Source organism: Cryptomeria japonica, chromosome 10 (genome assembly GCF_030272615.1).
Source record: "Cryptomeria japonica chromosome 10, Sugi_1.0, whole genome shotgun sequence".
Taxonomy (NCBI): domain Eukaryota; kingdom Viridiplantae; phylum Streptophyta; class Pinopsida; order Cupressales; family Cupressaceae; genus Cryptomeria; species Cryptomeria japonica.
Window position 1 is genome coordinate 673,512,412 of NC_081414.1, and position 144,179 is coordinate 673,656,590.

Below are 144,179 nucleotides of genomic sequence, written 5' to 3' on the forward strand. Positions count from 1 at the left end.
TTGAGCAAGAGCAGTTTGGTTTCAAAAATCTACTTTGGAGCAGCAGTACATATGATCCATTTCAAGAGGAAGGTGAATTTGTTCATATCTTTCAAGGAGCATTGCATCAAGCTATGGTACAATTATTTGTGCTCCTATTGGTTGTGGTTGTTCATGATCGTGCAAGGTATTGCAAGCTGTTAAAAAGAGGCAACTATTTTGTTGAGCCATTGAATGGTTTCATTTGAAATGTTTTCATTGTGGCTAGTTTAGGAAAGGTAGGTTTCCATTTTCAATAAGTGCAGTTGCACAAGTCTGCGTCATGTTTTCAGTCATATCATCCTCCTTGTCGTTTATGTCTTTGTTTCTTGACTCTATAGCCCAATGGATAGCAAAGGCACTTAGGGTTTTGGACTCTACTCCCTTCAATCATTCCAACAATCAAAGGAAGTCCCCCAATCAGAGCCAGTTGTTGTCCTCATTTTTGGATTTTCAAAAATGTGACAACCCCTACAAATTTTGCATTAAAATGTGTCATTTTTGTCTCTAAGGCACATTTTATGAGGTGCAAAACTCACATTTGTTAGTGTCAGATCATCAAGGTTTGTCTTTTCCATCGTTGTCCAAGTTTTGGCCTTCATTTTACCAGTTTTCTGTGCAATTTTGGGTTTCAGAGAAGTCACTGCAAGTTGGAGATTTTAATATAAGGCACACTTCTTGATGCAATTTTTTTGCTTTTTCTGAAGTGGACTAATATTCGATTCATCCTTGATCCATGTTTCAAATTTCATCACGTTTCAAGTTCGTTTGCTATGTCTTTCCTTCAAAATCGGGTTTTTTCCTCTTGATTGCAAGTGAGAAATTTCCCTTCTTTTGCAAGTTAGGAGTTTTCTTTTGTTTTTAAGTTGTAGGGGTTTTTTCAAGCAATTACAAGTGAACTTTATAAAAGACTTAAAACTTGTAACTTGTTTTTTCTTTTCCATTTCCCTTTTTGTCTTTTAAGTTATTTTGTAGGAAATTTTAAGACAAATTGCAAGTGAATTTAAAAGTTTATGAGAACTTGTAAGTTCTCTTAAAAGTTCCTAGTTTGTTTTATTTTAAACTTGTAATAGGGATTTTGAAACCCTATTACAAGTATTTATCTACTTTCCTTTTTAAAGTTTTATGTTTTTGTCTCCTAAAAACTCGATTTTGCTTATTGAAGGAAAATAAGTCAATTTTAACTTGCAAAAGGGTTTTAGAAACCTAGTTGCATCTTTATGAGAGGCCTTTTCTTGCTTGCAGTCGGATGTGAAGAACCCGACCTGCATTTTTGTCTCCAAGAAACCCGTTTTTCTTAGCTTTTCCTTTGAATCCAAATTGCAAGGAAGTTGGGCGTTGAATGCAAGAGATGTGGGAAGTTTTTTCTCCTCCATTTGCTGGTTCCTTTTGCCACATTTTCACTCCTTCTTACAACGTGTATGTTGGGCTTATTCACTCCTTCTTTCCAACATAAAGGTTTAATGCTCCTTGTGCATTTTTAATCTCTCCTCTTCATGCCATTTTGGGCGCTTGGATGTTGAATGGAATTTCGTTTTTAGCTACCAAGGGTTTTCAACGTGTTTATTTATACAACTTTTTGGTTCTTCCCAAGCTCATTCTTCTTTTCTAAGGGCAATTTGATCAAGCAAGGCATGTGTTTTCAATTTTATTTTGCTTTCTTTTTTGTTGTTCTAGTTTCTCGTTTGATGAAGTCTTGTAAATAATCTTGCTCTTGCTCTAATTTTGGGTTTCCATAAGATCTTCCCAAACCATTTTGTTCTTTGAAAGCAATTTGTAAATTTGTATGATTTTCCTCTCTTGCAATTTTTTTTCCTATTTACTTGCAATCAGAATTTAAAAACCCGATTACAAGTGCAAGTTGCAATGTTCTCTTACTTTCAGTCAGCCTTCCAAAACCCGAAATTGGTCCAAAATGCACTAAAAAGCACTTGAAAATGAGTCTTAAAGGTCCAATTACAAATGTAAACTTGTAGTTACACATTACACATATGAAGTTGCATGTTTGTTCTCCACAATTGCAAGTTAATTCTCTTGTTTTTCCACACATGTAATGCAATTTCCAGAACCCAAAATTCACTTGTAAGCCCATTGTTGCATCAATTTATCCCTTCCCTTAGTAGACTTGGTTGCACACACGATCTATCAAACTAGTAAATCAAGGCATGGGAATTGTTTTATAACAATATCATCTTGAATAAGGTGTTATGGGTTCTTCATCAGTGAACAAAAGAAGAAGAGATACAACAACAATTCATAAATGCAAATTATAGAATTATTTCAAGACAAAGATGGTCATAACACGAAAAGAGGAAGGTAACCCTTTCCCTCTTAAAGAAATGGTACTACCCCAAGAATGTGAAAAGTTGGAGTTTGTTGGTTAAAGACACAAAGACTATCAAGGGTGCAAGTCTTATTCTAGTTCAAGATGTCATTTACCTCGATCACAAATTGTCTTGTAGTAGCATGAAGATTTTCAAAACAGAGGATGATGTAGTTAGAGTTGTGTCTTCAAACACATATAATAGTTTCAATTGTATATTTGTAATTTTGTTTTGACAAGTTACAAGTAAAAATAAGTTTTGTAATTGCAAGTGTTGCTTTCACTTGCATTTTTTTAAAATGTAATTACATGTAAAGCAACTACAAGTTGAGTTAGATTAGGGTTATAGTTGGAATAAGTCATGGTGGTTGAGAGAATTTCTCAAGTTAGTTAGGATCCTCCCATCTTTTTCTAAAGGCTCCTCTTCTATAAATACTTGAGGGGGTCTATTGTAATTGATATATTTTGGCAATGCAACAAGACTCTGCCAGTTTGTATGTACACTCTAAGACTTTGAGCTTAGTTGTAAATTAGATTGCAGACAATTAAAAGAGGCAATTTACTTTCAAACTTTGTGTTGATTCAAGGTGTTATGTGACGACATTTTATGGAGATTGATTGTGAGTCTTGAGGTGTTATACAAGAGGGATTCAAGCTCAGTCTTGCAAACTTTGAGTTGCTTATTGAATTTGGAGTTTTAGATTGGTTTTAAGATTTGATACTGCAGACTTTGAGTTGCTTGTCACATTTGAAACTATTGTAGGACACTCAAGAAAAGGGGCAACTTGTAGACTTTGTGCTGCTTTTATTTTCTATGTTTGTGCGTAAGAGGTGCATCATGTAGTTAGACTTTGAGTTGCTACATATTGTTCTTGGTTGTAAAAAATAATCTAAAAAGGTTGATAGGATAGTAGAAGTGTTGAAGAATTTGTGCTTTAATTTCTATTTTCCCGTCTCGGGGAAGTGATGGAGGTCTTTGTGCTTTCATGGAAAGTTTGCTTCCATTTATGCTCCAAAAATCCTACAAAAAAAGTCTCATTTGTGTATTTGTTGTTATTTATTTTCAATTGCTATTACTTGTTTTATGAAAAGAAAAGAGTATAGTTTTTCTTGAAAGAAGAAGAAAGACTGTTGTCTCACCCACATTAGATTAGTTTAGTTTGTAGATAGGGGAGCCTTCCCTAAATTAGGAGAGTATCATACTCACACATTGTGGCTGGAACCACAATTTTGCACATCCCTCAGGTGTACAAAATTTTCAACCAACAGTTTAGAAGATAATTAGAGGGCAAGTGAGAAAAGTTGGAGGATGTGACTAGGGAGAGAGAAAAGAGGAATTAAATTGGTTAATTTAATCCCTTTTTGGAGGAAAAGGAGGTGAGAGAGAAATAAATGATTTTAATTAAATAAATATTTAATTGAATAGATGAAAGGTAGGGGCAAGGAAAATTAATTAAATTGAATGCCTCGGAGGAATGACCTATGAAATAGTAGGATAATACCAATAAAATTGACCAAACAATAGTAGTTGATTTTATGTTTCTACACCAAGCCAAATCGCCTTTGAATTTGACTGTCAATAATGATTGGTCCCAATTGCTCAGTGTCATAGAACTTGATAAAAATGTTTCCACCATGTTACCTTCTCGATAATGATGAGAAAAAGGAAATCATCAATAGAGTTGAGGATGTATTCCTTCAATATATTTTGTATCTTGCAATTCATTACTTCTTCTCTTTTTTTTATGATATTGAATTAATCACCTTCTATTGTCATCTTATGCAACAAATAAAACTTGAGAAGGAGGGCCCGGGCCCGGGCCTCTGTTTCATTGCTCATTCTAAGTGCAAGCTTCTTTGATGCGACCTTAATTAGAGGGTTATTTGAGTCTCAAATGACAAATGTTGTGCTATAGATATTCTAATATTAATTGCATATCTATAAATTATATAAATGAATTATAAATAAATATACTTATTTAATTTTTTTTTAGCAAGTAAATAGCTGGATAGGCCAACACCTGTATTAATAGTAAAGATTTTACATCCGAGAGGTGTCAATATATTGTTTCCTCCTTCCAAAAAACAAAAGCATTTCCAGTTTCAGAGACACAACAAAAAATTATCTATATATCACCTCTGGCCAGGAGAACAAAATCTGAGCACAAAGACCTACACCTAGTTGACATTGTATTATCTATCTACATTTACAAAACAATACTAAAAAACTAGGAAAGTATTTGAAAGATAAAAAATCATATGAAAAAGGGGCACCAACATTCATTGTCTGAGGAGCTTGGGATGTTATCGTAGACCTGCTGAGCAACAAGGGCCTGGGCTACAATAGGGCAGTCTTTGCCGTAGTCCACATGAGCCTCTCCAGTCGCAATTTCCTCCACCAATCTCATATCATTTGGAATCCACAACTCCCCATGCCCTAGTCCCCAGCCATTGCCTTCCATTACAACACCATACTCATCCACCCCAATGTCTCGCCTACCCTGCAGACCTTCCTTCCGCACATATTTCCCCAGGTCGAAGCCCTCTGGCCATTGTCCATCATGAACATAATGAAGCTCAAGTTTCTATTTCACTCTGCCCGACCTTGATTATATTTTTCCAGCTCCATGGTCTGTAGAATACAAAATTTCCTTGTCTCTCTCCCTGCAACTTTGGCCATGTAATATTGATGGGCCAGTGGAATATGGCTCTGGTCGTCTATGTTGTCTAATACCGCATCAATTTCCCCCAAAAAAGAATGGCTGAAAACCATTTGACAGACCTTCTTCGTTCTAGGTTTGCACACACCCATTTGAATGCAGATAGCCAAGAACATGGCTAGAATGCTCATGTTCACCCTATATTTGTGTGCTGCCTGCAGAAATTCCGAACCCCGAATCTTCTTTACCGCATGCAGTAATAATGGGTGCTTCGATTCCAATACCATCAAGATCCGTTTCTCCGTGATCTCTCCAAGAAATGCCATTTGTTGCCTAGTTGATTCCAACAGAACAAGGGTATCCACGCCTACAACTCCTAAATTACTCAGAGAGAATAAAACATGTGATGCAGTTGCAACCATTCTTGCCAAATATATAATCCCCCTCCTCGAAAAAGGCTGCAGGATGAATTGATTGCATATCATAACACATCATTATGAAACATGCCTTGCTCCATACTCCAAATATATCCAGTATGCAACTTTCATTTATGATTATCCCTCACACCATGAAGCTCAAGTCGTCGCCACCTAGGCCTCAAATTTTATTTTATTTTATTTTATTTACATTAATTTGAAAATATTTTTTTAATATAAAAGTAATGCCACTTTCATTTATATAAATTATAAACAAGAAATATTATTTAGATTAATAATATATAAATATATATGATATGTAACTATCCTTATTAAACATCTCTTATATATAATTATAAATGAAGAATAACAATGCATCAATTTAATATGAGTGATTCTAGAATCACATCTAATTGTGATCAAGAGCCAATATCATGGGTCTAATAAAGCATAAAGGCCCTTTGACAATTCAAAGGCTTGTTCTTATTGTGAGGAGGATACCAATAAAGTGTGATGATTGATAAAGAACTTGAACACCTCCACATTTGTCAACTTACTTCATTGTAGAATCTAGACATAATGCCAACATTATCACCTACTTCAAGACATGACATCTATTGAAGCCTTGAAATTGCACAACTCCATCTTTGCCCCTTTAATGTTGAGGATGAATAATAATCTCTCCTTAGTTGCTCTAGAAACTAAGGGCTTGGACACATCCCATCGCATTCCAAATACCCATGCTTCAAAATGCATAATCATCTCACCACTACTTGCATTTGAAATTGTAAAAATCGCGTAGGCAACATCGAAAATCTAAATCCTTTACCCTTCCCTTTTAAACTCAAGCCAAAAGACCATCTTCATTTTCCAAATCACTTACCTTGATCCTATCTACAATATTATTGGCAAGACTATCTATCTCACTATTGGCCTCTCTAAAAATATGATTGTCAATAACAAAGATAAATTTTTTGTATTTAATGCTACTTCAAGCAACCCTTGAAGTTTACAGTCGAGCATTTGGTGCCTGATTCACACATTAATGACTAAGGTTGAGTCCCCTTCTGCTTCCCTTTATCTAAATTAATATCTCCACACTTTCGCAACTCCTGAATCAATGCTTGGAACTCCACCTCATTGTTAGTCCCCTTTGCTAAAGGTGTTGCGATTTTGCACAAGGTTTTCCCTTCCCAGTCCTAGATGATGCACCCTGCTCCAGGTACCCTAAGATTGCCTATTGAGGCCCCATCAAAATTCAACTTATACCACCCCAACTGAGGCAACTTCTACTTAGCCTAAGCTCTTAGATCTGTGATTTTCCCCTAGCCTCACTAATTGCAAAACCCTCAAACCAAATCACATTTTTGTCATATAGGCATCCTACTCAGTGAAGGAAGAATATCGAGTGCTCTGCTCCTTTAATATACCGTTTTACCACTTTAACCACCATTGCTTTCACCTTATTTAAAAACGAGTTGACTCCTTGTCCTAAATCATGATTGATGGACTAACTATCCATAGACTTGAAAACATGATCGAGCCTTTTAGGATTAACCATGATTAAACAAACTCAACATGTCATCTAAAAGTGTGTTCGTCCATCCTAGTTTTGTCTTGAACGAAAAGACAACCTAACAATAAATGATCCATTATTCCCTCACAACTCTTGCAAAACAAATATTTACATATTATATTACAAACAATGTATTAACTTTTTATTTGAAATTTAATATATTCCAACAATTTAATTGTTTATTGTTTACTAATATATATAATAAAAAATTAAAGCATACTCACCGTGAGATACTTTTATAACACCTCAACATCTAATAAAATTTGGAAAATAAAGTTTCTATAGAATATAAAGTTCAAATAAATAATAAATAATACATGTGCGACCTTTGATAAACACTCATAAGTGTTCTTGCTAAACTAATAAAAACTATTATGAGCAATGCATTCGTTTTCATTTTCAATTAAAAAAAAAAATCCTATTCCACGTCATACGAAAAATTATCCGAAGTACATCCAGTCTGTACTAGTGGACATCAAAGAAATTTTTCATCGGCTCCTTTATAAACACTCCATTAAAAATGATAAACATATAGTTTTCATCTTACACAGTTACCAAAAACCCGATGCAGACATTATTTGCCCCATCCAGAGCCAGAGGGATATTTCTCCGGCCACACTTTCAAACTTCATTATTATGCGCTAATAAATCCTCTGTAACTTTTACTTCCACATTTTCCAGAAACTCTCTGGTTCAATTTTCTCATTTAAATTACAAAACAGTAAGGCGGATTAAATCACAACACAGCATTGTCAGACTACAGGCTATACAGGCATCTGAAGCTGCTGGGCCATTGAGTCCATCGGAAAAATGGGAATTCCAGTTTGTAGGTGAGTGATCAAATATAAGAACTCAAAGGCATCAACTTGCTTTCCTATTGTTCTTGAATATTTACTGGGTGTGTATTAGTTTGTAGGTGAGTGACATCAAATATAAGAACCCAAAATTCATATTCTCTTTTAGTATGGCATCAACTTGCTCTTCTATTGTTCTTGAAGATTTACTGGGTGTGTTCTTGTTTATAAAAACAAGGAAAATATTTCCTAGTGAAGGGAACACCTGACCATTCCAATTAGGTAATGGGAATTTTGTAAATACAGTGGGGCTCTCTCAATGGGCTCCGCCATTTAATACTTTTTTTATACCATAGAATGTGATCATTTTATTGTATATTTTCTCATATTGGTTGGAAAGAAATTGAAAGAGTAAAAGGAATTATTCGAAAATTGGGATTGAATTGTTGGTTAAGAAGAAAGAAATGAAGAAATAAGAAATAAAATCATATTATGTTTATATAATGACCAGTGTAGGTCATGATACTCAGAAGTAAGGCAAGTGGTTAATCGAACTACACCGATCGAACTAAACTTTCTAAATCTAAAAGTAGGAAGAAATAAAAGAAAAAGGAAGATGGATGAAACCTGGTCATTTTATCAAAGGGCCGTGGTTCAATTGAGGTTGTCGTGGTTCAATTGGTTGACCTCAATAAGTGAGGATGATGGTATGTTATTTGGTTATGTCAATTATCAAGATTTGAATCTTCAAGAACTGTGATTGGGCTAGGTTTGATCCCAGATAATTTTGACAAACTGGATACTCCTATTTGTGGGTTTTAGCCAAATGATGACTTCTGACTTAAATGTATGCCCTCTTATAATGTTGTAATGCACTATATAACACATAAATCAATTGTTTCTTTCAGACAACTTTATATACAAAATCCATGTAATAAGGAATATTCACGTGAAAAAATTGTCCCACCAAGAAGAACAGCTGAGCGAAGTAAATGAATCCTATGGAGAAGGCCGAGTCAGAGCCAGAAGCAGAAGAAGTAGCATTCTCATCAACCACTTCCGATGAATGAATGCTGTCGGATGATGTTATCAAGAGAATAATTCAAAGTGCTGCTTACAGACTCAGAGGAAAAGTTTACAAATATAACATATATATCTGTGAGAGAAAAAGACTTCGAGCTGAAGATGTTCTATTAGTACAGAATATTTAAGAGTTTTTAATTACTACTTGAATGTTTTTTGCTAATTTGGTTAAATCGGGTAAATTCAATAGATTTCGGCTAATAGTTTTAGGCGCTCTTATGAATTGACAGATATTGGTTAATGTTAATTTTAGTACTTTCAGATTGAATAAAACTCAGAAAATCAGAATTAGTTTTAACTAGGTTAATTAAATTTATTGTTTTCCAGATTTAAGCATAGTAAAGGAAATGAATGCATAAAGACAAAGCACAGTTACCCTGGGAAAACCTCCTAGGAGGAAAAACCCAGCCAAAAGATCCTCAGATCTGATTATGGTTTTGAATTCAACTGATAATTACACACTTATCTGGAGTATAGATGTTGCAGTCACAAGGAAGATGAGATAGAAGTCTTCACAATTAGTTTGCTAATGGAGATCATGATTTGCAGTCCTCCTAATCAGACTTGCTGTGTGTTACAAGGGTAGCAGCACCTTTCAAGTAGTTCGAAGTCCTTCTATAGGGTTTGTTTGGGCCTTCAATGGAGTTCTCTATCTCTTGGTGGTGATCTGCTGCATTTGATGGAGTTCGCTGTCTTCTATTATGTTCTGCTGCACTTTAATGTAATTCGCTGTTATCAACTGCCTTGACTCTATATTTCTCTTCCTTAGAATATATTTCGCACCTTCTTGCAAAACTGAATGAATGATGTTATGAGAAGTATATGCTTTATTTATAGGAGTAGTAATACTTCTCAATCATGTCGGCCTTCTTTGCAAATTAAACATATTAATTATTTTAATTCCTTTTAAGTGAATTGGATAGGGTCGGCCCTATCATGGAGGCGAGTTGGGTTTGGATGTAGCGTGGAGGCCTTTTAGGTGGAGCCGAGAGGTATTGGGCCTGGCCCTATATGTTGGAGGCGGATTTCAATGTTGCCCAAGGCAATTGGAATCCGCCAGCCTTAATTACAAACAACACTCCCTCTTAATTAGGGAAGAGAATCATAACCATAATCTTCCATCTTGCACACAAGCAAGTATGGAACTACATAATCATAATCTTCCAGCTTGCACACAAGCATAGACTGGATCCACCTTGCATTGCCCCGCAGAGGGTGGAGAGGATCTTTTTCTACCATCTTACATTGCCCGCAGAGGATGGTCAACAATTACACTAATACCATCTTACATTGCCCGCAGAGGATGGTTTAACAATTACACTTCTCCCTGAGAAGTTTTTACAATACCATCTTACATTGCCCGCAGAGGATGGTTTAACATTTACAATACCATCTTACATTGCCCGCAGAGGATGGAAAATATGTACACTTCTCCCTGAGAAGTTTACAATACCACCTTACATTGCTCGCAGAGGGTGGTTAACATTTACAATGCCATCTTACATTGCCCGCAGAGGATGGTTAATAATTATACTTCTCCCTGAGAAGTTTACAATACCACCTTACATTGCTTGTAGAGGGTGGTTTGATACAGCACAAAGTATCATTGAGATTGAGACTCCCTCTCAATTAGGGTTTCATTTTCCACAATACCAAGTCTATCCTTGAAGTACACAAACTTCACTTTGGATAGAGGCTTGGTAAGAATATCTGCAACCTGCTCATCAGTGCTGACATACTTCAGCCGAATAGCACCTCTTTGCACCATATCTTGAATGAAATGATAATGGGTTTCCACATGTTTTGACCTGTCATGAAACACTGGGTTGATGGACATCTTAATACAACTCTGGTTATCATAGTGAATAACTGTAGGATCCCAAGCTTGACCAAACAGCCCTGCAAGAAGCTTGCGAAGCCACACTGCTTCTCTATAAGCTACACTTGCTGCAATATACTCAGCTTCAGCAGTACTTAATGCCACTAAGGATTGTTTCCTGCAAGCCCAAGAGATTACTGCGGATCCCAAGCTAAAACAAATACCGGAGGTGCTTTTCTTGTCTTTGACGCTTCCAGCCCAGTTTGCATCAGAATAACCTTCCAAGGTTATTGGAGTGTTAAGTGGATACGTCAGCCCAAAACCAACTGTGCCTCGCAAGTATCTTAGGATGTGCTTGGCTGCAACAAGATGAACATGTTTGGGCAAGCTCATGAACTGGCCGAGAGCATTCACAGCAAAACATATATCTGGTCTAGTGTTAACTAGATACATCAGAGAACCAATCAACTGCCGGTACTCGGATGGATCTGCAAATTCAGAGTTAGCTGCAGAAACACTTAACTTCTTTAAGTTAGATTCCATAGGAGTAGACATGGGTTTACAATCCATCATTCTAAATCTTTTCAAAATCTCAATAGTATACTTTCCTTGACTTAGAAAAATTTCGTTAGATCTTTGCCATACTTCTAGACCTAGGAAATAATGCATTAGACCTAAATCTTTAATTTCAAATTCTGAAGCTAGTTCTTTCTTGCATCTAATAATAAATTCATCTTTACCAGTAAGAAATAAGTCATCCACATAAAGAACTAGAATTAGCATTTCATCATTGGCTACCTTAAAGTATATGTTAGAGTCAGCATCATTTTTACAAAACCCTAGACTTAGCAAGTATTTATCAATTCTTTCATACCAAGCACGAGGAGCTTGTTTAAGACCATACAGAGCTTTCTTTAACCTACACACATGGGTTAATCTATCCTGAATCTCATAACCCTCAGGTTGCTCAATATAGACTTCTTCCTCAATGACACCATTGAGGAAGGCAGTCTTAACATCCATCTGATGTAGTTTCCAACCCCTAGTAGCAGCAATGGCTATTATAGTTCTAATAGAAGTATATCTAGCAACAGGAGCAAATGTTTCTTCATAGTCTATGCCTTCCTTTTGAGAAAAACCACGAGCTACAAATCTAGCCTTATATTTTTCAATACTACCATCAACATTATGTTTAATTTTAAATAACCATTTAGAGGAAACAACAGATTTACTTTTGGGTTTGGGCACAATGTCCCACACATCATTCTTGATGATTGACTGATATTCTTCATCCATAGCAAGCTTCCAGGCGTGATGACTTAAGGCTTCTTCAACGCTGCAAGGTTCAGTTTCAATGAGATTATACATCAAGGAAACGTAGTTGGAGAATACCTGAGGTCTCTTAGCTTCACGGAAGGTGCCTCTGGGAGCAGCAAATCTTTCAGCTTCTTGAATGGTGTTCCTTACCCAGAGAGGCCTCTTTTTGGTAATGACAATGTCACTAGGAATATCAGTGGGATTCATAGGTTCTGGAGGGTCATCATGATCATCTTGAGGAGGAGGTTCAACTTGCTCCCTTTGAATCTCAGGTTTAGAATCAACATTTGTATTTTGATTGTCATTAGCTTCATCAATAACACAAGAACCTTTCGATTTCTTAAAGGCAATGTCTTCTTCAAATGTAACATCTCTACTTACCTCAACGTACCTTTGACCTGGGATGAGAATCCTGAAAGCCTTGGAGGATTCACTGTATCCGACTAGCATGCCTTTCTTTTCGGAGGGTTCCAACTTTGATCGCTTTTCCTTGGGCACATGAACATACACGAGACTTCCAAAGATTCTGAGGTGACTAATGTCTGGTTTGGATCCTGTGAAGGCTTCTTCCGGGGTCATTTCTTTAGGACACGATGAGGACATCTATTCTGGATATACACCGCTGTTCTAGAAGCCTCAGCCCATAGAAAGATCTGCAAGTCTTGATCGTGTATCATAGCCTTTGCAGCTTCCATAATAGTCCTATTCTTTCTTTCAGCAACACCATTTTGTTGAGGGTTGTATGGTACACAAAACTCCCTCTTAATTCCTGACTCAACACAAAAATCATAAAAGCTACCGGAGGTGTACTCACCTCCATTGTCAGATCTTAAGCATTTAATTCTTTTACCAGAGGAGTTTTCAGTTAATGCCTTAAACTCTTTAAATTTACTTAAGACTTCATCAGATTCTTTAGATTTCAAGAAGTAGATCCAAGTTTTCCTAGAAAAATCATCTATGAAGATTACGTAATATAGAAATCCACTAGGAGATGCTATAGACATAGGACCACATAAATCAGAGTGAACAAGTTCTAGTTTGTCTTTAGCTCTATTTTCACTTTTATGAAATGGACTTTTAACATTTTTGCCTATAGCACAACCTTTACAAGTGTTATCATGAATTTGACTAAGTTTAGGCATACCTTTGACTAATCTTTCAAGAGATGGAAGGGCTTGGTAATGCAAATGTCCAAGTCTTCTATGCCATAACTCACAGGATTCCGGAGCCTCATTAATGAGTGCTTGAATAGGGTTAGTAGAGAGCTTATAAAGACTATCATATCTATGATCAATTATATGAGCAGATTTAAAATTAGCTTTCTTAGGCCAAGCAAGGACTTTTCCCTCAGAAAATGCAATTTGATAACCTTTATCTTCTAAAGCAGAAATGGAAATTAGATTTCTTTTAATTCCAGGAACAAACAAGATATCACTGAGGTGCAAGGAAATACTAGAATCTAAATTCAGGGAAGTAGAGCCAGAACCTCTTATCGAATAACAAGCATCATCACCAATTACCACGTTGTTGTGACGTTTTCACACATCGCCCCATTGCAAATGGGGACCCATGTTTTTTGCTTTTTAGGGTTTGTTTTTTTGGTCTTTTAGGGTTTTGTAAGCTAGCCTTTGCATTTTGAGTGTCGCCCAGGTGATCACATGGATAAGCAAGTCCGGCTTGAGTGATGTCTTGATTCTGAAATTTGGCTAAGTCTGTCCTGATCCTGAAAATTTGGCTAAGTCTGAAAGTCCTGATCCTGAAATTTGACTAAGTTTGGAAACTGAAAAAACCTCCAAAAACTAGATTTTGCAATATAACTCCTGGAGGTCTGAAACCACTCTCAAACATCCTGAAAGTATATATGGAATATAACTTAAAGTCAAATTTCGCTCCTGTCCTTCACTGAGGATCCAGAGCGAACTTCGCTCCTGTCCCTCCCAGGAGGACCAAGGCGAAGCGCTCCTGTCCCTCGCCAAGGGTCCAGAACCAAAATGCTTAGTTGAGCCATTCCTGACCTTGTTTGGACGAATCGAGACATCAAAGGCATGGTGAAGGGCAAAATGAGCATGATAGAGCATCCATACTTGATCAAAAGCAATGAAATGATGAAGTTTTTGCCTAGAAGGTCAAATTCGCTCCTGTCCCTCACTGAAGGACCCGAGCGATTTTCTTTATATGCACAATTTTAGACCTTTTTTTGGACATTAACTTTTATTCATAGCATGAAGCAGGATGATATCTTCCCTAGCAAAGACATTTCATGGTGAAAAGTGATGCATTTGGGCCTGGAGGACAAAATTCGCTCCTGTCCCTCACTGAAGGACCGGAGCTTGAAATCCAAAATTTCCTTGTCCTTGAAAGATTTGAACGATTTGACGACTTGAGGAGAACCAAGGAAGTGCTTTTTACCAGTTGAATATAATTTGAAGGCACAAACATGAGGAAAAATAGACCAAAATGCAAAATCGCTCCTGTCCCTTAGTCAGGGACCAGGGCGAAATCCATTGTAGCTCCCGTCCCTCTCCCAGGGACCAGAGCGAAATTCTTCATGAGGCATGTTTTGGGCAAAAAGCAAGCAAGTTTAAAGTTTGAGGCAAGCAAGGACGATGTAACGGATTCGTTGAAGACAAAATTGAAGATTGAAGGACACCAAATGAGACCTATATTGGCCTGGGCGCTCCTGTCCCTCACTGAAGGACCAGAGCGATTTTTGTCTTAGATGAATTTCTTGCCAAGTTTGAATGATTTCCAAGCCAAAGATGAATAAGATGGGGCGCAACAAGACCATTGAAGATAATTTTTGAAGATGGCAAAGTGTAGTTGAGCTTGAAAGTACAAATTCGCTCCTGTCCCTCATCAAGGGACCAGGGCGATATCTTAGTTATCTTGCCTTCATCCCAAGTTTTAGACCACTCCAAGTCCGGATACGTGGAGGCAAGGACATTTTTGAGGTATCTCGATGGTAAACAAAGTCACAAAGACCGCCAAATTGAAGGATTTGCACCAAATATCCCAGTTCGCTCCTGTCCCTCAGGCAGGGACCAGAGCGAAATTTTCATAAGGGCCTAGATTTTGAAGATTTAACAAGTATCAAGTGTCCAAGGGGATCAAAGGGACCTCACTCTACATTATGAAAGTAATTACAAGTTGATGGAAGCAAGCATGAGCCCAGGACATTGAAGTTCGCTCCTGTCCCTCAGGCAGGGACCAGAGCGATATTCACCATAATTGCCAATTCATGCAAAAATCATGCCAAGTCAGGATTATACGAAGTTGCAAAGTATCAAAGGTGTCTTAAGAAAACGATATGTAAAGGTTTCAAACGTCAAAAGACTATCAATTGAGCTAAGGAGACAATATCGCTCCTGTCCTTCAGGCAAGGACCAGGGCGATTTTCATTAAATCATTCGTTTTCCTTCAAGATCACATCAAAGTCAAGGTTCGTAAGATCAAGGATATCATTTGCAAGGTGATGAACAAGGAGTAGAGCTTGAGAGATAGCAAATGTTGGCCAGAGCATGAAGTTCGCTCCTGTCCCTCACCAAGGGACCAGGGCGATATCCACCTTAGAGGGCACTCATCCACAGAATCAAATCAATCAAGCTCGAGGTACTTAGTGAAAATGCCAGTTTCAACGTAAAGATGGAGGTTTCGAACATAAAAGTAAGAAGAATCAAGATCAAGGTGATAATTCGCTCCTGTCCCTTAGTCAGGGACCAGAGCGATAGGTTTGTGTCCTTACCTCTTCCAAATTTGGCGCTAAAACATTCTTTAGATTTTATTAAATGCTAGGAGAAAATCGATAAATTTGAAATCCAATTAAAGTTAGCATTTAAAATTAGCGCATGGGCCTTTATTAATTAATTTTTGCCTTTTAAAAATCGAGTTTATTTAAAATTATAGGCATTAAATTAATTAATTATAAATAAAAATGGGGCGCTTGATTTAAAATTTGTTTCATTTTACAAGGGTCGGCCTTTAAGTTTATTTTAAATTTGCCTTATTCACCAAAGTCGGCCTAGAGGTAAATGAGAGGGTGAGCGCCTATAAAGGAGGGGTGAGTTATTTCATTTTCAAATCATCATTCAAACTTCCTTTGCATGCGATTTGGAGAAGACAAGGAGGAAGTGCGAATTTCATTGAGGAAAGGTGCGAAATTTCCATTCAAGGGGAGTGCGAACTTGGTTTGAAGTGGAGCGAATTTGCCATGAAGACGTTGAAGACCCCCCCAAAGGTGGTGAAATTGACAAGGAAGGGGTTCGCTAGAGGAGGATCACATTGAAAGCTTCAAATTTCGATTTTGCCTAGGCGAATTTCCTTATTTTGCATCTTTTTAGAGTCAATTCCCAAGTGAAGGTATGGCGTAATCACCTTGGCACCATTTTTGAAGATTTAAATTTTGTTTTGAAAATCCTAAATTAGGAAATGATAACTCAAGATTTATCATGAAATTTCCTAATTAAAATCTCTAATCTTCCTTTTAAAGTTTAATTTTTTCAAAGATATATTACTAATTTTGAAATGTTGTGTAGGTACCAAGATGGCGACTCTCAAGGAAAATCAAGCCAGATCAAGGACGGTCTCCTCAAGGACGATCAAGCAAGGACAAGGGCGGCCTCCTCCAATCCAGCGTTTCAAGGCGAGGTACATCAATCATCCTGCACATCAAGGACAAAAGGAGTTAGAACAAGGGCTCGTTGAAGAAGTAAATAGTTCCAGATGAATTAATTAAAGCAAGCTTCTCAACAACATCAAGTTGAATATCTACCAAGTTACAAGTGTCAAATGAGGTGGCGTCCTAGTCATCATTTCTCCAATCAGTGAGGTCCACCTCAGCATGTCCAGATTCAATGTACTTAACTCATGGAAGGTGGCACAAACTCCGATGTACCTACCCCAGCTATCCATTGGTCGATTTTTCTAGAAGGGACATGTGTCCAAGCAATACAATTTTATCATTGGTCAAGCATTAAATGTTATGTAATGGTTGTAACAAACCCTAATTAGGGTTTTCATTGTAAAATCTTGGCCATTGATCTCAAATTGATCTAAGCCATCGAATTGTATTGTGGGCACTATATAAGCCCTAGCATTTCATTTTGTAAAGGCTAATTAGAAATAGTTAGATAATAGTTAGAGAGAGTTGTAAATAATAGAAAGCAGTTAGTAGATAGAGAGTAGTTAGAAATTGATAGAATAGTAATTAGAGTAGAATAGGAGGACAAGGCAAGAAATTGTTGCCATTGATTGTAAACAAACTCCATTTTCATTGAAGTAATGGTGAAGTGTGTCGTTTCTTGCAATTTGCATGGTTTCTTGTTGAGTCTTCAATCCTAGATGGTAGATGATTAGATGAATGGAGGAAATGCGATTGATTAATGGTGGAATTCGTATATCCATACTACTAGCAGTTTGTTGATTGCAGACTTGCCTTGTGTAGTCAACTGGAATCATTCAGCTTAAGCTCAATTTCAATTTGTCGCTTCTTCATTGATATGCATCAACTTGATGGTGTCTATGCCTGCGGTGATGATTTGAACATCATAAAGCTTCCCTTAGAAGATTGCACTAGCCTTGTGGAGATGGTCCATTGATGTCAAAACAAGACCTAGTTAGAGTTTCATCAAAAATCAAATCATTGCTCCTACATTCTTAGTATTAGGATTAGATCTTCTCTTTGCCCTCATCCTTTTTTCATTTTTTCAAATCTAAGCCAGTAAGAGCCTGTGTTCCAGCAAAGCAGATCGGAAGTTCAATCATCAGATGTAAGTCCCCTTGTGATTCCAGCAAATCACATCATACCACAGAGAGTTTATCCACACGTAGAGACCCTACATACAAGAACCTTGAAGTCATCGTGATTGATCTTTTTTCGCGATATCTTCAGCAATTAGAGGCTTTATTCAAGAGAGGATAAGATGCCTTTAGGTATTTTATTCTGTGTATGATGGTGTACAAAATACACGTCAACACACGTGAAGGCTGGTATCCTTTTCAACTAAGCCTGAAAGGAGATCACAATAACCTGTAATGTGTCTGGAGGCACCACTGTCAATCAACCATGTATTGCTATCTGAAGGAACACTGCTAGATAGAGCGGAGATGAATAGGAAGTCATTATTTTGTTCTAAGACTTCATTTAGGTTGGCTTCACTTTGGTTAGGGTTATTATGACATTCTTTAGCATAGTGACCAAATTTGTCACATCTAAAGTATCAGACACGTGAGGTATCTCTTGGTTTCTTCCAAGGGTTTTGGGAACTAAATGATCTGAAATCCCTATTTTTTTTGGATAAGGTTTCTTCCAATTTCCCCCTTTCTTGCATTGAGTTGCAAGCATGAGGTGATCATCTACATGGGAACTTTTGGTTTGCCCCCTTGTGATGAGGCGAGACTCTTCTTGAATGCAATCATTCTTAAGGCGATCAAGGGAAGGCAACTCTGTCCTGCCACTGATAGATTGGATAAATGACTCCCATGAGTGAGGTAGGCCATTTAGGGCAATCATGACAAGGTCTTTGTCTTCCAGGTTATGGCCAATTAAACCTAGCTGATTCTTTAATTCTGAAATTCTCATGAAGTAGGAAATAACAGAATCTTCTTTAGCCATTTTGATATTAAGTAGTTGCTGTCTTAAAGTAATTGCCCTACTGAGATTGTTAATTTCATATGTACCTTGTAAATGGCTGAACATTTCCCTTGCAGTGGTAAATGAGGCAATAGAGGTGACTAGGTGGTCTTTGACTGAATCAATGAGAATCTTCCTGGCCTTGACAGCATCCTTTTTGAATTGTTTTAGTTCAGTAGCATCCGTAGGCTCAGTTAGCTCTTTCGCTTCTATGAATTGGAGAAGATCTTCTTCCTCTAGGGCCAACTTGATTCGAACTTTCCATGCAGTGAAATTGAGATTCCCATCAAGTCTATCTTCAACTTTCAGCCCCATTGACCTGATCTGCAAAAGCTACAACAATCTGGAAATAAAGGTGTACTGAATTTTAAATCTGAAGATTGATCTAACCTAAAGCTCTGATACCATGTTAATTTTAGTACTTTCAGATTGAATAAAACTCAGAAAATCAGAATTAGTTTTAACTAGGTTAATTAAATTTATTGTTTTCCAGATTTAAGCATAGTAAAGGAAATGAATGCATAAAGACAAAGCACAGTTACCCTGGGAAAACCTCCTAGGAGGAAAAACCCAGCCAAAAGATCCTCGGATCTGATTATGGCTTTGAATTCAATTGATAATTACACACTTATTTGGAGTATAGATGTTGCAATCACAAGGAAGATGAGATAGAAGTCTTCACAATTAGTTTGCTAATGGAGATCATGATTTGCAGTCCTCCTAATCAGACTTGCTGTGTGTTACAAGGGTAGCAACACCTTTCAAGTAATTCGCAGTCCTTCTATAGGGTTTGTTTGGGCCTTCAATGGAGTTCTCTATCTCTTGGTGGTGATCTGCTGCATTTGATGGAGTTCGCTGTCTTCTATTATGTTCTGCTGCACTTTAATGTAATTCGCTGTTATCAACTGCCTTGACTCTATATTTCGCTTCCTTAGAATATATTTCGCACCTTCTTGCAAAACTGAATGAATGATGTTATGAGAAGTATATGCTTTATTAATAGGAGTAGTAATACTTCTCAATCATGTCGGCCTTCTTTGCAAATTAAACATATTAATTATTTTAATTCCTTTTAAGTGAATTGGATAGGGTCGGCCCTATCATGGAAGCGAGTTGGGTTTGGATGTAGTGTGGAGGCCTTTTAGGTGGAGCCGAGAGGTATTGGGCCTGGCCCTATATGTTGGAGGCGGATTCCAATGTTGCCCAAGGCAATTGGAATCTGCCAGCCCTAATTACAAACAACAGTTAAAAGTCAGCCAACCGAGGAAAAACAATCCAAGTATTCCCTCTATCAGAGCTGGGATAGTAGAGTGAATCGGAGCAAAAAACTTTGCAAATGTTCAATATCATTATCATGAGGAGAGAGTTTAATTTAACAAGTTAATTGGCCCTCTCCAGAGGGGGAATGGGGATTGAATATCAGTATTCTAAAAACAAATGTAATGTCTTAGTTCGGTGTTTAATTTACTAATCTATTTCTGAAAAGGAGAATGTACCACTTGTATATTTGAATAATATAGCTAGGTCCATCTAGCTGCACTTTGTAGATTGAAAAGTGCATGATAATAACACATTACTTCTTAAGGAAAAATGAGGTAAAGTTAAATGTCTGCATTTTTATTGGCATTGAACTGATTTCAATATTCTGGAGGAGGGGTTTAGGTTGAATATCAGTATTCTAGAAACAAATGTAACGTCTTAGTTTGGTGTTTGATTTACTAATCTATTTCTGAAAGGGAGAATGTACCTCTTGTATATTTGAATAATATATCTGGGTCCATCTAGCTGCACTTTGTAGATTGAAAAGTGTATGATGTTAACACATTACTTCTTAAGGAGAAACAAGGTAAAGTTTAATGTCTGCGTTTTCATTGCCATTGAACTGATATCAATATTCTGGATACTGTCACTAAAAAGAGTTAAGGCAAGACTAACCTTTTGTTTATTAAATTGTGAGAAAATATCAGGAATTCCGCATTGATCATTTTCTTACGAGATGATGCTGGGATATCCTAGCAAAGAACAATTAGAAGCGGCATGGAGAATAATTAGGTTTGTGCTACAAGCTGATAGTTTAACTAGTTTGGCATTAAGAAAAAGTCGCTCACCTCGGAGATGATACTTATTTCTGTGGCTGCCTGTCTAGAACTTTGTAAAATAGAATGCTGGTCAGTGGCAATGAAGTGCTAAACTAAGGGAGAACCTATATGGGCCGCAGGTTGTGTACTATGAGCAGTTTTTGAAATGAGTGCTAAATTTCATTGGAAGTTATGGTTTAAAATCTGCACCATGGAAGATGTGGAGTTACTCATCCTTTACACAGCACCTAGGAAATGCTCTACTGATATTTCATATACTTTTGGTCTGACGATTGTGTTCAAAGGTTGAACTAAACATGTAATGCAAAAGTATGTACATGGGATATGTTATACACTTAACTCTTGTAATGCCCCGAATTATAATTTTGTATTTTTGTTTTTTCTGAATTTTTTCATTTATTTTTCTGATTTTTTGAAGCAAAAGTGTAAATCTGGAACAGCAAACTGGACTCGAAAAGTAAATGATGACTCATCTACAAATAGTGAAAAAACTTGACAGCGACCCTCTGATTTTCATAGTGCATTACAAACAGCAAATTAATTTCATTTGATCAAGTACCTCAAATTTAATTGCTGATCTAAACTGGTATAAATCCTAGATCTGATCATTTATTCAATGACAACCAATAGAATGCTGATATACAGAAAATTTAGGTAAATTTGAGGTTTACAATGATGAAAATCCACTCAATAATGTAAATATGAGATGCTGCTGACCATTTAAGGGAATCGTGCTAAAATGAGGATGGAATCGCTGTTGTACAGCCTGTAGATTGCCATAGCAGGGATAGATATGCCTCTATAATTCCTGATGGGCAGTGTCAAATCCTCCAAGATCCAGTGCAGCACTTCCCAAATCAGATGGCTATAGCAGAAATGAATATCTATGATAGTGATCAGCAGAAAAAGGTGATCAAATGGGCTTGATCAGCAGATAAATGATGGGCAGTCCATCCCAACGATTGGCAGAAGGTCTTCATAATGCTGGCATTCACAAATGATGAAAGTCTATACAGATCACAGCCTCCTTAAGTGTCCAAAAGCCCTGTATAATCCTCTCTACAACTGTCACCCAGATCTATATGATACTAAATAATGACTTCATCAGTTAGAAATGAAACAATTTGCCAAACAATGAAAGCATACATGTTGAAATCCTCAAATAATAGTGCTCCAATCGATCAGCCAATAGCACTTTATATTTGCTTGCAAATCTTGACCACTACACCTGCAATTTTGTACAGACCTTCAATTTCAGTCCACCTTGCAATCCTTGTGTAGAATTGCCAAGCAAGAGGCATGGGTTTTTGTCCTAATCTCTCAAATGAGAGAGTGAAGAGGGTTTTTATCTTCCTAGATCGCTGAATTGCAGCCAAGGGTTTTTGTCCTTGAATGCATAATAGAACTCATTCTCAAAATGAAGAATGATCAATAAAATTATGATGATGAAATGAAGCTAGGCACTTCCTTGAAACTAATTATAGCTCGTGTGCATGTATTTCTCTGCTCAAACATGCTTCAACCTTCCTATCCCAAAGCAAAAAAAATAAAAAATAAAATCCATTCTGCCCTCCCAAACTCATAGCAAGGTTTCTTTATGAGTTGTTGCAGGTCAGCTGCTTCCGCAAAGGTAGAATAGTCTCTTCCACTGCTCTGTGCTTCGTGCTTCAACCATAGGTAACATGAAAACAAGTAGGCAAGAAATGCAATATCAGCCAAGCAGGAAATAAGAGCTCAACAAAAGGAGGTGGGTCCCGCAGGCTGGCACAATAGAACAAGGTGACAAACCAGAGGGAACGTGGGCCCTAGGCCACCATTTGGCGGGAACAAGTTAGCCCAACACTGTCACTATTTTCTGTCATTTTTTTTATATAAGCTTTTCTTGTTCTCATTTGCAAACTAGCAAAACCACAACAATATAAAACATGGTTGTTAAACAAGAGGATTTGAAAGAAAATTTAGCCCTATTTTGTCAGGGGTCCGCTAGGGTAGAGACATATATTTCAATAGAAAAGAAACACCTAAAATTTTTGGGAGGAGCAGAGTCTGTAGTGAGCAGCACTAAAGCCATAAATGGGTCCCAATGCAGCTGAGTGGTCCTTTGTTAAGCCTCTTATGCCAAGAGGGTTTGAGATCTTCTTGGAATCACACCCTCCATTTGACAAATGGACATGTAGATTCATATTCTAATACACGTGCAGGAGATTTAATAGGAGGTTGGAGCTCTTTCACGACAGGTTTCCCTTAGGGAAACACAGTGAACACAATGGAAAGGTTGATCTTTGTGACAAAAACAATATAAAGGGATTCTAAGATGCAGACAAATCCGAGAACTGAGACAAACACAAAAGAAAAAATTCACTATGATCTTACCAAGGATAATTAGCAATAATACAAAGATGTCTAGTAAAATATTTCAAATACGAGGAGAGCAAACTGCACAAGATGAGAATAAAAGAAATGGGAATCTGGTAGTCTTGAGAATTTTGAGTCAAAAGTGAACAAAACAAAAGTGCTCACCACAAACAAAGATGTTAGTGAAGAAATGCTTCTAGATAATAAAGTCACATATAGCCCCACATCTACACCATTAATGTGGTCATTGTGGTTATACGTGGAGGAGCTCATAAGCATGAAAAAGAGGCTAGAAAATTTAGAAATAAAGGAGTTTTATGAGGACAACAAGATAAAAGAAGTTAGAGTCTAGGTGCAAGTTGGAAGGGGAAAATAAAATACTCAAAGAACAAATTTAAGCCTGCAAAATTAACATGGAAAGAGAGCAACAAGAATTGATCGCCTTGAAACAAGAATTAGATCAACTAAGAACAACTGAAAATAAGAAGCCAAAAATGATGAAGGATAGAATACAAATTTAGGGGATTCAATCAACACTAGTAGACATGGAAATAAAAGAAAACCAGTTAAGAGACTGGATAGAAGAAGCCAAATCATGGTCACAAGTTGTAAGTGGATCTTCAAACAAGCAAAAAGAAATCATAGAAAAGCATATCAGGATGCAAATAAGAGAAGAAAAAGACAAAGCAAGCAAGGTTGCAATTATCATTATCAAAGGTCCAAGGGGCTTTGGTGAGAAGGAAAGAAGCAAAATTTTAACAAGAGACTTCCTTAAAGACAAGCTGAAGTGGACAGGGTACACCCAACAAGCAAATGAGATTAGAAAGAAGATAGATAGAGGAAGAGATAGGCATGTAAGAGTTATCATGGGAAATGTAGAAGATAGTAATGCAATTCTAAAGCACAGAGAGATGCTTAGAGGTACACACACATTTATCTAGACGAATACTTAACCTTTGCATATCTGGAAGAACAAAGGAAAGAATGGGAGATAGTGAAAGTAGTGAGAAATGAGGGAAAATGGGCATGGCTGAAAAATTGGGAAATCCCAAATCAGCAACCGTTTATCAAATAAGAAATAGGGATTAGTGGTTCCACGAGAGTATTTACACATACTAAGTTGGAATTGCAGAGGTTATCCATGGAGGAGAGGACCTACGTTGGGGCTTGTAGCAAAGGGGAAGGACCTTATTGTTCTTACAAAAACACATGAACATGACGGTTGCCAATTACTAGATTTTGAAGGATACAAAAAAATCTTGATGGTTGCCAATTACTAGGTTTTGAAGGATACAAATTTTTTTTACTTTGGAATGACTGGTGTGAAAATAGGTAAAGGACATGGAGGTGTCATAGCTCTAATTAGAGAAAGTTGGAAGGGAATCGTAAAAGTTGAGGAGGATGACCCAAATAAGTAATACATATGGCTGCAAACAACATTAGTGAGGTAAATTTCAGATTGGCTGCTTGCTACTTTGCATCGAAAAATTAAAAAATCTACAAGATGAGAAATTTAGACAACAAAGACCCATATACTTTAAAAAAAGACATTTCTATGCTCAACACCTTGCAGGAGATTTACAAGAAACAATATTTTTACCTTGAGGTAAAGAAACTAAATCCCAAGTTTGATTAGCAAGCAAAGTATCATATTCTTCTTGCATAGCTTTTTTCCAATGAGGTTGATTTTTAGCTTGCTCAAAATATTCAGGATCATTTGAATTCATAATAGTAGACATCAAAGCAATAGGAGATTTTTTCGTAGGGTATTTTAATGCAATGATAGCTAACAACCAATCTCTTCAGTTAAATAGTGAAGAAAGAGGAGATAACAATCCGGTATGGATGGAGGAAGGAGAAGGGCAGTTGTGGGAAAGAACATTGCAAGATGGAAATGGGAGTGTCACACAATATGGGGCAGAATTATTAGAACTTTGTAGCTTGTATGGCATGTTTATTTTCAATGGCATGAAAGGTTGGCCAAATCCAAGCGGTATCACCTGCAAAACTTATAATGCTCAAAGTGTGGTGGACTATGTAATTTGCTCATAGAGTTCTATTTCTAGATTTTTGGAATTTGATATTGGGGAATGTCCTAACAAGATGAAATTTGATAATATACCTCTATTTGTTAAGCTCAGCACAGTTCCAAACAATCATCATGGCAAGAAAGCCCACCACATGCAAAAGAAAATCCCTCCCAAAGGTAGAATCCTCATGAATCAGGAAAATGGAGGACTATTTAGTGCTTCCTTTGAGCAACATTTCAATGAAATAAAGAATAAATAGGGGACAAGGCAGCCAATGGGGCTTGTGGCCATGTTTATGACAATTTGTTGGTTCCTATAAACCACAAGGCATTAAGTGTGTGTAAAAGATCTAGTCCCAAGAAAGGGGCTGCAAACACTTTTTTGACAAACCCATGGTATGAAGATGAGTGTAAGGCGGCCACGAGATTATTGAAAGAGAGAAAAAAGAAAAAAAGAAAACAAGAATAAATATGAGAAATTGGTGCAAAGAAAAAAAGAAAGGTATGTAATTGCAAGAAGGAAAGAGCTAATTTCTCTTGGAAAACACAATCCCAAAGGCTTTTGGAGGGAATTACAGCAAAGAAGAAAACAAATTGAAAACAATATCAAGGATGCTTAGTGGTTAGAGTATACGGGGCTCCTTTGTTAGTGGTCCCAAGAGAAAGACTCTCCTCCCATGGTTAATACATCAAAGAATCTCTTCTTGATAGAATATATCAAGCAAGGAATAAAGAACTTAGCAAGTGGTAAAACACATGACATAGATGGTCTACATGCTGAATTTTTAAAATGTAGAGTTGAGACTTTTGCCCCCACATCACATCAATGTTCAATGACGGATGGCTTCTTGATGGAATGGACGACTAGTGTGATTGGCACTCTATAAAAGTAGAGATATCGATAACCCATCTAGCTACCACACTATAATGGTCAATCCTCTACTTGGAAAGCTTTTTTGGGAGCATGATAGAGTGTAGAATCAGTAGCTGGGTAGAGAAAGAGGGAAAAATAACAAAAGGGCAAGTTGGTTTTAGACCAAGGCACTAAATCGTTGATCATTGCATCACCCTTAGACACTTGATTGAAATAATATGGGGCACTAAAGGTGAGGAAGCTTTTTGTTGTTTTGTAGATTAAAAAATTGCCTTTGATACGGTGACCATGGACAAGTTATGGAACAAAATGGAGGAAATGGGTATTCCAGATGAGTATAGGGTTGCAGTGCATAGACTTTATGAGCTTGTTAGAGCTAAAATCAGAACAAGTGAGGGAATGACTAAATGTTTTGGCAGCGACATTGATCTTAAGAAAGGATATCCTCTATCCCCCACTTTGTTTGGCCTATACATTGACAAATTGGAAGAATGGATAATCAAAACAAATGAGGGGGTATCTAGTTGGCAATATACATGGTGAAGCTACTCTTATATGTTGATGATCTTATCTTGATTTCAAATATTGCCCATGGGTTGGGAAAACATTTCAGAGCCTTGGAACTCTTTTGCTAGGAAGTGGGGATGCAAGTCAACACTACCAAGACCAAAGTCATGATTTTTTCATTAAAAACCAAAGAGAAACAAGAACTTTCATTTTGAAGGCAGTCCATTGGAAATAGTGAAAGAATACAAGTATCTTGGGGTTGATTTTCACTACAAGCTCAGTTGGGAGGCTTGCAGAACGAAAAGGATAGAGGGAGGATGCAAAGCTTCTTACTCCAAAACAAGTGCAAGAAAGCCAAACTTTGGGATGGGAAAACCAAGAAAACCCTTTTTGGTTTGTTAGTCACATCGGTTGTCCTCTATGTCTGCGAAGTGTGGGGAAGTGGCATGTCAAATCATAGATGGAGACAATTAGAAAGAATCCAAAAGCTTCTAATCACAAGCAGTGTCAAAGTCAAAACCATGGTCCCCTATGAGATTCTTTTAGCTGAAGCAAGAACCTCACAGTTGGAGGCAACAACGATAAACTGATTGCTAAACTATCCAAAGAAGGTGGAAAACATGGATAACCATCACTAGCCCAAAACAGTTGTGGAACAAGAATTAGGCCATAGCAAGAAAACATGGATGAAGTAGAACAAGTGGTTGAGCAAGCAGGATATCATTTTGCATGAGTGTCCTAACAACAATGGAGAAATAAAACAATTAGTGGCAAAAAAGTTCAAAACTACTCGTTGACGTGTTTTTTATGACGACGTCTAACACAGAATAAAGTTACCAATGGTCACTTCACTCTCTCTTGATCAAAGTTTAACCGTATGCTAAGATTGCGGAAAGTTCAAACGGCTAACTCCAAGGTTCCTTCATGCAACAGACGTGACTTAGTTGGCGGATGTGGTTGCTGGTAATCCAAGGGGCCTTACGTTTGGATCGTTCTTTCACTTCTTCACTATGGCTGGAACTTCATCATCGGATATGGCAATTTTGTGATGCTGCTACTTTGAACGAACTGAAAATAAAGGGGAAAGGTTTAGAAAGGCCTAAATCTACTCCTAAGGGTAGTGATATCAACAGTTAATGCTTTGGTGGACAAATTCCAAATAAACCAAGCTCTGCTTCACCGAGTTTAACTACAACTCCGCAAGAACTGGTGCAATCTTCTAAGTATGTTGAAGGAGCTTCAAATTGAGAAAGTGCATTTGAATACCCAACATGGCACAATCCAAACGACTATTCACAATCGAGCTTAGCATAAATTTGGGGGTTCAGGCTAACTTGGCACTGCATCTTATAATCAACAAGATGCAAAAAGTATGAACCATGGAAATTCATCAAACACCATTACATTCTTTATTTAAATCAAAGCACTTCCTTTAACAACTGAGATAAAATTTTACTTTAAGTGAGGAAGGTGAAACCATGCAAGTTTTGAAAATATAACTTAAGTTGACACCATCAGAGAACATTGTTTCACTGTTATTTTCTCAAAACTTATTGCAACAATTTCATACAAAGCTCCCTCCCTTTACAAATGAGGGGGGTCACTCCTTTATATAGGCCTCAGGCCATGATTACATGCAAAACCTTAATTGGGGTTTTCCTAAAAGATTCCCCACACGTGATGCAACAAGGTGGGAATCACCAATTAATAACCTATCATGCCCTTATACAATTAATTCAAAAGTACCCAAAAAAGCATCCATTTGTGCATTAAATGCACCATCTTTACCAAATTCGCCCACATGCACTGAATGTTCTACATGCAAAATTGCCATGTTGTCATAAGTGTCCACCTTTCTCGCATGCGACGAGAGCATGCAAAAGATGCTCCACCACCTCGCCATGCATTGACTTAGCCGCCCCTTGGTCAAACATTCTAGCAATGAATGTGCCACCATGAAACCATAAATGCACCATCATCTCCTGGACGTGATGAACGCATGCAAAAGGAATCTGCCATTAATTCAATATGTGCTGACTTGGCTGGCACTTGGCGAGAAACCCTTGGAGAGAGAAAACTTCAGGAGAGATAATCTTTGACTCTAGAAGCATTTTCTTGAAGTTTTTTCAACTTTCCTTGCTTTGGAAGAGATTTTCAACAATTTTCCACCATCTCCCATTTTTTAGGAATTTTCCCAAATTAGGGTTTTGAGGTTCCGGAGAGAGAAAATTCTCTCACGAATCCAGATCTGAAATGTTTTTGAAATTTGGATGAATTTTGATGCCCGAAATGGGATTTTTCAAAAAATTTCCCAAGGGGAATTTTCTCGTTTTGTTTATCTTTGATTCCTTCCTTGCTTTGGAATTTTCATCTTCAATTCATCTTGAGCGTATAATTCATGTGATGAAGGAATTTATTTTGATTTTCTTTCCGGAGGGGATTTTCCTTTCTTCTCTATCCTTGACTTAATTTCCATGCCTCTTTTCAACTTCTTCCTTGGGCGAAATTTTCATGTCATGGAGGAATTTCATCTTTGAAGGAAAATTCCTTCCTTACCTTCATTTGACGCCCATTCCTTCCCTAGAGCACATTTTCTCCATTGTTAAGGAATTTTGATGTGGAGGAAAAATTCCTCCTTAACCTGATTCTGACCTTGATTCTACTTTACCCTTGAGGAAGGAATTCCTTCATGCCTTAGCCAAATTTCACATTTTCCAAAAATTGTCTTGAACGAAGGAATTTCCAACACTTAGTCAATTTTGCTACTTTCTTGGAATTTTCTCTTGAAGGAAGGAGTTTCTAACACTTAGTCAATTTTTCCACTTTCTTGGAATTCATCCATATTGCCAACATTGAATTCTTGAAGTTTTCTTTCTGAACCTTGATTTTCATGTTTTGCTTCCAACCTTAGGCACATTTCGGAATTGGAGAAGAAATTTTGGAAATTCGTTCCTCGAGGAAGGAATTTTTTGTGCTTTTTGAGCTCATCTTGTTCCAATGAAGTTTTTTCATCAGTTTTCCACAATTCCTATTTTTTAGGAATTTTCCTAAAATTTAGGACCCGGGTCTAGGAGAGAGAGAATTCTCTCACAAGTCCAAATCTGCAAAAAATTTGAAATTCTGATGAGACTTGGTGTCTAAAAATGGATTTTTCTAAAAATTTCTCGAGGGGATTTTCTGCTTTTTCATTCTATTCCTGACCCTCAATTTCCCCTTTGCCTTGGAAAATTTTGAATTCCTTAACTTAGGCTCTAATTCCACATTGTGATGGAATTCTTCATGGAATTCTTCATTTCATCTATTTTCCATGCTCATTTGATTTTGACATCCTTGAGCTAACTTGGGTGGAATTTTGACTTGGTCATGGAATCTCGAAATTGTTGAGTTTTCCATGACTTGGGCATTTTGGCGCCCTATCTCTTCCTTGGGTGGAATTTTGACTCACTCATGGAATTTCATGTTTTCTTGGTTTTCCATGGACACCTCATTTTAGCACCCACCTGGCTGTTTAGGGCGGATTTTCCACTAAGGCAAGGAATTTCATGATTTTGGCATTTTCCACAACACCTCTAATTTGGTGCCCACCTGACTTTCCTGGGCGTTGAATTGACTTGGAGAAGGATTTTCATGATTTTGGAATTTTCCATGCCATTAAGGATTGGCGCCAGACTCCTTGACTTGGGTGCCATTTCACCTGGGTTAGGGAATTCTTCATTTCCTCCACTCAGACTTTGCCAATTTCGATCGTTTCCAAATTAGAATGCCATTTGAGAATTGATGTGAATTTCCAGACTTAGATGATTTTCCCCAACATTTCCATTTCTGGAATGCATGCCTCATACTTAGCCATTTTTTTATCACTCTGCCTACTCTCTGACTTTTCCGGATTTAGAAATGATTGTGAAACCTCGGTCTTCAGTGTCTGCCTGCGAGTAACCTGCCACAAATAGACTTTCCAAAAATAGAAGGTGTTTCAAATGTCAAAGTTAGAGCCAAAAGAGGACGTAGGGTGACTTACTATAGATAGAAACTTACTAAAATAGAAATTACTAAAAATAGTAATTTTGATTTTTGGCAAAATGAAGACATTCTAGGAGGCAGTGAAATCCCTAAAAAATAGGAACTTTCTAAAAATACAAAGTTACTCAAAATTCGCTCAAATTTCACGTGTCGGATCCTTAGAGGGCCCTGACTTCATTGCAACTTTTAGTTTTTGAAAACCCTAAAAGGAAACCCCTAAAATCTAGGACTAAAGGCAAAAACCCTAAAATTGACAAAATGAGCCCTAGACTTAGCCAAATTTTCTCAAACGAGCTGTAGACTTGATCAAATTGACCCCCAAACATTTGCAAACTCAAAAGACCGATGAGATTGTCACAAGAAGACCCAAAAACGAAAACCAAAAAGACCAAGAGGGCCTAAAAAGTAGGGGGGTCCTCTTTTGCAATGGGGCGATGTGTGAAAACGTCACAACACTACCGTGTGGACAAAACAGATTGGATGAAAGAAAGCTTACTACATCAAAGAGTTAACCCAACTTGGAACATGGGGTAAAAACATATGTAGGAGCAGCTATTAAGGGAAAATCAAGGTGGTTAATTGTATGATTGAGGACCACATTGCATTGTCTTAGATGTGAGACTGAGAGATGGACTATACCCAAGGAAGTTAGGGAAGAGAGAACTTGCATTTTCTATAGTAAGGGGGTGGTGGAGACCAAATGGCACTTTATCATAGAATGCATAGCTTATGAAGATATACATACCTAGCACAAGAACAACTTGAAAGTTAGCAGCCCTCAAGAGCTATTTGAGGAGGCAAAGGTCAACAAGACGACTACTTCTTGGTCAAGATCCGTAGTAGGAGATCCGACATCAAAAGAAGTTCAAAAATTACTTAAGGATGTGGTTCTCGGTCCCTTATATTTCCTGTGCTTGTGGATGGTTTCAATTTGGCCCTTAGATCTAAATTTCCTTCCAAGTATTTAAAAATACTTTTTATCATAATCAAATGTTTAAAGACACTTTTTAAATTATAGCATTATATTAAGTTGCCCCCTTAAATAAAGAATTATTGGGCCTAACTTAAAAAAATAATATTATGATTTCGTTTCCCTTGCTCAATCCATTAGCCTACAAAAAAGAGAATAGGCTACAGGTCTGCTCCCGGATGCTACTTTCAGGAAAGGAACATGACAACTCTAACGCTTTAAATCAGCAAATTCAGTCGTAAAAATAGAAGAAACTCATCTCTATGAGCTCTAGTAGAAGGTACACTAGGGGGATGTTCATCATCTTCAAGATAAATTGTAGCCAAGAAAATGCCCAAGTGATATTTTCAAGATTCACATCACAATCTTTTTTGGGATTTATTATGTACTCATACTTCTTACAAGACATGTGATAGAGGCTAGAATGTGCAAAACCTAGATCTCCTTATTTCATCTCAATGTTAGAGTAGTTCTAAATGCAAATTGACATCTTTTCTAAAGGAAATCATGAATTCTCCACATGGGCCACACAACCATGCAAAACCAAACACAGACTGATTTTCACCCAAAAAAATGGGAAACATGCCTTGGAAATTTTAAAAAAGTGGCAAGTCTAGATGCTGAATTCCAAGATATTTCTTGTGAATTGCTCAAGAGTGTTGCTTTTTTGGAATGTTTCTTGAATAGGAAATTGTTCCTAGGGGTTTCCTCATATTTTGCTATTTTAGCAATTCTACAAACTATAGGCAGCACAATTCATCTACTTCCAATTATTAATATTATCAACCAAGGGCAATTGACTTATGGTTACATCCAAATCTACTCCCTCGTACACTACCATATTAAATGCAATAACTGCCCCTCAAATTTATTTTTTATGTTTTTCAATAATACGCAAGCTCTACATAAACATGCCAAACAGTGATACAACTGCTGGCATATGTGCTGATATAGATAAACAGTGTTATACAAGTGGCAATACAATTGTTTTGATAAAATCACCCTTAAGAGTTGCCAAAACATGAGATAATCAAGATTATGAAATTCCCACAGAAAATACCTTGAAATAAAGATAATAGTGAATGTTGTAGGACTGATATGTCTGAAAGAGCTGTCGCAGGTCTGCTATACAGTAATTGCAGGTCATAAAAGCTATGGAAACTGTTATCACAAAAGCTCGCACCCTTGCTGAGCTATCAACTCAGCAACCTTATGAAACATGGAAACAACCCCGAAGTGTGGGACCTTGCGCAAGGGGGTTGAATCTCTGGAGAAGGCTGGCTTCCTTTTCAATCCAGGTGCAGGTGTTGAACCAACTCAACACTTCAAAACTAACTCCTAGGCCTATCCTAACGGATTGCAAAGGTAAAGGGAAAAGAGAAATGCTTAAAATGAAAGGGGGTGATGCACCAAGATAATAGATTGTTCCTCTCCCCACCCGAAATGGCACAAGGAATCAACTGAAATACCCAAGAGATGCACAAACTTCAGTTGCATGAGTGACCCAAACGCATGTATGGAGGTTAGAATTTGCTAAGTGTCAAGAGGGTAGAAGGATTCCCACAAGTCACACTCAGAAAAACAAGTTAATACAACATATATGGAGAGAAGAGCCACAAAACATACACTTATGATGAAGGTAAGGAAACATACACAACATGCATAAGTTGAAGGAAGGCAAGAATGTAATTTCAATTCATTCAAAGGCCAAAGGCCAAAGTTATAGTTGCAGAAATGTAAAAATAATTACAAGTCTTCAAAAGAAGAGAAAGAGCATAAGAAAGCTCAAAGCAGCAGGGAGAGAACCCTTTACAATGAGGCTTAACAACCTTTATATAAAAAAATGGTTACAAGAGTGATCATGACCCCTGTATGTCAGTCTGGAAGTGCAAGGAAGTGCATGCACTTGACTTGTACATGCAAGCAACCTAGCCATACCACAAAAGGCAACCCTGAGAAGGTGGATTGACTGACCTTCCAAAGTTAGAGTATGCAGTCATGACACAAGTCACCAAGCATGGCCCCGTACCTCCCTTGATGGAAATCCTGCCGAAAACATTAAATGCACCCTGTGGCTCCACAAAAGAAAGTGCATAAGTCGCCAAAGCTGTTGGAGCATTTAAAGCCTTGAGTGTCGATCACGCCATCCGGAAGTGTCGCCAGCCGGAAGTTCGGAGGCCCGGGGTTCTGGGCAAGAGAACAAGAGACCAAGGAAAGGAACTTCGGAACCTCGGGGTTCCGGAGTTCCGGAGAGAAGAGACTAAGACAAGGAACTTTGGAACCTCGAGGTTCCGGAGTTCCGAAGAAGAGAAGAAAGAGAACAAAGAAGGCAAGGAACTTCAAAACCTCGGGGTTTCGGAGTTCCGGGCAAGGAAGGAGGAGATAAAGGCAAGGAACTTCGGAACCTCAGGGTTCCGAAGTTCCGGAAAAGGGAGAAAGGGGAAAAAGGAAAGGGGGTTCCGGAGTTCCGAAGAAGAGAAGAAAGGGAAGCAGGGAAGGAAAGGAAACAAGACTAGGAACCTCGGAACCTCGGGGTTCTGGAGAAAGGAAGAGGCAAGGAGGGAACTTCGGAACCTCGGGGTTCTGGAGAACTAAGGAAAGGCTAAGGGAAGGAAGGGAACTTTGGAAACTCGGGGTTCCAAAGCAAGAAAGAAAGGGACTAAGGCAAAGAACTTTGGAACCTCGGGGTTCCGGAGTTCTGGAAAAGGAAGAAGGAAGGAGACAAGGGCAAAGAACTTTGGAACCTCGGGGTTCCGGAAAAGGAAGACGGAAGGAGACAAGGGCAAGAACTTTGGAACCTTGGGGTTCCGGAAAAGGAAGAAGGAAGGAGTCAAGGGCAAAGAACTTCGGAACCTCGGGGTTCCGGAAAAGGGAAAGAGAGGGCCCAGGAACTTCTGACAAAACAACACTTCACCTCATGATTCCATCATCCTTTCTTGATCAATCTTGGAGTAATGCTGGTCCATAGACGTATCTGTGATCGGTTCTCATTGGTGGACCAAGGTGTCATAAAATGACAACAAAAACCATCAAAAACCTTCCCAACCTACATAGAACACCTCTCAAGGTTCCCAAACAGCCTCACACACACCCAATGCCACCAGATAGCCTAAAAAAGGCAAGGAAATGATAGTTTATAGGTCAGATAATGTTTTCAGTCATAACCATCGCTGAACATGGTGCTGCTAACAGGGGTGATCTGCATACCAGCTCTCTAGGAAGCATGTATGACCAAAAATGACATTGGTATGGCCTCCAACATTGAATCTGCCAAATATGACCCGTACAACCCGCAAAGACGAGGGATGGTGGACTTTATGAAATAGTAATTTGCAAAACCTTATACCTGCCTAAAGTTGTACAAACAAGTCTGGAAATGAAATGGTACGGCTTACCAAAGAAGCAATAGTCTGCAAAAAATAACAATTATACCTGATTAATCTTGAATCCTGGAGCCAGTCGATTTAAAAAATTTCAATTCATGGAAAAATCCTTGACCCAATTTTCAACGATTTTTTGAAATTTAAATTGCATTAAAATCATGTTAAAAACCCCAAAAAAGGCAGAAAAAGTGAAAAAAATCATTGTAAAAACTAATTAAATTACTGAATTGCTTAGAAATAGGGCCGATTCAAGACAGAATCAAAGTTAACGTGGAATTAACGTTGAAACTGTTTGTTATTTTGTCCCTTAGTTTTATTTCCAACCGTCGAAAATCCCTAAATAAAGGAGTGGGAGGAGCAATGGCAGTCATCAATCAAATTTGAAAGGGCCTCAATCAAAATCATGTGGGGCATATGAGATAGTGTCGAAGTGCTGGCAAATCTGCTCTAAATCACGGTTTCAATATGACTCAATCTCTTTACACACCCCACCCCATGGATTTTGCTGTGAACAAGTATATAATTAATATTGTACACTAGCTTTAAAATTAATACTATTATGCACTATTATAGATGGCACTTTGACGGGGAAGGAGTGAACCACTCTAGTTTCTAATTATTAACATAAAGTAGTTTTAAAATTTAAACTATTATAGACTATGAATATATATCATTAGTTATATAATAAACTATAAATTAAAAATAATGTTAAATTTATAATGTACATGTTTAATTTTTGATATAATATATAATATATATAATTTTTTGTTGGAGGAAACTTGGGTTTTTAGCTTGGTCTGATCCCAAAGAGACCACTTACAGAGGATCTCTTTTCACAAGGCCATTTCCGGGGGGGTATTGTTCCCCACACTTCACTTGTTCAAACCCACGAGCTCAACGGCCTGGCAAAGGCATAAGGCCTACAAGCTCAATGGCCCAGCAGGGGTTTGAACCTTGGTGGCTGCCTCACCAACGAAGTGTTTCTACCACAACACTAAATGTCCAAAGACATAATATAATATATAGAGATATAGATATATGATTTTTAATTTATAATTGATATAGTTAATTTTTACTCAAACAAAGACATACAATTCATTATGTGAGCAATATATACAAAGTGCTCCATGAAATTAATCTGAATGACGACAAAAAAGCTTAGATTCTTGTAATAAAACAGCTTTCAACACATAATCATTAAAGAATTTGTAAAAGATGTTCAACTTACATTCAGTATGCAAGTTATATTTCTATTTTTTGATATGTATTATTACGTTCTTATTGTATATGTCTAACTATCTTCTTGCTTGTGGCAGATGAGAGGAGCATTTAATATTTTCTATGTCCTATCTCAAGAATGCCACTTACTATAAGTATATGACAAAGGAGGCACGATCAAGCAATGCCTTGATCGGTCATGATTGATCAAGACATTACTTGATCGTACCTTTTTGTTTATACTAACAAAGGCATGTTACGGTAAATGCAAATTGGTGATCACAACCGACGTTTATCGGTGTATTTAACCCAACGCTAATGACCGATAGTATATCGGTGGCTGTCAATGCTAACAGCCGATAGTTATCGGTGTGTTAGCCTTGACAACCGATAACTATCGGTGTAGACTAATACACCGATAACTATCGGTGATTAATTCATTGCCACCCAATATATATTATGGTATACTTTATATGCAACCCGATATAATATAACATGCAACCCGATATAATATATATTCAATTCGGTATATATTAATCGGTGTGATCATTATTTATGTTTAGTTGTTATTCATCTAAATACATAATTCATTAGATAGATGAATATGTGATTATCCATAGATTGCTCATATGCAAATATAGAATCGCTATCAAGGATGAATAATTGCTTGATGATTTTATCATAGTTAATGATATGATAAATGATTGAATGAGAGACTTCATTTATCTCTCATTCAATCATTTATCTTACCGAAGCTATCATGTATTAACACTCCCTCTTAGCTAGGTAAGATGAATGTAGACAATATATTCAAGCATCATAATTTAATTGATAGTAATCATTTTAGTCATTCATGAGAATCATACCATCTAATCATTTGGTATGTAGTATCACCTAAACACGTGATACTGAAGTTCATCACATCAATCTTGCAATTGATAGGATATCACCTAAGCACGTGATATCAGTATTGCCTACACGCAATGCTTAAGGATAATCATATGAGAAAGCTTAATTTCTCACCTTATCCTAGTTGTGATAAGTGCACTAACACTTTATACAAATGTTTTATCACAACACAATCATGGCACATCCATGACATACCAGAGATCCAACATGATAATTGGTTTGGACATTATAAGATCGTCACCTTATAATGTCCTCATACAAGTGTTCACTATCTTGAGAGATGGTCACCTCTTAGATGTGAACCCAGGGGATATAATCCAAAAATTGTCCTAACATGACAAAGAGGTTTACACATTAAACATCTTATAGGTATGCAAATATAGATTACAAAGCAATTTACCTTTCTATCATACCTAAACCTTTTCTGAAGTGATCAACCTTCACTCTGGAAAGGGGTTTGGTCAGAATGTTTGCAGTTTGATCTCCTGTACAAACATATTCTAGTTGGATTGCATTCCTATCTACCATATCTCGCACATAGTGGTAGGGAATCTCAATATGTTTGGATCTGTCATGAAACACTGGGTTTACTGAAAGTTTTAGACAACTCTGATTGTCATAGTGTATAACAGTGGGTTTCATAGGTTCTCCAAACAGTCCTACAAGCAACTTCTTGAGCCATACTGCCTCTCGGGCAGCCATAGAAGCTGCAATGTATTCCGCCTTCGTGGAACTTTGAGCTACAGAAGACTGTTTTCTGCTGATCCAAGATATCATAGCTGAACCTAGACTGAAACAACACCCTGAAGTGCTTTTCCTGTTTGTTACACTTCTAGCCCAATCTGAATCTGTAAATCCATGTAAGTCTATCTCAACCTTCTTGTATTTGAGACCAAGGTTTAGAGTACCTTGTAGGTACCTCATAACGTGCTTCACTGCAACCAGGTGTATCTCCTTTGGTTCACACATAAACTGACTTAGAGCATTGACTGCATAACAGATATCTGGTCTTGTATTTACTAGATACATCAGGGACCCAATCATCTGTCTGTATTGAGTAGGATCAGTGGGTTGTGACTCTGCTGCTGCTTCTTTAAGTTTATGTAAGTTGGTTTCCATAGGAGAGGTCATGGGTCTACAATTTAGCATTCCGAATCTCTTCAAAATGTCCAAAGTGTACTTTCCTTGGTTTAGTATGATGTTGTCAGAATTTTGCCATACTTCTAACCCTAGGAAGTAATGAAGGAATCCTAAGTCCTTCATATCAAATTCTTTAGATAGATCATTTTTGCATTGTTTTATAAGTTGATTACTTCCTGTGATTTATAAGTCATCAACATATAAAATCAATATTAGCATATCATCTTTATTTCTTTTGTAGTAGAGATTAGGGTCTGCATCATTTTTGGAGAAACCTAGTCCTGAGAGATAGGTGTCTATTCTTTCATACCATGCCTTGGGAGCTTGTTTGAGCCCATAGAGGGCTTTCTTGAGTCTACACACATGAGACTCTATGTCATGAATTTCAAAGCCTTTAGGTTGCTCTAAGTAGACTTCTTCTGAGATCTCGCCATTTAGGAAAGCTGTCTTAACGTCCATTTGGTGTACCTTCCATCCCTTTGCTGTTGCAATGGCTAATACAACTATTACTGAGGTATACCTGGCAACTGGTGCAAAGGTTTCTTCATAATCCATTCCTTCCTTTTGTGAGAAGCCTCTAGGTACAAATCTGGCTTTGTGTTTTTCAATACTGCCGTCTGCAGCATGTTTGATTTTGAACAACCATTTAGATGAAACCACAGATTTCTTGGTTGGTCTAGGAACAATCTCCCAAACATCGTTCTTCATAATGGATTGATACTCTTCAGACATGGCATCCTTCCATACTTGATGTTGAAGTGCATCTGATACATTGCTTGGTTCAGCTTTAGAGAGGTCATTCATAAGGGCAACATAGCTAGTAAATTTATTAGGCCTTTTGCTTTCTCTGAAGGTTCCTAAGGAAGCAACAAACTTTTGAGCTTCTTCTACAGTTTTGGTGGCCCATAGTGGTCTTTTCTTGAGGTTTTCTCTAGGTGGACTTAAAGTTTCACTCAAAGTTTCCTCAGGATTCTCCCTCTGAAGCTCAGGAGTAGGATCTCTTTCTAAGCCGGGGTTAGGAATATGGATTTCAGGATCTAGAGAGCTTTGGGCTCTTTTGAAGGCTAAGTTTTCCTCAAAGATCACATCCCTACTTAGTTCAATGTTCTTTTGGCCAGGTATATATATTTTGTAGGCTTTGGAGGTTTCACTGTATCCTACAAAGATTCCTCTCTTTCCAGAGGGTTTTAATTTTAATCTTTTCTCCTTAGGTATTGTTGTGACGTATTCACACACCCTACTTTTTTTTGCTTTCTGGGGTTCGCTTTCTAGGTGGTTAGGGTTTGTCTGTTAGCCTTTGCATTTTGAGTGTCGAGGGGATCGTTGGATTACAGGCTTTGCTTGAGCCAAGGTGAGTCCACAGGGCCCCAGAATTAAGGTTTCTTTGAGAGTCTTCCTTAGGGTCTGGTTTTGATCTTGTTGCTAATTGTGTCTTGCTTTGTGAGTGAGTATCATCCTTGAAGGTCTGAGTTAGGTCGAGTTGGTGAGTGATGAAGTCTGGAATGTCATCCTGATCTTCAAATGCCTTGAAATTTGGCTAAGTCTGGAATGCCCCGATCCTGAAATTTGGCTAAGTCTGGAATGCCCCGATCCTGAAATTTGGCTAAGTCTGGAATGTCCTGATCCTGAAATTTGACTAAGTCTGGAAAACTGAAGAATTCTCCAAAAACTAGATTTTGCAATATAACTCCAGGAGGTCCGAAACCACTCTCAAACATCCTGAAAGTATATATGGAATAGAACTTAAAGTATAAGAAAGACTTATACTTAAATGTTATATTCCATAAAATGATCCTGACGGAGAGTTCAAAATGTCAAATTTCGCTCCTGACCCTTCCAAAGGGTCCAAAGCGAATTTCGCTCCTGACCCTTCCAAAGGGTCTAGAGCGAAATTCTCCATAGGACATTCTACTTTGACCAAAACCTAGAACTAACACATTCCCAGGCTTGGATGAAGGAAAAAACGCTTGTTTGAATGAAGAAATGTGAAAATGAAGTCAGGATCTTGGCCAAGATTAGGAATTTCGCTCCTGACCCTTCCAAAGGGTCTAGAGCAAAAATCTTTATAACTCTTGTTTTCCTCCTTATTTTGGCTAGGCGTTGGCTTGATGGGAGATGAATGGGTATGTTTTTGCCTTGAGAGGGAGTTTGATTGATTTTGAAAAACAAGATTTTGGCCTAAAGGAGAATTTCGCTCCTGACCCTTCCAAAGGGTCCAGAGTGAAATTCATCATAAACTTCATTTGCTACCTTGTTTGACCTTGAAACCTTCTTCCTCAGGTGGAAAATGATCTAAGTTTGCTTCTTGAAGTGGTTCGAAGTTTGAAAAGTGAGTAATCTAGCCTAGAATGAGATTTTCGCTCTTGACCCTTCCAAAGGGTCCAGAGCGAAAATTTTCTTGAAGCTCATTTCCTCTTAAGTTTGGCTAATTTTTGATTTGCAGGGTATCTTGGAAGGAAGGATGGACATTCTTGTTGCCTTTGAAGTGTTTGAAAGCGTTGAGAAATGAAGGATTTTGGACCAAAAGGGAAATTTCGCTCCTGACCCTTCCAAAGGGTCCAGAGCGAAATTCCTAAAAGCTCTTATTTTTGCAATGAAGAAGATCAAGTTTTGATTTGTTATGACGTGGATGGAAGAGAAATAACTTGTCTTTGCCTCTTGAGGTCGTTTTGAAAGGGAGAAATGAAGAATCTAGCCCAAGTTAAGATTTTCGCTCCTGACCCTTCCAAAGGGTCCAGAGCGAAAATCTCTCTAAGAGGCATTTCTTTCCTTGTTTAGCCAAATCTTGATGACCAAGACATGATGAGAAGAAGAATGAGCATGATTTAGCCTTTGAGAATGTTTGGAAGTTATGAAAATGAAGGATTCTAGCCAGGAAAGTGAATTTCGCTCCTGACCCTTCCAAAGGGTCCAGAGCGAAATTCCTTATTAGCCTCCTTTTTTTACCTTTCTTGGACATGAAACCTTGTTCCTAGGACAATGAAAGATGAAATCCTACCTTGCAAAGAAGTTTCAAGTTGAAAAAAATAATGATTTTTGGTCAAGAATGAAAATTTCGCTCCTGACCCTTCCAAAGGGTCCAGAGCGAATTTTCTCAAAACCTCTTTTTGCTATCAAGTTTTGCTAGATCAAGTGTGGGATAAGGTAAAATCAAGAGGAAGTTGCCCCTAAGAGTGACTTTAAGTTGCTAGAGACCATGAAAGATGAAGGAATTGAACCTAGAAGTGATTTTCGCTCCTGACCCTTCCAAAGGGTCCAGAGCGAAAATCCTTAAAACCATTTTTTTTCTAAAATTTGAGCAAAGCCAAGCTTGGACAAGGCTGTGAGAAGGCATTTGGATTGCCTTAGAGTGGATTTTGGTTGCCAAGAATGCAAATTTTGAAGCCTAATGAAAATTTCGCTCCTGACCCTTCCAAAGGGTCCAGAGCGAAATTTCTAAGATTCCCCTTTTTCTTTGCAAATCAAGACAAGATTTTGGTTTTTATACCTTGGAGAGGAGTGAGACAAGATGTTCTATGCCTTGGAGGAGATTTGAAGTTGAAAGGATGGCAAAATAGCCCTAAAACAAGATTTTCGCTCCTGACCCTTCCAAAGGGTCCAGAGCGAAAATCCTAAAATCTACTTATTCCTTTCAAATTTATGCTAAGCTATGCCTAGACCAAGGTAAAAGATGCCCTTGAGATTGCCATTGAGTTGATGTTTGTCTCCAAAAGTGATGATTCTAGGCCAAATGATGAAAATCGCTCCTGACCCTTCCAAAGGGTCCAGGGCGAAAATTCTTCAACCACCTATTTTCCCTTGCAAAATCAAGTCAAACTTGGGTTGGATGTGAGAGGAGAAGTGTTTTCTAGCCTTTTGAGGTGAATTCAACTTGAAATGATGGAGGAATAAGCCTATATTAAGAAATTCGCTCCTGACCCTTCCAAAGGGTCCAGGGCGAAATTTCACCAAAACCACCTTTTTTCCAAATTTGTGACAAGACAATTGCAAACTAAAGTGAATTGGGATGGAAGAAGTCTTTAGAAGTAACTTCAAGTTGCTAGGAAACATTGAAATTGAAGGAATTGAGCCAAATCAAGAATTTCGCTCCTGACCCTTCCAAAGGGTCCAGAGCGAAATTCCCAAAATCACCTAGTTTGCCCATGAGGAAGGTCAAGTTGTGGATTCCCAGCCTTTGGTGAGGAGAAGGATAGCGTATGCTTGCCTTGGAAGGCATTTTGGAGTAGAGACATGATGGAATTTGTCCAAAGATGCAAAATTCGCTCCTGACCCTTCCAAAAGGTCCAGGGCGAAATCCTTTGAAACTACTATTTTTCACCTTGTTTGGGGTCAGGCGAGGAGCTAATTGTGAGGTAATGTTGAAAAGAGGTCTAAATTGGCTAGGAATGCAAAATTCGCTCCTGACCCTTCCAGAGGGTCCTGGGCAAAATTCTTATGGAGCCTGTCCCTGGGGAGAATCTTGAGCAAGCTTCATTTTAATATCTTTTGTTGATGATTTAAGGTATAAAATGCTATGTGAGAATAAATATATTATGTGTCCTTAATCATTTTATGGTTTGTCTTGCGGGTGAAAGAAGACCAGGCCAGGGCAAGGACGGCCTCCTCCAATCCAACATCAGCAGGGACGATCTCCTCCAGTCCAACATCAGCAGGGATGACCTCCTCCAGTCTAGCATCATCAAGGACGACCTCTTCCAGTCCAGCATTTGAAGGAAAGGTACACCATCCATCCTGCACATCAAAGACAAAGGAGGTTAAAGCAAGGGTCCATTGGAGAAGCAGACAGTCTCAGAAGATTTAATTAAAGTTAGCTTCTTAGCATCATCAAATTGAACATCAACCAAGTTGCAAGTGTCAGACAAGGTGGCGTCCCAGTCATCACTCCTCCAGTCGGATTGGTCCACCTCAGTGTGTCCAGATTCAATGTACCTGACTCATCAAAGATGACACAAACTTCGATGTACCTACCCCGGTTATCCATTGGTCGAATATTTCAGAGAAGACATGTGTCCAAATAATGCAATTATTTCATTGGTCAGAATTAAGTTTGTTGTAACAAACCCTAATTAGGGTTTTCATTGTAAAATCTCGGCCATTGATCTCAAATTGATCTAAGCCATTGAATTGTATTGTGGGCACTATATAAGCCCTGGCTCCTCATTAGTAAAGGCTAATAGTTAGTCAATGGTTAGCTAATAGTTAATAGTTAGTCAGGAGTTAGAAGGTGAATACTTAGAAATAGTGAATAGTCAGTTGATAGAATAGCAATTAGAGTAGAATAGAAAGAGAAGGTAAAGATTGTTGCCAAGATGTTGTTGTAAAAGACTTGTAAAACTTCATTGAAGAAATGGTGAAATCTATATGTCGATTCAACAATTTGCATGGTCTTTATACTTCTCAGATTTGATTTCATGTTATTAGATGAGTGGAAGAAATGTGTTTGATTGATGGTGAAATTCGTATATCCATACTACTAGCAGTTTGTTGATTGCAGACTTGCATTGTGTAGTGAACTGGAATCATTCAGCTTAAGCTTAACTTCAATTGTCGCTTCTTCACTGATATGCATCAGCCTGATGGTGTCTATGCCTGTAGCGATGATCTGAACATCATAAAGTTTTCTTTCGAAGATCGCACTAACCTTGTGGAGATGGTCCTGGGATGTCAAAACAAGATTTAGTTAGAATTTCATCAAAGGTCATTCATTGCTCCTACATTCTTAGTATCAAAATTAGATCCTTCCCTCGCCCTTATCCTTTTTCCTTTTTTCAAAAAATCTAGGCTAGTGAAATCCTGTGTTCCAGCAATATTCAAAGCAAATCAGACGTTTAGTCATCAAGTGTAAGTCCCCTTGTGATTCCAGCAAAATCACATCATACCACAAAGAGCTTATCTACGAGTAGAGAACCTACATAGCAGAACCTTGGAGTTACTCTGATTGATCCTTTGGCGAGATCTTCAGCAGTCAGGAACTTTGCTCAAGAGAGGATAAGGTACCTTTTTAGGTATTTTATTCTGTGTTTGGTCGTGTACAAAATACACATCAACAGGTACATGAATATATACTGGACATCCAAAGATCCTAAGGTGGCTTATATCTGGTTTTGATTTTGTAAAGACTTCTTCAGGGGTCTTGTCTTCAAGGTGAGAGTGAGGACATCTGTTTTGAATGTATACTGCAGTGCTGGTTGCTTCTGCCCAAAGATTGATATTTAGATTCTGATCAAGAATCATAGCTTTGGCAGCTTCAACAATTGTCCTATTTTTCCTTTTTGCTATCCCATTTTGTTGGGGGTTGTAAGGTATTGTTAACTCCCTCTTAATCCCTGCATTTTTACAAAACTCTTTAAATAATTCTGATGTGTATTCCCCCCCATTATCAGTTCTAAGTGTTTTAATTTTGTTTCCTGAGTAGTTTTTTGTTAATGATTTGAATTCTTTAAACCTATTAAGGATCTCTTCTGATTCTTTGCATTTCAAAAAGTAGATCCAGGTTTTCCTAGAGTAGTCATCGACAAATATCACATAATACAAAAATCCCCCCAATGAATTTATAGACATAGGTCCACATACATCAGAATGGATTAACTCTAAGACTTTACTTGTTTTCCTAGTACTACTCTGGAAAGCACCCTTAGTATTTTTGCCTAGGGCACATCCTGTGCATGCCCCTGAATGATATTGCTTTAGCTTAGGTAGACCTGTGACAAGGTCTCCCATTGATGATAAAGCTCGAAAATTTAGGTGGCCTAGTCTTCTGTGCCAGATTTCATTGGCATCTGTAGTTTCATGAATTAGGGCTGAATTGGGCTCTGTAAATAGTTCATATAGGTAGCCTTGTCTTTGACCAATTGTACTAGCTTTCTTGATAGATGAGTTCTTTGGCCAAGCCAACACTTTGTTGTCCATGAATGTCACTCTGTATCCATTGTCCTCCAGTGTTGATATTGAGACAAGATTCCTCTTAATGCCTGGAACATATAGCACTCCTTCAAGTTGTAATGATACACCTGACTTCAGTTTGATGGTGCAGTTTCCAACTCCTTTGACAGGGTGTGTGGAGTCATCTCCGATGGTTACCTCTTCATCATTTTCCTCTTTCATAATGTCTAGTACTTCTTTGAATCCTGTGATGTGTCTGGATGAGCCACTGTCGATTACCCAGGAATTCACTTTGTTTGATGTGTGAGTGCTGAATAGAGCACATACTTCTCGAAGTCCTCTTCCCTTTTCGATTTTCCTGATTTGGCAAATGTGGCTTGTTTAGCTCTTTCTGGACATTTGGCAACATAGTGCCCAAATTTGTCACATCTGTAACACTGAATTTGAGAGAGATCCTTTTTGAAAGAGTGCTTGCCATGGCGACTCTTTCTCTTCCTGAATTGCTTCTTCTTGCCCTTTCTATTTGAGTTCGTAGTTAGAACTTGAAGATCTTCATCTATATTCTTTTGTTTGATTCCTTTCTTATTTTGCCTTGATTCCTCTTGGAGACAGTCAGCCTTTAGTTTATCGAATTTTGGAAAGTTGTCCCTTGCACTGATGCCTTGGACGAACGTTTCCCAGATACTAGGCAACCCATCAAAAGCAATGAGGGTTAATTCTTTGCTTTGGATCTCATATCCAAGGGTTGCTAGTTCATCCTTTAAGTTCGATATTGTAATGTTCCTTGACCGTACTGGTGAAGGAAGCAAGGGTGTACGATGGAGCAGTCATACAGTGCTTGAGTAAAGGCCGTACGGTGAAGGAGATTGGGCATACGACTGTCAAGAAAGGGCCGTACGGTAGTGTCGAGGAGGCCGTACGGTGGTGCAAAGGGTATGCGGTGGTGCAAAAATAGGCCGTACGGTAGTGTGAGAATGGTTGTACAGTAGTGTCGAGGAGGCCGTACGATGGTGCCAAGGCCGTGCGGTGGTGCAAAATAGGCCGTACGGTAGTGTGAGATTGGCCGTACGGTAGTGTGGGAGCAGGCCGTACGGTGGTGGGGAGGGAGTGTAACCGTACAGTGAGGGAAGGGTACGGTAGACTTCAACTTGTGAGGGGGTTAATCTCCCGCAGGTGTATTGAATGATGAATTCGAAATATTAGGAATCCTTTATGCATGTAAATTAGATCAACGAATACGCAACTGCAGAAGTAACAATGATGAAATTCAAGATTTGCCAGATCCGGAACAAGAACATTGAAGAGAGTAGGGTGAGGGGTGAATCCCATCGAAACTGCAAGTACCAAATAGGGAGGGTCTTTCACCTCCGAAATGGCAGTAACCAAAACTCCAACAGGAATTCGCACAGTATAGAAAAATATCAAAATTCGCATACCCCCAACAATGACTAACACGGCCAAATATATGGGCTCCGGGAAACTTCCCGAAGGGTTACAAACAGGCCGACATGACCAACCAAAACTTGCCTAATCTAATTAAATAAAAGGGCCTGAAATATTTGTTATCAAATTTGGGCCTTACAACACAGTAATTAGATTTATTATTTAATTACATCGGGGATATGACAGTCCTCCCGAGCCAAAAATTGCTTGCCCTCAAGCAATTGCAGACTTGGATGCTCCAGTATTTGTTCGCCTTCCCAGGTGGCATCCTCAGTGGGTAGATTCTTCTAGCATATAAGGAACTCTTTGACTGTGCGTGTTCTCAACCTCTTTTCTCTGACATCGACGATCTCCGCCGGTTCCAAAATTAATTTCCCTTCTTCGTCGATGGGTGGCAGATCCCTGGACACTGTGACACACGACTCGACAGCCTTCTTCAGACATGACACGTGAAAAACATTGTGAATCTGACTTCCCTCAGGAAGCTCCAATTCGTAGGCAACTTCGCCCACTCTCTGAATCACCCTGTAGGGTCCATAGAAACGCGGCTTCAGCTTCTCCTTACCACTTGTCTTCAAGGAGGATTGTCTGTGTGGTTGAAGTCGGAGGTAAACCAGATCACCAACTTCAAAATTTCGTTCAATCTGGTGTCGGTCAGCATACATCTTTTGTTGGTTCTGTGCCCTCTGCAGGTTTTCTTTGAGAGATCTCAGGATGTCTAAACTCTCCTGAAGCCAATCTTTGGCCATTGGTGCACGACTATCTCCCAATGCCAGGTCAACAAATGAAGAAGGTTCATAACCGTACAGTGCTTTGAAAGGTGGCATGCCTATCGACATGTGATAAGTGGTGTTGTAACAATGTTCACCCAAATGTAACCAGCAAACCCAAGCCCTCTGTTGTGCTGAGACGCAGTTCCTGAGATAACCCTCCAGCCATTTGTTCACAATCTCGGTCTGTCCGTCTGTCTGCGAATGGTAGCTCGTGCTGGGCGACAGCTCGGTTCCAGCCAACCGAAATAACTCCATCCAGAAGGTACTCAGGAAACGGCTATCCCTGTCACTGACTATGTTTCGCGGTAAACCATGTAGGCGGAACACCTCACGGAAGAACAACTCGGCTACTTGAATTGCTTGATATCTTGTGGGGATGGCAAAAAAATGTGCATACTTGGTCATTCGGTCAACTATGACAAAAATGCAATCCTTTCCTTGCACTCTGAGGAGTCCTGTAATGAAATCCATCGAGATGCTATCCCATTTCTGGTCGGGAATTGGCAGTGGTTGCAGCAGTTTGGCTGGCAGGTTATGCTCAGATTTGTTCTGCTGACAGGTGGAGCATTCCTGTACATACTGCAGAACGTCGTCCTTAAGCTCCTTCCAGGAAAACCTTTCATGGATCTGTCTGTAGGTTTTCAAGTATCTCGGGTGTCCAGCCAAGGGGGAGTCGTGCAATTCCGTTAAAACCTTTGCCTTCATCTTGAATCCAGATAGATTCTGTCCTTGTAATAAATGATGTCGTCAACCACCTTGTATCGGTCATCCTGTACTCGACCATCCATCAGTTCGCAAGCAAAAGTGTTCTTAGAGTATTCAACCAACAGGTATTCCTTCCAGTCCGCCGAAATCTGAGAGAAAGAACATATGGTGGGCCTTCTTGACAGGGCATCAGCGACCACGTTATTCTTTCCCTTCACATATTCAATGTCGAAATCAAATGCCTGGACTTTGCTCACCCATTTTTGTTGTCGTTCATTCAGATCCCTCTGCTCCAAGAAGTATCGCAAGCTGTTGTGATCTGTTCGCATAACAAACTTTGCTCCGACGAGGTACTGCCGAAACTTCGTCAGTGCGTGTATGATGGCGAGCATCTCCTTGTCGTAGATGGAATATAACCGCTCAATTCCTGAGAGCTTCCGGCTCTCGAACACAATGGGGTGACGGTCTTGCATCAACACCGCTCCAATGCCTTCACCCGAGGCATCACACTGCAGGATGAAAGGGCGAGTGAAGTCTGGTAGTGCCAGAACCGGACATGTGCCCATCACTTCTTTTTGTTTGTCGAAGGTCTGTTGCGCCTACGCATTCCAATGGAAGGGTCCTTTCTTTGTAAGATCTGTCAGTGGTGCCCCAAGTTGTGAAAATCCTTTCACAAACCTTCTATAATAATTGCACAAACCAAAAAATCTGCGCAACTCCGAGAGAGTCTTTGGTGGAGGCCAATCCAAAATGGCCTGAATCTTTTCCTGGTGAACTTGTACCCCCTGGGCGCTGATGACGTGACCCAAGTATAGGACCTCGGTCATTCCAAATTCACATTTGGATCTTTTGGCATACAGTGATTGTGATTCCATAATCCCCAATACTTCATCTAAATGCCCCACATGTTCCTCCCAGGTCTTGCTGTAGATGAGTATGTCATCGAAAAATACCAATAGGTACTTACGCAGCTACTTGTTGAAGATGTGGTTCATGCAAGACTGAAAAAGTGGCCGGAGCATTGGTTAATCCAAACGGCATGACCAAGAACTCATAGTGTCCATAATGGCAACGAAAGGCCGTCTTTTTCACATCTTGATCCCTCATACGGATCTGATGGTAGCCGAAGCAGAGATCAATCTTGGAGAAATAGATTGCGCCATGTAGTTCGTCCAAAAGCTCATCGATCCTGGGAATGGGGTACCTATTCTTGATAGTCTTCTTGTTTAGAGCACGATAGTTGACACACATTCTGAGAGTTCCGTCCTTCTTCTTCACTAGAACCACTGAGGACGCAAAGGGGATAGAACTGGGCCGGATCCATCCTTTATCTAGGAGCTCCTGGATCGTTTTCTCTATCTTATCTTTGAACTTCTTTGGGTGGCGATAGGGTGTGGTGATAACGGGTTTTGCTCCTTCCTCCAATTCGATGGTGTGCTCAAACCCTCGGTGTGGGGGTATACCAGGTGGAATGTCAGAGAAGACCAAACTATGCCCATTCAGAACTGACTGAAGTTCCTCATCCTGGTAGTAAGTCGGTTGCCCTTTCACAGGTTTTGTTGAGATCAAGCAATGTGTTGCCCAGACTACTTCATCATGTCTGAAGATGGCTTCCATTCTTTTGGCGGAAATCTCCCTCGGGCCGCCATTCGACATTCCCCTGAGAACTACCTTCCTGCCATCAACCTCGAATGAGAACTCCATCCGTTTGAAGCTCTGTGTGTACTGGTCGAGGGTCTCCATCCATTGAATGCCCAATATGACATCCGTGTCATCCAGATCCACAACAAAGAAATCATCGGTCACCATGTAATTTCCCATGGTGATACTCAGTTGCGGAACCAGGTGAGTGCATGATAGAAGATTGCCTCCTGCCACCTTGACATCGAACCCTTCACGTTCCTTCGTACACAAGCCCCTATGGTTGACGAGTGACGAGTTTATGAAGTTGAGCGAGGCTCCACTGTCGAGCATAACAAGAACTCGTTGCCCTTGGAGTGTACCACGTACTCTAAATACACTGCACCTCGGGGTACTCGCTAGTGTGGCGATGACGCCACCCCTTCGTACCAATGTGGAGATTCTCTCCGCCAGGCTGGTTTCTTCGGCCGATTCTTCCCTTGGGGTTTTGCTTTCTTCATGCTCCTCTTCTCCGTCAGACATTACTTCAATATAGTGAATCTTTCCTTTGCCCAAACATCGGTGGCCTGGTTCCCATGGTTCTTTGCAGGTGAAACACAACTTCTTCCTTCTGAGTTCCTGTCTTGTGGCTTCATCGAGCGAAGACCCCTTCGGATAGGGTTTATTATTCTTCTCCCTCGGAACGAAAGGTGGTTTGGTAGGTGCAAAACTTTTGGAAAAGGAAGATGTTGCCATGTTGCGGGCCTTTTTTATTGCTTCCGTGAGCGTGCTGGGGTTGAACCCTTTTACCCAACCTTTCAGTGGTTCCATCAATCCGTCTATGAACAAGACCACCAATCTCTGCTCTGAGATGTCGGTCACCAACACAGAGAGTCTCTGGAATTCTGTGATGTAACTGTCCACAGATCCTGACTGCTTTAGTTGCGCCAACTCCTTGAAATTGAGTTCTGGGTCCTTCCCGTCAAATCGATCTATGAGCTTCTCTGTGAATTCAACATAGGAAGTTATCTGGTCATGGCCAAGAGTGACCATTCCATGATGCCACCATTCATGTGCAACCCCTTCCAGGTGGAGTGCTGCAAACTTGATAGCTTCATCTTCAGGCATCGGGTTGAGTAGGAAGTAAGTATCTGCCTTTTGAACCCAGGCATGTGCCGAGGTCGCTCTGGTCCCATCAAAGGATGATAGGTTGATCTTGCCAACCTTCCGTTTGATGTCATTGTTATAGTGTCCATAATGGCCCCGACTTCTGCCGCTCGAGTATTTCATCCGGAGCTCCACATAATCCTTGAAGGATATGTCCCCTTCGAGATTTGCATCCCTCCAATCTTGACTCAACTGTGCTTGCATCTCCTGAAAGGTGGGTTCTGGCTCCCCCCGTGGTGCTTCGGATTTTTGAGGAAAAGTCGGCATCAGCGGCCGTGAATGTGAGCGTTGGACATTTGACCTTCCCGTGACCGAATCATCACCCTGTCCATTTTGTTCTCCATTTGTTTTTCCCAAGGCCAATTGTCGTAAGGTTTCCTCCATGATTTGTTGTCGTTGCTCTCTCCTCTGGTTAGGGTGTCGTTGAGTTGAGCTTGGCTTTTGGTTAGCTCCCTTAATAGTGCCATGACTTCTCTTGTAGGGTCCTGTGGTTTGCCCATTCGATCGACTGAAAAGTACCTCCTTCTGGTGTACACTTGCATCCGCTACACGACAGGCTAGCAAGATCACAAGCTCTGATACCATTGTAATATTCCCTGACCGTACTGGTGAAGGAAGCAAGGGTGTATGATGGAGCAGTCGTACGGTGCTTGAGTAAAGGCCGTATGGTGAAGGAGACTGGGCGTACGACTGTCAAGAAAGAGCCGCATGGTAGTGTTGAGGAGGCCGTACGGTGGTGCCAAGGTTGTGCGGTGGTGCAAAAATAGGCCGTACGGTAGTGTGAGAATGGCCGTACAACAGTGTTGAGGAGGCTGTACGGTGGTGCAAAAATAGGCCGTACGGTAGTGTGAGAATGGCCGTATGGTAGTGTCGAGGAGGCCGTACGGTGGTGCCAAGGCCATGCGGTGGTGCAAAATAGGCCGTGCGGTGGTGCAAAATAGGCCGTACGGTGGTGTGAGACTGGCTGTACGGTAGTGTGGGAGCAGGCTGTACGGTGGTGGGGAGGGAGTGTAACCGTACGGTGAGGGAAGGGTATGGTAGACTTCAACTTGTGAGGGGGTTAATCTCCCGCAGGTGTATTGAATGATGAATTCGAAATATTAGGAATCCTTTATGCATGTAAATCAGATTAACGAATACGCAACTGCAGAAGTAACAATGATGAAATTCAAGATTTGCCAGATCCGGAACAAGAACACTGAAGAGAGTAGGGTGAGGGGTGAATCCCACCGAAACTGCAAGTACCAAATAGGGAGGGTCTTTCACCTCCGAAATGGCGGTAACCAGAACTCCAACAGGAATTCGCACAAGACAGAAAAATATCAAAATTCGCATACCCCCAACAATGACTAACACGGCCAAATATATGGGCTCCGAGAAACTTCCCAAAGGGTTACAAACGGGCCGACATGACCAACCAAAACTTGCCTAATCTAATTAAATAAAAGGGCCCGAAATATTTGTTATCAAATTTGGGCCTTACAACACAGTAATTAGATTTATTATTTAATTACATCGGGGATATCACAAATATCCGCATGAAGTAGGCGTTGATTGATTCTCCTTTCTTCATGGTTATATGATTTATCTCTCTTTTTAGAGCCAAGGTTCTACTGGCATTGGATATCTCAAAAGCGTCTTCAAGTGCTTTGAACATGTTGAAAGCTGTTTCGTGTTTCTTTATAATGGGCATAATATTGTTTCTTACCCCATCGACTATTATTTTGATAGCCTTATCATTTCCTTCTCTCCAAATTGCTTGATCAGGTTCAGTCTCAGGTTCTTTGGATTCAGTCTTTACGAATGATTCAACTTTGTTATCTTTTAGTATCATTTGAATTCTAAATTTCCATGTGGCGAAATCGTCACCTCCTGCAAGTCTGTCTTCAAATCTGATAGTGCTGGCCATTGATAGAATTGTGATTTTGAATATATACTTGATTTGAATTTTACGTAAAATTGAACAGCCTCAGGTTCGATTTAACTTGGCTCTGATACCATGTAAAAGATGTTCAATTTACATTCAATATGCAAGTTATATTTCTATTTTTTGATATGTATTATTACGTTCTTATTGTATATGTCTAACTATCTTCTTGCTTGTGGCAGATGAGAGGAGCATTTAATATTTTCTATGTCCTATCTCAAGAATGCCACTAACTATAAGTATATGACAAAGGAGGCACGATCAAGCAATGCCTTGATCGGTCATGACCGATCAAGACATTCCTTGATCGTACCTTTTTGTTTATACTAACAAAGGCATGTTATGGTAAATGCAAATCGGTGATCACAACCAATGTTTATCGGTGTATTTAACCCAACGCTAATGACCGATAGTATATCGGTGGCTGTCAATGCTAACAGCCGATAGTTATCGGTGTGTTAGCCTTGACAACCGATAACTATCGGTGATTAATTCATTGCCACCCGATATATATTATGGTATACTTTATATGCAACCCGATATAATATATATTCAATTCAGTATATATTAATCGGTGTGATCATTATTTATGTTTAGTTGTTATTCATCTAAATACATAATTCATTAGATAGATGAATATGTGATTATCCATAGATTGCTCATATGCAAATATAGAATCGCTATCAAGGATGAATAATTGCTTGATGATTTTATCATAGTTAACGATATGATAAATGATTGAATGAGAGACTTCATTTATCTCTCATTCAATCATTTATCTTACCGAAGCTATTATGTATTAACAGAATTGACTCTACCTAATATAGTAGTTGCAAGCTAGGTATTGCCAAAACCAGTGGCTTGCTAATCTTTTACTTAAACTAAACAAATGCCTTTTGTTGAATTCTACCCTATATAAAAGACTTACCAAATGCCATCAGGGAATATAAATCATTGCAATTGCAGAATATGATTCGATAAGCTTGCTCAAATATTGAACTACCCCTAGAAAACTCTTTGCCTCAATCACAATGAAATTCTTGGATCACTTCAAAATGGCTTCCACTTTTACTAAATTCTAAGAATAGCTAGATCACTGTTTGATAAATTTTGATCTCAGCTACTTCATAGACTTAGCTAATCTTTGATCTCAAACTTAGACAACTATTTGGTGTATTTGGTGACTGCTCTTTTTAAAAGTTAACTGAATATTTGCCTATGTAATCAGCAATATGAATATAAACAACAAAAATCTATTTTCTACAATTCATGGGTTAAACTCTATTTTCTCTATATCTCTATGCTATGGAAATGCCCTTAAGTTTAAAAAAAGTCTATTTTCTCTATATCTCTATGCTATTGTCTATTTTTTTACAATTTTTTATCATTTTTTAAAATCCAAATTTTTACCCATTTTTCCAAAAATTCTAAACTTTTGTTTTGCCAAATTTTTTCCCAAACAATTTTTGCTGCTATGATATAAAGCAATGCAATTGTGGAATATGATTTGATAAGCTTTCTAAAATATTGAATTAACCCTACAAAACTCCTTGCCTCAATCACAATAAAATTCTTGGATCACTTCAAAATGGCTTCCACTTTTAATAAATTCCTAACAATAGCTGGATTGTTGTCTGTTAAGTTTTGATCTCAGTTACTTCATAGACTTAGCTAATATTTGATCTCATACTTAGACAACTATTTGGTGTATTTGGTGACTGCCCGCTTAAAAAGTTAACTGAATATTTGTCTATGTAATCAACAATATGAATATAAACAACAACAAATTATTTTTTACAATTCATGGGTTAAATTCTATATTATTTGCTCTCTATATCTCTATGCTATGGAAATGCCCTTAATGTTTTTTTAAAATAATTTTGTCTCTTTTTCTACAATTTTTTATGTTTTTTTGCTGCTATGGCCAAACAATGGGTCTTTCCAAGTCGCGCAAGGTCAAACTTCAAACAAACTCTACAAAAACTGAAAACCACACTCCAATATATGCAAAACTTAAACACATCAAGAATCTTCATGGCTGTAAACCCCAAAAACTTGAAACTTCAATCTGCACAAGGGTGATTCTTAAAATGAAACCGCACTGGGTCTATCTAGGGATTATCTTTCAAATCTGAAACTAGAAATCTAATAAGGGTTTTCATCCTCAGAAGATTGTGGAAAAGCACAAGTTCAATTTGGTAGCATAACGATATGTGGATTGAGGTGAATCCTTAATGTTTTCAAGAACGATGATGTTTGAGATTTGCTGAGGGTATGTGGAAACACATTGAAATGCTAAATGAGCAAGTTACATGTATGATTTGAAATCACTTCTAGTGACCCTCAAAATCTCCGATCTGCCTGAGGTCACTTCCACTTGCCCCTAGATCCACGACCTGCTTGATGGTGACTTCCAGTTGGAGGTCAAATCCATGAACTTCAGCCTTGGTAACTTCCAGCTAGCATCCAAAACCCCACCCAAGGACATGGAAATGTTTATGCTGTTAAGAGGTGAATGATTTCAATGTTCAAGCAAAACAACTAATCAGATTGGTGAAAATATGTGAATGAGTAAAGAAGAAGATAGCACTTTCTGTTAGAGGTAAAAATCATGACACCTTATGCTTTCTTCCAGTGTACCTCCAAATCCATGACCATTGCCAGTGGACCTCCAAATCCACGACACCTTATGTGACTTCCAGTATCACCTAAAATCCACGACAGCTTATAGGCACTGTCAGTGCCCCTCCAAAAGCCTGATCACCTAGTAGGATTTCATTTCCAGTCAAGGTTAAAAAGCCCGACCATTTAATGACTACTGCCAATGGTACTCTAAATCTGCAACCATCTCATAGTCACACTTCCAGTTGGACCTCAAAAGTCCGACCTCCCAAAGCCAGTGTCAGTGCCTCTCCAAATCCTTGACCCACTTAGCATCATTTCCAGTGGGGCTCAAAAAGCCTGCCCATCCCAAAGTCATTGTCAATGACCTTCTAAATTCACGACATGGGATAAGGCATGAGTTTAGCGCTAAACATGAGATGGTGGCCTACATGGGATAGACGTTTTAATTCAAAATTTTAAAGGCATAAGGCAGGTTGGCCTTTACACATTGGAAAACGAAATTACAAAAAATTAAATACAAGTATACAAGTCGGCCTTGTGAGAAAATAAAAATCAAAAGACAATTCTCCTAAGATCAGCGCTTATAAGAGAGAGTTGATGATCACTTCATTTGATCATCAACTCAAGCGAATTTTGATATTCTTTCAAAAGTAGCAATTCACTTTCAAAGAGGGACGGATATCTTTCAGAAGGGCGAATTCCTTTCAAGGTCAAGCGAATTCCATCCTAGGGGAGGCGAATTTGATTTGCAATCAGCAGACACAAAGCCTGAGATCAGCAAATTCTTCCATTGGAACAGGCAAATCGCCATTGTCAGCAGTGAATCATTCACAACAAAATCAGCGATTTTGATCTGCAATTATAGCAAAAAATCAGCAAACTTCATTCTTCAATTGACAAACCTCTCATACCTTTGCAAATTCCAAAGTTGCCACAGCTATCATTGAAACAAATTTTGCAAATCTCAGAGGCAGAATTTAATCATCAGCGTTTTAAAATAATCACTTACAGGTCTGATTTTTAATCATTTTTCATCAGGACCAGATCTGATTCTGTGATGTTACAGTAAAAAATCAGGATTTAGAAGGACTTAGAGAGATTAAATTTCTTTCAAATATTTGTTTTCAAAACCCTTCATTTGATGATTCGTGTGTTTTAATTGAAATTCATTGTAATTTGATAATCATTTTTGAACAAGGTCTGATTTTTGACAGGCTAGGGTTTGAATTCCACCTAGGGCTTAAATAATTTATCGAAATATTGATTTTTTTGCTATCCTAGTGAGTGAATTTCAATCTTGTATACATTAACACCCTATCTCAGTCCTAACTTAGACAACTCTCGCAGGTGGAGCATGGCAGCCCTGAAAGTAGGAGCGATTCCAAGATAAACCCTCATCAAGGAAGCTGCTTGAAGGAAAAAATTTCATAAGATCACACAAGGAGAAGAAGAATATCACACCTTCAAGGCAAGAGAGAGGCATCATGACCTCAAGTTGTGCATGTGCAATGATCAGCACCTTCAAGGACACCGTTGAATGAAGGATGAAAAGTCAGCAAAGAGCATGTAAGATCAAGAGCGAAGATATTCAAAGACATCATATTGATGGTGAGGAAGTGTTGTGACCTAATTCACACATCGCCCCATCGTAGACGGGGACCCCCTATTTTCGCTTTTTTAGGTTTTGTCTTAGCTCTGCATTTTCATAAATCTTCATTTTAAGAGAGTTAGGAGTTAAGAGTTTTGAGGTAATTCCGGGCCAGATTGAGAATTTATGCTCAGATTTGAATTTAAATGTTGTCGAAGTGTTCAGAAGGTTTGAAGGGCGAAGATCGCAATTGCTTTGGGTCATTTCTGACAACCTGCTATTTTTAGAATTTTTTGCTTTTTTTGCTTTTTTGAAAGTGACATTTGGGTTTTATTCTTTGAGCTATTTTATTACTACCCATTTTGTCAGAATTTGAAAATCTCGCCTCCAGATATAAAAAGCAGGGCTTCGAAAATTTTACTTTTTTCTGGGTTTCGTTCTTTAGGTCGTTCTGATCCTACCCATGTCTTCAGATTCAATTTTTTTTTGCTTTTAAGTGTAAAAAGAAAGGGTTTGAAATTTTTTGCTTTTTCTAAGATTAGGGTTTCAATCCTCATGTCAAATTATTCCTACCCATGTTCTCAAATTTTGAAAATTATGTCTTTAAGGGTAAAAAGCAAAATGCAAACCCTAATTAGGGTTTTGTTCCAAAAGATCAGCTATAATATCAGTATCCATGTTCTCATATTTTAGAAATGAGGTTTCTAAGTGCAAAAAGCAAGGTAGAAACCCTAATTAGGGTTTCTGTTCAGATGAACCAGCAAGGTATCAGCATGACATGAACACTGTTGAAGGGTTTCAATATGGCACATTGAAAATTTCTCCCAAGTTGGAGAAGTAAAAATGGTAGATGTTCAGACAAGTTAGCAAGGTTCAAGGGTAGAATGGCAGACGATCAATTAAAATTGTCTAAGGATGTCAAATGTGGAAGAAGTTTGAGCAGGATCAATTAAAAAGTTGTCCAAGAAAATCTATCCAACAAGTGTTAAACTCCTGCTAAGAGTTAACTAACCCATGGAAAGAGTTATTAACTCCTGCCTAAGGTTAAGCTTATTCATGCACCAAAAATGTCTGACAATTTTCAAAGTGCACCTCATGTCCAAGAAAAATTGTCCGACGGATGGCAAACCCCTACCAAGGGTCAATTGACTCACGGCTAAGGTTAACAAACCCCTGCTCAAGGTTAAACAAACAAGAAACCAAGGCATGAAAATGGCTAAGTGTATGCAACTTTCATCATGTCTTCTAAAGTCCGCCTTCTCAAAGAATTTTCAAAGCCCCCCTTGTCCATCACATTTTCAAAATACGCCTAGGCAAGAAAAAAAAATGGCATAAGCAAATAATAAAATATGTCCAAATTCTTTCCAAGTCTGCCTTAAAAACATGGCACAAGGAAGATGTGCAAAGTTCGCTAAAGCTTGAAGAAGAATGTAGGGTCCACTTAGGTTAAGTGGAAGATGACATGGCATTCCAAAGAGTTGAAGATGGCGAGTATGATGCTGGACAATTAGAGTCGATTAAAAATACATGTCAAGATCATATTCTAGAAAGAAAATAAACTTCTAGAATAAAGCAATTAAAACTTGCTAAAATATGATGCAAGCTTCAAGGAGAAATTCGAACTTCTTAGAAGATGGAATAAAACATTAAAATTTTCTAAATTTGCAAATTCCCTTCTAGAAGAAAGCAATGAGGAGTTCGATCTTTCTAGGAGAGCACTTAAAGCATTAAAACTTTCTTAAATCCACTTTCTTAAGTGCCAAGTAATGAAATTCAAACTTCTAGAAGAAGGCAAAGGGTTTGAATTTCCTAAAGATAGAATAAAACAATAAAGCTTCTAGAAGCAACTCAAGAAGCTATAATGACAAGGTTTTAACATCACTTCTCTTTGCCAAATCCAGAAGCAAGTTCGAACTTCTCCAAGGGAGATCAAAGTGAGCGGTTTTTATCAGATTCATGCCAAAATCTGATCATATTATCATTGATTGGTGAAATCTTACTCATACTTTTGTTGGATGGATGATTTCCTTTCAACGTGCAAAGTTATTATGAGATGTTTTAAATATGGATGTTTAACTTCTACTTGGAATGATATCGTTCAATTGTTGGTATCCTTCCTAAGTGTGAAAACCTTAAGCATAACCTTATAAGATTGCACCCGCTTTGTGTAGTTGTTCGAGTGTGGCGAAACAAAGTGTCGTTTCCGGTTTCACCCAGTCATTACTGTCTCTTGAATTCACAGGAATAGCTTACTAGTATAGAATCCCTAAACCTTCATCCTTTTTATCTTTTTGAAGTTCTAAACCAGAAAATCCAAAAACATAGAGCATAAGTTGTTAAATCTGCCTAAGTTCAACTTGTGAGTGATACTAGTTAACAAATGTAAGTCCCCCTTGAGATTTTCAGCACACACTACCCAAGCAGCTATCCCACTAAAGTCGCTCGTTCGCACCTATAGACCTTGGAATCGCCTTGTGGTCTTTCTCGCAATCTTGGCACAAGATAGAGTATCCTTGTGGTATTTTATTTTAAGTGTTTGGTATATGATAAAATGTACACCAGCAAGAAGATGTTAAGGCAATTTTGAATCTCCTTTGGAAATCAAGAATCATTGCCAGCATAGCAAGAAAGTAATCCGAGATGGAGACTTAAAGTGAAGGTGATCAAGTCAGAGAGATGATGCAATTTGGGAATATCCCCCACCACCACCTCAATCACTGTAGGTGCTTGGAAATGTTGAGTATTGAGAGATATGTCTCAATCACCTACAACTTGTGATGAGTAACAAGGAGCAGGTAACTGTGGTGGTGCCCAATCATCACCAACTCACCTTCATTCATCATTTCAAGTCAAGGCGTCCAGATTCAATGCACCAACTCATCCAATGAGGTGAATAACTACCACATGTGGGCACAATGTCCGATGTACTTACCCTCATCATTTATTGGCCAATCATTCAAGGAGGGACATGTGTCCTATTTATTGTAATTTTATCATTGGTCAAACATTAAATGCTTGTAATGGGTGTAACAAACCTTAATTAGGGTTTTTTATCTTTCAATCTTGGCCATTGATGTGGATTTGATTCTAGCCATTCAATTCTATTGAGAGCATTATATAAGGATTTCTCTTCTCATTTGTAAAGGTTAATAGTTAATAGTCAATAGTTAGATAGCAGCCAGAGTAGAGTAGGAGAAAAAGGGAGATTGTTGTCAAGACTTTGTTGCAAGAAGCATGTTAATTTTATTGAAAATATGGTGAACTTCATGTGTTGATTCAACATTTTGCATGGTCTCTACTTCTCATTTATTTTCATGTTGATTAGATGGATGGAAGTTATTGTGGACGATTAATGATGAAATCCTTATGTTCATACCACTAGTATTTCACTAATTGTGAAGTATCTTGTGTGGTCAACTAAACTCTTTACAAGCTTAACTTTGATTACTACTTGTTCATTGTTATGCTGCCGTTGGTAGTAATTTGAACATCATTTTTCTCTCCTTAGAAGATCGCACTAAAGTTTGTGGAGTTGTTGCTTTGCCATGCAAAGCAAAGTCTAGTTGAATTTCACTAAGTCATTCATAGTCTCTTACATTCTAGGATTAGGTTAGCTTCCTAAACCCTATCTCTTTTATCTTTTGTTTTAAAATCAAGTAAACTTCCACATTCGAGCAACATTAAAACATTCAGGTTCAATGTAAGTCCCCCTTGTGATTCCAGCAAATCACATCACAATCATTGAGTCTATCCAAATATAAAGCCAAGACTTGACTATTGGAACCTTAGAGTCATCTTGGTTGATTACATAGTTTAGCATCCGAGAGGTCTTTGTTCAAGAGGATAAGATACTAAGTATTTTATTCTGTGTTTGAAGGTATCATAAAAAACACATCAACAGGTACCAACATGTTCATCATTTTTGAACCCAAATATATTAATTCTCTATGGTTATAATTCAAGATCTTGGGAGACATGCTAGAATAGTAACAAATGAAAAGAAGTGATGATTACAATAGAATCCTAACACTTGCCAAATAATATTAATAAACAAGTGTGCAAGCTGAAACATTTAGTATGTGAACATGGGGAACTTTTGGGGTTTACTAAAAACCCTAGCCATCTTTTAAAACTCCAAATCATGAACTCTAATTTGAATTTTTTTTCTCGTAGAATTGTGATTTGTGGCTCAAACCCTATCTTCATGGATGCCAAATTACACATTTTAATGGCATGGGTTAAGCCTGCACCACAAATTTTACTCATCAAATATCTAAAACCATTGTGCCTTTTTTCCTCTTCAAATGTTAGTGCTTAAAAACTAGCTTTCCAAATCTCAAAACATTGTACCATATTTTGAATGGGATCTTCAAACACATGCTTTAAACCTTGATTATTAGCTCCTAAAATCCTAGTTTCCTACTCAATGGCTTTTGGCTCTTCTCTTGCTTTGAGTAAATGAGGAAATCTAAAATCAAAGAATTCATTTGTCAAAGGAAAGCCTCTTGCTCTTTGCGTTTTGGGTACATGGGTGTTGGATGCACCCTTTTCTTTTTCTTTTTCTTTTTAAATTTTTTTTTTTTGAAAGGGTGCACATTGTGTGTGCAAGATGTAGTTTTTCCTATTGTGGGCATGCTAGGTATTCTAGGCATGCCACTTTTTTATTTAATAAATCCTTGGGCTTTTGTCTATGTTTCCTATTGTCACAAAAGTTTGCACCCTTGCTGAGCTATCAAATCATCAACCTCGTGAAACATGGAAACAACCCCGAAGTGTGGTACCTTGCGCAAAGGGGTTGAATCTCTGGAGAAGGTCGACTTCCTTCTCCATCCAAGTGCAGATGTTGAACCAACTCAACACTCCAAACTCTACTTCCAAACCTATTCTAACTTGCAAAGGAAAAGGGAAGAGGGAAATGCTAAAATGAAGGAGGTGATGCACCAAGATAAGAGATGTTCCTCTCCCCACCCCGAAATGACACAAAAAATCAATTGAAATACCCTGGAGATGCACAAACTTCAATTGCATGAATGACCCCAAACACATGTATGGAGGTTAGAATTTGCTGAATGTAAAAAAGGGGAGAAGATTTCCCACAAGTCACACTCAGAAACAAGTTAACACAACATATACGTGAGCAAAAGACATAAAACATACACTTATAATTAAGGTAAGAAAACATACACAACATGCATAAGTTGAGGAGAGGCAAGAATGATGATTTCAATTCATTTTGAAGCCAATGACCAAACTTATAGTTGTAGAAATGCAAGAAAATATACAAATCTTCAAAAGAAGTGAAAAACATGAAGTAGCTCAAGCCAGCAGGGAGAGAACCCTTTACAATGAGGCTTAACAGCCTATATATAGAAAACTGGTAGCAGAGAAGAGACCAATGGTCGAGGGGAAACCTTGACCTTGGCGTGCACAGGAGAATGTCAGTCTGGGAAGGTAGGGAAGTGCACAGATCTGATATGGTTGTGCATGCAAGAAACCTGGCCATACCCTGACAAGGCAATCCCAAGAAGAGGAGTACTTCTAGAAGGTGGATTGTCTAACATTCCAAGGTTATAGCATGCAGATTTGACCTGAAGGCCATCAAGTAACCATAAATAAGCGTGGCCCTGGACTCCACTTGATGGCAATCTTGCAAAACATTAAAAGTGCCCATGTAGCTCCATGAATGAAAGTAGACAACTCGCAAGGGTTGGTGGAGCATTAAGAGCCCTGAGTGTTGATCATGTCATCTGGAACCATTGTTGGAAGTTGGACGTCGAGCCCATAGAAAAATGCTGCAAGGGGAGAGGAGACAGGAACCTTGGAGCTCCAGGATTTTGGGGTTTTGGGATTTCGAGGTTTGAAAGGAAAGGAGGAAAAGAAGGAAAGGAGGCTTTGACCTTGGGGGTTACAGGATTTTATGGTCTAGAAACCTAGGGGTTTTGGGATTCCGGGGTTCGGAAGGAAAGGAGGAAAGGGAGGAAAGGAGGGGTTCCGAGATTTTGGGGTCAGGAAGGAAAGGAGGAAAGGGAGGAAAAGAGGCTTGGAACCTGGGGGTTCCGAGATTTGGAGATTTGGAAACTTGGGGGTTTTGGGATTTCGAGGTTTGAAAACCTGGGGGTTTTGGGATTTTGGGGTCCGGAAGGAAAGGAGGAAAGGAGGAAAGGAAGAAAGCTTGAAACCTTGACAAGATAACACTTAACATGTCATGATTCCATTGGTTTTTTCCTTGATCAAATGAGGTAGCGTTGGTCCACAGAACATATCTCTGATCGATTCTCACTGATGGACCAAGGGTGTCATAAAATGACAACATTTCCTATCCAGGGACATTTGGGGGATAGGGGATGGAGATAGAACATCGCCTCCCTATCCCTAATACTTGAAGTTCTTCAAGAATATCTCTAAGACATCTCCCAAATTGGGGGATGTTTCCAAGGTTGGCCCTGTTCTATAGAAACATTTTGGGGATGATTTGTTGGCCTTGATATCCCCTATTTGCCAAATTCATGTCTCCATATAAACCACTTAAAACATAAAATACAAAGCCCTAATCCTTTATGGGGGATCCTGTTGTGACCTTTTTCACACATCGCCCCATTGAAGATGGGGACCCTCTCTGTAATGTCCCCTTCTCATTGATGTTCTTTCAGAGGTCCATTAGCCTATTCCTGAGACCCATAGGCTAGGTGGAATAAGTAATCAGGGTCTAGCATCGATGAAACGAGGACTTACTATTTTTAGTAAGTCAGGGGATGACCGTTCTGGTGCCATTGTCCGACCGAACACTCCTTGCTTTGCCTCTGGACGCGATGATCATATTTTTCTGAGCATTAATTCTTGACTTACTATTTTTAGTAAGTGGCTGGGTGGCACATTTCTATTTTTGGCAGTAGTCAGGGGTTTGAATTCTGCAGCAGTTTGTGGTCGTCTGGGTTCAGTTTCATCTTGGAGGTGATAATAATCAGTGCGGGAGATATTTGCAACATAATTAAATATTATTTCCTTTCCTAAGGTTAATATTTAATTAATCTATTTTTTGGCTGCTGGTTTATTAAATTTGGGATTAATACCTGTTTAATCCTAAGTTTGGGCGAAATTCAATTATTTTATGGGACTTGAAATGTTTTTTTAAAAGGGATATTATTTCACTTTACATTGCCATTTTGTGCCTAAGTGTCCAACGTGGGTCCTCCCCTCTCTTGGGCGTGACTTTTGACTTAGGGAGTTGGGCGCTACTCTTGGGTCCACATGAAAGTGGAATGAAATTCAAATGCAAGCGTGGAATTTGGAGGGATGTCATTTGGATTTGAAGAATGAAGTTATAAATATGAGGCTTGGGTTCCCATTTGCACCATCTTGAAAATCTGTAATGTTATGCTGCCGGATTGGCGACAGAACTTGAGGCTTCGGAGTGCGTCTCCCTAGTGCTACCCGGTTTCGTACTTGAAATACAGTACCTAGCTGTGCCTTGTATTCTCCTATCGCTTTTAGAGCTTTGCCATAGACATCTTGGTGTTGCAACGATTCTGGACTTGCTGGTTTTGCCTGTGGCTGAAACACATTTTTGCTCACATCTCTCTGCTGGAGCGTCTGATAGTTATGGGTATTATTCCTATCTTCCTTCCCAGCACTGGCAAATAAGTTTGTAAGTTTTTAGCACATTTGTTTGAGTATTGATTTAATTATGCAAAATTGAAATTCCTAGTCTAGGCGTGGGTTTTTTGGGTTGCATTGGGATGCGTGCAAAATAAAAAGAGGGTTGTTTGGGGTGTGGCTGTGATTGGTTGTCATTGTATTGGATGTATGGTGGGATTGGGCTTGATTTGAGTCAATTCGGGTAAAAATTGAGTGAGTTATGAGTATTTTCATGTTTTCATGGGCTGCTGGAACTGTACTTTCAGCCTGCAGAGCAGTGTAACAGAAAATTACAGTATTGTGTAGAAATCTGCAGTTAATCTTCTCATCTCATCTCCATATTGTAAGGATTGTTTCAGTAGTACTGAGCATCCCATTCTATCTGCTTATTTTGTAATTCCCACTGCATAAGTGGAAGAGGCTGGCTTGCCGCCTTCTCAGTTTTGTAATTTAGTTTTCTTTGATAAATAGTCCTCCCGCTGAAATATGCGGTAGAGTGATGTTTTAATGTAATGTCCTCCCGCTGAATAAGTGGTCGAGTGATAAAGTTCAATGTTTTGGTCCTCCCGCTGAAATATGCGGTAGAGTGATTGTTAATGTAATGTCCTCCCGCTGAAATACGCGGTAGAGTGATTGAACTTCTATTTCTTGTAATATTTCCCTTGGTCGGTTTACCGCCAAGAAGTTTAGTTTCTATCCTGCTGGATAAGCAGAAGGGGATGGCTTGCCGCCCATGCAGTTGTAATGTTCAATTTGTTTATTGATGCTGACGATCCCCGGAACACCGTATGCTCTCACCCTCCCAGTCTGGGCTCTCAGTGAACAAAAGGTGTAAGGGTTCCCTTTAGTTGTTTTGCTTATTACTCTAACCTTAACGGGTAATTGTTGTGGATGAATTGCTATTGGCCTGAAAAAACAAAAACAAAATTAGTGGGATATTACACTCTCCTTTCCCGCTTTCTATGGTTTTTTTTTGTTGTTAGTGCCCGTGGCCTTCCGCTTCAATTTTGCTCGGTTTTGTCCAGTTTTGAACGGTTTGAGTCCTGAAGATTGAAAGTCAGTTTGTGCAAGCCAAGTGATAACAGAGTCCGGATACTGTTAAAGTTCCTAGAAAGGCCAAAGGACGAAGAACGCAATTGATTTGAACGAATTTGAACAATTTTCTATTTTTAGAAAGTTTGCTTTTTTGCTTTTTCCTATTTTTTAGGAAGTTTTGTTTTTGGCATTTTTAGCCCGATCCCGGTATGGCTATTTTTAGAAAGTTTTCCCTATTTTTTAGGGATGCCTTCTTTTTGCTTTTCGGAGTGGGGACCTAGGGTTTGCACTAGTACCACTGACCAACTCCGATCGTGATCGAAAACTTTCAAGTTTTGACCCCAAAAGCTAAGTTCATACATTTTAGGGGTCATGACACTTCAGATGGTTTGCCTGAGTATATTTCAAATTTCAAGTTAATTTGGTTAAAATTGAAGAAATTGTGAAATTTTGAAGTTTTCCAAATATTTTCTAAGTCTGGCTAATCAATGATTGATGGTGAGTGTTATGGCAGGAAGTTCAAAAGTCCGCCCAAGGATGTGGTGAATGGCAAGTGGTCATGAAAAGTCCGCCTTGACCAAGTTCTCCAAGGTTCGCCCATGATGAAGAAAGTCCACCCTCCAAGCTGCCTAAGAGGTGAAAAGTCCACCCAAGTTGTGGTCTTCAAAGGTCCGCCCAAGGTGATAAGTCATGAACTCTACAAAGTCCGCCCTATGGAGAGAGTTGAAAAGGTCTGTGTTGACGTGTTTTTTATGATAACGTCTAACACAGAATAAAGTGACCAACGGTCACCTTATCCTCTCTTGATCAAGATTAGTCCGTATGCTAGGATTGCTTAAAGTTCAAACGGCTAATTCTAAGGTTCCTTCAGTGCGTGGACGTGACTCAGATGTTTGATGGGTTTGCTGATAACCCAAGGGGCCTTACGTGTGTTCAATTGAAGAAAACTCATACAAGCTCAAGGATTTCTGCATGGATGATTTGCAATGAAAGCTCTATTTTTGGATTTTTCAAATTATGCAAAAAGTAAACGAGAATGGGGGTAGAGAGAGCTATGCTAAAGCTAATCTAATCCTAAGAACAGGAGACGGGATAACTCATGCAAAATCAAACCACGCTTCGTTTCGCCAGCAGAGCACAACTACATGAAGGCGGTGCAATCTTCAAAGGGTGTGTGGAGGTTTTTCAGACCATCAATATAGATCATCGGATCGAACAATCTTTACTGATGATCGAAGTTAAGCGTATACACATCAAAAGGCTCAGGCTAACTTTGCAAGGTATACAACAATCAACTGTACACCAAAAGTATGAGCTCGGATTCTGCAACAAGTAATCCTATCAAATCTAATTCTCCTAACAACATATAAGCAAATCTAATCTAATTGAAGAGAGCGAGACCATGCAGATTGCCAAAATAGAACAAGAATACACCATCAAAATCGAACAATGTATTAAGTTGGCTACTTCACAATCCTGATGCAACAATCTCAGATAATAATCTCTCCTCCCCTTCACAAATGAGGGGGTCACCCCTTTATATAGGCCTTAGGCCATGCAAACCCTAATTAGGGTTTCACCCACAAGATTCTCAACTCAAGATACAACAAGGTGGGAATCGGCAATAAATAACCCATCATGCCCATATACAATTAATTCAAAAGCCTACAATAGTGTCCACTAGTGCATTAAATGCGCCCCATGATGTTGATTATGCCCAAAATATAATGAACACCTTAATGCAAGGAATAAATGTCCATCATTCTCCATGTGACGACGACATGCACGAAGAATCTGTCATAAAACCATAAATGAGGAGGCTACATGCAAGAAGATTCCTCATCCGACAACGACATGCATTGACTGGACCCACACTTAGTCAAAATACCCCCAATAGTAAATACGCCACTACTATTCAACTAAAAGATTCTCGTCCAAGAATGGACGACCATTATCCCGCTCATTTATGGCGTATGCAATGAATTTGCTGACGACGGCTTCCAGCTCTCCGATGGAGACACTTGGCACATTTTCAATGTCAAATTCCATCAAGGTAATTTCTTCCTCGCTCTTGGAAAAGAAGCTCTCTCACTCCATCATGACTTCCCGTGTCTTCTTCATTATACTGGAGAATGAAGAAACATTTGCAAAATGCTCCTTGGGGAATGAACCTACGAAGAAGAAATCGTGCAACTGACATTTCAGGCAGTTCACTGTTATTCCACTGTCATTGAGTTTCCTCACGAACAATGCCTCAATTGCACTGATGATTTCCTCCTGCAGCTCTGTGATGGATTCTTTCAAAGTAAAGGAGTTTACGTTGAATTTATCGAAGGTGTTCTTTCCTGAGCAAACGACGTAGAATCATCGGGGAAAGTCATAAGCTTCATTTTCTTGAATTACCTTCCCATTAATTAGAATTTACCTTGGAACCTTCGTCAGAGCCCTAAGTTGCAGAATGGTTAAGTCCTAGTAAACATGCACATCCTCCCACAATCCTTCTGCTGTCTCTAATCTTCTTAGGAGGGTCACAAACCTTGAATGAAGCTAAGCCAGGTCCTCGACGAATTTTCCCACTTCAGTATAAACATCATCTATCCATTCCCTGGAATTTGTGCCATCGCTCTAATAACTTCCGCATCATCAACCACTTCCTTAGGAAGGGAGGAAGGAGGAGTGAATGGAGGACCTGCCTCCCTGAGGGGTCTTTTGAAACTCCTGATGTACTCGCATAGGGCTCTATTTTCTTCCCTTAGTTGCTTACATTTCACCTTTGATTTCAGCATCTTTTCCCTCATGGCTAAGAAAGATTCTTCAAAGTCTCCCATTACTTGACCTGTGGAAGTATGGCCAAGATCAATCTGTCTGATAACATAATCCTCCTGCTTGATTTCGTTTCTGTCTATATCTACTGCAGACTCAGCAATGTGTAGGGTCCCGGATCCAGATTCTTCCCTGACAACCTTGGAAAATTTCCGGGGAGCCTTCCTTTCTGCTGGCTGATCCATCCTTTTCAACAATTCTTCCAACTCCCGAGCAGGATCAGTTTCCCTTTTTGATTCCCTTCTCAGCCTTCCCACCAACCAATCTGGAGCAGGGATGGAGTGACTATGATCCTCTATGTGCTCCTGTTCATGTGACTCTTCCTCCATTTCACCAAGGATAGCTTCCACGAAGCTATTCTGGCGAGCCTCTTCCTGATGTGGGGGACTTTCTTGCCTTTGACTTCTTGGCTGATGGTGTCCCTGTGAAGTGTTAATGCTGAGTATATCTGGTGTTGGGACGCTCTCTGGAAGTGGACCTGCTGGATGTGGAAACATCTCTACCTCGTGCACACTCGAGGAACTTGTCGGTGAATGCTCTCTTTCCGTCCTTGCTTTCTTTTGCGGAGGTTCTTCCTGTTGGACTTCTTGTTGAACCTCTTGTGGGATTTCTTGCTGGATATCCTTCTTCTTTGCTGTCCTTGGTCTCTTTGGGGCATTTTTTCCTTTATCCATTTGAACTTCCCTTCTTGCCTAAACTTGTGAAGAGCCCTCGATTGCCTCACTATGGGAATCTAGACTTCCCATTAGCTGATATGTTAGATGAACATTCCCTTCCACCAACTTCCTTATCTGCCTGTCAATCCAATGCTTAGTGAATTTCAGCACTGGTCTAACTAAGATACTCAAATCATCCATCTCGGGCTCTGACCAATCTAGCAACTGAATAGGTTGATCCTTCACTTTCTCAAATTCAGGTTGTATCAAATTTGAATCCTCCTTTACCTGATCTGGTACTTGATAAATTTCACTTATCCTGATGGTGTCGAGGGGCAGTCTGGAATGCATTCTCTTCCGGATCTCAAGGTCGTCCTCGGTACTTGCCCAATAGTCTTCTAAGTGAAACTTGTGTATGAATTTGATGCCAGCAACCTTTCTGATTTGGCGGTAAGGATCTGTTGTGACCATTTCACACATCGCCCCATCGCAAATGGGGACCCCCTCTTTTTGCTTGTTTTTCGCTTGTTTTCGCTTTCGTTTTTAGGGTTTTGTTAGTCCGTTAGTTGTCTGGATTTAGGGCTAAGCCTTAGGGTTGTAAATATTGCCTTTTCGAGCCAAAATCCAGTCATTTTTTGAGAGCTTTTGAGCTTCTTGTCTAGAATGCAAATTTTGAATGCAATAAATTCGCCAAAATGGTCTAATTTTCAATTGGAATATTCATGCAGAGCTTAAACTTGTCTAAATAATGACCGTCAATATGAATTTTTGTCTGACTGAATATTTTGACCAAATTTTGACTTTTTTGAAGTTTGATCCTAGGCATTGGAATTGATTTGTTTTCACCTCGTGAAGTGTTAAAATGTGAAAAATCTTGTTATTTTGGCCTGTAGGAGCAAAATCGCTCCTGTCCCTCAGTGAAGGACGGGAGCTCAATTTCAAATATCTCATTGTCCTTGCAGAGTCCAGACGAAGTTTACGTTTGAAGTGATGGAGAACGACAAGATCTTTCCATTGAATATAAATTGAAGATTTTCATGAGCACAGAAAGGCCTCCAGGAAGAAAATCGCTCCTGTCCCTCAGTGAAGGACCGGAGCTACAATTCAAATTTCGCCATGTCCATGCAAGATTTTGATGACTCAGCAATTGGAGGACGTCCGAAGGAAGATACTTTGCCAAATGAATATAATTTGAGATGCAAAAAATGAAGGAAAATGACCTATATTGACTAAATCGCTCCTGTCCCTCTCCAAGGGACCAGGGCGAGGTACCTTGTAGCTTTCGTCCCTCTCCCAGGGACCAGAGCGATTTCCTCCATTTTGCAAAATCCAGACAAGGGTCAAGGCAAGTTTACGTTCAAAAACAAGGGAAAACATGAGATGAACGCATTGAATATAAATTGAAGATTTTTGGGACGCCCATAACAGTGCTAAATGCCTAGTTCGCTCCTGTCCCTCAGGAAGGGACCAGAGCGATTTTTGATATAATTACCTCTTTTTGCAAAATTCCAAACAATGCCAAGGCATGGACGAATGGGGTGAAGAGGGACGAATCCGTTGAATATAAACTTGGAACCTGGCAAAGTGAGGTAGTGGCCACAAGGGAAGGATCGCTCCTGTCCCTCTCCAAGGGACCAGGGCGATACATTGATGATAATACTCCCTACGCAAGTTCAAGGTCGTTCCTCCGAAGTTCAAGGTCGACACAAGTCAAGACAAGGTGGCGAGGGACATTTCAAGGCGTCTTCATCATGCGCAAACACTCAAAGGACGTTAAAATGAAGAAATTGACACCCTATGACATAGATCGCTCCTGTCCCTTAGGAAGGGACCAAGGCGATGTTAGATGCATTGGCCATTTCATGCAAAATTTACGTAAGGACAAGACATTGCAATGTTTTAGAGGGTCCATGGTATGGTAAAAGGATGATAAACAAGAGTTTTGAACGTGAAATGATCATTATTTTGAGCATGGAGACTATATCGCTCCTGTCCCTCTCCAAGGGACCAGGGCGATTTGCTTTGGATTCCTTGTTTTGCTTCAAGATCAAGCTAAGTCAAGACGTCTTAAGATAGCATATGGTCCAAGGCATCGTTTGAAGATAATTTGCAAAAGTGTTGAACGTCCAAACATTGCCAAATAATGTAAAAGCCTCACATCGCTCCTGTCCTTTGGACAAGGACCAGGGCGATATCATCAAAAGCACGCACGTTCCTTCAAAGATCAAAGCGAAGCAAGGTTAGGTAAGGTGAAGGACGACGTTTGAAGGGCATTACAATGAAGATCGAAGTGCAAAGTTGACAAGGTCAAGGAAAGGACATGGATCGCTCCTGTCCCTCTCCAAGGGACAAGGGCGATGATCCCTTTAATACACTCAAAACTTCATGCGAGCAAATGGAATAAGCGCAAAAGACACGAACAAAGGATGCTATTCGCCCACAATAAAAAAATCGAAGTTAAAAGATGCAAGATAGACATGAAAACAAGAGGATCGCTCCTGTCCTTTGGACAAGGACCAGGGCGATGTGCACTTAAAGGACACCCATATGCGCACACAAGGCGATCAAATTCGAAGGACCATCAAGGTGATCGATTTTTAACGTGGAGATGAAGGAGTTGGACGTAAGAAATGCAAAAGTCAAGACAAAATGGTGAATCGCTCCTGTCCCTCTCCAAGGGACCAGAGCGATGAGGTACGTCCCTTTGTTTTCCAATTTTGGCGCCAAACAAACAAATTTAAATTTCCTTAAATGCTAAATCGATTAAAAAATTGAAAATCCATTTTTATTTAGCATTTAATATGGCGTTATCTTTTATTAATTATTTTTTGCCTTTATTAAAAATCGAAATTCTCATTTAAAAAAGCGCAAGGCATTAATAATTAATTATTTAATTAATATAAAAATCGATTTGAAGCGCCCAATTAGGCAAGTCGGCCTTGTTATTTTATTGCAAATCATTTAAAAAATGGTTTTATTTGTCAAGTCGGCCTAAGAGGTGAAAGGGTATGAGCGCTATTTATAAGGGGAGTGAAACGTTCATTTTTTACATAATCATTTTTACCTTTCTTCATGCGAATCAAGAAGAGGCGAATATAGTGTGAAGTGTGTTCAAAGGTGGTGCGATTTCAAACCAAAGGTGGCGCTAGTATCATCTTGTGTGGAGTGCGAATTGCGTTGAAGACCAAAGGTGGTGCGAATTTCATTCATCCAAGGGTGGCGCGTAGTTATCAAAAGGTGGTGCGAATTTGAAGACCACACCAAGGGCGAACTTGGAGATCCATCTAAGACCACACCAAGGGCGAATTTGGAGATCCATCTAAGACCACACCAAGGGCGAACTTGGAGATCCATCTAAGACCACACCAAGGGCGAATTTGGAGATCATTTAAGACCACGTCTAAGGCATTACTTGAAGATCACGTTCTCTCCAGAGGTGGCGAAGTATATTTTGAGGGAATCATATTGAAGATTATCTTATACCTCAAATTTTGCCTAGGCGAATTTTGTTTTTGCATTCTAGAGTTAGCTCTCTGTCAAGGTATGGCGATTTAATTGTTATTGCTTTATTCATTCATCGTCATATTTCATTTTTGAATTTTGAAATTTTGAATCTCTTAGCTCAATCGTTGTTTTTTTTTTAGGAAATGATAACTCTAGGGACTTATCATGAGGTTTCCTAAAACCTATCTCTCTTATCTACGTTATTTATTGCAAAATCTATTTCTTATAATGAAATGTTGTGTAGGTATGGCGACCCCAAAGGCGGGAGCATCCACCAGTCGCTCGGCTCTCATGAAAGAAGATCAGAAGACTGAAGAGGTGGAGACCAAGATCGTGTCCAAGTGGAGCAACATTGGAGATACAAACTTGGGAAACTTTAGCACAAAGAAGTTCCGAGAGGTCCCTTACATCGGCAAGCCATCACCTGTCGCCCGGAGAATAATAGAGAGTGGCATCATTAAGGCGGCCGGTTTTCCTCCAGCTATTCAGTGCCACGAGTTGATGATCGAGTGTGCCCGTCATTACAATCCACAGTCCAGGACAATTGTGTCCAATGAGGGAAACACTTTGGCGTACCTTTCAGAGGAGGCCATAAGTGAAGCCTTCCATCTTCCAGAGCACAGGGACATGATATACAAGAGCATTGAAGGAGCTAGATCAGTGTACGATGACGATCCAGATGCTTGTCTAAGCATCATCAACAAGAACTGGCTACTCAAGAGTCGTCCCCGTCTGAGCAAAGTACCGAACACACCACACCGGATCGATTTCCAAGAGGAGTACAGAGATTTGATTACCATGCTCAACAGAGTTACAGGAGCACCTCATGCCTTCTATTTTGAGAAATGGATGTTTTATTTCATCCAGGTGATTGTTCAAGGGAAGGGTACAATACATTGGGCTAGGATAATTAGCCATTGCTTAGACGTACAGTTGAGAAGACTCAGGGCTACTAAGTCCTTCCACATGAGTTCATACGTCATTTATGCCTTAATCAGGAGCGTTGAGTACGCAGGACTACCTCACAGAGGAGTGATTGGAAGAGGACCCGGCGAGGTCAGAGTTTGTGAATCCTATACCTACTTGCATCATCCACCAGGGAAGAACTACAAGTTAATCAATGATACTTTCACGATGAACATCACCAGGACGTTGCAAGGAGGGATTCACAACAGATTATCTCAGGATGCCCAGGAGTTAATCAAGAGGTACGGTGCTTGGTTCATTCAGTTTCCCAAGTTCACTTACATTAGAGTGTATGGATGTCCTTTACCTCCATATATGTTGCCGAGGTACCCGACAGATAGAATTGTGTTACTTGAAGTAACAAGGCAGTTGGCAGCATATGTGAAGGCATTCAGACACAGACATCAGAATGGAGTTCAGGTACCTATTATTTTGGGTAATTCAGTTGAGGTATGTCCCAATGTCTCAGCCATGGATGACGCAGAGAGGGAGTTAGCCTTGTATCCTTTTTCATCTTTTGCTTGGAGGAATAGTTTTGATCCTCATGGACATTTAGAAGAGACAGTCGGTAGAAGATTTAGACATGAATACCAAATTGAAGATTTTATGATGAATCTCCTAGATGATCTTGAAGTGAAACGCAAGATACATTCTAGATTGCCTTTGGATTTCATCAGGAAATGTAAGATTTACAGAGTAGCCGACCAAGCTCAGGACAACGGCAGGCACATCCAATCTTCATATGATAGAGAAAGTAAAACAATAAGTTTGAATTGGAATGAGCCCGAGGCCGTGGATTTAGATGAATTGATGGCACCAGTCTTGTCTTGTACTCGCAGATGGGTAGACATTCAACATCAGAAGTTGAGAGAACAAGGCATAGCCATGTCTTTTACTTTGGAAGAAAAGCCAGCCGAAGGTGGAGCCAGTGTTAGTGAAGGCAATCCTAATCCTAGGAATTCAGGTGAAGGTAACCTTCGATGTGCCAGTGAGGGCAATCTCCATCCGAGAGGTTCAAAGAGAAAGGAAAGATCAGAAAAGAAAGAGCCTTCCAAGAAAAAGCAAGGTGCTAACAAAGATCAAACACCAGGTACTTCTTCCAGGCCAGAAGATAGAACAGTTCGAGTGGAAGAATCCATGGAATCGATGGTACAGAATGATAGACAGGAGGAAGAACAGGCACAGCATGTTTCATCCGATGGATCTCTCCAAGACTATGATTTAGATAATGATAATGAAGTAACATCTCCTCCCAGACAAGAAGAAGTAGTACACAAAGAAATTCAAGTTCAAGAGACAAGATCAAATATCCCAGACTGGTTGAAGGAGAGATTGACTAAGGTGATCGTAATTGAGGACGAGGACAGTGCAATCGATCTAGAGAGCCTTGTTGGACGCTCACATATGACAACAGAGAAGAAGAAGGCTACAAAGATGTCCAAGATGATTCGAGATGAGACTGGATCTAGAAAACTGCAGATAGCTACACCGGCAGCAGACAAATATGAGGGTGAGATCCTAGCAGAGGACTATCATATACAGACTATTGAGTTAGGACCATCCACAGCAGAGCAGACTTTAGATGATGCCACCGACACATTTGAGGCATTGAAGGACAAGTTCAGAGAAGAAGTAGAAAAGAATAGAAAGCTTGAGAAAGAGGTCGGTGCATGGAGAACATATTTCAGTCACATCAATGAACCTTTGGGACGTCAGGATCCAGTTAGATCACCATTGCAGGCATTGCCCCTTCAATCAATCAATGAAGCAGAGAGATTCAGGAATATGGTCCAGCGTACATGTAATTGGATGGATAGATCTCACACGGTGGCCATTGAGTTTATTACAAGGATGTCGAAGATCACCCATCAGGCTATCCAAGTTCTTGAGATAATCCACAGATTGATGGCAACAGTAGCTGCATTTGCCCATACCAAGGACGTTGTCATCCCTGTCTTGAGAGTTATAAGACATACATCTAGAAAAATTTTAGCACAAGAGAGGATCTTAGAAGGTGATTCTCACAGTTTGTTTCAGTGGTCAACCTTACTCCATATAAAGAGTGTTCTCTTTGAGGACATCAGCGTTAGATGTGGTCAAGTTGAGGAGGTGATCAATCCGATCCAGGACAGAGTATTTGAGGTACTTCGTACCATTCTTGGCAGGAGGATCGAGGTCGAGACAGATGTGGATTTACAAGAGTTTGAGGATAGAATCACTATCATCTTTCGCAAGGACGCAGATGTTACAGATGAGCAGTATGATCAGATGTATGCCACCATGCTCCTGATTGATAGAACAAAGGAACTTGAACCTACTTGGGACACGGCTCTTCTAGATGCATTTGATCAAGTTATCCACTTAGAAGAGAGTATCAAGAATCTTCCCGAGATTCCAATCACAGAAATCGAAGGAATCGTGACAAAATTCATTGCATATGCTAAGAAGGAAAATTGGAAAGGGAATAAGATTCTAGATGAAAGGTTGTTACAGATGACATGACATCTTATTTTTCATTGGTTGATACCTCCTAGATTTTTGTGCCGAATTTAATATTTGGCTATGTATTTAATATTGTTCAGTAAAAAGGAGGTCATTTGTAATAAACCCTAATTAGGGTTTAGGTGTCATGATCTTGTCCGTTGATTTGCTTTCGATCTGGACCTTTCATTGTAATTGGGGATGCTTTTTATACCCCCATTTTCATTTCATTTGTAATAGTCAGTTAATAGAGAATAGAGTTAAGAGCGAAATAGAGAGATTAGAATTGTAAGCAATTTTTATTTTGTAGCAAGATTGAGTCTTGAAGAGAGAAGTTCAAGCAATTGTTGTATATGATGACTTGGAAATCAATAAAATATTGAAGTTATGGTGTTTTGTTGCAAGTTCCTTGAGTTATCTTCATGGTTGTTGGATGTACTTGAATCACGCTCAATCAAAGTAGTTTGTTAATTAGAAAGACTAAGTGTGAGATTTGATATTTGGTAGGATTCGCAATCCAAACCACTAGCTTCTTGCTGATTGTAAGAACGCCTTGCGTGGTCGACTGGAAAACACCTTGAGTCCTTAACCTTCAAGCATTTTCGTATCTAGGATATGTACCTTCGTAGTAGTGTCCTTGATCTTTGATGCATTGAACATCATTATTACCTTAGAAGATCGCACTAATTTCAGTTGAGTTGTTGTCTCATGGCAAAATTGAAATTGGTTGAGTCTTGCCAAATCTCATTCATGCTAAGTCGTTCATAGGGTTAGGCTAGATTAGACCTCTTAAGCCCTATCTTTTCCATTTTTTGAAAGTTCTTTTTAGATTAGTGAAATCTTCGAGCTATTGAATCCGTAAGACGCCTTGAAGGAAACAACAAATCACATCATACCACTAAAAAAGCTTGTCCACATGTGGAGACCCCACTAAAAGAACCTTGGAGTCTATCTAACTGATCCTTTTTGCAGATCTTCAGCAGTTAGAGACTATTTTCTCAAGAGAGGATAAGATGCCTAATGGTATTTTATTCTGTGTATGATCGTGTACAAAATACACGTCAACAGGATCATACTGGGCGCTGGATGTATAAAATGACAGACGATAGAATGCCAATTTCCCTGCTGCACTTTCAGCGACTTCCAAGCCTGGGCATATTTCCATGAAGTCACCCAAGACAACTGGGAATTCAATTGATTGCTTTTTCTTCTTCTTCTGCAACTGATCATAGGCAGTTAACTGTCTCATGAGCTCCAACAATACGAGCTTATCTGATGGATATCTTGGCAATTTGTATGACTAGAATGAGAATCCTTGCGTCCTGATGTAGGTGAATTTAGGAAATGGTAAGAACGCAACTCCATACTTTTGGACCAAGGCACTTACTTGCAGTGACACCCTCACGTGCTGCATAAGCTGTGCCAAGTACATAGTGAAGGTGTCATTCGCCAACCTTTAAGAATTAACATTGTGAAGATGCAGCTGGGGATAACACTCATGTACTTTCAACTGAGATAGTCCGCAACCCATAATTCCTCTTGCTAGAAGACCATCGAATCCTCCCCTTTGCGCAAGCATATAGATCAGGTAGGAGCTCATGAAAAAGGACTGGGACCTTTTTTCTTATAAGTTTTTCAACTGCTCGTGCAAGTAGTGACTAATCAATTTGGCCCAGTTGATTAGCCCATTTGAATTCATGATCTTGCCTATGTAGAAGAACATCCAGGTCTCAAAGTTCACAGAATGTGAACACCCCATTACTCTACTTAGCATTTTTATCAGGTCCACATACTCCTGCTTGAACTCGAAGATAGTGAGAGTTTTCGGCATCTTGGAGGCACGCACCCTAGGCTTCAGCAACCACTGCTTATTAATCAAATCAGCACACCTGGCAGGACCTGCTTCATATACTGCCTGAGCTCCGCTGCTGGTCTTCTACGTCATGGAATAGTGCGAAGGAATTCTGAAAGCCTCACCAATTGACTTCGGAGTCAATGTTGCCACCAGCTTGCCATTTGGCGTTGAGATTGTCTTTCGCTCCAAATTATAATGTGCTGCACATTCCAAGACCAAGTTTGGGCACTGAATAGCAGGAGGAAAACCAGCTGCCGCAACAATTCCACTTTTGACAATTTTGAAAGCTGTTGGTGATGGACTGTGCCTTGCTGTTCCGAACATTCAAATCTTGAATGCAGCCAAATTGAATGTGCCCAAATTAGTATCTCTGATTTCATCCCACCTTGAATTCAACCGGGAATGAGGAAGGAAACCTTTCATTTCTGCCTTGATCAATGCCTGCCTGGAGAGGGTAGCTGCCTTGCTTGATTCTGCCATCCTGGGAAGCGCCTCGGAAATGATGAAAATAGAGACTAAGTATGACCACCCTTCACTTCTCCAATTCTTCTTTCCTGAATCCTGCACGTGAGAAATGAAATGTCCTTCCAAACTTATATAGAATTCTTCAAAACGTCTTGCTAAGTTAGGAGGCATTAAATTAGCAATTGCATTCATGATGCGTCATACTTTCCCCAATTACTGCGCCTTGCAAAAGAAACTTCCCATGTGAGTGAGTTTGAATTTAGAAGTTTCCTTAAATGCACCAAGTCATGTGTCATACTTGGAAGATTCTCTTCGCCAACTCATTGATTTCCATTTTTTCCAATTTTGGAGGGAAATTGAAGGATTTTCTCAGGATTTGCTTGATTTCATTCTAACTTGTTGTCTTCTGCTTTTGAAGGAATTTCCACACCTCTTTTCAACATCCCTATTTATTAGGGATCCCCCTAAAATTTAGGAGCTAGGTTCATTGGATAGAGAATTTCGTCACAATTCCGAATCTATAAAATTTTCCACATTCCGATGAGATTCGGTGTCTAAAAATAGCAAAATTCAAAAAATTGTCCGAGGGGATTTTTACTTATTAATTCCTCCTTGACCCCTTGGCTTTCATGCCTTGGGCAAAATTTCAATTTTCAAGCTTGAGCATGGAATTCATTGTCTTGGAATTTCATCATCATTTCCTTGGTTCTCCTTGACTTAGCCATTTCAACATTCTTCCGTTGGGCGCAATTTTCCTTTGGTCAAGGAATTCAATGACCTCCAAATTTTCCTTACTACTTGACTTTGGGCGCCCTCCACAGAGCTAGGGCAAAATTTTACCTAGGAGAAGGAATTCTTAATTTTCAATATTCTCCATGCTCTACCCACTTTAGCGCCTTAACTTACTCATGGGCGGATTTTTGACTTGAGGAGGGAATTTCCCATTTTTAATGTCTTCCATCAGTACCCTTGTTTGGCGCCTAAGGCCCTTCTAGGGCGGAATTTTCACTCTTATCATGGAATTTTGAACTTTTCACACCCTCCATGGAATGTCCATTTTGGCGCCTTCCATCATTCCTAGGCGGCATTTGTCATTGGGAAAGGAATTTCAACATCTTCAAAGATCTTGCACCCCTCACTTTGGCGCCCTCCATAGGGCTAGGGCGCATTTTACACTTGGTCAAGGAATTCACCATTTGTCTTGCTTTCCATGCCCTCTCCTATTTAGCGCCCTCCTAAGGAGTAGGGCAAAATTTCCTCCTAGACATGGATTCTTGCAATTTGTCTATTTCTCCATGCACACTCCATTTTGGCGCCCCCACTTGGCCTTGGGCAGAAATTTCTCCTGAGGAAGGAATTCATTATTTTGTCCTCCTTCCATGACTCTTGGGTTTTGGCGTCCTCCTTCCATGTTGGGCGCTATTCTCCACTGGGAGTGGAATTCACTCTTTTCTCACCTTTCCATTTCCACCTGAGTTTAGCACCTTGGATTCTTCATGGGCGCAATTTGGCATGGGTGAAGGAATTTCACTTGTCTTGGATTCTTCATGGACTTAGATGAATTTTCCCGAGCTTTTCCATTTCAGGAGTCTGCTTTCAACATTCAACCATCTTTTGGCTTTCTCTGTCTGCTTTCCGACTTTCTGGAATTAGAAATAGTTGCAAATGTATGATCTTTGTCACCTTGTCCGAATGGTCCTGTCAGAACTGACTTTCCAAACATAGAAACCTTCAAAGTGTCAGCGTTAGACCCCTAGACAGGATACATGAAAGACTTACTATAAATAGAAACTTACTAAAAATAGTAAGTTTGATTTTTTGGCAAAATGACGACATTCTGGGACTCAGAAAAATCCCTAAAAAATAGGAACTTTCTAAAAATAGAAAGTTGCTCCGTTTTGGCTCAAATTTTGCCACGAGGTTCCTTGAAGGATCCTGATTCCAATCGCATGTTTAGTTTTTTCAAAAACCCTAACAAAAACCCCTAAAATCTAGGACAAAAGGCAGAAACCCTAAAAAGGACAGAACAGGCCCTAGACTTCACCAAACTTGCTTAAACGAAATGCAGACTAACTCCAAATGACCCCCGAACATCCGTAAAGTGGAGAGACTGACAAGACTGCTACCAAAACTCACAAAAAACCAAGACCAAACGACCAAAAGGGCCTAAAAGCTAGGGGGGTCCCTATCTGGGATATGGTGATGTGTGATTAGGTCACAATAGTCCGCCCTATCGAGAGAGATGAAGAAAGTCTGCCCTCCAAGCTGCCTAAGAGTTGAAAAGGTCCACCCTATGGAGAGAGGTGAAAAGTCCGCCCAAGTTAAAAGGTATGATGCACAAAGTCCGCCTTCTTGAACACTCTAAACTCCACCCCTTCAAATGAATCAAAGTCCGCCATGTGAGAGGGATAAAAGTCCGCCCAAGCAAAGTGGTGTGTGAACTTAACAAAGTCCGCCTTGTGGGATGATAGCAAGTGAAATAGCTTCAAAACTCCGCCCTTCCCTTGCCTTGAACAAAATGAATGAACTCTGCCCTTGGTGATCTCTCTAAAAGTCCGCCTAGGGTGATGAAGGAAGATGCCTACCTCTAAAAGTCTGCTCTATGGGATGATGGTGAATGGTTATGGCCTGTCCAAACTCCGCCTTATCTATGATGACATCAAAGCGTATCTATCAAACTCCGCCTTGAAGGTGTTAAGGGTAGCAAGAGGGAAGTCTAAGGCAAGCAAAAGTCCGCCTTGGAAGACATACAAGATGGTTTCAAAGTGAGTGAAGTCCGCCCAAGATGAAAGATGATGCCTATGTTGAAGAAGTCCTCAAAAGGTGAACCCAAATAAGTCCGCCCTCCTAACATCATGGCCAGCTCAAAGTCCGCCCTATGTTGGGATATAGTTCCAATACTTGTGTCAACACTCCAAATAAGTCCGCAATGTGATTAAGGAGTCAAACTAGTCAACACCAGTTTGAAAAATGAGATAAAATCCAGGGTGATGTGAGCATATCCAAGGAAATTCGAACTTTGAACTAAATTGGAAAGTTTTGTTGGTGAAAAGATATTGCAGATTGAGGAGAGATTCGAACACTGGAACTAAATTAGAAAGTTCTAAAAGGAATATATTTGGAGATCAAGTTCAAATTTAGGACTGATTCTCAAATCAGAGACTTGCACTTGTGAAAGTTCGAACTAGATGAAGATAATTGTGCAACTCAAATAAAATTAGAAACTTTCTCCATGAATCTTCAGGACTGAAGCTGATTTAGAAACATGAATTGGAAGGATATTTTTGTGTTTCTAATTGTGAAAACCAACTCTAATACAAATAAGACATTTCTCCTTTCATTTCTGCACACAAGTTCGAGTTTCCTAAGTATTGAGAGCAGAGATAAGAATTATTCTTGCAGGTTGAAGGAGGTTCAAAGAAGATTTTCACAGGTTAAGCGTATTTTTGGTGGTTTTGAAGGCATTAATCATCATTTCCAACCTTGTTCTTCATAAACACTGACAGATTTTGGAGTATAGCTAGGTGATAGGAGGCAGATCATTCGAATTTTCTAAGTTTTTCTAAAAAGATCTTTCTGTCTTCTTGTCTTTTTCTTCTCTCCCCATCGAAGGTGAAGTTGGTTTTGAATGCAGATTTATTACATTTTCAGAGTTTTCCAAGACCGTTGGAGGTGATTTTTGCGAATTTATCTAAATTTTCAGTGAGAAATAGCATGTTGGACTGAATGGGATAAGGGTTTTCAAGGTTATAGACCTGGTTTTTGGATTGAAATCGTAAATATCCCTAGAGTGTGGAGTTTACATGTGAAAATTCCATCTTTTTGTGACTAAGTGTCAAGAATAGAGTGAAATACCAACCACTTAGTCATCAAGATCCTAAATATTTAATCTAAGTTCTGATTTCTAACTTAAGCTTCATGTTTATTCGCAGATTTCAGGCACGATGAAGTTCCAAGTAGACAAGGGTGCTCCTCCTGAATCAAGAATGAACTCAAAATGGAAGAGTGTCAGTGATACCAACCTTCGGGCATATCGATTTGAGGGAGTTTATGAAGCAGATGTTCGGCTTAGATAACCTTGTGCCTACCGTGACCGCACGTAATATGATGAAGAGTGGTATCGTGCATGCTGCTGACTTTCTCCCTACCATGCAGTGCACGAAGTTGGTAGTTGAGTGCGCTAGACACTATAACCCTGTCAGTAGAGATATTGTGGCGCCATATGGAAGAGTGTTGGCCAATATTAGTGATGAGGCCATAAGGGAAGCTTTTAGGATTTTGAAATATCATAATGCTGTATATGTGACCAAAGATGAGGCTGATCGAATGTATCAAGACCACATGGAGGAGTACGACGCCACCATCAATCATTCATGGCTGGACAAGCCAAGAAAGGGTGCCTCCAAGTTGTCAATGAAGAGCTTGGTGAGGGCATATTTTAAGGAGGATATTGGAGATATGATTGTCCTGTTGAACGGAATAATGGGTAATCCCCAAGGCGCTCCATTCGAACCTTGGATGTATTACTTCATAAACGAGATAATGAGTGGAGTCAAGATGATTGACTGGGCTTAGATGAAAAGCAATAACTTGGACAACCAACTGAGAAATCTGGAGGCAGATAGGAGCTTTTAGATGAGGTCATACTTGTTCTATTCCCTTGCTAGAACCTATAGATACAGAGGCCTCACCTGTATCGGGGAAGTGGGAAATAAAGAGAATCAATTTCCTGTCTACGATTGTTACCCTCAGCTGCACATGGAAGAAAAGTTACATTTCAAGAGGGTAAATGATACATTTTTGATGCATATCACACGAACACTGCAAGGTGGATTACATTAGAGACTCTCTCAAGAGTCTATGGACTTCATAAGCAGATTCGGGTATTGGTATATTCAATACCTGAAATTCACCTATATCAGAATTCAGGGATTTTCCGGATCTCCCTATAAGCTCCCAGTTTACCCTACCAATCGAGTTCTGCTGCTGGAAGTTGTGAGGCAACTAGAGAGCTATATGACAGTTTAGAGAGAGAAGCAAAAGAAGATAGGAACATCCTCTCTAACTATTGGAAATGGACTAAAGACATGCCCGTCATCACAGACTGCCACCACTGCAGAGAAAGAGCTGGCTTGGTACCCTTTCTACCAATACAAGGCAAGAGCGAACTTTGATCCATTCCATAAGATGAAAAAGGTAGAAGGAATGGTATTCGAGCATAGAACTGATTTGGAAGATTATTGGGCTAATGCAGCCGATAGTTTCAAAATTAGAAGAAGATTTTGGTCAAGGATTTCCTTGTGTATGGTGAGAGCAACAAAAGTATTCAGAGTTGCTGATCAAATAGAAGATAGTCCTGAGCTTTAGCAGTCAGGCTTCGAGAAGATAAGAAATGAGCCACTGGCCTTGGTTGATTGGTCAAAAGGAGAAAAGTTAGATTTGGCAGACCTTATGAGATCAATGGTCGAATACTCCAAGTGGTGGACATCTGAGAAGACAAAGCAACTGAAGTCCAAAGGTGTTGCCTTGACTTATGATTTACTAGGAATGGATGACTCTATGTCTTCCAACCCTGGTATCTTTACAGGCACTGCTTGGAATCCAGAAAGTGTTGGGTCCTGGAAAAGAAAGGAATTGGTTGGAAGCTCTGGAAAGGCCAAGGGAAAGAAAGTTGTTGGGGAGAGATGTGAGTCAAACGAAGGACATTGCATTTTGAGTGCCGCATCTACTGTGCCTGACCAGAATGCAGTTGAAGAACAGGAGATGGACATAGATATGGGGAATAATGAAGTAAGAGTGCCTTCTCCTTCGATTGAAGAAATAATGAGATAGGCTGTCCAAAAACCGGACAAGGAACAAGTTCTTACTAGAGCCACAAAAGTTGAAGAGGTTGAGCCTCCAGTAGTTTTCCTTGATGGTATAGTTACTGGACCAGGAGGGACAGATGGTGGATTTGATCAAAATACTATGGAGCAGTCAACCATTCCTGATTGGTTGAGAGAAAGGATAAGGGCTAAGGTTCCTAATGAAACCCACTCGGAAGAGAATACAACAACATTTTTGGCGAAGGTGAACGAACCAGTCGTGATTAAACCACCCCAGCCAGCTAGAAAATTCCGTTGATTCAGAGGGATAGTGCAGGGTTTAGAACGGTTCAGATAGCTGTGCCGAAAGAAGGTAAAACGCGGGACAATATTGCCCCAGAAGATTATAAGATTACTACAATAGAGTTGGGTAAGCCTACTTAGGACCAAGAAGTCCAATACTTTGACGACTCTTGCAATGCCCTCAAGGCAAGGCTAGCCAAGGAGAAGGAAAAAAGAAGGAAGGTTGAGGAAGAGAATCAACAGCGGAGGAAATATGTTCTCCATCTAACTAAGCCACTTAATCATGAGATACTAGTGACTCCTCTGCAGCCTCTTCCGCAAGAGTCATTGAAAGATTATGAGGACATGAAGGGCATGTTCACACAAGCTAAGGAATGGATCTCAGATGCTTCGGCACATGCTGACATACTTGTGGAAAATTTGGTATCGGCACATGAGTTGGCTTCTTCATTGGTTAGCAGAATTCAGGACTTTGCTGCAAACTGGGAAGATATTGAAGAAATCCAAGATGAAATACTTCCACAATTGAGGATTATTCGTGGTTTGTCAAAGCGAAACTTGGTAGATGCAGGTGTCATCCAGGCTGGGGATAGGTATGATTTTAACACTTGGTATTATGCTTTGGTCACCAGGATTGAAGTCCCGAAGAAATTTGAAACTAAGTGTTTTGAGACGGAGGAAAGTGTTAGAGAGATTTTAAGTAAAGTGTTTCATGTGGCATCAGAAATTTGGCAGAAAAAGGGTATACGAGAAAAACACCTGCAGGCAGAGAACCTGAGAGCCAGAATTCAGTCGATCGTTTTCAAAGATTCGAGGATGATTGATAAGGGCGATCTCTCAAGGATCGCAAGTTTTCTCCTCTTTGACAAGAACTTTCTTGTCCAGGCAGTTGAGTGCGAAGGCATCCTCGCCACGTGTACTGATGATGTGGACGTCCTCGACTTCCAGATTAGTAACCTGCCAAGTGTCACTATGGAAGAGGTTCGGCTCATCGTGTCCAGATACATTGAATTTGCAAAAAGGGAAACTGGACACTCACCTCAGTGACAATAGCAGCGATGCCACATGTCACTCTTTTGTCTGTTTTGACTGATAGAGTTTTGAGAAATCCTAATTAGGGTTTATAACTTTCAATCTGGGCCCTTGATCACTGTTTGATCTCGGTCGTTCATTATTTTCTGAGAAACTATATAAGGCTACCTCCTCTCATTTGGAGAGTGTGAGGTTTTTGATATATTGTTGCGTGAAGGTCTTTTTTTTCAAATAATACATTGCATGTGCGCTTTGTTTAAGGCTTTGTAATCTCTGTTATTTGAGTGATTAGCATGGTTTCAATTTCCTCAACACAGTAGTTAAAAGTTAATTTAGATTTGCTTTCAAGTTGTTAGAATTGAATGAAGGATTTGATAAGTATTAATTAACAGTGTATCTCTGCTCATACTTTTGGTGAATGGATGATTTCCATTTCACTGTGCCAAGTTAGTCTAAGCCTATCCCCTGTGTATGCCAACATTTCAATCATAAGCACAACCTGTTGAAGATTGCACCCGCTTTGTGTAGTTGTCCTCAGTGTGGCGAAGCAAAGTGCAGTTTACCGAGAACACCTAGTTAATACCGTCTCCAGAATTCGTAGGTTTAGATTAGCTTTCTTAACCCTATCCCCTTTTTCCCGTTTTTTTGAAAGTCTAAATCCCGGAAAATCCAAAAAAAGAGAGAGAGAGAACCTAAAATTGACAAATTCATCTAAGTCCACAAGCTTAAAAGACATTCATAAACGTAAGTCCCCCTTGAGATTTTCAGCATACACTACCCAAGTAGCTATCCCACTAAATTTGCTTGTTCGCACATATAGACCTTGGAATCAGCAGTGATTTTTCAGGAGAGGATAGAATACCCTTGGGTATCTTATTCTAATGTTTGGTAGATGATAAAACATACACCAACAGGTCCACAAGGCTTGCCAACAAAAAGAATGTTATTTCACTTCCCAAAACCCGAGCCCATAGTCATGCCCAAAAGCATGTGCTAGGAAGGTTCTTGTGGCCTCTAAGGGCTTAATTTGGGCTTGGTTGCAAGGGTTTTTCCCTTCTTTGATGCCTTGTATTACGACAAGGAATGTGTAAGGGGTACTATCCCTAGATCTTGCAAGGGGCTTTGTCCCTCAACCTTGTTTGGGGTGTCACCCCTAGATCCCCACTGTGGTTTTTAAAAAAAATTACTGTGTTGTGACAAAGGAAGATAGTTTTGCCTAATCAAATCTTGAATAGTTGAATTCAATTTATACTAGATTTTTTTCCTAATAAAATCTTGAACAATGAATTCCATTTATACTTGGTTTGCTTAGTTAATATTGATTGAGTAATGCTACTACTATATAAGCCATTTTGATTTATCTTTAATGTTATGAATTGACACTTGACATTGAAGTATCACAAATCAATTATGTTCTCCACTCTCTATTTAACTTTCTACATTTCGTGCAAATTATGGTTCTCCCATTTTCTACTTTACTATAGAAAGGGGGTGGAAGGTGGATAGAGGCTCTCTGTTTCTAATCCCTCTTCCTTTGATGGAGGGGGGTTTCCCTATTCATTGTAGGGAATTCATCTCCATACCCTTCCCTGCCCCTATCTCCCTCATTTCTCTATAATCCACTTCTAATTTGGTAGAGGTTGGGTTGGGGTCCAGGTCTTCCCTATTCTGTCCCTCACTCCCTTCTCTAGAAGAGCATAATTGCTCTCCAAGTATTCCTCCCATCGTAGAGATGGGATGAAGGGTGGGAGAGTGCCTCTCTTGTATCCTATTGGATGAAGAAAGCATAAGTGCTAGCTTGTCAAGGCCCTATTCCAAACAATTCATAGTAAAACTCGAGCTCATGCTTGATGACACTCTCTTGATGGAGGGACAGAGGTGAGCAACAACAGACCACTCAATAATATATATATATATAGTTTGTCTGTCTGTCTGTCCGTGTATATTATATTGGCCTTCCCACCTCTAGAATCTAAGAAAATTTTTGCCATCCACAAAACCTCAACCCCACATCCCCTTGTTTCAGAAATTTAGAGAAACACTATTTTTACCAACCAATTTTGTAACTGGAGTCATTGTGGGTAAAAGCATTCACCACGTGTCTTTGTTCATCTAGACAAAAGCATCAACATGTTGAGTGAGTGTGCGGTGCACTAGCTTTCATTTTTCTCTTTTTGATTAAAGGTAAGTCATGGTAATATTGCATATGATGTACACTTTTGTCTAAAGAGCATATGCGAATTAAAGGTGTGCTTAGTGTGCCTTTTTAAAAAAAAATTATGCATCCATTTCTGACTTGACATTTTCTAGATACCATGACCACTACACTGTAAAGTCCCTACTAATTTGGTTACTCAAATCCTGCAACATCAGTAAGCTTTTTGATTAAATGGTGATGATATCTAGTTGCTCTTACCTTAAATTAAAAAAAAAAAAGAATATTCGTTAAGGTTTTAAATAGGCTGTACTAGAGGAGGCCGGGAACCCCGTAATAGTTACTTTCCATTCCCTAACATGCCTTCCTTACGGACAGGTCATCCTAGAGACGGACAAGGAAACTTCGGGCGACTTCTCTCTTCTAACCATGCTTTCTCCTCATATATTTATCAGCATAGCAGAACATTAAGGCAGACATAGTGGGGCCTTTGGCACGGCGATTCTAAGTTCCAGGTTTCTTCCCCTTGGACATGCTTAGATACCCGCTTACCCTCTTACCTACTCTCCTCTTTCCAATATGCTATGATGGACTGGTTTTAATGTTAATTCGGTTTGATTACATTTGTTTGTCCTTTGAATATTAGTTATTACTTCCTGATTATGTATAACAGTGAACAAATTAAATAAAGGGTGGACCCTTCTTGCCTGCGTGCATTCTAACCATGAACTGCTTATGACATTATGCACTATTCTTTGCTAGGCTGGTTGTAATCCTATTGCATAACGATTGATCATTAATAATTGTGAAGGATTTATTCAGTATTACCTAATTTATATTATACCTGGTATGTGTGTTCTGTTGCCGCTATAGTAGACAATCCTCTAGTAATCTGCACCGCACTTTAGAATGAATTCGATTGAATGGCTTGGGTTGGGTGGCAGTTATTCCCACCAATATATATATATATGTTCCTCCCAGACTGGCGTAAGTATATGGTTCGCTGGGTAATGGTCCCAACTGTATTTCTCCTCCCCATGAATTTCCGCTGAACTCCGTCTTCCTCTGTGATGCGATTCTCCTTTCTGCTTTCGTCCCGCTCTCCCTAACCTTCCCTTCTTCCAGCATGGACGCCTACATATAGCCTGCTTCGGACGGGTCGCACTCTTCTGCTGGTGCGACGTGACCAGTGCGGATACGCTCCATGCCGCTTCACGCACTCGCAAGGAAGGGTCACGGTAAATATTTTGGATGCTATGTTTGAATGTCTATTATGAATGGTTTAATTATTTTAATTGCCAACCTTATGGTGTGAGCTTAATTAAATTAATTTTTGGATGTTATTTAGTATCCTTAATAATTCGAATATTATTCATTTTTATTATTTATTAAATATTCAAACCTTTATTTTAATAGTTATTTATTAAAGTAAATAACTATTAAAATTAATTGCCATAAGATTATTTTAAATGTTATGTGAATACTATTGTGTAAGTCAATTATTATTTTTAAATATTACCTTCATATTATTAATTTGGTTAAATAATCGTTATTAATCGTTATTATTCATTCATTATTTCCAGTAATTTATTATTATGGTATAATACAATACACTTGTACATGACCTAATTATGGCTCATGACATACACAATGACTTGACAAAGTCATGTTGTCAATACCAAGGATGAAAAACTCTTACTTGGCAATAACTCTTTTGGTCCAAAATTTTTGAAAACTCGAGACTCGGCAAAAAAATGGCAAAAACTTGGCAAATTTATCGAACATTTGAAAATATATAATTCTTAAAATATTCTTGAAAAACACACATATACACTGAATTTGTAGAAAATATTACTGATTTCCATCATATATAAATCAAAGTTTGAGTTAAATATGTATCATATACCAAAAAATAAGTGCAACCTCTAAATGAATTTGAGTTCAATACATATTATAGAGGATTTGCATTCCCTGAATCTCCTTTCTGTAGAATTAAACTTCTCTTCTATTTCACATCTTCCATAAAATAAATGCTTTGTTCAATGGCTGGCATTGGCATGTGCATACAAAGCCTTTCAAATTTTCAGCTCATCTCATACACATCGATGAACTTTGTCAGCCTTCACACCATACCTTCGAGAACACGGTTCAAGAAGCATGAGACTTCCACATGAAACTACCATTTTTTACCATATCATGAAAAAACATCATACTAAAGTTTTCCTCACACATATACCCCAAGGATTCACATTCTTCCCACAGAGATGCCACATCCCTTGAAGGCGCATATTTTTAACTTGTTGTGGATAGGTACACAAGTACATTAATTGATTCGCAAATGGCGAGGTGCAAGGTTATGTAATCAATTGCATGATAGTATTCAGTAAAAGAATACCCAGCAAATCATTACTGCAGAGAGTTTTTCTCCCGATTTTTTGCAATTTTTTTCCAATAAATCACCCTGATTTTTTTGAAAAAATCGCCCAGGCGTTTTTTGCAGATTAAATCATTCGCCATAAATGACTTGCGATAAATCGGGAGTCAACAATTTTTTGCAGATTTTTTCATCTATGGTCAATACAATGAGACACATTGTGACAATAATGAGGAAACTCTAGGGAAGACATTCAACTCTAAATGTTTGACTATACAATACCGAAAAGTCCAGTATTGATGTAACAATATCTGTTCTGGGATCAAATGGAAAGAAGAGGGAGTTCTGGCCACTCATTATGGTGCGTCAAACATATCATTCTATCAAAGGAATATGGACTCCATTTTACTTGCTTATTCTCCATTGATTACATTTCTTTTGACTTTTTCTGGTTTCCTTTTCTCAATTTGATGTTCATTAAACATTTCATTCAACTGTAGAAACATATTTTCATAATATGGAGAATGCAGGAAAAGTGAGAAATTGCATATAACATCTATGACCCTGGTTTAGTGGTTGGCTTAGAAAAGGCTATAATACCAGGTCAACATAATGAGTAAGCTGAGAATGCACCTTATTAGTTTCAAAGTGTAGCTAGTTGGTGTAAAGCTCCATCAGTCATTTAAAGCCAAATCAATTAGTCTGTGTTATCTGCTCATTATTATTGTCATGTAGTTGTCAATATCTAGGGAGATGCTGTTTGTTTATGGAGAATGGAAAACAATGTGGCTGAAGATCGTCTTAATAGAGTGTTTGATCCTTTAGCTCCAGAATTCCACTGAGGTGTTCAATGATTAATTAAGATTAGAAACCCGAGGACAGAGAAGGCAGGGGCTACATTTATCGGCAACCGTACAGAACACATATAGAATATTTACTTGTACCAAATTCTGTTAGGGATTCAAATATGGGGCTGATAACTAGATTAGATGCTTCTCAATGATTCAGAATAAGGACAACCTTCTAAAGCTTCCCAAAACACTACTGTAACTGCAAAAGACAAGAAATAATAAATGTGCGGTGTCTTTAGAGGCAAAAGGTCAGGAGCTCATTCCCAAGATAACAAGCAAAGGAACTTTGCGTTTCAATATCTTTTCATAGATATTAAAGAAAAAATCTCATATCATAAGATAAACAGGTTAGGTAATTTGCAAGTCCATGCATTCTTTGACCATGACTTTTTATTGCATGTCATTTGCTCTTGAAGATTATGGATTCTGGAACAAACTTTGATCCCCATCTTGTATGTTATATTCTGTATATTAGTTTAGCTCAATAACCTGATCTTATCTGATGCCTCTGCAGTTCTACATTATATCTGCACTTGCAACCTGATGGATATTTCTATAAACTATGTTTTCATTTGTTACTAACCTTTTATTATCTGATGAATAGGTGATGGCAATACAAGTCATATTGGACAAGCAGCATCTCTTCCTAGCACATTTGAATTGGCCTCGGTGAGTAGTATTTATTACAATTATATTTGACAACTGATCATATGTTAAAGTGTTTGATTCCCCTTCTCACCACTTGTAGCATGACACAGGATACTGCAACTATTGGCCGTCTCCCAGAAAAAGCAGATATTGTCATCCCAGTTGCTACAGGTACTTTTAAATAATCTGAACAGTGGATATTGGTGTTATTTATTCTTTTAGCATTTCTTTTGTTGTTTATGGCAGCAAACGGAGATATTGTGATTATGCATATGCCATACGCTATAAGGGTAACCATATTATTTACACATACACAGTAAATGCTTTCAAGGTGGAATTATAATAGAAAGATGATTTTGTATAACCTTTAGTCTGCAGTTTATGTATTACTATATTAGTGAGTGACAGTTTAAGTTGGGACTTTTCTGTGGTTTCCTCACAAGATGAGTCATTCCCAACAGCATAAGCATTATTTACTCTATTTGCCAAACTAAATCTTATGAAATCACTTTCATTCTAAAAGTCTAACTGCTTGTTGGTTTTGACTTTTTGTCATGATAAATAATAGAGTTTTCCATTGCAGTATCCGCGGTGCATGCTCGTCTGGAAAAGAAAGAAGGAATGTTGTTTGTGACCGACTTGAATAGCACTAATGGCACATATGTTGATGAGAAGAAGCTTAGCCCTGGTGTTGCTACCCCTCTTTCTCCTCAGAGCTGCATTACATTTGGTGCGTCACTTTTTGTTGTGTGCCATCTCTTTATTTTTTACATGCTTCTTATTTAAGGTGGTTGGACTTAATTATCTGATGCTTTACAAGTAATTCTTTTATTAGGAAGTTGTGTGAAAGGAGGATATCTAACTTTTTTCAGTTAATCATTTTTGAATCTGCATCTTATCTAGTCTTTCCCTCTTATTGGTTTAGTTTACATATTAAAAAAATTTCAATGAATTTTCTTAACAATTTTTGGAGTCTTCAAGTGTGCTTCATCGATTATAGACCACCAAAAATTTCAATTTTCTTACACTAATCTTTTATGGTTCCTTTTTGTAACAATTAATCCATTATTTAGATCTATTTCTGGTCTAAGAAATTGGTCATGGATGTCTGGAATTGTGTCCCAATTTTTTTTCCAATTTGTTAGCTATTCACTTTCCAACAAGGTGATCTATCTATTCACCATCCTTCTGCTGTGGTATTAAAGGGTTTCAATGCCTGTACTGTATGTTCCCTTTTGTTGACAACAATTATCTATGTATCCATCTAGTAAATTTGTTTTTTCCAGCTCTTCGTAGACTTAAAGATTCACCTGAAATAGGATACAGTATTTTGCATTGTGTTCTCTTCGATACGATTCTAGTGTATCATATGTGTGCTGGTTCAAAGCATCCAAACTTCATCCTTGACCAAATGTGCATGCCAGACTTCTTCCTTAGACCAAACTTCATGGTCTCCATAAAATTTATTTTGTTGTTAGTTAATCACCTTTAGAGGGATGAAGATACCTTTATACTCTGTCTTCTGATTCTTTTTCAAAAATGGTATAATTGGAGTTGGTGTTAGAATAATTGATAAATGATATGAGGTACACTCCAGAGAATCAACTTGGCTTTTGAGACAGAATGATTCATCATTTTTGCGCAGAGACTCCGAATGGCGTATCTTATACTCATTTTCCTATTATTTTTAGTTAACTTTGCTGCATCCAACAGTGCTTTGACTTGGGATTCCTTTTATAAATTTGCTTTATGCTACGCTGCATTACTTAGAATAAGTGTTTGCAACAAGTTTTGCAAGTTGTTTATTTATTACCAAATTTAAAATGTGGCATTTATCTTAAATATTAAAGAGTACTAATGCTGAGAGATCGCTATACAATTATCTTTTTTCTGACTAAAAGAGAATATTCGTTTGTATTGATAATAGAAATAATTATAAAAAATGTTGGAGTAAATAAATTTACTTAGTCATCCAACATTATTAGTTATTAATTATTAGTGCATTTAATATTTTTGGTAGCTGGTTGTCAGTTATGTTTACCGACTCTCTCCTTTATAAGCAAGGCTTTGTACATTATTTTTTGCATCTCAATATAGTGATCATTCTTGCTGGTGAAATAGCTTTGCTTCTCGTGTGTGTGAAGGTGTATTTGCAGTTTGTGCTCCTGGGTTTGGTGGTCATCACCAAAATGGTATCAGAGCAAACAATGCTGCATTTCCTTTCGTTGAGAGTTCCACCAGCCTGAGTTTTTGAGGTCCCGAAAGTTTGATTGATAATACACGCGTCATCTCATTTGACGCATCTGCCTAAGTTCCAATTTTATTCTTGGTTTATTATTGGCGGTTTCTAGTTTGTGGATTGATTTCTGCATTTCCATTCTTTGGCCGATTCAGTTGTCTTTGACAAGCGATTTGTTTGAGAAAACTGGTGGCTTCCTTGCTTTGATCGGTAGTGTGGTCGACCCTTCTTTATTATCGGCCTGATCATTCTCAGTTTTGGCAAACCGTTTTATTGCTTTGGGCCTGCGATTTTACTTGGTTCGCGGTTCAAATTACACACATGGACAAGTTATTAAGAATGTTTCTTGTCATTTTCCACCTGGCTCGGGTGCTTTACCAATAAGGCATCGAGGGCTATCGGCTTGCATTGTTCCTTTTTGTGCACCTTTATCAACCTGATATATATGGTGGAGGCCGAGTATTTGAGGGATTGTTTGTTTGCACGGTCGGCTATTTGGTCCGTTTATCATTGTTTGCGCTGGCTGCAATGTCCCCATGCTGAAATAGGATTTATTAATTAATAATAATAATAATAATAATAATAAATTAAAATATAAAAGAATTAAAATAAAATTTAATATAATTAAAACTTAGTTAAGTTTAATGAATGGTCAAAAGGCATGAAATGAAAAGTTGTGACTCTTTCAAACGTGAGATATAAAAGGGAGAGAAGAGAACTTCATTTGGGGAGGAAAGGGGATAAGGAAAAAAGAAGGGAACAAAGGAATCAAGGAAGCATTTATGGGAAAAAGATAAGGAAGTGACTCTTTTGAAGGGTGGTAATTGTGAAAGGTTGTGACCATTATGTTGAGGTGTGACTCTCCCTTCCATTAGAGGATATAAAGGGGAGAAGTTTTCATTTGAGAAGGATCCATGGAATAGAATGAAATGTCAGAAGCATTAAAGGCAGATTTAGGAGCAAACCTCAATTAGAATTATAAGAAAATTTGGAAGAATGATATGAATATAATCAAAGAGATTAGAGCACAAATACAAATTTGCAATCAATAATCAAGAAGTCGTCGAAGGAAAAGAAGAGGAAACATTAAATCAATAACCAGAGAATCAGACTTGATGGAATAGAAAGGATTCTCATATACACATATATTTGAGCATAGGCAACATATCAAATTGATATAAACAACAAACTTGTGCATTTACAAGGTGCTTGGGCAAAAATATAGGAATGTCCTATTAGGGAACATTACAAATGGATTTTGAGCATGATCTTGCCAACATGCAAGGTAAGGATAAATCAATTATGCATTTTAATCAATGAGAAGGGATATATTAATTCAAACAAAAAATATGGCAACAACTAAACGACAATAGCAAGACAATATGAGAGATTGTTGAATATACGTGTGTTGTGTGCGAAGAAGACAATCAAGTATATAATATATACTCTAGAGTAAGAGATAATATTATATGAAGATCTAAGGTGAAGTAAATGAGTTTGTAACAAGCTTTTGAGAGGAGATTGTGAATACTTTATGATAGTCTTATGATCAAATTATAGAAGACTCTACAATGGATTTGTGGAAGACTTTATAGAAGATTTGTGGAATAATGATTACCCCAAGGGATGGAACTTGTCATAGTTGGACGTTCCTGCCTCTTGCAGGCTAAATGATGAATTAGTTATACTAAGGGATGGAAATGGTCATAATTAGATGTTCCTGCCTCTTGTGGGCCAAGTTATGAATTGGTTACCCCAAGGGATGGAACTAGTCATAGTTGGACGTTCCTGCCTGTTGTGGGCCAAGTGATGAATTGATTACCCCAAGAGGTGGAATTGGTCATAGTTGGAAATTCTTGCCTCTTGTGAGCCAAGAAATGAATTGATTACTCCAAGGGATGGAATTGGTCATAGTTGGACATTCCTGCCTCTTGTGGGCCAAGTGATGAATTGATTACCCCAAGGGATGGAATTGGTCATAGTTGGACATTCCTACCTCTTGTGGGTCAAGTTATGAATTGATTACTGCAAGGGATGGGATTGGTCATAGTTGGACAGTTCTGCTTCTTGTAGGCCAAGCGATGAATTGATTCCCCAAGGTATGAAACTAGTCATAGTTTGACATTCTTGACACTTGTGGGATGTGAGGCGAATGGCCATGATTTGGATGTGACGTGTGTTGCAAGGTATTGGCCCTTGGTCTCCTTGTGTTGTGTAGTGCAGTGCTTGGGTTTTCGACATGTTTTAGCCACCTCTCATGGATTCATTAATTCTTGCGGTTGTATCGAGCATTAACAGGCTGATCTTTTGGTGCAACGACAACCATGTTTCTAACAAGTGGTATTAAAGCCTAGGTCATGGGTTCAAACCCCCCACTTGCTCTGGGGGGGATTGTTGCAAGGTGCACGCCCTTGGTCTTTTTGTGTTGTGCAGCATAGTGCTCGGGTTTGCGACATGGATTAACTGCCTCCCGTGGATACATTAAATCTCGTAGTTGTATCAAGCATTAACAATTCGATCTTTTGGTGAATCAACAAATGTGTTTCTAACAATGCACTCTCTAGCCTAGTTGGGTTGGGCAGTTTATTGGTACCCTTTTGAGTTCCTACCAAACTAAGCAATGATTGGTTATAGTTTGATTAGCTAATCATAATGTTTATTGTAATTTGCATGTTCACTATGTCTACATATGTTCACGTTTATGCTTCATGTTTAGTTTAAGCCCGATGTTCCTAACATGTCTATTCCATGAATCTCTATGATTATTGCCTTGGGCTGATCTAGAACATGAGAATAACAAGAGTAAACCAAAAAGATATGAATTTATTTAGGGCAATAGATATGTGCCATGCTTCTAATCCTAATATTAATATATGTTAAGATCATCCATTCTTTAATGCAAAGAGATATCCATAGTATGGTGCAAGCATTGGGTCAACCAAATTAAAGAAGAAATACCAATCTCCAAGGGTTGATGTATTCAGTTCTTAGAAACCTAAATTGCTTGAGGACAAACAATTTTAGGAAGGACGGACTGTAATGTCCCCTTGTTGAATTAGGATTTGTTAATGAATAATAATAATAAATTAAAATATAAAAGAATAAAAATAAAATTTAATATAATTAAAATTTAGTTAAGTTTAATGAATGGTCAAAAGGCATGAAATGAAAAGTTGTGGCTCCCTCAAACATGAGATATAAAAGGGAGAGAAGAGATCTTCGTTTGGGGAGGAAAGGGGATAAGGAAGAAAGAAGGGAGGAAAGGAATCAAGGAAGCATTTATGGGAAAAATGATAAGGAAGTGACTCTTTTAGAGGGGGAACAATGATGAAGGGTTGTGACTCTTTTGAAGGTGGAAAGTGTGAAAGGTTGTGACCATTATGAAGAGGTGTGACTCTTCCTCGCATTGGAGGATATAAAGGGGAGAATTTTTCATTTGAGAAGGAAGGATCCATGGAATAGAACAAAATTTTTGAAGCATTAAAAGCAGAGTTAGGAGAAGACCTAAATCGGAATTATAAGAAAATTTGGAATAATGATATGAACATTATCAAAGAGATCATAACACATACAAATTTGTAGTCAATAATCAAGCAGGCATGGAAGGAAAAGAAGGGAAAACATTAAATCAATAACTAGAGAATTAGACTTGATGGAATAGAAATGATTCTCATACACATATATCTGAGTATGGGCAACAAATCAAATTGATATAAATAGTAGACCTATGCATTTACAAGGTGCTTGGGCAAAAATATAGGAATATCCCATTAGGGGACATTACATTGATGTCCTCATTCTCATAGATCGTATTTGTTCTATGTCCGGGCAGGTTCTCTATTATTCTTGCTCAATTGTGGATGCACAAAGGTTTGGAGTTTTTTGTTGGACAATTTTTTTTTAACCTTAGCTTTGTGAAGAGGTGTGGCAAGGATATCCTTGCACGATGTTTCTTCCTCTCATGGCCCTCATCCTAGATCGGCCTTCATTCTCAACATTCTCTTATGTATTGGTATGCATTTATTTCTTTGCTCAAGTCTAAAGTTCATGCACAACTCATTTCTCTGTCCACAATTCATCTTTGGGCACACATCCTTGACAATAGTTTTTTGATTGGCCGAATTATCTTTGATTTTATTGAACCTTATCATATATTAAAGTCTCAACAAAATATTTGCCTCAACTCTTGTGGTGTTAGGGTTTTACTTGGTGCAACATATAGAGTGGTGGGCCCGTTATTTTTGTTTGAGCATTCACTATTGGCATTTATACCACATTGGGTGGGCAAAGAGTCTTTGTGCTTTTCAAATACATTAGTGGTCCTAGATGTTATTGAGTTGATGTGTGGCTCATGGTTTGGTGCCTGAGGTTGTTGGAGAAGTTGTGGTGGTGAGGTTTACCTGCCACCTAGTCGAGCAATTGAGCCCTTGTTGGTCCATAGGGACCTATTGTGACCTAATTACACATCACCCCATTCCGAATGGGGACCCCCTTACATTTTTTGGTCCACTTGGTCTTTTAGTTGTGGTCTTTTGGGTTGTTTGGCAGTATTTTCTTCAATCTCCTTAGGTCTCCAAGTGTTTTAGCGAATTTTGGCCAAGTTTGCAATTGTTTTGAGTAAATTTGGCCAAGTCTGAAGCTTGTATTGTCTATTCTAGAGTATTTATCCTTCAAACTTAGAAATGAGGCCAATAACAGGGTTTTGAGAAATTTGAACGAATCAATGAAGCGAGGACCCTTCAAGGAAGCTACCAATTAAATTTGAGCGAATTCAGAGGACTTACTATTTTTAGTAAGTCTCTTTTCAATAAGTTTCAGCGCGTCCCAGATTGGCCTAATTTTGTGTTTAAACAAATTTACTATTTTTAGCAATGTCTATTTTTAGTATGTCTATCTAAGTTAGTAAGTATCCCTGTGTCTCAATTTGTCCTCATTTGATGTTTGGAAAACTTACTATTTTTAGTAAATCTATTTTTGGTAGGTCTATCTGTGGCAGTTGGTAGGACAATGATGAGAGATAATTCCTGAATATCCAAGTTCTAAATCTGGAAAAGGTGAAAAGTAGGCAGACGATCAAAATTTTGGCTAAAAGTTTGGAATTCTTTCCCAAGATGGCAAGGCATGAAAGTCTATTATAAGGCATGGAAGAATTTATCCTTAACTAAAAATTCCTCCTTTGCCCCTAAATGGTGCCAAAGACTAGGTGGAAAGTGCACTTCTCATGACAAGGAGGATTTTCCTTGGTCAAATTTATTCACTCCCACCAAAATGCGCTATGGGTAGAGAGTTGCGTGCAAAATTCATGCCAAGGAGGAATTTTCCTCTTTCATCAAATTCCTCCACTACCTTAGATTTGCACCCAAGGCAAGGAGGAGAGCGCTAAAATCAAGACAAGGAGGAATTTTTCGTTTCTAGGAAATTCCTCCACCTCATCCAAAATGCGCCCAAGGCAAGGGTAGAGCGCCAAAACCAGGTCACGGAGGATATTTCCTCTGAGGACAAAATTCCTCCTTTTCCAGTCAAGTGTGCCCAAGTGTGAAGAATTCCTAGAAGTAAAAAAAATTGGCTAAGTGTTGAGATTTCTCCACTTTTGGGCTCCAAACTAGATAGAATTCCTTGAAAATGGAAAAAGTGGTTGAATGTCAGAAAATTCTCCCTTCAGGACATAGCACACATGAGCATTCACAAAATTCCTCTAAGGCAAAATTTCACAAGGGAAGAAATTTTCCTTCTCCAAGATTGCGGGTGTTCAAGAGTTCTTTAGAAATAGAATAGATTGTTAAAATTTCTCCAAGACAAGAAAATCTTTCAAAATATCTCTTGTACGCCAAAGATGGAAATAATCTTGTAAAAGATGGGTTGACAACATGCAAAAGGAATATTCCGTATTAATGAGGCATAACTTGGAAAATTATAGAAGTTCCTATTTTTTAATTCAAATATGACAACAAGGTCCACTAGAATGGCGAGTTGTCTCCTTCTCATTAGGGAAACATGACACATGATTGGAATGAATTAATACAATGGCTAAATTTATCTCCTCACCAACTTAGCAACTTAGTGGACGATCTCTATTTAAGCAAGGATTTGGAATTCATTCTTCACAATACATTTCAGAGAAATTGAAGCAAGAGCAAGGGTGGAGAAAAGCTTGGGCGAAGTTTTTTATTATCATCCAGAAGTACTTATTTTGGAGGTTTTTATTTATTCAAATTTTGGAACTGGTAGCATGGAATTCTTCTCTTGGCAAAATTCTAGAATTCTCTTGTCAGCACTTTAATGTTATTTATTTTATTTTGTAGGAATGGTGAAATCCAACAAAGCAACAAATACTTCTTAGCAAGCACAGATTAAGAACGAACAAAGAGGATTCCTCCCGAAGACAAAAATCATTTCAAAATGGAGAGAAGTTAGCAATACTAACTTGAGAACTTTCAAGTTGGGAGAATTCAAAAAGAGAGTATTTGGAACAATCGGACATCCTCCATCAACTATTGCCAAAAAGATAGTCAAAAGTGGAATTGTGGCAGTTGTCGACTATCCTCCTGTCATCCAATGCTTGGAGTTGATTATGGAGTGTACAAAGCATTACAATGTTGAAAGGAAAGGGATTCTGACACCTGGTGGCAAACTCTTGGCGAATCTTACTGCTAAATCAATTGGTGAGACTTTTGGAATTCCTGTATTCCAGTCCATGATGTATAAGACAAAGGAAAGAGCGACTTTGATATTTGATTCCATCTTTGAGAGATGCATTTTAATCATTAATACAATATGGATGTAGAAGTTGAAGCCCCACATTTCAAAGTTGCCCAAGCAACTCACCAACATGGATTTCACGCAAGAATATGTTGATTTTGTGATGATGATGAGCCGGGTCATGGGATGTCCATGGGCTTACATCTTTGAATCTTGGACGTTTTACTTTATTGACGAAGTAATGGAGGGCATACAGATGGTAGACTTGGCAAGAATAATAAGCAACAACTTGGACGAGCAATCGAGGACTTTAAAGCAGTCTCAATCTTGTTACATGAGCTTGTATATTGTCTACCTATTGGCTAGAATGGGCGAGTTCAATGGATTGCCAGGCAAAGGACCCATGGGATGTGGCCCATGACAATTGAAGGTTCACGAGTGCCATCCACAACTACACTTGTATGACCCTACTTTCAAGAAAGAAAGTGACACCTTCACTATGCATATTACCAGAACTTTGCAAGGAGGACTTCACACAAGGTTGTTGCAAGAGGCAAGGAAGTTGGTAAAAAAGTATGGAGCCTGATACATTCAATTTTCGATATTTACTTACATCCAGGTCCTTCTCGACCTAGCCATATAAACTTCCAAGATATCCAATAGACAAAATGGTGCTATTAGAGGTTACTAGATAGTTGACTGCCTACGACAAATTTCAAAAGAAGAATTTTGGGCTCGAATTTCCAATTGTCATAGGAGATTATGAGGAAATGTGTCAATCATTGGTGGCAACAAAGAAGTTAGTAGATGAATTAATATTCTACCACCTAGAACCTCATACCACTAAGACATTCTTTGATCAATATGATAAAATAAGGTAGTTGGTGTAAAGCACAAACACAAGATTTAGTTGGAGGATTATTGGGCTAACGCCAAGGATGACTATGAAATCAAAAGGAGGATGTTTTCTAGGTTGCCTCTTAAATTGATAAGAAATTGTGAAATTATACAAGTGTCAGATCAAATAGAGGAGGATGTGAATACCGTTCAGGTGGAGGATGAGAAGGAGGATAAGCCAATTCAGGCACCTAACTGGTCAGAACCAGAAGTTAATGATTTAAATGTCCTAAGCAGGCCAGTTTTGAAGTTCACTAGGCATTGGGTTGAACGACACATCGCAAAGTTGAAAGCAAAGAATACCCGCTTGACTTACAATCTTATGGGAGACTTTAACCCTCTTAGAGGGATGTTCATCAAGAGCCTTAGAAGCGACTAGTAACAACACTGAAGATGATGCAAAAATTGGAACATCGGAAGAGACATGAACAAACACGACAGGAACGGGTGTCGAAGGAACACCCTCTGACTACAAAGCAACATCATGTTCTCGGGCCATCACCCGTCGATGATGCTTACACTCATGTGCACACTGATTACGACGAAGATGAGGATCGAGGGTTGAATCCTAGGAAGAGTTAGGAGCATCATGCTCTATAGGAGAGGCCTCTGAAACTATGTTAGGGATAGGAGAAGGCCCTACTAATGGAACAAGGGGTGCACCCGACATAGGTACTGCATTCACAGCAACGAGCACCCTAGCTCGCTTTGCTCGAGGAGCAACTGGAGGAACATAGGGTGCCTACACAGGCTATGAAGTAGGAGCAAGTAGTGATGAATGAGCATGAGCGGAACACTTCCCCCTCTCATATCGAGTAGGTTGGGGGATATCTGCCAGGATTGGGAGCTCGAAGGGACTGCAGATCACAAACTTTGACAACATAGGTGCCTTTCCCTTGTCTACAGTAGGTGCAGTCCCAGGAACAAAAGACACCATTGGAGGCTCTATAGTCCTGGGTGGACGAGGAGGTCTACTTGGAGGAGCGGGCCTAACCTCAGCCTCCAATGACGAAGGGGCATAAGGCACCACCCTCTCTAACACAGGAATAAACGAAGTAGAGGTTGATGTAGGAAAGGGCAACGAATAGCTAGGATGAACCGGTTTAGGAGCCAACTCCCTTGTTTTATATTGATAATACGCTCTATACATTAAGTCACCATAAGGTTGCATAGGTCCAAATGGAGTAGGCCAAAAATGACCTAATGAAAAGTCCCCACAGGCTACTAGTGGTCAATACCTAGCATCCTGGACAACGTGCACCAAACCCTCATGAGGAAACTTTAAGCACTTATGAATCACCGAAGGGACCACATCTATAACAATCAACCAAAGAATACCTAGTTTGGCACGAAAGAGGTTTGATTCGATAATAATAACAAACGTAGTCAAAACCGCCTTCGGTCTCACGAGGACCGTTATGGTGATACTACCCAAAGGAGAAAGGGACAACCTAGTATGCGTTCTCAAGGTAGCACGACACTCATCATATCTCGACCTATGCCATCCATTTACAAAAAAAACATTTCCTCCGTGATGACATCGACTTTGCATGAAGGGTCAACCATCACACCCATGACAATTTGACCATTTAGCTTTATAGGAATGTATAGAGGAGGAGGCTCTCCACAATATGAGGCATCCAAAAGGGTGAATGATATATCATAAACTTTCATCTTCTAGCTAGGAGGCAAGATCGAAGTGATAGTAACCATATTGACATATGAGCCATCATTTGATACTGGATCTGAATCTGATGCAGAGATAAAGTTAGACGTATGCGACGGAAAAGGATCTGTGTAAATCTGCAACTCACTGTTCGTCTAATCAATATACTTATTGGATTTATGTTTCCTATCACCGACCTTTATAGCTCTACTATCGATGTGGTCTTGGAATAGTCTAAGATGATAACAATACTTGGTGTCATGACTAGGCACACGATAATATGGACATAATTTAACACCATCAGACCAACGAGGGTATGGTTTGTTATCAGGCAAAGGTCTAATCTTTGAAAGGGTAATGAGATTGTCTTTAAGAAATTTTTGCATTATACTCAAATAGGAGTCATTCAACTTGGTGAAGACCCTATTACATTGTGGATCCTGTGTAGCAACTATCAATGGTGTAGCTACGACATTAACCACAACTTTGTTATTTCTAGACCCTTTCGTGGACACACCCCCAAAACCACTAGTACGAGGGTTTGAAGTAGATTCTTCGAACTGATTCATTGTATGCTGGTAATCATAGGTTAGCGAAAATTTGATATTAGTTAAGAGATAATTTATCCCTCAATGCCGACTACAGATTTCCAATGAAAATTCTCTCTGTAACATTATAGTTCGACTTTTGTTTACAATGAACAAGGTCTGCGATGGTGACCTGCTACCAATGTTAGCCTGGAACCGTTTGAGGAACAAATCCATAAGCTGGTCAAATGTCTGGATGGAATGATTAGGACGAGTTGTAGCATTCTAATGCAGTCCCCTCAAGGGAACTTGAGAAAAGCTTAAGCAAGACAAAATCCAGAGTATGATAATCACTACACATAGTCATGAATGAATCAATGTTCACATTAGGATCACCATCTTTATTGAATCAATCAAACTTCAATGATTCAACCCCATGGGGAAGGATGGTATTAAGGATGGTAATATCAAGCGAGCTCTTGCGAAAGTAAGCACGCATCGAAGACTGGCTATAGGCAGACACAAGATTCATGAGTTACTACTGCAATTGTCCCATATTCAACAATATGGTGTTCAAGACAGGATTAGCAAGTGGAGGAGGAGGTGGAGGAGCATCACGTGTGCCACCACATCCACCAACAGTAACATGAGGAAATATCACCACCAGGGATAGCATCAACACCTAAACCAATGCTGAAAAAAGTTGTATATGCCACAACAAAAGTGGTAGTGGAACTACTAGCCATGCTGGTACAACACATGAGAATGGTAGAAGCAATGATACTAGGGATGGTGGGTGCAGAGTCAACCATGTGTACTGTCATCCTAGGTATGTCAACACCAATTTGAGAACTAGAGGCGTCTAACTGATCACCTTGGGTAGGAGTATCTGCGAAGGGCACATGATTCTTAACAATTAAGGATAATTCTCTCAACATCTCTAGGCCTATTTTGTCTGAGATCAACATGTCCCTCAAAGTGTTCACAACATTTCTAGCTTGGGGGAGGACATTTCTCAATTTAAGAAGCCTATGAAATCTCTCAAGTTCTGCTCTAACATATGAATCCGGTCAAACTCAATGGTGATAGTAGTGTCATGATCAATGGCAGGACGAGAAGACGGGGGGCAATTCGTTGAGGTGTTATTATGAGAATTTGATTGTGAACTAGATGGATAATGACCCCCTATCAAAATGGTCCTAATAGGGTGAGAGGCTAGGAACTCATTCAGATAGGGAAGCAGATCGTTAAACATTGGACTTGGCCTAGGAGGACTGTAGTGATTTGGGGGAATGCTCTTCCTAGCAGTCCTTACAATGATTCTTGTGGCAATCTGGGTTGTAAAGCTCATAGACAAGCTCTACAACACCTCGACCACTATATGAGGATACTACAACGATTTTACAACACTTAACGATGAAGGAACTTGGTTTGAAATGTGTTTATATGTTAACTTGCATTTATGAATATATATTTCTTGTTTTCTTTTAAATTATAATAACACAGACACAACGAGAAATAAAAAAATGCAACTAGTTTCATGTCCGGTTCACCAAAATGTGGAGGACGAGATTTTCTACCCTCAAAGTGATGAACTCCAAGGAAAAAACCGACCTTCACTCTACCTCACTTAAACTAGCGCTAAAGGTGAGCCAAGGGATGCAAAGTACAAAACTAAACAACTAAGGCTATAGAGACCCTTGAAACGGACTCTGCTAAGTCTTTGTTCTCAAGACGAACGTGTAGAACTGGGACACCAACGCGACGTGCTAAGGTCTTGTACGAACAAAGTACAAAGACCGTACAACAGATGTGGACGTGACAATATGATTAAAATAATGATACTATGATAAATAAAATAACAGGGATAGAATGCAAACAGTTAAAAGAAGACAAGAAAATATGAGGGGAGCGTACAATCGGTCCACGATTGAAGCCTCTTACAAGATAATCTCCTTCCCTCGATCACAAACTTTCACGCAAAGAAAAGGGAAAATGTTGGGCATTGTGTTTAGAGGTCTGCCTCAGTCAAACTCCTATTTTGGTGTTTCCACCTCCACGGACAACCTAGATAATAGCCATGAGTGGAAGATAAATGATAAAAATGAAAGAAAATAGATAGAACACTTGATATGCTAGATAAAAGCAATTGATATGTAAGCAGAGAAAGAAAAAGAGACTCCCCTTCAACACTTAAGAAATTATCTTCCAGATGAATGGAGTTGAGTTCCAAGAGCTCTCCAAAGGTTGTGATAATGGTGGATGTTGAATAGAAAACCTGTAAGAGAGATGTAGAAAATGTGCTAAGAGTCTGAGGAATTCACCAAGTGATTAAGAAGTCCCAAAATCATCTCAAATACATGAAATATAGACCCCTAGGAAGAATCTTGATGTCAATGGTTGTAGACAAAGTCATTATAAGCTCTTCCAGGTGTAGGCGTAATGCTCAAACAACAACTTGCGGATTGACATATTTGCAGGACGCTAGCGCGACACACATGTCTCCACAACACATTCGTGTCCATAAGTCAAATGATCAACATGGTTGGGAAGAGGCCAAATTCTAAGCTGACAAGGCGATCCATCTGGACAAAAGGACAAGGGGATGAAGAATGACCCCAATCGTCTTAGAGCAAAGGCACTTATGTGACGTGGAATTGCATAGGGTGCAATTTACGACGTTACAGTAATATATTCTTTGCACTTATTTTTTCAAATAAACAAAGGGTTAATATATGACAATAGTTTGATTTTAATGATGAAAGTGGGAATCATATTTCAATATTTTATAAATAATCTTAGTCTAATATATGACTTCTGATCATTCAATGTACGTAAACAAATTACTATTTAAATTAAAGCTTTCGTAATCCCATGACCTTCCAACACAAACTCTTCTCTTCTTATATCTATTACATTTAATAGGCTTGTAATTGGCATGACACCAAAACTATCAAAAAGTAAATAAATGTGAATTTTTACCATCTACTTGCATGCATTGACTAGACTAACAAAATTAAAGTTAAATAAATGTGATTTTTAATTGTCCACTTGCATGCATGGTTAGTTTTTACTCATGCTCTATATATTAACACAATGTACCACTCCTTCACTCATTAACAATAATAGCTCATTTATTACCTTTTGCTTTGAATGACTACACGTTGCTCTTGTTCTCCATGCGCCCATAATTTCATACACTCATGTCTCAATCATCCAAAATTTCTATAGCTTCAAAATTTTCTATAAACTTATTCATCTCCTCATTTGTCAATCGTCTCTTGAACAAGAGTAGAGGCTCTATAGAAGGGTTTAGCATAGGTACCTTCTGACTTGCATTGATTTCATTTTATTTGATATATTAAGGAATGTAGTGGCATCTTGCTAAATCTTATAAAAATAAGTGAAATTCTATTAATATTAGTTAGAATTTGTTTTAAATTTTATGTAATTAATTAAATGTATATAAACTAGAATTCAAAGCATTTGTAATCATAAAGAAATCATACAATTCTATTGATGAAATGTGTACAATTAATTGTTGTAAAGTATTGAGGCTAACTTTGTGTAAATTTAATGTCTAGGTGACATCCATTTAGCTCAATTTCAGTTCTTGAAAAAGGAAACTAATGATTCCATTCAAGAGGAGAGTGTCGATGATTCCATTATTAAGGAACGTGTCTCTAATGAGTAAGAAAATAGCTATTGACCCTTTCAATAGCTAGGAACACACGGTGGTATAGTTACTATCAATGTATTCCCTTTTACAAACAAAATGTTTTATATATTTGAATGTTTGATTGTATAATGGAATTTATATAGGTTTTGATGCCAATTGAAACCTATCTATTGCTCCTTTGTAGTTTTGAAATATGTCGTAAGATATTACCACTTCTTTGCATATAATTACAAAACAAAAAGAGTTATAAAACAAAGTTTTCATTTTATTTATTACATCAACACATAATAATTTAATAGATAGTTTAACATTTGAATTCAACCATAATGATATATGTTTTGTTGGTATGAAATATACTCTTTACTAATAATTGTAAGAAAATGCTCATATTTTTGGCATTTAATTAGAAATCAAGGTTTAGTTGAGAGAATAAGGTTAATATTTTTTTGAGATTTATATCTTTGGAGTCAGTTGGAAGTTACTAAGATTAATATGACTAATAAAAATAAAGATCATGTATTTAAATTGGGATTTATTAATTATATATAATTGTCTTTTTTAACATGAAGATGCCTAAGAAAGGAAGGCTAGACTCCCCCGCAAATGAGTTAAGTGCATGTTACACCAATTAAATTTATTGGGAGAAAAATAATGAAAAGCATGTTATCATGTTTAATAGATTTGTATCGATATGACATTAATTCTTAATTGGAAATCATAAATTTTAACGTTCAATTCTTTATCTCTAAGGATTTACCTATCTTTCAACACTAGAATAAGATTCATTTGAACCAATGATGGCCAATTTCAAAATTGATACCAATATGATATTATATTCATGCAAACATACAACCTACCGATTGATGGGAAAGAGATTAAGATCCTTGAATTATCTCTGTGATTTTGAGTAAATAGAGTAAATAGATTGTAGATAATATGAATGTAGATGGTGGAAATGTATGACACATATTTATAGAAAGGAAACCCCCCACTAGTCTTTACACAATTATCTCTTATCATTTTAAGACAAAGCTTTATGTAAAGAATCGCAAGAGAAGGTTGTCAAATTATGTGGAGAATCAATTGTACCTTCTGATATATATAGATATCACCCTAATTTTTTTGGAACCATGCTAGAAGATAGTTTATTATCATAGTTTCAATTGGACAATTAACAACATCATCTTTTGAGACTACCACAACTATAATAGGCGGGGAAGGTAGAGGAACTAATAGAGTAAAAATAATAGATTAGATAAAAGTCTTTTATTTCTTTGCTTGACTCAATGCTAGAAGTATATAAATTTTTTACTTTAACATAATTTTTTAAATGTTCATAAATTTGAAAATATTTGATGTCATGCTAGAAATTAGTTTATAATCATAATTTTAATTGAACCATCATCAACTTCATCTTCTTTTTTTTTTTTTGGAAGGTAGAGGAGCTAATAGAGTAAAAATAATAGATTAGATAAGAGTCTTTTATTTCTTTGCTTGACTCAATGCTAGAAGTATATAGAATTTTTAAAGCCATGCTTTAAAAATTAGTTTATAATCATAATTTTAATTGAACCATCATCAACTTCATCTTTTTCTTTTCTTCTTTTTTTTTTTTTGGTTCTCTTCGCTCGCTCGATAATAATTCTATATTTTATTTATATTCAAAAGGAAAAGTCATAACAAAAACAATATGCATCCAAAGAGTCCACTGAAAAACAAAACCCACACACAACCTGTACCACATGTCCCTCCAAAAACTACTCCAAGAGTCTAAACCCTATTCACCCTCATCGAGCATACCAAAAATATTGCTCACAGTCACTAGACAATTAAAACCAAATAACTACCCCATTAACCAGCTCCATTACATACATTAACAAGAAACGGGACATGGATGAACCCACAACTGAAGAAAGAAAAAAACTTGCTAAACTGGGGTTGTAACATAAATTATCTGTTTTTCTTTGAGGAGCTCATTTCACCTCCAACCTCTTGCATCTTTGGCTCTTTTCGCTTCCTCGGTCGCAATACACGCCTCCCCACACCGTCCACTTTAGCCTTGGGCATTTCAATGACTGTCTCTAATTTTGTGATTTGGACCAAGATTTTTAAGTCTTCCCAGCCATGTTTTGCTTCAGCTCCACGACACGCTTGGCACAATCCTTGCGGCCACCGAACAAAGGGGGTTAAATTTCGACCACCACCCTGCCCACCATCTTCCAGACCCTCTCAGATATCAAAACCTTTGCCAGGAATAACCCATTTGAGAAAAAGTATCCATTCCTCCCAAAACTCTTTGTGGGCAATGGCTTCGATTACCCGCCTCACCATGCCTTCTTGTTCCCCAACTTCCAAGCCCCACGCCATAATCAGATAATAGATATCCATTATGGTTTTATATCTGTGTTTTACCAGGCCGAAAGCCTTGCCCACAATGAGGAATATACATTTCTCCAAACACTCATCATTGAAATGGAAAATCCCTTTCAATCTTCTATCTGTCAACTCTCCTAAAAGGGACACAATTGTTTCTTTGTCCTTATGGTGAAATTAGCCTCCATTGTTGCCTACCTGCACAGTGTCGCCACCTTACACCTTGGAATTAAACTTCACCACTACGAAACTCCCCTATCAAACAACTCGGCTCTTCTTCACCGTGAAGCCAAATGAAACAGAATTGGGACAAGAGGACAAACATTAAAAAAGCTATCCAATCACCACAATAACTACCATAAATGCCATTGCAGGCTTTTAGTCCCTGCCGCCAACTTTCACATCACCTCATTGGCCAACGCATTTAATAAGCCTAAAAAGGTCTAAACACAAAAAGCAACAACGGTATCTTATAAAAGCTTATAATTAATCTAAAATGCCTTGCCTTAAATCCTCAACCCTTGGTTCACCAATCTTGTCAAAGGATAAAGCCTATTTTGATAGGGTGTATGCCTCCATATTACCCGATCTTCTGACATGACTGATTTAGAAATATTCAAAAAAAGCTAAATCATCCATTATACTAAAAATTGAATTTTGCAAGTGCCAAGCATCAATACCCCCGAAATGCAGTTTCCTAACTCCCAACTTCTTACCTATTCTGACAGCTATCAATGTAGCTAAAGCTTCTATGACATTATTCGTTCCAGGTTCAAGTTTTTAGCTCCAAAAGCCACAACATCCCCATTCCAATCTCAAACAATAAAACCAACACCAGATGGTCCAGAGTTCCCTTAAGAAGCTCCACCAAAATTGATTTTCCACTAGCCTTCTTAAGGTCTCTCCCATTCCTCCTTGGATTGATCGATTGAGCTAGATTGAACCCAGCCATGCCCCTTAACGGGCATCATCAACTTCATCTTTTGAGACTACCACATCTATCAATAGTGGGGGAGGTGGAATAACCAACAAAATAGAAATAATATAGATAAGAGTATTTGATTTCTTTGCTTGAGTTGATGCCAAATTCTTTTATGTCTAATGCAACAATTTTTAATTAGACAAACTCATTTCTTTGTCTTTTCTTTTTTTGAGAAGTGGAACTTGCAAAATCAAGTGAAATTTTTATTTTCATGAGTTATGTTCTTTATTTCTTTTAATTACAAGGCTTCAAGGGTAGAGGCTTGAGTGAATTTTTTAAGATAAAAGTTAACATCTAAAGTTTGAGATTAATTTCAGCCTTTTTAGAGCATTATAAATAAATCACATCCCCTATCTACCATTCATTTATGACTTTACCCAACCATTCAAAGAGAAAAATCCAACACGATATAGGGAAAAACTCTAAGAGTTCTAAAAGCAAATATATATCAAAAGGAAATGAAGGAAATACATATTGATTTCATGTAGAATCACATTTTTTAATGCTTTGATAGTTAAAATTACAATGAAAAATATTTAAAGAGAGGCACATCAAACGTACCATCACTATTAGTGAGAGAAATATTGCATCAAGTAAAATAATAGTGAAAATGTAGTGGAACATGTGGTGTGTGTGTGTGTGTGTGAGAGAGAGAGAGAGAGAGAGAGAGAGAGAGAGAGAGAGAGAGAGAGAGAGAGAGAGAGATTCATTGCCATTTTATGAAAGTAACTAAGCAGTCAAAGTAATCCTTGTTCATCACACCAAAAACTAGAGAGAGAGAGAGAGAGAGAGAGAGAGAGAGAGAGAGAGAGAGAGAGAGAGAGAGAGAGAGAGAGAGAGAGAGAGAGAGAGAGAGAGAGTCATTGCCATTGTATGAAAGTAACTAAGCAGTCAAAGTAATCCTTGTTCATCACACCAAAAACTATAATTAAAAAAATATTTTACAAAATGACCTTATTTGCTTAAACATGGATAAGTTAGTAATTATTTTTAAGGGTGGTGATGTTATTATGGAAATGCACGTGCTTAGGTTCATGATGAGAAACTGGTAGATGATGATATCATATATATTCCACATGTTTTGAAAGTAGTTAGTGAATATATCATCAATAGGCCGAACTAAAATTAACTCCATTTTAATTATTATGTGTGTATCAAGCAATTATATTCTTAATACCTACCAAAGACTAAGTCATACATGTTGTGTACTCTAAACGTCTTTGTTACCTATTATTTCAAATGAGTTATTTTTATTATAAATTTCCTCAATATCTTAGTTTTATTTGATTTTTATAATAAAAAAATTATGTTAGCTTATATCACAAGATAACAAGTTACTTATCACAAGTGTGGTTGTCGTTGCACAAAAAGATCGATCTATTAATGCCCGATACAACCACTAACTCGAGCATTGTGTTGCACAACACAAGGAAACCAATGGCGCACACCTTGCAACAACCCCCCTAGCGCAAGTGAGGGGTTTGAACCTATGACCAAGCTCTACTACCACTTATTACAAGTGTGGTTGTCGTTGCACCAAAATATTGATCTGTTAATGCCTGATACAACCACTAAACCCGAGTGTTGTGCCGCACAACACAAGGAGACCAAGGGTGCCACACCTTGCAACAATAAGTACGATCAACATTAGAAAATAATATGACACTATTTGATTTTTACTAATTTTTTAAGGACTTTATTTGATTTTTAGGGATTTTTTCAAGCATTTTTGGATTTTTTAGAAAAAAAATTTCAGGAATTTTAAGCATTAATTTGCCCTAAGTGTCTAGCAAGGCAAGGAATATGACAAATGGATAAATAAGCTTGCTAAAATGCTAATGGATAGAGGGAAGACAAAGGCCATTTATTATGGAGACAAAGCGAATTCAATTTCCAAGGGCTATCACACGATGGGATAAGGGATTGGATATGCCAATGTAAAGAAACAACATGGCACGAGGGACATGTCAAGAGGTTTTTGAAACCATGTTTTGTATTTTACATCCTTATGTCGGATCAAGATCAAGAGATAGAAAATAGTGTATGGACGGTGATAGGATATGGATAGGATAAGCAAGATCAAATATGGATAAGGGATATGAACTAAAGGTTGCGATAGGCTAAAGGATAGTGACTGAAGGTTGCAATAAGCCAAGGATTATAGAGGAAATGTTGTAATAAGCTAATGGATAAAGACCAAAAGCTATGATAGATTAAAAGCTGCGAACAAGATGTATGACGTTCATGAAGATCCTCAGCCTTGTCAAGATCAAAGATGGAAAAGGGAATATGGACATGAAGGACAATAGGATAATGGAGGGTGATAGGATATGACAAGATAATATAAATAAATCATGCTCCCAAGTATGGCATGCAAGAAGTTCATAGATTACACATGATGCCTATTTGCTAGGTTTTCGTCATGGTACTTGCCAAAGGCGCTTGTTCGTTAGGTTTCACTATAAGTTTTTCCTCACATAGGCCTCACTTTGGTGTTCTGGTTTTTGAGGCCTAATTGCAATGTTGATTACGCTCGCACCACCTATCTACTATGCACTCTCACTATCTTCCCTATCTTCCCTTGGAGTCCCGATTTTTAGGAATAGGGTGTGGTATGCCCTAATCCTAAATTAGGACTAGTGCGCACAATGCCTTGGGCCTCTTAATCAAGCCCTAAATTGGAGCCTCATAACAATCATCACAAATGAGCGAGAATTCGGATCTTGTGTTGGCCTATTTCAGAAATTCAATTTGTTTTTTGGACAAACAAGTATAAAAGGAGGTATACCCCTCTCATTTGATATCTAATGCTAACAACTTATAAGATCACAATTACACTTTTATGAAATTCAATTCGAGTGAGCAAGCAATCAGTAATTCATCAAGCATTGGAGAAGAAGTGAAGTCAAGTTCAAGAATTAAAGATGGCATTCATGATCAATGTTTTATGAAGACAAACAAAACTTCATCAAGGTAAACATTGTGGTTTCAAGAATTATATTTCAGATTCAGTCTTTCCCTCAAAAGAAAAGTACTTTATTATAGTCTTTGATTACATTTGTCAATTAAAATTCATGTTTAATTCCAAAATTAGGATTTGACTTGAGGCAAAACCCTATTCCCAACATATTAAAATCAGAAGAATTGAAAGGGGAAAAGCAAAGATATCTGACTTTGCAGATATACAAGAGGATTTTGATGTTGGTGTGCCACCACCTTCTCCCCCGTGAGATACTTTCGATGAAGATAACGTCGTTGATGTCCTAAATGATATGGATAGGGCCATCATCCCAAGTATAATACCAGAGGAGGACACTGATGATGAGAGGATTACTGCCTCTAAGAATTTCATGGCGGATGACAATTTTGTTAATACTCTCGAGTTCAAGTCTTTTTGGATTAGGGAGAAATTGAAGAACTTATCTGATGATGAGATCAAAGATTTTGATAGAAACAACTTCCAATGCACCCCTATGGAAGGTAGGGAAATGGTAACAAACAGTGGCATGCTTCTGGTACCTGAATGATATTTTGAAAAAATCTTCTTATTAGACTAGATCATGAGGCAAAAAGACCCCAATTTTGCTAGAGAATTTAGAGAACATGGGTCAGGGGTTAGTATAAGTTTGAAGGCATTTTGTTTATGGGGTAAGGCCCCAAACATTTAGAAGCATGTAGTCTTGCAAGGTGGACAACAAAAAACAGGGGATGTTATAGTTAGGACATTGGAAGACACTACTGCATCTACAGTTGTGGCCATAACATCCCATGCAGTCCAGTTTTCTCAACTAGTTGTGGAAGACCTGGAGTAAAAACATGCCAGGCTTAAGGACATGCATGTGGCTCTCAATGCAAGCCATAATAATTTATTCATTGAAAATGTAGCATTGAAGAACAAAATAAATAAAATGACTACAGAAACTTCAAGAGGTATAAGGCCTAAAGAGTTGGAGAGATTGAATAAAGAATTACAAAATGTTAAAGATGAAGCTGAGAAGAACTATTTTGAAATTATAAAAATCTTCAAGTTTACAAATTTCTAATAAAGTTATTGAAAACTTGAATGAGGTGCACACATCTTATTCTTTGACATCACAACTTCTCAGACAGCTGGATGAAATTCTTTCATTATTTCAACCTATCAAGATTACTTGGCTACCAAAAAGTCAAATTCTAAGGAAGTCTTGTTAGCAGTCAATAATGTGGCTTCTCCACCCTAAATTGCGGGGATAACTTGGAAAAACTATAATTTATTGATTAAGGAGTTGCCTTACATAGAAGAGGAGAAGAAGACATTGATGGGTATGATTGACTCCTTCCAAGGGCTACAAAAGTGGGATATTCCTACTATTTTGATAGGGAAAGGACAAATCAAAGACTTGGATGTATAGAAGCAAGGATTCCAAGATGCCATCAATGCAGTTTTGAATTCATTGGCTACGGATCATGCCCAAAATGATACATATCAGAATATCATTGATAAAATCATGGAAGTTGATTTGATGTATCATAGATTTACTTTGGAAGCCACAACTGTGCCAACCCATAAAACAAAAGAGGCAATGAGTAAGGTACAAGGCTTAAGGGCTTTTGCTTGGCCAGTTGATGAAAGAGACACATTGCATAAAAAGTACTATTCTTTGGAAGATGACCACCTTGAAGAGGAAGACTAGTCTGAGTCTTTCCATTTTTGTTTCTCCTAAATTTTTTGCACAAGTTGTCCATTTTGGGAGACTAATAAAGAACATTCAGTCATCAAGAATCGGTCTCCAAGACACCTGCCACCAATCGCCAAGCTGCACTTTTTGACCTTGACAGGAGCAGATATAAAAATACTAGTGTAAGGACACTTTTTGCAGATCTTTAATCCTAGCTCCCAGGATGATGCCTTCTTAGCCGCTTTCATTTAATGCATCAAAGAAGATTGCACGCATAAAATCAAGGATAGAAGCCTTAGGGCAGATGGTAGTACAATAAGATTTTGACACGTGTCTTCTTTGTCCTGAAGCTTGTTTTGATCCCTTGTGTTATAAAAGAGAAATAAGGGCCAAGAAGAAGGAATTTTTTATTTATTTGTATATATTAAGAAAGATTAAGAGCAATACACCAACTATTAGTCTTTTTTCGGGTTTAGTGTACTAAACAGTTTATCATGAATGTATCAATCTTATTTTGAAGATCAATAAAGAGAACATTCATTGCTTGTTCTTGTTTCTTGTGTTATATTGTACTAGTTAAAGTGTTAATGACATTTCTAGCTTGTCTTCTCCAATGGGGAATGTGTGTCTTCTTGATGGGTTTCATTTCAAGAAAATGAATTAAATTTTGTCTTAAGCGTCTGCAATATATGTGTAAGAAAGTGTGAGGAGGGTGTGGATGTATTTTTCGGTTTAAGTATATTAAGGAAGTCTTATATGTTTGATGTTGAGTATTAATGTTGATAATATGACGTTGTTTGTCATTAAGCTTTCTATTTGACTCTGTATTCCCTTTAGAATAAGCACTGATCATACTACCCATTCAGGATCATTCTTATTTCACCTTTTATATTTCTGCCTTTTACTTTTCTGCATTAGGAGTAGTTATTAGTTTAGAATCAATCTGAATGTGTACAAGAATGGCATAAACCAAGGTTAGAGCCATAACCAAATGTTTATCTACATTTCCTTGGTATACTTTCTTTGAGAAATCTGCTTTGTTCTACAGTGTCATAAGTCTAAAAAGTTGAAAATTTCTCAGTCATTGTATGGGGGAACCCACCTAGGTTTTGCAGAGCCTAAAGTGTAGAAGACCTCAGTTTTCAACTGAATCTTGTTCATTGGCCAAGTCCCATTTTGAGTTTGTTGATAAGTTAGTGGAAATTTCTTGAGAACTCAGAATCTGTTGATTTGGGAACCAACACCCCAAACTACTGCTCAACCTAATACATTGTGGACCTCAATATGTAAATTTATTTCATCAAACTTTAGAAATTTGAACCCTAGTGAACTTCGTGTGCTATTATGTGATGAGAATTCCTTTCAATCTTATAGTGGAAAAAATATGCTAAGACAGAATCAAAAACTGTAGTTCACAAGCCAAAAATGGCAACCCAATTGATTGAACATCTCAAAGCTTGGTTGTTCAAACTAACCAGACACCAGTACTAGGTAGTACTTGGGTTTGTCAATGGGAGATTGGCTCTAATTGACCAAAATATAGCATGTAACACCTTATTGGTAACAAACAGAGTCTAAATCACTATACTTGCAACAAGATTTATAAATGTGGGAGAAAAATCACTTATAGTCATTGTCCCTTGGTCGATTTTCCCTTTTGGAGTGCCCTCACCTCTCACTCTAGCTTTCCTCCTGCCAAATGGTTCCTATTCTTCCTCCTTGACTCAATGGTCTTGCAACACTCGTCCAATGAAGTCTCACAACTCTCCACTCAGGGGCTGGATGCAGTGGTTCTCGGTGCAACTCTCCGGTTAGGGTCTCGGTGCAGTATGCTCCTGCGCACGCGCAACCAAAATTCAAAACATATATATATGTTATGTCAACATATAGTTTATATACAAAATATATATGCTATGTCATGTTTCTTAGCTTCTTATTGCAGTTCTACAACAACACTCTGCAACTACTTCTGATCACAACTCTGTTGAATCACATCCACTTGATCTCTCTCTTAGTCCTAATGATTGTATCGCCTGGACTATGGTTCATCGAAGGTAGAAGGGGAGGTCTTCCCACCTTGTCCTAACCTCTCCCTCTCAAGGTTTGGGTGTCTCTTCCCCTCCTTGAGTTGGGTCTAGTTTGTTTTTTGATCTATTTGTTGTAAAGGGGCTTGCTCCCTTGGTTTGTTTTGTCTTTTTGATAGTCTCTGACTATGTTAAGGGTTGGCGCCCTAGCTAATGAATTTTTTTTAATAAAAAACAGATAGTCTATCTCATTTTCTACACTAGTATACTTATATTAAAAAAATATATGTAAAATATGCCGAGAGATATCTTATAATAGAAGAGAATCATTGTAAAATAAATGTGCTTGTAAAATACTAAACACCAAGAATACAATTCATGCAAAAAGTTGTGAATCTAGTTGGAGACAAGTGGCGAGGGTTCTATTTTATTTGGAGTATTAAAATAACACCTCCACAAAAATTGAAACATGACATATTTCATGCATTTACCCGTCATTTGCATGTCAAATTGTTTCAAAAATAGATTTTTGTTTACAAATATTTTGATGTCATTGTAGATGCCTCTCGGCATAAAAATATATTTTTTGTATGGCGGCTTGCGGAGCTTATATAGTTGGTTTTCTCTTTATTTATAATTTTTGATGATTTATTTCCCATGATATGATTGAATATTATCTATAGTCCTAGTGATTGTTAAAAAGGCTTATGATATGTGATGTTAATCATGATGGATGTCTAAGAATTAGTGATTGAAATACTACTTGACTAAAGATTGAGCTATTTGGTATTTTGTCATTTAAATATCATGGAAGAAATGCTTGCAATCAATGTCTTATTAACGTAGCCTACAAGTTTTCTTTTCCTAGTTTTTTTTGGTCCTATTCTTGTTATGACTTATTTTTTTACATTGGTCTATTATAGTAATGGGGAGCATATCTAGTGAATCAATTCTTTCAGTCTCTTTGATTCTTATCCTTGTGCATAACGAGTTTTCTTTTATCCTATGATTCATTGATTGTTGGTTTAAAACACTCATTACAACTAACATGGATATGAATTATGATGTGGGTGTGAGAAGGGATTGTTGAATATGAAGGAATGGTTTAGGAAATTACTCCTTAATCCAAAAGAGTCATTTTCTTGTCATGGAATGTGTTAAGAGACTTTAAAAATATATTCAATCTAATTAATATTGACACATCTAAAGCATGCCAAAGGAACTTCGGAGATATGCTATGACATAAAGAAGATTGTTAAGGTGATGTCAAGTCTTGATCCATGAGGGTAGGAAAACATAGATGCATTGGTACAAAAGGTTCCATTCAACTTGGAGGAAATGGATAATTACCTAAGGGGCTAATGTGAGATTGGACCAAGTTTATATTATGATACAGATAGATTAGGGAAAGGGATGATGAAATGGTTAATTATGGGAAATTGTAGAGATAGATATAACACCAAGGGAAGAACACTAGAACTAATTTTAGCACTATGGATTAATCCAAGACTCAAAATTCCACTAATATCCCTTACCTCTTAAATTAATTCCATAGGTGGGTTTATCATCCAATATAGTGCCATTGGTTAGCTTATCATGTGAACTTCCGCTATAAGTAGGATTACCATACACTTTCATAACATGCATGTGTGGTTTCCAAAGGTTTATACGTTCTTGTGAATTTGAAAGAAAGACATGTTTTGACTTTTCCAATAGGTGTTAGGGGTTAATTTGACTTGGTTTTAGCATTAGAGTGACAAAACTTGTAGTTTAGGTTCCATAAACAAAATACACTCATTTTTTTAGCTTCCTATTATCATTTTATATTCAATGACCTTTTTAAAGATCATCTAATTATTCATTGCTAATGAAAATGCACAAACTCATGTGTAATAGATCCAAGGTGAGGCTCATAGAGCCTCGTCTTTTGATATGATCAAATAATATCTAATCATAAATAGTTGTAGAGTAATTAGGATTTGATCATATGGAAACTTCTAGGAGAGCTACAATAGTTGTAACATCATGAATTAACAACATTAAAAAGTACATCATGAATTAATTATGTAATGACATAAAAATTTAAAACATCATGAACTCACAACCGCAGACTAAATCTAGCAAACTTAAGGAAGAAATTCTCCAGTTCCAAGTCTAGCTGAAAAGTGTCAAGACTGGGACACTATCTGCATTTGTTCAGAAAGGTTTACCAACTCTATGGTATGGATGGATAAATATTGGGAAATGTACTCAAAGAACCAATCGACCATTGAGGAGCATGAAAGGTTAGAGAAAAGACTTCAAGACAGGCTTGAGGAGCTCCAAGGGAAAGACAAGGTGGACCTTGATGCTATTAAAAATCATGAAGAATTGATCAAAACACATAAAGAATATCTATAGGTGCTGAGGTCTGAAAGTGCTGATTTTATAGGAGATGGATCAAATGACATCCCACCCTTCTCAATGAAGATGGAGACCTGAACGAGAAAATGGACTGGGTTCGAGATTGTCAGATAGTATTCAGAAATGCAATGAAAGCAACTAAAGTAAGAAACACAGACATTGTGGTGGATTGCGTGGAACATGGTGACAATGAAGGTCGAAGCAAGAGATTCAATTTGCGACTATGACACCCATTACAACAAAGTACCTAGAGCATTTGACCAAAGCACACTTGTGCTTGACTAGATAATGATTAGTTTCCTTTAAGTTAATCTCTTAGTTTATTTCCAAAAGACACTTTTTAAAGGGCATGACCCTATGATATGTTATAAATATTTGATGTAATAATTTGCAAGACAGAAGTTAGGAGTGACAAGTTAGACATTATCGGTAATTTTCATACACATGTTCAAGCAAAGACTCTTATTTTGAAATTAATACAAAAGCTAGTTCTCTTATATGCTAATTGTGTTGTGGATGCTTTTGCTTTCAAATTAGTTCTCTGTTATAATTATCTATGGTTGATGATTGTTATCCTAAATCCTTGTGTGAATATTTTATGTTATAATTGCAGGTTAGAAGAATATAGAGTGCATCTAAGACAAAAGGTGACTATTTGCATTCTATTCTGATTGGTCTCTCTGTGAGAGTTAAAGTCAAACAAACTAACTGTAATAAAAGATATCAAATTGTAACATTGAGGGTTGGGTAACTGACAGAGACAAATTCAATCAGACTATCTATTGATTTAAGAACCAACACTTTGGAGGAGTATAAAAAACATCTCTCAGTGTCTAAGTCAATGATAGGAGAAGATTATATTGTTTCATAAGTTTAATTAATATTAGTAGTTTAATTATTTGCCAAAAGACAATCTAAAGAGACACCTTTGTTGGGTCTTCTTATATATATGAAATTTGAATTGTAATATTTGATCATCAACACTTTTTAAGATTTTAATACTTTTCAGCAGTGAAAGACTTATTTTCTGGAGTAATACAATACCAGTACTTTTCTATTTGTGTGTGGAAGATTCTTTCGTTTGGACTAGTTCTCTGTTGTTTCTTTTCAAGCAATTGAAGGCAATGTAAAATGTATTCTAATTAATCTCCACGACCATCTTATAATTACCTTTCACTTTCCTCAATCTACCTTTCCCCATTAGGTACTCCTCTTCGAATTTGTTAATAGAGTTGGGATGCCAAATACGATCTACATGGATCTTTGTTGCAAACTTAGGAAGATATTCAATAATGTACACCATGCTCTAGTATACCATATATCCCTCCACCATAGAACCCTCAGGATATTATGATTAATGATAGTCCCAAAGATACTTAGAGGGGGGGTGAATCAGTATCTAACTGGTTAGCAAAATATTTAGACTTATTAAGAACTTTGCATCCCAAAACAATGTACTGGTAAATAAGAATTAATGCAACAAATAAGAATAACATAGACAACATAGAGAATAGACCATAACACAAGATATTTAACGAGGAAACCCGGTGTGGGAAAAACCTCGGTGGGATTTGTGACCCACAATATTCACTCACTGGCCAATGAATAAATATTACTTACAATGAGGGGCCTACACAGGGAGGCCAATTGCCTAGAGCTCACTGCTCAATAAGAGTCACACTGACTACACAAGTGGATTATGAAATCCAATACAATGTACTGCTTCAAATCAGCATCAACTATGCCAGGTTCAGTACCGGTTTAAGCTCATTCTATAACCAAAACCTTCGTTGTCAACTATATCTCCTTATACAAAAATATTATCCATATATTCTATGCATACTGAATGACCTATAAGATCTCATACATATATATGAGTCTATTACAATATGCCATGTCGGCTTTACAAAAGATAATTACATTTAAATACAATAAATAAAAGTTTATTCCCTGTCGGCTGGGGTGCTGGTATGCATCATTGTCGCTGCCGGTGAAATGCCTCCCGGTGTATGTAGATGTCTATGCCGGTGCTGGTAACTGCCGGTGGCTTACCAGATGAATGCCAGAAGGTTGCCAGATGGTTTCCATCAATGACAACATCACCTATTCTCATAAGAGTGTAGAATGCCAACAATGTCCCCCTTTGGCATTGATGGCAACACTCGTGAGAAAAATCCAAAACTGAAGTCCAAAAAGTTACCAAACAGATGTGCTCCCCCTGAGCAGATGATCTCCTCTGAATAAGTATTTTTCTCTCTCCACTACCCCCCCCTTTGACATCAATGACAAAGGTTGTCAAAAATTGTCAAACAAGTGCAAAAATTTAATCTCAAAGTTTGTAACCGGTTGGTTAGAATCTGAAATATGTCTGCCAAAACTAAATTAAGACTCTGCATGAATTTGTTGTTGTCGTTCAAGGTTGCCTCAATCTATTGGATCGTGTCGGTGAGATGATGCATGTGCTCTTCTGGTGATCTTCCTCCTTGAATTAATGCCTTAGAGATATAATTTCTCAGAGAGATAAGATTGTCCAACATAGGACCAAGTTTATACTTAAGTTCTCTGATTTGAGACTTAACCCTTGCCTTCTCTTTCTCAAATTTCTCCAATTTGTCCTCAAAACCTGCTATTTCCTGCTCAATAACTGATATAGGTTTAGATGAACCAATTATATTATCAGCTATGTCATCTATTTCTTTCTGTATTCTGCTTATCTCCTTATCTATGTCCTTTGTCAAAAGATGTGGTTTGCATGTTCTGTATAGCTCTTTATATTCCAAAATTGTAGTGTTCAGTGCTGGTAATAGTGTATCCAAGTATTCTGTGCACTTCTTTATTGTGTCCTCAAATAATTTATCCTTCTCTTTTTCAACTTTCTCTTTGAAGGTGTCCTCATTCACCTTATCAACCGTTATTACATTGTCAACAATGAATTTGGACAATGTGTCCAACTTACCTAAAGAATCCTTTACATGATCTATGTTACATTTCGGTGCAATCAACTTAAGAATTGGTATGGTGTCATCAATTGCTTTGTAAGCCAATGCATTAGAGTCTATTATTTTCTTGATAGAGTCCAAAAGTACTTCAGTACCATTTGTGGGTCTGAATTCACTTGATGAAGTGCCGGATGTCTGACCAACTACCCTAATTACGTTTGTGCTTCCAACATTTGTAACCATTTTTCTTGTATTAACCTTCGGTGGATCAGTCTGAGTTTGCATTTCAACCAGTAAAGGTTTGTCTGATTATTTAGTTGTCTGAGTGATTGTTGGTTTCTCTGCCATGGTATGTACCTCTGCCTCTATAGGTTTCTCAACTATCGGTATCTCTATCTCAAGTGACCTTGTGTCAACATCTTTTCCTTCAGAAGTTTTTCCAGTATCCAATGGTTGCTCCATTTGTAATGATTGCTCTATTTGTATCTCAACCTCAATAGTCTCTACCGGTTTCTCAGCAATGTTGCCACTGTCAACATTATCATCCTTAACCTCTGTAGCGTCCTTATCCACAACAATATTCACTTCTTGAGTATCCACATTCATGGTGAATAGTATTTCAGATTCATGATTAGTGTTATCATGTGTGATACCTTCACTGTCAGTAACCGGTGGATCATTAGTGTGTAGCGGTGCAGTATCCAAAGGTGGTGGCAAATTGTCAGTTATCTTGATGCTCGGTATTCCACCAACTTTACCTTTCCCTTTGTCCTTAACCTTCTGATATACTTTGAATGTTTTCTTTGGCTTGTTCAATTCCTATTGTTTTTCTTTTTCCACAAAAAATATGTCCCATTTATCAATAGTCTCCTCTGCAATCTCATTTACTCTACCTGCCATCAAAATTACTTGCCAATGACCACTAGCAAAAATGGATCTGTTAGCTTCACAAATCAGGTCATCAATCTCCTCTTTTGAGTTAATTGGATGTACAGCTAGAAGTTTTTCAACTTTAAATTTCTCATCCAATTCCATCACTGCAATACTTTTTGCATCTAATCTTCTATATAGTTCATTAGGCAAGTCATCCACAACTTCAATTAAGAATTTCTTGTATATATCCAGATGTAAAATTATACTATTTTCAATGCTTTTCTTGTCATAATCATTAAATGAATTGTACAATTTACTTACATTAGCCAGATTTCCACCATCAGTTATTTCATTTAACAAATCATCTAATGAAGATGTGATCGGTTTATGTTTCTTCTAAGGAGTTAATTTCTTAGTCGGTGGCCTTATTGCCTGTTGTTTCTTTCTTAAAGTTCTTGTTCTTTTGGGTGAAGGAGAGGGTATTAGTGAATGTTTTCTCTTCCTTTCAACTCTTTTGAATTCAGCTTGTATCTCACTGTCAGAAGATGTGCCAACCGGTTAAATGTGTGTCTCCGGTTGCAGTCCTTCCAATTCACTAGCCGTTATCCCAATAATGTTCATAACATTTTCTTTGATTTCCTTTACCTTCTTTGATGCATCCCTAATATACTTCTCTTTTCTTCCTTTGCTTCATTGTTTGTACACCACTCTCAATAGTTTTAGCACTACCAAAAACTTTTTTTGTTGGTTCTCTAGGTGCATCTAACAAAGCTTTTGCATAAGTCTCAATGATGTTGAGATCTACCTCATAACCCATTTCAGTTACCCAGATAGTTCGAGGAAGTACATCTTCCATCCATGCCTCATCCTTCTTGATTACGAAATAGATTTTTTTGTTATATTTGTCCACTACACTATGTGGTAGTCTTTCTCTGGTTTTCATTTTAGCTTGAAAAGCTTTAAAGTATTCAGTTATGTTGTTATCCTTTGCAGTACCCATGTCGGTAAAAGCTTCCTGTAATTGTTTTCATACCGGTATGTCATATCCAAAGTCTTTTGGTCCTATACCAGGAATTTCCTTAGTGAAATATAGCATTAAGCATACTAAAAGTTTACCAAAGCGAAATATCCCTTTCTTATCTCCTTTAATCTTTTTCAAATTATGAATGAGTTCATCCTTCATCCATTCACACACATCAATCATTGCATTGTTATTGACCATTTTATATGCACTATTAATGCAAAGACTAGAAATTGAATTAAGTCTGTTTGCATGTGTAGTCTTGTAACCAAGTATAATGCTTATGAATCTCACATTGATGTCTTTTATGTCATTCACTCTTAGTGATCTACTGTCTGAAGTTGCTCTAGTTAGGGTCATTATTTTGTTGTAAGAAACTTTCTTTGTTTTGTTTGGTCTGCTGTCGGTTGAGGGTAAACCAGTTACTGCCCTAATTGCTTGCCGGGTTATTTTGCAGACAAAATCCAACCATAGAAATTCTCCATGTGCCCTACTTAGGACAATTCTCACTACTTCTTCCAGAAATTCAGGGATATTCAATATTTCAACAAAACCTAAAGTCTCCACAATCTTGTGTTCAGGTTTAACAATGCCATTTTCATCACAAATTACGGTTCTAAACATTTTCAACAATTCCTCAGAACCGAATTCTTCAATGTTGAAATGTATATATATCCTAGGGTCTTCAACATAAGCTACACCTTTAGGAATTTTTGAAAAAGCCATTATGGAATCATCTTTCTTAGCTACTTCGAGAATAATTTTGAACACAGGCCTAGGGTGTTTTACGTTTTCCATGATAGTAGGGTTCGCAATAAATTCGGGAGCAGAAGAAGAAGCCATTGAAAAATACCTTTAGCTGCTTGAAAATATCTGAATGTTTGAAAGAAATCGCTTCATACCTTCGCCTTGAATGCCTTCGCTCAAATTTCACACTCTCAATTAATTTGAATGCTCAGTGAATCAAAAATGAGGGAAATCTGATGATTTATAATGACTTTTCTCTCAACAACCACATTAAATGCTTGTTGGTTAAGTGAAAACTTAACACATCTGCCAGTAAAGAAGAAATCTATCTTCTCACCATCGATCGAGGGTAATCTGCATGATATTCAATTTGCTGCAATACCCCAGAAGGGTTACTTCTCAGTGGGATGAAGAATCTCCTGCCGGTGGAGTAATACTTTGTTCTACCGATGAAGAATTAGTCTCATCAACATTCTAATCTGTCTTTGTAATCCATTGTTTTGAAAATTCTTGCTTGACCTCATCTACCTTTCTTTGCCTTTCAAACTAGATCCATTATTATTTGCCGGTGAAGTCTTGCTTCTACAGAATTTTGCAATATGTCCAATCTTGTTACAAGCATAACAAGTCACATCATTCTTCTGAATAGCCTTTCCATATCCTATGCCAGTTTGTGTTCTGCATTGGTTAGATAAGTGCCCAAATCTTCCACAAACATAACATCTCACATTCATTCTGCAGTTTTTTGAATTATGACCAACTTTGTTGCATTTGAAACATTGACCGGTGGGTGAATTAATGTTTTGATTGTTTCTGAATCTACACTAATTTGTTTTATGATCATATTCGTTGCACTTGAAACATTTTCCATTAAACTTGTAAGCATTAGGTTGTCTTACCGACTTACTTTGATCATGATTGTTTGCAGTATCAGAACTTTCTCCAACTTGAAATCCAAGTCCATTTGTATCTCCATTAGGTTTCTGACTTTTCAGCATGTTATCAAGTTTTTCTGAACTTTTCTTGAATTTCTCTTTGTGTTGATTTGCAGTAGCCAACTCATTTTCCAGAATTCCCCTATGTCTTATAAGCTCAGTTTTATCATGTTGCATGTGAACTAGATCTGTCTTTAGCATATCATTTTCATGACCGAGTCTTAGATTTTCATTTCCAACATCATTAAGTCTCCTAGTCAAGTCATCTTCATTCTTCTTCATGTCTTCAATGTCTTTACAAAACCTCATAGTCATGTCTTGCATTTCATTTTTCATGTTACAATTATCTAATCTCAACTTGTTCACAAGTTCATTAAGAGTTTCCTTTTCATCATCATCTTTCTACATCTTCTCATGAAGTTCTTTTCTTTTATTTCGAGCTATATTAAGATTCTCCTGAAGTCCTTAAATGAATTCCTGTGCAGTTCTCAGATCATCTTCAAGTTTAATATTCTTCAACTTCTCTGCATCATAATCTACAAGGGCTCCTTCCAATTGTTTTCTTAAGTTCTCCATCTGTACCGGTGTTAGAATCTTCCTCAAGCTGTTAGGTTTTTGAAAATAGAGGACCAAACTCTGATACCAATTGTTAGGATTAATGATAGTCCCAAAGATACTGAGAGGGGGGGGGGGGGGGGCGGTGAATCAGTATCTAACCGGTTAGCAGAATTTTTAGACTTATTAAGAACTTTGTATCCCAAAACAGTGTACCGGTAAATAAGAATTAATGCAGCAAATAAGAATAACAAAGACAACATAGAGAACACACCATAACACCAGATATTTAACGAGGAAACCCAGTGTGGGAAAAACCTCGGTGGGATTTGTGACCCACAATATTCACTCACTGGCCAATGAACAAATATTACTTACAATGAGGGGCCCGCACATGCAGGGAGGCCAACTTCTTAGAGCTCACTGCTCAATAAGAGTCACACTGACTACAAAAGTGGATTATGAAATCCAATACAATGTACTGCTTCAAATCAACATCAACTATGTCAGGTTCAGTACTGGTTTAAGCTCATTCTATAACCAAAACCTTCGTTGTCAACTATATCTCCTTATACAAAAATATTATCCATATATTCTATGCATACTGAATGACCTATAAGATCTCATACATATATATGAGTCTATTACAATATGTCATGTCGGCTTTACAAAAGATAATTACATTTAAATACAATAAACAAAAGTTTATTCCTTGTCGGCTGGGTTGTCGGTATGCATTGTTGTCGTTGTCAGTGAAATGCCTGTCGGTGTATATAGATGTTTATGTTGGTGTTGGTAACTGCCGATGAATTACCAGATGAATGCCAGAAGGTTGCCAGATGGTTTCCATCAATGACAACATCACCTATTCTCATAAGAGTGTAGAATGCCAACACAAGATGTGCTCTTTGTCTGACCAAAGCTTTCAAAAATTTCAAGTGTCTTTCAACCATCCACATTAACCTTGTGTGTACAAGTCCACACACTTCAATCTCCTCAACTTGGTGTATGAGGTAGTGTTCTTGTGCATTGAGAAATGTTGAAGGTAGACACTTTTGCATTTCACACATTAGACGAGGAATTTTTCTCTTCCAATAATTTATATCTTCTTTATGGATTTGTTTAGATGACAAGCATCTACAAGTGATTCAAGGCACAAATATATTAACGAGATTTAACAAAAACATACAATGTATTACATAACAAGTAAAACAAATGGCAAATATAAGATCTATACAACACATTGAACAAATATCGCTACTTACCTCATGTATTTTCCAAGATCATATATAAATTGCTTGACATTTTTATCGAAATTGTCTAGGAGAGATAGAGGTAGAACGTACTGCAATAATTATAAAATGATCTTTTCATTATTTTTACGAAACTAGTAAACATAATACACTGAAAAGTACATGCAACATACAAATTTATATATAATATATCAGAATAATTACCTTAATGAAGGTATGTCAATCATGCATTTTCATCCCTAACCCAAATTCACCTTTCTTTGTTATGATATTGTTTATGTTTGCAACAAATCTTGTGGGAAATCGAATTTTTTCGTATGACTTCTTTTATAGCATTGCTTTGCAACTCCGTTAATAACCAAGGAAGGGCGCTTATATTAATTTGGTCTCCATCACTATTTAATTGAATGACATTTTTCATTGCATGATTGGCTTCTTGAATGTCACTACAAATTTTGACAATTTTTTCTTTGTCATGCCTTCCATCCAATATTTTCTATAACGTTTATGTTACATTATTTTCGATGCATTGTATCGAACAAATGCACAATTTGTGGCTTCTCATAGTAGAGCAACCTACTAAATTGCCTGGGATAACTTTTCAGTCGCTGTGGAAGCCAACCATTAATGCTTTGACGACCTTCATGAAGCATATAAGTTAAACAAATTAACAACAACAATCATTGTCAATTACAACATGAGTAAACAAAACACAATATAAAAATATAAATTCCAAACATATCATATATGATAGAGAAACAATTTAATCCGATGTATAACCTTGAATATTAATTCTATTATATTCCAACTTCCATAGGCGAGGTGTCATTCTTCGTGGTTTTGATGTAGTCTCTTCGTTCCCATTGAAAATATGTTTTTTAGTAGTTCAATACTTATGATTTATATGGAGGAAGTCCCTATACTCATCAAACACCTTCTTTCCTAAACTTGTTGAATGACAAGATTTCATCTTTGGACCACAAACTGGACATGCAAATTTTCCCTTTGTTTGAAGACCTGCAAGATCATATATAATTGGATTAAATATGTCAATTTTTATAATTATATATAATGAATAGATTATTTAAAAAACATGCATGATATCTACTTCACAAAATTAAATATCGTTAAAGTGCGGTCGAACATTATAACATACCACAAAAATGTGTTAGCGTTGGGGCATCATGAATTGTCCATACAAGCATTGCATGGATCTGAAATTTTCTTTGTCCTATTGGTCTAGAGACGTCATACATAGTGAGACCATTCCATAACTTTGGTAACTCGTCGATAAGAGGCTCAATATATATATTCATATCTTTAACTTGGTACTTACCTAGTTGAATGAACATACACATTACATAATTATTATAACCATTTTACATTAATATATATATATATATATATATATATATATATATATATATATATATATATATATATATATATATATATATATATATATATATATATATATATATATTAAATTAAAAAAAAAACATGTCATTATGTAACAAATAATACAAATGAGATGCTACTATGTTAAAGAAAATTGATGTAAATAAAGACCTAGAACAATCATTGCCAACATTATGTGCTTCCTCTTTATTGACATCCATGGAGGAATGTTATTATTGATAACAAAAACAGGTCACACCAAGTAAATAGATCTCAGCTCTCCAAATGGATTGACACCGTCCACTGCTAATGAAAGCTTGAGATTACGAGGTTCTTCTTTAAAGTGTGGCCATTTTTCCTCCATGTCCCATAAGGCATTTGAATAATGTCATCTCCACTTCTATTCTATGCATGGTAATACATACATTGTGCTAAGCTTTCACACCTAAATAATTGTTGCATATGTGGAATATAACGAAGAACCTTGTGAGGCACCTTTTTTATTAGTTGATCTGTTCGATATCTACTGATATGACATTCTGGGCACTCTATTGCAAATTCATGTTGTTTATGATATATAATATGATCATTGGGACATGCATCTATTACTTGATACCCCATTCCAATATCTTTCATAAAGGTAGATAAATCTCGGTATCAGCGAGGTAAAATGTTTGATGGTGGTAACAAAAACTCACCTATGAATCTACAACAAAAAAACAATTTGTTAATATAAAGAATAAATGGTACATATTTCATCTTTTATTTATTAGTGATGAACTAATAAAAAAAAGAAAAAAAAGATGACATATATGACATACCTTAACATCAGTGAGATTGCTTTGTTAGATGAACCATTCATAACCTTCAGGTTCACCAACAACAATGCAGTTGGTGCAGCCACAGATAGGAGGATCCCCAAAAGGAATTCTGGTTTGTGCAGTAAGAACAAAACAACACAATACAACACGAGAGAGAGAAGAGAGAGAGAGAGAGAGAGAGAGAGAGAGAGAGAGAGAGAGAGAGAGAGAGAGAGAGAGAGAGAGAGAGAGAGAGAGAGAGAGAGAGAGAGAGAGAGAGAGAGAGAGAGAGAGAGAGAGAATTCCAGATCAGGCGTGGATCAATTCATTGATTCAAATGCTACTGTCGTTAACATTTGGCTTACATGCAAGCAACTGCCTTATTATAGAAATACATCCATATGCATCAATCCAGTAGCCAACATCAGATTCAAATTACAATCTATTATTCTATCCTTAATACTCAATATTTTCTATGACCCTTAGATCAAATACATCATTATATAGCATCTGGGAACATCCGAGTCGGCTAGGAAAGTTCACATTCCCCAAAGAAAGGAAAATGAAACGTGTAGATATGTTAGCCCAAACATGAGACGAAAACCATTCGGAAAAGAATCACCATGAAGCACAGACCAACAAGAGGGTCAACCAGGTATCAAAGATCATCCCACACATGATAAGTCAGCTCCACAAATCAAGGAATTTCTCTGCAAGATTCGGGAACACCAATTAGCTGTTAAGCTCAAACATCTGGGGAAACCTAAAATTGCTATCCAATCCGGAAGTGATAAATTTTTGTAAAGAGATCCAAATGAAACGGTGATCCAGAACAAGAAAGATGAATAAGAATGGAATTCAAATCTAGCTTTGCAAGAGAAATGATCAACACCAAGGTATCCGGTAACTCTCAAAAATAAAACTGCTGAAAAGAACAAAGAAACTGAAAGGAAATATTTTGGGGTGATGCAAGATTGCCAAGAACCAGGGATGCTCTTGCATCAACACGGTCCAAACTTGTTCATCCTCAACTTATTATAAGTTCTAATAGGAAATCTCCCCTTTCTCATATATACCATCACTTCATCTCCAACTTCAAATTCCTTGTGTCTTATTTTCTCATCTGCCTTCTCCTTATATTTTTGGTTCATATCTTCCAAATGCTTCTTTTCCTCTGAATTTAGTGCCTCTATATGATCTGCAAATGTTTTTGCTTCTGCACCCCTCTTAGCTTCATGATTGATATCTTTCAATTATGAAACTCCCTTAGGATTCACACTGGTAACTATCTCAAATGGTTTCTTTCCTGTACTCCAGTTTACTGAATTATTATATGCAAACTTTGTCTGTGCCAATATCAAATCCCAACTTATGGGTTTATCTCCACTCAAACATCTCAGCAAATTCCCCAAACTCTGGTTCACAACCTCGGTTTGTCCATATGTCTGTGGGTGAAAAGTAGAACTGAACTTCAAATTTGTCTTCTTCTTCTTCCTAAATGTCCTCCAAAGGTAACCAACAAACTTAGTATCTATGTCTGAAACAATGCTCTTCGGTAATGTTGGGTGAATATGTTGTCACCAGTGTACCAATGACAAAATATGTATTTCACACATAGCTATTTTGAGACAGTGTCTCCTCTCATCAAGGGGAGGTTCCCTTGTAGAATTTTGGTATTTCAACAACTTTGAAATTAAATTTAGGGGTAATCTTAGGGCGTATAATTCTCTTTTTTTAGAATTCAAATATATCCTCGTACTTGATGAAACTTCTTACAAAATAACCAACTAATGAAACTTGCACACAATGACTAAATTATCTCTAAAACCGCATAAGTATAAAGTATTATGTGATTACCATCTAACTTTTAAATCAATTACAATTTTAACTAATATAGCTTGTAGCTCAAAGTCTTCAAGATATATATATGAAACTTTCGATAATCTAAAGCAACAAGCAATAGTACAAAGCCTATTACCTAATCACTGTATCACAATACAATACTAATAGCCTCAAAGTCTATTTACCATAATTTAGGTGCTCCCTTAATCACATCAACAAAAATGCCACCAATATCAAGGAATTAAAAAAACATATATAAGCAATGAACATAGGAACATCCACTCATATAAACAATCTTCGACCCAACACAAAGTTTGGAATCAGAAGGAATTTCTCTCTTTGTTTTCTTGATTGAATCTTCACAACAAAAAGTTGAAAGTCTTAGTTGAGACAACAATTCGGCAGAGTTTTTGCTTAGCACATAAAAGATAATCATTAATAAATGAGGTTCCTCCTTTTATAGGAAATGAGTTGAGAAAAATGTGGGCACAGTTGACTAAATCAACTGTAGAGTCCCACTTGACTACAACTACTACATAAAATAAAAATCCAACTGCAAGAAAATTTGCAGTAAGAAAAGATGCAACTAAATGAAAACTACTTAGTGTCAATGAGAACACTTTATTCTTCATTTTCTTCTCTTTGGATTTACTTGGAGAAAGATCAGTTATCTGCTAGAATCTGCAACATTTTCATCATGAAAATCAATACTCACCATCAGATTGTCGGCTTCAAGGACCCAAAATGATGTTTGCAAGATCAAAATTACACTTAGACAAAAAGATAGAAAAATCAGCAGATTGGGTTTTAAAACTAGATCTGCACTTGGGCAAGTGGAGACTGCAGGTCGAGTTTTGAAACCCGATTTGCAGTTGGGCAAAACATAGGTTGCAGGTTGGGTTTTAAAACCCAACCTGCATTGGGGTCGAACATGATCTGGACATCAGATTTTAAAACCCTATGTGACAGTAAAAGAGGCTTGCAGGTCAGGTTTTAAAACCTGACCTGCCAATAGTAAAGATCTGCAAGTCGGGTTTTAAAACTCGACCTGCACTTCATGGCAGACCAAAACTTCACTTCAGGTTTTAAAACCTGACGTGCATGAAAAAACAAGAAACATTGCATTTCGATTTTTAAAACGCAATGTGCAATTAAAAGATGAAATAAAAGATCAAGACATAAAGATAAAAACAACAAAACAAAGACACAAATTGACCTGACTTACGAGGGAAGTTGATCGATCTTGGAGGACGTAGGCTACGAAATGGACAAGTTTCGTAGGGGTTGTCCCATGATTCGGGTTAGTTGAAATTGGTGACAACATCTAGCTCTGACTTGGGAACGACCTTCACTAATGAAGGTTGTAGAATTGAGAACTCCAAGTACCTGTATCCATTGGGCTATAGGGTCAAGCAAAAAAGACACAGACACCAAGACTGACACAAAGCAACCAATTGAAAAAAAGACAAAAACTTGTGCAACTATACTTATTGAAAATGGAAACTAACCTAACCTAAACTAACTGACCATGGAAACCTTCCTAAATGAAACCATTCACAGACTCACCAAAGTAGTTGCCTTTCTTTAGTAGCTTGCAATTCCTTGCATGATCATAAGAAGTCACAACCAATAGAAGCACAAACAAGTGTACCAGATCCTGATGCAACATTACTTGACAAAGATGAACAAATTCACCTTCCTCCTCAAATAAATTACACATACTGTTGCTGCTCCAAAGTGAACCAATGAGCCAAGACTGCTCTTGCTTAGCTAAAAATGCATGTTTGGCCTCTTCCTCAATTGTATGTTCAAGCTCATGTACAAGTGGAACCTCTGGCTTTCCATTGGCTTCCAACTAAGCAAGATGTTTGATATGACATCCTTTTGATGGGACAAAAACAAAATTCTTCTTGTTGATTACACCTTTATTAGATGCTTCTTCATTTTGTTCACAAACTTCAGATTTGGGAGAATTTGAATTGAGACTTGAACAAAACTCCTCTATTATTCTTGTGAAAAGGGCTTCATCTAGTTCCTTACTATCTTCTTCATGCACAATATTTTCAAGTTTATGACCTTGAAATATAGATGCAATCTTCTCATCTTGTTCAACTTGAATGATTCCTTCATGCATGTTCATGTTTTCAAATCTCATGATTTGATTGTCCTCCTTCTTTACCAGCACCTTTGAAAAGTGGCCTTCAACCTCTTGTTGTGTATTGTCCATGGTATCTGACATAGACCTTTCTTTTTGTTCAACAGATTTCTGGTACTGCATAAACTAGATATGAGAGTTGCCAACTATGTCTGCTTCCTCCTCTTGGAATAGATTAGCAAGATCATTGTTCAGATTCAAAATTTTCAACTTTTGTGTTTTTTGATGCTGCCTCAAGTGCAAGCCCTTCTGGTGGTGAAGGAAGGTTGTCCTGATTTTCAGCTACATAAGTAGGAGCAGTATTTGGATACAACCTCCTTGGAATGTCTTCGTAAGGAGAAAATAATGCACCTTGAGCTATTTGCTTTTTAAGGGCAAGCAACTCATTAGCCCACCTCTACACCGTGGGATTTTTTCTCTTAGTAGACCATGCGTCCAAAGAAGAGCTTTCTTTGAACCCATTTGGCTCTATCTTTATCTTAGAAAACTCACCTCTGGCAATTGTGCACTTATAAAGAAACATTTTGAGTTTCCAACATTAGGTTTTGAGGCAGCCGGAATGCTGTTGTGCAACTTTTTGAACTTTGCCACAAATTTTCGCATAGGCTCCTGTGGTTCCTTCTTCAATTGAGTTAATTGCGCTAAAAGCGCATGATCATCTTCAGTAGGCTTGAAGCTTAATTCAAACCTTGTTTTGAGACTATCCCAATTTGTGATAGAACCATTAGGAAGATGGTAAAACCAATCAACAACAACACCTTGCAAAGTTTCAATAAATAATCTTACAGAAACATCTTCATGCTCAATCCAAAGAACACCACATGCAATATAAAAAGTAGTGATATATTCATCGGAATGTTGAGAACCATCGTCCAAAAACTTAGGCAAATTCTTTTTTGAGCCTCTTGGAAGTTCATGTAGAGGTGGCGTAAGGCTCAATGGACCAAACGTCGTACCCCAAGGACCTTGGGAAACCATCCTTGGTGGATTGTATGGCTGAATTACAAAATGATTAATGGTTGGGATAACTGCAACTTGCAAACTTGATGCCTCACTTGGAATAGGAGATCACTGTGTACTAGGAGGAAAAATCCTTGTTTGTTGCAGAAGAGACCTTGTTTGAGGAGTCACAAATTGAAAATTATGTTTCTGCAAAAATTTAAAGGTAGGATAAAAAATCCCTTGTGCTCTTCAACCACGGGTGTAACTTTGATTAGCTAGATTAGTACTTTGAGAAATCAACAATATAGATATTACAATAGAAAAACACACTACAACCCAAAAGAGAAAATACTGGTTTGGTTGCATGTTGCTCCCCAACATAATTGCCAAAAAATTGTTGGGTGAATATTTTGTCACCAGTGTACCAATGACAAAATATGTATTTCACACACAACTATGTTGAGACATAGTCTCTCCTCTCATCAAGGGAAGGTTCCCTTGTAGAATTTGGGTATTTCAACAACTTTGAAATTAAATTTGGGAGTAAGCTTAGCACGTATAATTCTCTTTTTTTAAAATTCATGTATATCCCCTTACTTGATGAAACTTCTTACAAAATAACTAACTAATGAAACTTGCATACAATGACTAAATTATCTCTAAAACTGTATAAGCACAAACTCTTATGTGATTACCATCTAACTTTCAAATCAATTACACTTATAACTAATATAGCTTGTAGCTCAAAGTCTTCAAGACTAGTACAAAATCTAAAGCAACCAACAATAGTACAAAGCCTATTACCTATACTAATTCCTAAATATGAAAATAGCTCAAAGTCTATTTACCACAATTTAGGTGCTCCCTTAATCACATGAATAAAAATGCCACCAATATCAAGGAATTAAAGAACATATATAAACAATGAACATAGGAACATCCACTCATATAAACAATCTTCGACCCAACTCAAAGTGTGGAATCAAAAGGAATTGCTCTCTTTATTTACTTGACTAAATCTTCACAACAAAAAGCTCAAAGTCTTAGTTATGGTAACAATTCGACAAAGTTTTTGCTTAGCATATAAAATATAATCATTTACAAATGAGGTTTCTCCTTTTAGAGGAAAGGAGTTGAGAAAAATGTGGGCACAATTGACTAAATCAACTGCAGAGTCCCACTTGACTACAACTATTGCATAAAATAAAAATGCAACTGCAAGAAAATTTGCAGTAAGAAAAGATGCAACTACATGAAAATTACTTAGTGTCAATGAGGACACTTTTTTCTTAATTTTCTTCCCTCTGGATTTACTTGGAGAAAGATCACTCATCTGCCATAATCTACAATATTTTCATCATGAAAATCAATATTCACCATCAGATTGTCGGCTTCAAGGACCCAAAATGATGTCTACAAGATCAAAATTACACTTAGAAAAAAAGATAGAAAAATCAATAGATCGAGTTTTAAAACCCGATTTGCACTTGGGCAGGTGAAGATTGTAGGGTGGGTTTTAAAACCCAATTTGCAGTTGGGGAAAACATAGGTTGCAGGTCGAGTTTTAAAACCCGATCTGCACCATGTGCAGAAATAATGATAGGTCGGGTTTTAAATCCTGACCTGCATTGGGGTCAAACATGACCTGCACATCGGGTTTTACAGTAAAAGAGACTTGCAGGAAGGGTTTTAAAAACCGACCTGCCAATGGGGAACACCTGCAAGTCGGGTTTTAAAACCCGATCTACACCATGGGTAGACATGCAGGTCGGGTTTTAAAACCCGATCTGCACCATGAGTAGACATGCAGGTCGGGTTTTAAAACCCGATCTGCACCATGGGTAGACATGCAGGTCGGGTTTTAAAACCCGATCTGCACCATGAGTAGACATGCAGGTCGGGTTTTAAAACCCGATCTGCACCATGGGTAGACATGCAGGTCGGGTTTTAAAACCCGACCTGCACTTCTTGGCAGACCAAAACTACACTTCAAGTTTTAAAACCTGATGTACAGGAAAACACAAGAAACACTGCATTTCGGGTTTTAAAACTTGACTTGCAATTAAAAGATGAAATAAACATTCAAGGCAAAAACATGAAAACGAAAAAAAGAAAGACACAAACTGACATGACTTACGAGGGAATTTGACTGATCTTGGAGGACGTAGGCTACGAAATGGACAAGGTTCATAGGGGTTGTCCCATGATTCAGGCTAGGTGAAATCAGTGACAACAGGTAACCCATGCAATATCACAACTTCTTTGAGTAATAGATCTGCTACATGAACTGCATCTGTTGTCTTCTTATAAGGTATAAAATGTGTCATCTTTGAAAATCTATCCACCACCAAAAATATAGAATCTTTTCCTCTCTGAGTCTTCAGTAATCCCAATATGAAATGTTAGAGTATTCAGGTATTTACTTGATTAATTAAACAATGTTTGTTTAATTATTTAAGTTCCCTTTATCTCTTTTACACTTAAGCTAACTTTAGGTGCATATAATTAATTATTTTAATTAATTATTATGTGCAAATGTAGGTTTTCCCTTTTAGGGTTTCTTGACCTATTAAAGGTTGAGTTCTTTCTTTTCATTGTATGAAGAAGGATTATTATTGACAATACATTTTGGAGCATATTTTTCCTGTGTATTCTTTCCTTCTGTGATTTGCTTCATTGCTTCTCCTTGTAACAGGTTTTTCAGCTTGCAGAGATTATTTGGGCTCCTGTGGTGTTGTATTTTCTCAACTCCTATCTGAAATCCATGCTTATATCTTCTCAAGGTCTCTCTGGTACTGTCAAAATCTTATATAATCTGGTATTCTGACTACTTCCTTTTGCAACTTGACAAATTTTGTAACTCTGAAAAAATTTCCTAACATCCTTATGAATATGAGGCCAAAAGTTATTCTTACTCACCAAAGCCATTATCTTATCAATCCTGAAATGTTTTGCCAATCCTCCACTATGTTTCTCCTTGATCAAACTTTCTCTCATAGAACTCCGGGGTATACACAACTGATTTCCTCTGAATAACATCCTTTCCTGAATGAAATAATCCAACCACTTGCTTCTATCTGTCATAATTAGTTCTCTACATACTTTCCAAGGTTCTGCAAAATCAGGGTCATCATCATACAAGGTCTTTAGCTCTTCAAATCCTAAAATTGTCACTCTCATCTCTGTCAGTAGATTCCTCCTTCTACTCAAAGCATTAACAACTTTGTTTGAATTCCCACTCCAATGTTTCAAAAAAAAAGTGTAACTCTGCATAAACTCAACCCATCTCATATGTCTCCGATTCAACTTACTCTGATTGCTCAAATACTTTATAGCTTGATGATTCGTGTAGAACACAAACTCCTTAGGCAATAAATAGTGTCTCCACTTCTTCAAGGCTTGAATTATCGCATAAAACTCTTGATCATACGCTGTATATCTTATTCTTGCATCATTCAACTTCTCACTGAAATATGCTATAAGTCTTCCTTCCTGGGTCAACACAACTCCAATTGCACTTCCACTAGCATCACAATCCACCTGAAAGACTTTACTAAAATCCGGTAAGGCTAACATAGGTTGCTCAGTCACCTTTTGCTTCAACAATTGAAAACTCCAGTTTGCTCCAATTGTCCACTTAAAATCCTTTCGGTCTATCCTCATTGTCTTAGTCATAGGGCTACAAATTGCACTGAATTTTTTTATGAACTTCCAGTAGAAACTAGCCAGTCCATGAAATGATCTTACCTCTCCAATACTCTCTGGTGTAGTCCATTCAATAATTGCTTTCACTTTCTCATATTCCATCTCCAGTCCATCCGCAGATATCACAAAACCCAAGTATACAAGCTCCTCCTTCATGAAACTACACTCAGATTAGTCAACAACTTTTCTTCTCTCACTCTCTGCAAAACTTGTCTCATATGCAACAAATATTCCTCATTTATCATACTAAAAATCAGAATGTTATCTATATATAAAATCACAAACTTACCCAGGAATTTCTTCAATACCCCATTCATCAATCTCACAAAAGTACTCAGTACATTAGTCATTCCAAAGGGCATTACCAACCACTCATACAATCCTTCATTTTTCTTAAATGTTGTCTTCCACTCATCACCTTCTTTGATTCTAATATGATGATATCCACTCTTCAAATTAATCTTCATGAAATGTCTAGCTCCGTTCAAACAGTCCATTATGTCATCTATCCTCAGCAAAGGAAATTTGTACTTCACTGTAATCTAGTTTATTGCTCTTGAATCGGTACACATCCTCCATTCCCCATTCTTCTTTGGTGCCAACACAACATGTACTACACAAAGATCAGACCTTTCCTCAACAACTCGTGCACTTGCCTATTCAACTCTTCATTCTTTGTTGGTGTCATCCGGTGTGTTGCCTTATTAGGTAAACTAGCTCCGGGAATCAAATATATGCAACGACTTATGCTTCTCACATGGGGTAATCCATCAGGTAAATTATCTGAAATTATGTCTTCATACTCTATCAACAACTCTTTTATCTGCTCCAGTTGTTCTTCCTCCGGTTTCAAATCAGGATCCTTAGGTATCAATGCATAACACACATTTTCACTCTTCAACCTATCCAGAAACTTTCTCCCATTGACCAAACAGATTTTGACACTTGTGCATATCTCACTTCTCAGGGGTTCTTCTAAAGGCAACAAATTTTGCTTCTTCCCATTTTCAACAATAGTATAAATATTCCTTCTCCCATCATGATAGGTTGTCTATCATACTGCCAGGGCCTTCCTTAAAAAACCATGGAAAATATCCATAGGCATAATATCACACAAAACTTCATCATAGTATTTTCCTATCTTCAACTTAACCAAACATTGCTCACTTACCAAGATGTTATGATCATCCCGAATCCATGCTATCTAGTAGGGTTTAGGGTGTCTCAACCTCTGCAACTTCAACTTATTCACCATCTCCTTCGAGGCCAAATTATCTAAACTACCACTATCAATAACAACCTTACAACACTTACCTTCCAGCTTACATCTTGTCCGGAACAAATTCTTCCTCTGCAACGGTTCCTCATTTGTCTCATTCTGGCATAGGGCTCTTCTTATCATCAAAGCTTCACCATCCTTTGGTTTGTTCAATGATCCGGTAGGTTCTTCTTCTGCAAAAGCGGATCTTCCACCATTCTCAGTCCTCTTATTCCCTTGTCTGCATTCAAAAGTTTGGTGTCCTTCTCCACCACACTTGAAACAGGTTCTAGTAAACTTTCCCTTATCACCTCTCTTAAAGCCCTCATTCCGATAACCACCTTGTCCACCATTTTGGTAGTAATTTCCTTCGTTCCTTCGGTTTGAATTTTTATCACTCTTATCCTCTTCCTTGCCTTTATTTTATTTTGAAAAGGATCTGCCACCTCTGGTAAAGGATCTACCTCTCTGAAATCTTCCTCCTCTTCCTCTTTGCCTCTACTCATGGCTCTTATTCAATCTTTCTTCAACTTTTATGGCATACTGATAAGCTTCTTCCACACTTTGCAATTTCACCATACTAATCCCATCTTGTATAGTCATTCTTAAACCATTAACATACCTCGCAATCTACTCAACTTCATCTTCAGCATGTCCAGATCTGATATTCAACTTATAGAACTCCTCAGTGTACCCCATCACACTAGATTTTTTCTGCTTCAGATTCTGCAATCTCTGGAAAAAATTGACTTGATAATCCATCGGTAAAAACTTCACCTTCAACTTACTCATCATCCAATCCCAAGATTTAATTTTGTACTTTCCTCTGTCTACCAGTCTGCAAATTTTTCCACCACAAGGAAGTATGTCCCTTCAACTTAGTGCAAGCAAATTTCACCTTATTCTCCTCATCGGTACCCTCGAAATCAAAGTATTTCTCCATCTTGGTAATCCAATCTATCAACTCATATGAATCCAACTTACCACTATAATCTGGTGGGTTAAAGTGCGGTTTACTGTTCACATTTTTCAAAGCTCTAATCAATCTTTCATCATCTTGCGCCAACTCTGGTTGACCTCCATTTTCTGTTTTAGCATTTCATTCTTCTTCTTCATCACTTACATCCTTAATATGTCGATCTCTTCTCTATGAGGTCTCAAAAATATCCAAACGAGCCACAATCTGCCTAAACATGTCCATCACCGCTTGATCAACATCTCTTTGGTTTCCACCTCTCACATTACCTCTTCACGCCATAGGAGCAAGTCCTCTGCAGTTGCAGGTCCGATCTACAATCCGCCACCCTACAACAAAATTAACAATATGAACCTTCGCTTTGATACCAACTGGTACAACCATGAATAAGAGGATCCCCAAGAGGATGTTCGGTCCGTGCAACAAGATCAAAACAACACAATACAACACAGGAGAGAGAGAGAGAGAGAGAGAGAGAGAGAATATTAGATCAGGCATGGATCAATTCATTGATTCAAATGCTATTATCAGTAACATTCGGCTTACATGCAGGCAACTGCCTTATTATTGAAACACATCCATATGCATCAATCCGGTAGCCAACATCGAATTCAAATTGCAATCCACTGTTCTATCCTTAATAATAAATCTCCTCTACAATCCTTAGATCAAATACATTATTATATAACATCCGAGAACATCCAGGTCGACCAGGAAAGTTCACATTGTCCAAAGAAAGAAAAATGAAACGTGTAGATAGGTTGGCCCAAAGATGAGATGAAAACCCTTTCGAAAAAGAATCACCATGAAGCATAGACCAACAAGAGGGTCATCCAGGCATCGAAGATCATCCCACGCATGATAAGTCAGCTCCACAAATCAAGTAATCGCTCCACAAGATCTGGGAACACCAACTAGTTGTTAAGTTCAAACATCTAGGGAAACAAAAAAACTGCTATCCAATCCGGAAGCGATAACGGTTCGGAAAGATATCCAAATGAAATGTAGATCCAAAACAAGAAATATGAACGAGAATGAAATTCAAATCCAGCTCCGCAAGAGAAATGATCAACACCAAGGTATCCGATAACTCTCAGAAACAAAACTGCTGAAAAGATCAAATAAACTGAAAGGGAATATTTTTGGGTGATGCAAGATTGCCAAGAACCAGGGATGCTCCTACATTGGTAGCAGAGAGAAGAGTTGTTTGGGAGCCTTCATAAAGGGGCTTGTATGCCTTCTCAAGTACAGGTAAACCATGAAAATCATGAAAATCATGAAAATCATCTTGATCATCATGATCAGCTATGCCACTAAGTGTGTCATGGGTCAATGTATTTGTACCATCATCTTCAACTGCATTTTCTAGTGCATGATCATCTTCTTCCATAGGATCATTAACTTCATCTTCGATATTCACAACTCCATGTTCCTCCACTTGCAAAACCAAATTCTTCGGGCTGTGATAATCCATATAATGTTCCCTAGGCTACCCCACTTTTATAATATTGATCAACACAAATAAACCATGATCATGTTCAAGTGATTTTTTTTATATATAAAAAATGAAAACGATATAAACATTTACAAATTCAATCAATATAAAGACATATAATGAACAACTTACCAATGGACGATAATCATGCCCCCCTTCAATGTGACCATGCTACCTACAATGTTTCTCAACTATTGTGATTAAAAGTTTTCTCGTGTTTAAGCCCTTACAATTATTACAAGGACAATAACATTTAACATCACCCTTTCTTTTCAATCTAGCCCACAATCTAGCAATTGTCTCTTCATTTTGTTCTAGAATAATATTATCTGACATGATTTTTCCTTACCAAGCCAAAGCAATACCAACTTGAATTTTGCAATTAAATAACTTAGCATTCAACCAATAAAGTTTAGAATTACCATTATTAAAGCTCCCAAGTATATGCAAATTTGATTACAATGGATCTAGTTGAAGAGTTAGCCACATAAATGCATACATTTAATTTGACAAAAGGTAAAAGACCCTCAAAGGTCATGAATCACAGGCCTGAGAATGAAGAACTAACTCTGCTATTGACAATTAATTGCAGCAAAAACATAGACATAAACCATGATGAAAACACGTCTAGTGCTGCGATAAGTCTTTCCAGTGAGCTAATTCAACCTGCAGCTTTGTTAGAACTCCTTGTTCAATCAAATCATATCTGAAAACCATTCTCAATGATGAATATAATTGTCAATGCACTATCACAAGTATAAACAAACGCTAACCATATAGCTGTTGGCCCAAAAAATTAAGTGTATGTCAAAATAACGATGAAAATCAAGGAGTCTCGCAATTTCAACGAACATTGGGTAGAAATTTAAAAAAATGAAAATTTCACATTCATAGGTACGTGACGATACAATTAATTATTGGACTTTCGTTGGAAAGCTTCATTGGATTTTGCAATCAAGTGAGTTAGTGACTCAGATATCTCAAGAAATTTTATATCTCAAGTTGAAGGGTACATGAGGGGTTCCTTTGACATGCGTGTATCACAATGCTTGATTTAACAAGTAGAAGGTAAGGCTACTCAAATAATTTGGCTCTTAGTGGGGGAACTTCAGCAAAACCCAGTGTCTACCCATGCGACAATGACTCAATTAAGAACCCATTCCCAGTCCTTGAAAGGATTTTTATGTATATCACACAAGTGTGGATACTGAGGAAAACCATCGGTGTAGATATATGTCACTGAGTAGTCATGACTTTTTCCTGACTTATTAATTTGTATAGCGAGCTGAAGAAGTACCGCTTGGCTCGTTCCCTCTCACTTTCCAAAGTGGCACTCAAGAGGCAGGCCCTTTACCAAAAAATAAAAGCTCGATCATCGCTAACACTTTTCTCATGCACCCAAGACCATGAAGGCCAAGGGGAGAGGATAGTGTATGTTAGTTGTGGGACCGCTCACATGCACAAGGGTGCCTAAACACAAAAGACAAATGTTCTTTTTAATACCCAAATCAAAATGTTATCTAACTATTAAAAATGAAGACAATTTGTTTCAAATGTTGTCTTTGACAACATCTTGCATCATATTGTATTAATAGTTTTGAGTTTATGTTCTCCCAACGTTCGCTAAAGTGTTGCATAGATAATCAGTAATACCAAAGGCTAACTACTGATAACAAGTTGAAT

General features: G+C 38.0%; 1 protein-coding gene across 3 annotated transcripts; it reads left to right on the forward strand.

Annotated features, from left to right (window-relative positions):
• Window positions 1-7,497: 7,497 nt before the first annotated feature.
• On the forward strand, window positions 7,498-107,434 carry LOC131077114 (uncharacterized). Of its 3 annotated transcripts, none has more exons than XM_059213096.1 (5): window positions 7,498-7,823; window positions 91,412-91,476; window positions 91,566-91,626; window positions 92,039-92,185; window positions 93,600-93,724. In XM_059213096.1, exons 1-5 carry the CDS (start codon window positions 7,559-7,561, stop codon window positions 93,707-93,709), a joined length of 648 nt encoding a protein of 215 aa, XP_059069079.1. In that variant the 5' UTR covers window positions 7,498-7,558; the 3' UTR covers window positions 93,710-93,724. The 3 variants fall into 3 exon arrangements, with proteins under 3 accessions (XP_059069079.1, XP_057870531.2, XP_057870537.2); XM_058014548.2 differs by lacking the exon at window positions 93,600-93,724 and adding an exon at window positions 107,068-107,434 and having other exon boundaries at window positions 7,503-7,823; XM_058014554.2 differs by lacking the exons at window positions 7,498-7,823; window positions 93,600-93,724 and adding exons at window positions 56,648-56,888; window positions 107,068-107,434.
• The last annotated feature ends 36,745 nt before the right edge of the window (window positions 107,435-144,179 follow it).

Excerpts from the sequence above, each read along its gene's own strand:
- LOC131077114 (XM_059213096.1), top strand. The coding sequence starts at position 7,559 with ATGCAGACATTATTTGCCCCATCCAGAGCCAGAGGGATATTTCTCCGG. Across the intron at positions 91,477-91,565 it reads GCACATTTGAATTGGCCTCG|GATACTGCAACTATTGGCCG; the intron begins GTGAGTAGTATT and ends AGCATGACACAG. Across the intron at positions 91,627-92,038 it reads TGTCATCCCAGTTGCTACAG|TATCCGCGGTGCATGCTCGT; the intron begins GTACTTTTAAAT and ends TTTCCATTGCAG.